The 144,179-nt window shown below is 41.8% G+C and overlaps 3 protein-coding genes, 1 long non-coding RNA gene and 1 other non-coding gene across 6 annotated transcripts; 3 read left to right on the plus strand and 2 right to left on the minus strand.

Moving 5' to 3' along the window:
* Positions 1–23,584: 23,584 nt before the first annotated feature.
* Positions 23,585–33,618, minus strand: LOC123781094 (uncharacterized). Its single transcript, XR_006776603.2, has 3 exons — positions 33,450–33,618; positions 32,603–32,676; positions 23,585–24,395 (listed from the first exon to the last, which is right to left on the minus strand). It is a non-coding gene; the product is annotated as an uncharacterized LOC123781094 (long non-coding RNA).
* A 92-nt stretch (positions 33,619–33,710) lies between these two features.
* Positions 33,711–50,707, plus strand: PLIN2 (perilipin 2). Of its 2 annotated transcripts, none has more exons than XM_045780410.2 (9): positions 33,711–33,806; positions 35,013–35,064; positions 35,375–35,570; positions 37,091–37,173; positions 37,914–38,199; positions 39,043–39,224; positions 40,489–40,623; positions 41,490–41,780; positions 50,285–50,707. In XM_045780410.2, the coding sequence occupies exons 2-9, from the start codon at positions 35,035–35,037 to the stop codon at positions 50,423–50,425; spliced, it is 1,344 nt and encodes a 447-aa protein (XP_045636366.2). In that variant the 5' UTR covers positions 33,711–33,806; positions 35,013–35,034; the 3' UTR covers positions 50,426–50,707. The 2 variants fall into 2 exon arrangements, with proteins under 2 accessions (XP_045636366.2, XP_045636367.2); XM_045780411.2 differs by having other exon boundaries at positions 33,719–33,810.
* Positions 50,708–55,461: 4,754 nt separating this feature from the next.
* On the plus strand, positions 55,462–96,331 carry HAUS6 (HAUS augmin like complex subunit 6). Its single transcript, XM_087869618.1, is given in 18 exon segments — positions 55,462–55,774; positions 59,814–59,909; positions 61,713–61,791; positions 62,547–62,679; positions 64,914–65,061; positions 66,962–67,027; positions 67,504–67,552; positions 70,099–70,269; positions 71,734–71,927; positions 72,563–72,689; positions 73,160–73,262; positions 81,643–81,724; positions 86,306–86,372; positions 86,843–87,028; positions 88,831–88,966; positions 90,456–91,496; positions 92,783–92,801; positions 92,803–96,331. Coding segments are annotated over 18 exon segments (2,865 nt in total). The 5' UTR covers positions 55,462–55,646; the 3' UTR covers positions 92,843–96,331.
* Positions 86,094–86,224, plus strand: LOC123781387 (small Cajal body-specific RNA 8). The gene has a single exon (XR_006776716.1).
* Positions 96,332–97,726: 1,395 nt separating the features above from the next.
* On the minus strand, positions 97,727–99,382 carry RRAGA (Ras related GTP binding A). The gene has a single exon (XM_045780367.2). The coding sequence runs from the start codon at positions 99,116–99,118 to the stop codon at positions 98,177–98,179; it is 942 nt and encodes a 313-aa protein (XP_045636323.1). The 5' UTR covers positions 99,119–99,382; the 3' UTR covers positions 97,727–98,176.
* Positions 99,383–144,179: the final 44,797 nt, after the last annotated feature.

The following is a 144,179-nucleotide window of genomic DNA, read 5'->3' on the forward strand; positions in this document are numbered from 1 at the left end:
CTCCACAGTTTTGATAATATACTTGGTTGAGGGTAACAGGCATTCTCGTACATTCTTTGTGGGAGTATACACTGGTTTATGCTTTCTGGAAGACACTTTGGCAATATCCACTAAGATTTTTAAATTGACAGCAATTCTTCTAGACATTCATCCTGGTCATAGAAAATATTTGCACACATGCCCAAATATCTGTATAAGAAGATATTCACTGCAAAAATGTTTGTGGCAGCAAAAGACTAGAAATGATGTAATGTCCATTAACAGGGGACTGGTTAAATTGTACATCTTTCAGTGAATTACCATGCAGCTGTTAAAAGAAAGAAGTATATTTATAAGTGTCAATATAAAATTATCTGCAAAACATATCATTACAAAATGGCAAGGGGGGCGCCTGGGTGGCTCAGTTGGTTAAGCCTCCAGCTCTTGATTTTGGCTCAGGTCATGATCTTACGGGTCAGGAAATCGAGCCCTGTGTGGGGCCCTGAGCTCAGTGGGGAGGCTGCTTAAAAGATCCTCTCCCTCTACCCCTCCCCCAACTTGCTCTAGGGCACTCGCTCACTCGCTCTGTCTTCTCTCTCTCAAATAAATAAATAAATATTTTTTAAAGACCCTAGGAAGTAGACATTTTTTATTATCACCATATAAAAAAAAAACTGGGGCAGAGAGAAGTTCAATAATTTGTCCAAATGCTAGTTAGTGATTAAAAGAACTGATATTTAAACCCAGACAGTCTTGATTTCAGGAGACTAGCTCTTAATCATTACACCCCGTTTATGTGTAGTAGTGTGGGAAATACAGGGGTGCTCTAGAAAAGTCTGGTAATGCCAGCTGCATCTGGCAGGAGAACTGGGAGCTAAGGACCGAGGCTGGAAAAGAGATTGTCTTCCCATTCTACACCAGTGCTTCTCAGCCTTTGCTGCATATTAGAGTCACCGGGAGAGACTCGAAAATCCCTGGGCCCATTTCAGGTGAAGGAGATGAGACTCTCTGGGAGAAGGGCCAGGCACTGGCATTTTATTCAATGCATCCCGAGTGATTCAAATGTGAAGTTGGCCTTAAGAATCACTTTCTGGGGCACCTGGGTCGTTCAATTGGTTGGGCGGCTGCCTTTGGCTCGGGTCATGATCCCAGAATCCCAGGATTGAGCCCCGTGTGGGGCTCCCTGCTCAGCGGGGAGTCTGCTTCTCCCTCTCCCATTGCCCCTCTCGTGCTCTCTCTCTCAAATAAATAAATAAAATCTTTTTTAAAAAATCACTTTCAATACCTTCTTGTATCATTTGGATTTTTTTGAAAAAACATTTTGGGGGTCACCTGGGTGGCTCAATCGGTTAAATGTCCAACTCTTGATTTTGGCTCAGGTCACGATCAGGTCGTGAGACCGAGCTCTGCTTGGGGCTCTGCACCTCTCCTGCTCCCTCGGCCCCTCCTGTTGCTCACTCTCACGCTCTCCAAAAAAATAAATAAAATCTTCAAAAAAAGAAAAAAAAATTTTTAAGTAGACTACACACCCATGGTGGGGCTCGTGCTCAGAACCCTGAGATTGAAAATCACTCACTCTACCAACTGAGCCAGTCAAGCACCCCTTAAATTTTTTTTTTTTTTAGGTAAACTCTATGCCCATCATGGCATTTCGATTCATGAACCTGAGATCAAGAGTGGCATGCTGTACTGACTGAGCCAGCCCGGGGCCCTGAGTTGTTTGGTTTTGTTTTTTTTTTTAAAGATTTTATGTATTTATTTGACAGAGATAGAGACAGCCAGCGAGAGAGGGAACACAAGCAGGGGGAGTGGGAGAGGAAGAAGCAGGCTCATAGAGGAGGAGACTGATGTGGGGCTCGATCGATCCCAGAACGGCGGGATCACGCCCCGAGCCGAAGGCAGACCCTTAACTGCTGTGCCACCCAGGCGCCCCCTGAGTTGTTTTTTTTAAACAACAGTGTTACTTTAAAAAAGAATCTCACTAGGGAGTATTATGTCTTGTAACACAGATCTCTGGAAAACATAGTTTCCCAGTTGACACACTTCTTTATTGTGCTAAAAATGATCTCTTTGAAATTTGATGTATTAGATGGGTTCATTTAGCAAAAACAAAACATTTAGTTTTTGCCAAAAATTCTTTATAAACATACTTCATTTGTCAAATTACCTGTAACCTCATATAATTGAGTTCATTCTATTTCCTTATAATAATACAAAAAGCCTTCTGGCCTAACGTGTCCTTAATATAATATAGTTTTTTTTTTAAAGAGTTTATTTGCTCCGTTGAGAGAGAAAGGGGCAGAGAGAACACAGTAGGGGGAGAGGCAGAGAGAGGGAGAGAAGCAGACTCCCTGCTCAGCTGGGAGCCTGACATGGGCCTTGATCCCAGGACCTGGAGATCATGACCTGAGCCAAAGGCAGATGCCCAACCTCTGAGCCACCCAGATACCCCAATATAATATAGATTTGTCAGCTGTGTCTGTTTCTTGTTAAAATAGTGGCCAACAGAATTATTTAAATATATTTTTATTATATATATATTAATATAATATATATAAAATATATATTAATATAATATATATAAAATATATATTAATATATATTTTTCTGTTCCTGGCATCTTCATTCCTCTTTCCTTCATTATATTATTCTGCACAAAAGCATCCTTGTGGTCTCATGTATAAAAGAGCAGAGGTCCCATAAGTCAAAAAGAAGTTAGCAATTTACAGATAAAATGCTTTCAGAAATGATTTAAGTTCATCAGTCAGCATTCTGTTTCGTTTTATTGACGTACAAAAGCTAAAGATGGGCTTTCCAGAAACCTCCAACGAAGTAAGACACACCATGAAGCCCAGGGGTAAAATGTTCATGCCAGCTCAATGATTAACAGGTCCTAGGCTAATAAACTGAAAAGATTTGGGATAAGGAAGAATAACAGTGAGCTTGAGTGCATTTTTTGGCAGACTGGAGTTGGGGAAGGCGAATGTTGGCCTAAAGAAGACAGGTGGTGCTAAGTGTGGCAGCTGGCAGGTGGGCGATCAAAGGCCCACTGACACCCCAAGACCTGGTAGTCCCTACCACCTTACCGTAGGTGGCTTTTTGATCATTAAGTTGGCATTCTCCAAGCTACTTCTTTCTCCTCTTGGGAAAAAAATCTGGTATTCACCACTGCCACCCACTTTCATTCCTCAGAGTGTTGCTGTAATATCTGAGCTGTGCTTTAAAATCATTTTTAATTGCTTGTGCATTGTACAGTTTGCACAGGGAAACTGAGACACAGTCGAAGACTTTCCTATGAAGTTAAGAGCTCCAGCCTAATCTACCACCACATTTTCAGGATGGAACCTTGAGTGTAATCATGGCCCTGGTAAACTTTGGTTTCATCCGATGAAAACTGAATTCCAGCACTGTAATGTTTTTTGGGTTGTGTGTGTGTGTGTGTTTCAGAGAGAGAGTGTGTGGGTGTGTGTGCAAGCAGGGGGTGGGGGGGAGGGCAGAGGGAGAGGGAGAAAGAGAATCTTAAGCAGGCTCCATGCCCAGCATGGAGCCCAAAAAGGGGCTCAATCTCAAGACCCGGAGATCATGACCTGAGCTGAAATCAAGAGTCGTATGCTCAACCAACAGAGCCACCCAGGCGCCCCTCAGTACTGCAATTTTTATCTAACCACAAGTGGATTACTTAATTGTTCTCTCTCTCTCTCTCTCTCTTTTTTTTTTTTTTAGGTAAGCTCTACACCCAGTGTGGAGCTTGAATTCATGACCCCGAGACCAAGAATTACACGCTCAGCGTGCCTGGGCAGCCCAGTTGGCTAAGTAACCGGCTCTTGATCTCAGCTCAGGTCATGAACTCAGGGTAATGAGTTCAAGCCCCATGTTGGCCTCCACACTGGGTGTGCAGCCTACTTAGGGAAAAAAAAAAAAAAAAGGAAGTGTTAAAAAGAGTCACGTGCTCCACTGACGGAGCCAGCCAACTGCCCCCTTAATTGTTCTCATTTTTTAAAATTTATTTAAGTAATCTCTATAACCAACGTGGGGCTTGAACTTACAACCCCAGGATCAGAGTCTCACACTCTTCCAACTGAGCCAGCCAGTCGCCCCTGTCTCATTTTTTAAGTTAAAAAAGCCCTTCGGTAAGAGGTTCTCATTTACCTCTCATAGGGTTGTTATCAGAAAAAGAGAAACTCAGTTTCATTCTAAATATTTCTTGCCACCTCAACAATAGACCTAAAACAGTGGTGGGCTACAATAAAAATGGAATCATGGAAAAAATGTAATGCTAATTTAGCAAGAACACTTATAACCAATTTATTTTATATGCCACCAGAGCAACTAAACATTTATTGATTAAACAGTTACTGAATACCTGCCCTTTTGTTTAATTTTCCTCCTGACTTACAGTCAATAAGTATATTCAGATACTGTGTATCCTATGTGTTAGGCAATATTGTAAGCACTTCGTGTGTCAACTCGTTTAAGCTTGCCTCTGGCTTCCCACTGGGATTCCCCTCCTCCAAACTGCCTTTTTCTTCCTGGTAGCTCACGTTTTGCCTCTGACTCCTATTCCTTTCCTCTGTTGTTTACTCTGTTCCCATTAGTTTTCTCTCTGTTCCACCACTCAGTCCTTGGACAACTTTTTCTATTTTTTCCTGGCCCCCTGCCCCCACGCCATCTGTTTCCTCTTTGCCTTTCTGTGTATATTGATCAATGTGAAGAAAATTCAAAGTTACAGATAGGTTTTCTTAAAATCCTTTTTTAAGATCTATCTTAGAGAGGGGCGCCTGGGTGGCACAGCGGTTGGGTGTCTGCCTTTGGCTCAGGGCGTGATCCCGGCATTATGGGATCGAGCCCCACATCAGGCTCCTCTGCTATGAGCCTGCTTCTTCCTCTCCCACTCCCCTTGCTTGTGTTCCCTCTCTCGCTGGCTGTCTCTATCTCTGTCAAATAAATAAATAAAATCTTAAAAAAAAAAAAAAAGGATCTATCTTAGAGAGAGAGTGCACGCACAAGTGGGGGGAGGTGCAGAGGGAGAGAGAGCATCTCCAGTAGACTCCCCACCAAGCATGGAGCCCAACGTGGGGCTCGATCGACCTGAGCTGAAATCAAGAGTCAGACGCTCAACCAACTGAGCCACCCAGGTGCCCCTTAAAATACTTTCAAGTTCTAATTACCACCAACAATGTATGAATTTTGGGTGCTCATATCCTCACCATTTACAACATTGTAGCTACTCTGCTGGGTATGTTTCGTTCACTTTTACATTGCAATGTCCTGATGGCTAGTGATGTTGAGCTCCTTTCCTATGCTACTGGCCACTCACTTATCTTCTTTGGTGAAGTGACTATCCAGATCTTTTGCCCATTTTAAGAATGAGTTTTTTGTCTTTTTATTACTGAATTATAGAAATTCCTTATATATCTTAGATACCAAACCTTTATCGGATATATGCTTGGCTAATACTTTTCCCCCATGTGTGGTTTGCCTCTTCATTTCCGTAAGGGTGTCATTTGATGACTAGAAGTTTTCAGGTTTCTTTTTTAACATTTTATTTATTTAATTGAGAGAGAGAAGGAGAACAAAAGGAGGAACAGTGGGAGAGGGACAAGCAGACTCCACACTGATTGCAAAGACCGACACGGGGCTCGTCGATCCCCCAACCTCTAGATCATGAACTGAACTGAAATCAAGAGTTGGATGCTTAACTGACTGAGTCACTCAGGAGCCCCCAAAGTTTTCAATTTTCATGAAGTCTACTTTATCCATTTTCCTTTTGTGGTCATTGCTTTCTGTGTTCTAAGAAACCACTGTCTAATCTCAAGTCATGTCGACATTTTCCTGTTTTCCTCTAGAAGCTTTATGGTTTTGGCTTTTACATTTAGGTTTCTGATCCATCTCAAACTATTTTTTGTGTATCTTGTGAGCTAAGGATTGGGATTCATTTTTCCACATGAATATTTAGTTGTTTCAGCATAATTTATTGAAATTACTTTCTTTTACTCATCGCGTTGCTTTGATGCCTTTTTGAAAACCAAAGACCATGTAAGAAAGGGGCGCCTGGGTGGCACAGTCGGTTGCGTGTCTGACTGCGTGAGGTTTTAGCCTCAAGCCCAGAACCCGGCTTTGCGCTCAGTGGGGAGTCCGCTTGAGATTCTCTCTGCCCCTCCCACTCGTGCTGGCTTTCTAAAATAAATAAATCTTAAGAAAGGCCATATAAGGATAGGTGGTTTGCATTTGAAAATTATTTTTGTTATGAATTCTTCTTTTTTAAAGATTTTATTTGTTTGAGATGGAAAGAGAGAGCGAGAGAGAAAATGAGGGAGAGCATAAAAACTAGGGGAGGGAGAAGCATACTCCCCACTGAGCAAGGAGCGCAAGGCTGGGATCTGGGTGTGAGCTGAAGGCAGACACCGACTGAGCCACCCAGGCACATCTTGTTATGAGTTTTTCATTTTATTGTGTTGTAATCTGGTTATACAATACTGATTTTTTATTTCTGGACACCTTTTTGGGTGACTATGTTGTCCATTTTATTAAATGATCCTTTAAAATATGTTTTTTCTCTAATTATTGGCTTCAAAGATCTCTCCCAGTCCTTTGAGGAAGTGTTGTACAAATTTCATACCCTTAAAATATTTTTTTGGCTTGAGTTCTTATTTTTTCAAATATCTGTTATCATCTCCTAGCTTGTCATGCTTGCGGAATGACAAAGAGGCCAGTGTGTGACTCAAACACAGTCAAGTGGGAGAGGAGTCGGAGTTGAGGTCAAAGAAGCAATAGGACCAGATCATGTCTTCAAGGCTCTGGATGTTACGAGGAGTGAGTTGAATCATCACGAAGGGTTGTGAGCAGAGGATTACACGGTTGCTGCGCTGAGAACAGGATAGGATGAGGGGGTGGGGTTCCCTGAGAGACTATTGCAGAAGGCCAGACAAGAGAAGATGATGGTTTGGCTTAGGGCATATAGAAAAGATAAGAAGAGGAAGGTCTGAATTCTGGAAATATTTGGCTAATAATGCCAAGAGGCAACAGATTTAGTTAATAGTTTAAATGTGGGGTGTGAGAAAGAGAGGATTCAAGGATGATTCTAAGATTTTTGGTCAGAACTATTCCAAGGATGAAGTTACTGATTACGAAGCAGGTGGGGATGAGGAGATATATAGAGATATATCTATATATATAGATATCTCTATATATGTATACAGTTGTGCAAGAGAAAAATGATATACAGACGATATATATATACATATACATACAAATATATACATGTATGTGTGTGTAACTATATCTATACCCATATCTATATCTTTTTTTTTTAAGATTTTTTTTAATTTATTTATTCGACAGAGAGACAGCCAGCAAGAGAGGGAACACAAGCAGGGGGAGTGGGAGAGGAAGAAGCAGGCTCATAGCAGAGAAGCCTGATGTGGGGCTCAATCCCAGAACACCGGGATCACGCCCTGAGCTGAAGGCAGACGCTTAACGACTGAGCCACCCAGGCGCCCCTCTATATCTATATCTATATCTATATCTATATCTATATCTATATCTATATCTATATCTATATCTATATCTATATCTATATCTATATCTATATCTGTATATCCATAAGTTCCATACAGGAATAGCCAGTATCTTCTTTCTTTGCAACCTGTCAATAGCCTTCATTATCAGAATCCCAACAAATATAATAATGTTAACAGCTAATATGTATCTAGTATTTCTGTGCCAGGCACAGTGCCATTAAGGTAAATGTAAATTTAATCTTCTAATGTACGTTTATATTTGATCACTTAATCTTTACACAGACCTAGGTGATAGGTCCTACTGTTATCCTCATTTAGATGTATGGACACTGAGCCCTGTAAAAGTGAAGTAACTTATTCAAGTTTGCATAACTAGTAGAAAGGAAAGCTGGGTTTTGTTTTTCCTTTTGTAAGTTTTCTCCAGATGTAGCTCTTTCCTTGTTCTTTAAAAACTGTTCTTTGTTTCAATTTTTGGACAGATGACAGAGTCATGTGGTTTAAAAGTGAAATGATGAGTTTCTCTTTCAAACTTTTTTTTCTCAGCTATTCACTTCCCTTTCCCCTCACCATCAGTCTTAGTAGTTTCTTGAATATTCTTTCAGAGATACTCTATTTCCTAAACAAGCAGATATAAATAGAAAATAGTTTTCGCCTTTTTGTGTTTTCCCCAAAGGGTGACGTCCTTTATACACTGCTTTGTACCTTCTTTTTCCACTTGGGTAACTTTCCACATAGTTATACCATAATTTACTTAACTGGTCCCCTGTTGATGGACACTTAGTATACGTCTAGTCATTTGTTACTATCAACAGTTCTGCAATGAATTACCTCGTATGTATAGCATTGGCAAAGGTGAAAGCTCGTGCTAAAACCTGTACCTGTCTGACCTTAAAGCTACTTACTTTCCACACTGCACTGCCTCCCCATACGTTGTTGATTGATTCGAGAGCATGATTCTTCTTAACTCCTCTCAATTTTATGGGAATCCGTCTTCACCCCTGTGACTCTCGGCTCCCAGCTCCAGGTGTTAAGTGTTGCAGGATGGCAGGGTTCTTGTCTCAGGGAGTCGAAGAGTGAATCTCGAGGACACAAAAGGGTGAAGGGAAGTCAAAGTTTACTAAGTGAAGGTGAGAGCAGAAGGGAAAGCAGCAGCTCTCTGGAGTGCGAGGGGTCCCAAATGGGTTGCCACTGAGGGCTCTTCGTGGCAGTCTTTTATTGAGAACTGACTGGGAAGCATGAGGCCTTGAGACGCTTGTGTCTTCTTGGTTTGTTCCCTTATCTCTTGTTCCGCTGTCTCAGCGTCTCCTCCTGCCAAGAATGGTTCCAGAGTCCAGTCAGGGGAGTCAGGGGCCCCCTCGCTCTCCTGCCTAGACCTTAACCCCTTCCCAATTCATAGGACAGGGCCTGTGGGCAGAGAGAGCTGTACTGGGATTGTGAGGAGTGACTGTATACTTTTTAGTTAGTGGGGGTGAGGGGTAGGGCAAGTCTCCAAGGAATCTGGAAGCGACTTTCAGGACCCTGAGGGGCCAGCTGCTACCAAGATAAGGTTCCTTTTAAACATAAAAGGTACTAAGGCTCCTTGAGGAAGGTCACACTGTGCACGAGCCGGGTGTCTGTCAGTGGGCTGCAAGCTCTGAGGAGATTTTAATGTAAGTTACATTTCCATTTGCCTTCGTTTCCCCCACCACAATCACTTCCGAACACCTCTTACATTCATAAACAGTCTCTTCAGGGGACCCTCATTCAGACTACTATGACCCTGACGATCAGTCTAGAAAAGGGAACTCATGAACTCAGAGCACTTGAGAAAGATTTTCTTTGCTTGTTGGTTTAAGGCAAATGTATTTTGGGAAGTAACCCAGAGGCTGAAAATGTCGAGGGCAAATGGAAAACCTTTTCTGAAGGGAGACGTGACCTGAGTCCTGCAAAGACAGATTGCTCACCAGTATCTTGAGCAATGTATGGTGTCCGCCTGACACTTAACATTCATCATTTTTCTCTTGCACAACTTTTCACTGTGCATGGGACTTTGTCCCAGATTTGAGTCATTTCCTGTTAAGTTTGACATCCACCTTGTGGTGCTCAAAAGTTTACTGGTCTTATAAATGAATAACTTAGCAACTCTAACTAGCTCTGAACTTTGGTCTAGTTCGTGTGGCAATGACGTGCCCTCCTTTGTGAACTTTCACCTAGATTCCCTTTGTGAACTTTGTGAACTTTCACCTAGATTCCCTGAAATTATGAATAGTACTGTCTGTGGGCCTAATAATTCTTTTTAATACTGTATATTGATACTTGAGACAACTAAATACGTCATAAACATTAGCACATACATTTAAAGTTAAAAAAATTTAAAAAATAAAAACAAACCAAAAAAACCAAAGTTAAAACCACTCTTCCAATAAATAAATAAATAAATAAATAGATAAATAAATAAATAAAACCACTCTTCCATCTCAGCCACAGAAAACAGCACTTGCTTGTCTTTTTCATTCTGTGGTAATAGTAATTAATATTTATCGAGGCCTTACCACGTGCTAGGTATCGTGATAAGCCCTCTGGGTAGTACTCACAAGAGGTGGGTTCTATTATTATCTTCATTTTGTAAGCACACAAACTGAAATACACAGAGGTTAAGTATTCGCTTCAGGCTATACTAAACGGCTATTAGTAGGGAAACTGAGGTTTGGAACCTCTGTGGTCTGGTTTTGGAGCCCATACTGTTAACCGCTCTGCCACGAATTTGTTAGGACTCCAAGCCCTTTGTCTACCTTACTGCTACTGTCATTTCTTACCTGCCCTTTCTTTCTGTCCTACCTATCACCACCTCTACTCTCTACCATCTTAGCCAAACAGTGGCGAGTTGAGGAACAAGTAACCCAATTTAGTGATGTACCAGAAAGCCAAGATTCTGTGCCTGGGATCTGTACTACTTGAGAACGTTTCAATGAGTGTCATACATTGAACATTACCGGTGGGTGTGTACTGCTTGAGAATGTTTCAATGAGTGTCATAGTCCTGTGTAGAGGCCAAAACACTGGTAAGGAAAGTCAGACCATGCTGTGGGATAGGTTTGCATTCTGGGGGGGGGGGGGGTCCAGGAATTACCCATGACCCTCAGAGTGAAGTAGGTATAGACATGGTTTAGATTGAGGAAACACTTGGCTTTCCCATCTCTGGCTTCCTAGAGATTTCAAACTTCAAGCTTTTTATGGAAGCAGATAAACTAGCTCTTTCTTCTTTCAAAATAGCTGTCCTTCCTGAAGATTTCCTGAATCCTCCAGATCTCTCTGCAATCCATCCTTCACACTGCTGCCAGAAACCATATCATCTCCTCCAAGGACTCCCCGGTATCACTGTAAGAATGAAATCTACACTCCTGCTCTCATCACCCCAAGCCGTAATGATCTGGTCCCTGCCTCTCTGTCTGCCACCCCCTCCAAATACCCTTCATTTCACTCCCTTCCACACCTCGAGCGGCTCACCTCTGTTCTAGTTCATTCCCTTCGCATGCTCTTCAGGGATCTCCCAGATCTACCTTCCGGCCTCATCTCCTACCATCTTCCAGCGTACCCTCTGTGCCAGCCTCACCACGCTAAGCTTCCCCGTGTGTATCATGCACTTTGCTAACATGGTTCCCTTCCCTGGTTCTCACTTGTTCTTGAAGGCCTCGCTTCAGGACACCTCCTTCGTTAGAGCTTCTTTGCAACTACCTGCCGCCCCACCCCTCATTCGAGTGAGCGCCAGGTTCAGTCACATCCGCAGGTTCTGAGTTTGTTCAGATTACATGTGTCTTCAAGTAGTGATTTGTTAACAATCTTTTCTCCTCCCGTAGACTGTAGGCTCCTTGAGAATGGCGAAGGACACTTTCTTTTCTGTCTCCTTTCACAAGTTCTGCTGAAGCACCTGGTACATAGATCGCGTTCATTGTGACGTGGTTTGGAGTGTTGTTGGGGTCCAGAGCTGATGGCCAAGAAAGAATTCATGAGACGTCTTTGGTGCAGAAAAGTGGTTTTATTAAAGTACGGGGACAGGACCCGTGGGCAAAAAGGGCTACACCCGGGTTGTGAAGAGTGACTGATTATATACTTTGGAGTTGGGAGAGGTTGGGACAAAGGGTGGTGTCCAAATGGACTTTCAGGATCCTGGAGGCCTGGCTATTATTAAGCTAAGATAGTTTTTCCCTCTAGCAAGGCATTAACATTAAGACAGTTGGGAGTTCCCTGGAGGAATGTTACAGTCTACTTACTGCAGGTATTTGACAATGGGCTGCAGGTTGTAAGAACATTTAATTCTATTTACATTCCCTTCTGCCTTTGTTTCCCACGTCACTGTGAAGGGGAGGGTGATGTTAGGGCTCCGGGAAATTGAGTCTCTGGGTTTCTGGAAGTTAGGCGATTGATAAGATTTCTTTTTTCTTGTAAATCACGAAGATGTTTGTAAAGGATGGAGACTCACATCCTGCAGGACTGGGATCTCTCTCAGTTAACTACTAGTTGTTGTTTTCCCCCTTCCTTTAGCTTTAGGGCAGCCCGCAGCGTCTGGGGAATGTCACGCAGATCCCACCCGGGAGTGGGGAGGGGGGTTTGCGGGGTGTCCTCTTGTGCTTTGCCCTCAGCTTACCTTCTGCTCCCTCATCAATGGGAAATTCCCTGAATAGTCTATTTCTTTTTGTTGTTAAGATTTTACTTTTTACTTATGTTAGAGTTCACGCAAGCAGGCAGAGACACAGAAGGTGAGGGAGAGAGAGAATTCCAAGCAGACTTTGAGCTAAGGGGAGCCCGATGCGGGGCTCAATCCCATGACCCTGAGCCCACATCAAGAGTCAGACACTGACTGAGCCATCCAGGCGCCCTTTGAATAGTTTATTTTTTTAAAGTATTTATTTATTTATTTTGAGAGAGTGCGCACGTGAGCACGTAGCCACAGTGGCTAAATTATTTAAAAATAAATAAGATGTAAACTTCTGTTCCTTAGTCCCATTACCCACATTTCAGATGCTCAATAGCAGCATGTGGCTGGTGGCTAGTATATGGTTAGCACAGATATAGAATATTTCTATCGCCAGCAGAAATTTCTATTTGACGGCATCGATCTAGAAAAATAATTGGTACAGATCAGTGGAGTCCAAATAAAGTTTACATTTCTTTAAAAAATTATTCCTTTTTTTTAAAGATTTTATTTATTTATTCGACAGAGATAGAGACAGCCAGCGAGAGAGGGAACACAAGCAGGGGGAGTGGGAGAGGAAGAAGCAGGCTCATAGCGGAGGAGCCTGATGTGGGGCTCGATCCCATAACGCCGGGATCACGCCCTGAGCCGAAGGCAGACGCTTAACCGCTGTGCCACCCAGGCGCCCCTAAAAAATTATTCTTGTGAGCACATTAGGATTAACACTGATACTACAATCTTATAAATAATTGTTAATTCTTTCCCTTTGGAATATTCAACACTTGGTCCGTGACTTGGGGTTAGAGTAGAGAAATAAGGAGAAAAAAAAAAAGCCATTAGTAACAGTAAAGCATGTGTTAGAAAAGTGCTTTGAGGAAAATCTCGGCAATCAGAATCCTGTGTCTTAAAAGCAACTAATGACTGTTAAAGGCGGATCTCTGCAGATCTTTTCCAAGATATATAGAGTAAACAAACAAACAAACAAAAGATATACAGAGTAAACCAAATATCTATTGTTATCTTAGAAATCTGGTCCCATCAAAAGGCCGACAATTTCCAGTTCATCATCTTGACCCTTCAAAAATCTTTCAAACAAGAGGTAAAGAAAGTCGATAAAAGCAATTTCAGAGGTGTGCTCAGATAACATTTTTTCTTACAAACCAGTAATACAAGCACCTCTGGAAGTCAGTTGGCTCCAAGTTCCTCCTGCCTGTAATGGACAGTCCCTGAAGGAGAAAAGGAAGTTAGAGTCTGCCTGCAGACGAGGCACTTACAGACCGGGATTGTAAAAAGGCATTCATTCATTCGAGTTGTATGGTGGTTTTCCTGACATGTACGCCAACTTAAAAAGTTGTATACACCTTTATTTTTTTTTTTTAAAGATTCTATTTATTTACTTGAAAGAGAGAGAGAGAGAGCACAAGCTGGGAGGGGGTGGGGAAGGATAGAGGGAGAGGGAGAAGCAGGCTCCCCACCGAGCGGGGAGCCCAATGTGGCGCTCGATCCCAGGACCCCAAGATCATGACCTGAGCCAAAGGCAGAAGTTTAACCTACTGAGCCACCCAGGCGTCCCTGTATATGTCTTTAAATGAGAGACAGAATCTACCATATTATTCCAGATATCTGATAAACACAGCATTACTCACATTTCTTCTTAGAGAGGAGTTTGCATTTTAAGAATAAATATTAATGTCCTCAAAACACTGCTTCGAGGAAGGTCAAGAGAGGTGTGAGTGGGGGCATTTATACAGTGAGAAGCAAGAGCATATCTACCCTGTATCATTCATCCTGAATTCCTAAAATGCAAACTCTTCAAGGCGTTTGGAGGAGAGAGGACTATTTCAGATTTTTTCGTCAAAAACGTTAGAAAGTCAATGGGTCTCCTTTACTGGTACCAATGAGAGTTGGTACTTCTCCCAATGATTTCTCTTGACTCTTGCCCTTCTCCCTAAATCTAGGTATTCCTTAAGGTTTGCTCAAATCCTCCTTTCTCTTCTTTCTGGGCTCTCTTCCTTGACCCATGGCCATATCACACAACCCCTAACTCCAGTTATCTCCTCCAAGGTAATGACGCTTAAATCAACCTCTCCCCCCATGAGCTGTGTGTGTGTAGGGACAATGTGTGCAAGCCGATGCAGCTGGTCTGGAGATCACACTTGGAGCAAGGCTCTAGGTGAGGGGTTCACAACCCTTTCTGTATGTGGCCAAATAGTCTCTGTTTCAGTTACTCTGTTCTGTTATTGTAGCATGAAAGCAGCTGCAGACAACATATAATCAAATGGGCATAGGTGTGTTCCAACAGGATTTTATTTTCAAAAACAAGAGGCAGGCAGGATTTGATTATAGTTTGCTTTTTTTTTTTTTTTAAAGATTTTATTCATTTATTTGTCAGTGAGAGGGAGGCAGAGAGCACAAGCAGGGGGAGTGGCAGGCAGAGGGAGAAGCAGGCTCCCCTGTAAGCGGGGAGCCTGATGCAGACTCAATCCCGGGACCCTGGGATCATGACCTGAGCTGAAGGCAGACGCCCAACTAACTGAGCCACCCAAGCATGCCTAGTTTGACTGATTGTTGTTCATCACGATTTTCAGGCAAGAAGCCCCTTTGGAATCTGCTGAGAGAGAAAGGATGCGAGAGAATGAGAGGGAGGATACTTTCCCCCCATCTTTTTTTTTTTTTTTTAAGATTTTATTTATTCATTCGACAGAGATAGAGACAGCCAGCGAGAGAGAGAACACAAGCAGGGGGAGTGGGAGAGGAAGAAGCAGGCTCCTAGTGGAGGAGCCTGATGTGGGGCTCGATCCCAGAACGCCGGGATCACGCCCTGAGCCGAAGGCAGCCACTTAATGACTGCATCCCCCAGGTGCCCCATCCCCCCATTTTTCCCAATCAGAGCAATTTAACTTTAATCCATTTTGTTTACACAGTGAGCAAGATCTCATTTGCACAAAGGGTTTCATGGCCAAAAAGTTTGAAAGCCACTTGTCTACATGTTCCCTGAGGTTCATTCTCGGTGTGAATTGGTCACCTCTCTCAATCTGGTCACTGTCTGCTCTGCTTTAATCCATCTTCTGTGCCAAAGTAGTAACGTAATTGCCCATTTCTGACCATATCAGTTCTCAAACTTCAGTGATTCCCATGAGCCATTCCCAATCTACCTCCTTAATCTCCCTCTACTGGCCTCCAACGTGCTTTATGGAACGGCCACACAGGACTCTATGCATGACACTCCCCAAAGCCGTTTTCCCTTCTGTCCTTCTGCGTGTGCTGGCCTTGCCTGGCATGCCCGTTCCCTCCCACCCTCCCTTTCCACTCGGCGAGCCTCAAATGCTGCTTGCTCTGTGGAGTCCTCTATAATTTCACCACCCAGAAATAACCTCTTCCATGCTTCTGTGTGCTTTGCTCATGGGGCTTTTATGGTCTGGGTCCCAGCTCCCCTGCTGGATTCATGTTCCCTAAGGGCAGGAATCACATTTCATGGGATCTTTCTCCCCAGCACAGGCACAAGTCAGTACCATATACAGAACGGCCATTTGAGTTCTTTATTCGGATCAGAACAGGGCATGTCCCGGCACAGCGCATCCTACCCGCCCAAGAACTTCTTCCCCTGCCTGCCACGTTCTCGCATCTTCCTCCTCCCCTGCCCGCAGAGGACCACGGTTACACGGCACAGGTGCTTCCCATCATCCCCAGATGACAAGAGGAGCTGCTGAATGCTGAGAGCTGAGAGAAAAAGACCCAGGTAAGCTAGCAGTGAAAGGGACACGGGCACGGGACGGAGAAGTCCAGGGAGGGAGAGACAAGTCCAGTAGCCTTGGGTGACAGGCAAACATAAGGCCTATGGCCCAGATGGGCAAGGTGTAGGCGGGGGCCTTTGCCAGGGCTTTGAGAGACAGAGTCATGCAGGGGAAAGAGAGCAGCAGGACTCAGAAAGGCACACACCTCTGCTGAAAATTTACAGCCGTTGAGCTTGGGGTGGATTTCTAACCCTCTGAGCCTCATCTGCACATTAAGAATAAGAATATCTTTGTAAATGCTCTGAGGGTTAGAAAAATAATGTGTCTGGTACAGAATGGGAGCCCGATACGTGGCATTGTAGGTTTTGAAGAAGGGGAGTGAAGAGGCAAAGGAGATTTTATTAATTGCTTTTTATTTTCACTTGGGATTTATCTGGCAAATTACACTGGCCTCCTCTTTAACTGTGGTTGAAGGGAGAGGGTAGCTGTCTGGCACGCGCATAGGGGTCACCTGGGGATCCATTAAAAGGCAGGTTTTCATTCAAGCTCCTGTGCTTTTGAAAGAATGAAGTCAGCTACGAGAGGTTAAAAATCTCTCGCGGAAGAATCGTAACACCACGCGCTACACATGAGTAAGGAAATTATGAGGGTAAAAGAGAACTCGTGTTCTCTGGGGCTTATCTGCAGACCACATTCAGACACCTGGGGAACTTTAATCCCTTTGGACTTTGCTTGAAATGCTGGCCTAGAAAAGGAGTGCATGGGAGGCAAGATGGCAGATGAGGCTTTTGCAACCAACCATTGACACCGTTATCTCCTAGCAAAGTAGTGCGATGAGTTGGAAAAAGCACTAAACACTCATCGTCAACAGTGTGACTTTCATTAAGCTATGTAGACCATCTGACCATTTCCCCAGCAACACACTGGAAATGATAACTAAAGCAAATACAGCAACTTATTAATTGTAGAATTTAGGTGATGGGTATATGTGTTCGCTGAACAGTTCTTTCAACTTCCCTGCATGTTTGAAAATCTTCATAATAAAATCTTGAAAAAATTATGCTTCCTACCTCTCATGGTTTCTATAAGGTAGAGATGAGATAAATTAGAGCACAGTAGATGTAGGTAAATAATGTTAACCTAGTCTGACCAGTGGGTACACTCTAAGGGACTTTCTCTTAGCAGTGTTAGAGATTATAAGCATAAATATACATAAAATATCTCTGAGGGGATACACAAGAAAATAATAACATTGGCGGCCTGGGGGTGGGCAGGGAAGTTTGTACTTAGAGGACAAGAATGGAAGGGAGACTTCTCACTGAATTCCCTTTTGTAAGTTTTGTATATCAGATTATGCGTATGTATTACCTATTCAAAAATAGGTAATACAGGGGCGCCTGGGTGGCTCAGTCAGTTAAGCGTCTGCCTTCAGCTCAGGTCATGATCTCAGGGTCCGGGGATGGAGCCCCGGCTTGGGCTCCCTGCTCAGCGGGGAGTCTGCTCCTCCCTCTCCCTCTGCCCCTCCCCCTGCTCCTGCTCTCTCTCAAATAAATAAATAAAAAATCTTTAAAAAATAAATAAACTAAAAAACAGATGTAGAGCTCTCAAAGTCTAATGGTCTGACTCTTTGCAATTAGTATAATAAGTGTTAAATTGCAGAACTTGCTGTGCATGGAAGCAAAGAAGTCAATGTCCAGCTTAGGTCATCGTGGGACTGGACTGACCTGTCAGCGACCAGCTGCCTCAGTCTATTTGAGGATGCTTTCACTATGAGCCAAAGGTCTACATTTTCTATTCCTGCTTTCCAGGCAGGGCTGGGCCCAGGAAGTAACTAGATTGGGTAGCCCAGAAGAAGGAGGGGTTCACTCCTGGGTGGCTCACTTGGTAAGGTGTCTGACTCTTGATTTCAGCTCAGGTCATGATCTCAGGGTCCTGGGATCAAGCTATGCATTGGGCTCTGCGCTCAGCACAGAGTCTGCTTAGGATTCTCTCTCTCCCTCTACCCCTCTCCCTGCTCACACTCTCTCTCTCAAAATAAATAACAGAAATCTTTATAAGAAAACAAAAAGAATGAGGGGCTCAGACAGAGACTGGAGGTAGACTTCACTGCTGCAGACTTGCATTAAAGGAGGCAGATGGAGATAGGAAGTAAGAACTACATCTCGTGATTGGGGCATAGTCCTGTGTAAATCATAGTTTACATATCACCAAATACCTTACAGCGACACAGTGTTCATAAACACTGCTTCCTCTGAGCAACACAACTGCCCTAGGAGGTCCTGTTTCACTGAAGAGGAAGCTAAGTGTGGTGGCCTGCAGCGTGCTTCGGGAGAAGGACAAGCCACAGACAGGTTAGCTGTGAAAGAAAGCGTGGGTGCAGGGGACGCCCGCAAAGAGTGCGACCGCCCCGAACAGCTGCAACCTCGCCTATTTATTGGCGGTAAACAATCAAACACAATCAAGGGGAGTCTCGTGATCCTAGTGAATAGTAGTATGTCACAGGGAAGGTCACGGGGATGATGTAACATCCAGCAAGTGAGGCCTTTTTTTTTTTTTAAGATTTATTTATTTATTTACTTACTTATTTATTTATTTATTTATTTAACAGAGAGAGAGAGAGAGAGAGAGAGAGAGACAGCCAGCGAGAGAGGGAACACAGCAGGGGGAGTGGGAGAGGGAGAAGCAGGCTCCCAGCGGAGGAGCCTGATGTGAGGCTCGATCCCAGAATGCTGGGATCACGCCCTGAGCCAAAGGCAGATGCTTAACCACTGAGCCACCCAGGCGCCCCAAGTGAGGCCTATTCTTAGACATGTTTCTATGGACCCTGCGGGCTATTGTCAAGAGCAATCAGGTTTCTGCTGGGGCTGGGGTGGTGTTCTGCCCTTTAGCAGACCAGGCTTTCTGGCCGCTCGTTATCTGAGGGGATTTCGGGAAGGGCAGCGTCCCACCCTGAGCAAGCCAGGCATTCCCAACTGCTCGTGCTCTGACATTCACGCTAAAGTCCGCAGGGTCACAAACACGTTTTCCTATTATATCCTTAGCATAAGCTCTCGGCCAGGAGCTGGGCAGTGGCCCTGAGATATGCCTCTCAGATACCCTTCCAACCACAGGAAGCAACTGACCGAGGGCCCCACTGTGTTCTGAAATGCGCCCACGTGTTTGAGCTAAGGCCACACTGCCCATGGGCAGCTCCTGGCCAGTGATGGGGTGCACAGGGATGTGAAGGCAGGCTCATTCTCTGGTGGCTTGCGTGCTCCCCGACAGCCTCGGTGAACGTTCCTTAGAAGACACTGTGAGCTAACATGCTTCCGCTCACCCTCCCTTCCGTCCCTAACTTCTTCTCGCCGGGTGAGCCCTACATCATGGTCTGATGGCTCTCTCTGCCTCTCCTGGTTCCCTCCTATTTTCTCTTAGAGGCAGTTCCTGCAAGTTGAAGTTTTGGCATCAGAGATCTGGATGATTCTAGGCTGTGCTTCTAATCAATGCACTATATTGTCTTTTTTTTTTCCATGAAATTCATTCTAACCTGAGTCACTAGATGGGCACATCCTTTTTCGACCAGCTTGCTGCTATTTTTAATTCTTTATTATTCTTTATTATATTTATATTTATGTATATGTGATTATGTCTGGCATAGGACATAGGCATATAAGTTGAAGTTATTCTATCTTGTTAAAAATGCAATTGTGCTTTATTAAATTATGATCGATCACTATTCTTTTTAAGTAGGCTCCACACCCAACATGAGGCTCGAACTCACAACCCTGACATCGAGAGCTGCATGCTCTACTGACTGAATCAGCTAGGTGCCCCTAGGGTTTATTAAATTATGTAAACTTACAAGATTCAGTTTCACAAAACTTTGTGTTTAGTTTACGTGCAGATTTTGAGGTTTCTTTTGTTGTTCTTTTTTTTTTTAAGATTTTATTTATTTATTTATTTATTTATTTATTTATTTATTTATTTATTTATTTTTAAGTAAACTCTATTCTCAGTGTGGGGCTTGAAGTTATGACCCCGAGATCAAGCGTTGCCTGGTCTCCCGAGTGAGCCAGCCAGGCGCCCCCTATCATTGTTCTTTGTTAATAATTTGCCCTCTACCATTCTTCATCCCCACTTGTCATTGTCCTTATTAATGTTCTGGGGTTTGTAATTACGCTGGCCAACCTAGGGATTCTAGGAAGGTACACAGGCCAGAAAAACGAGCATTTGCCGGTCACCCTTATGGTGACCTGGAAACGTCATAAACCCACAAATGCTAGTCTAAGGAGGAAGCTGTGCCGATCTGTTGAAATGGTGTCACCAGAAGAATGGGGGCATTGTAAGCTGTGAGCATGACACCATAGAATGTAAGGTGGGGAGCAGGCAGAGGAATCAGCAGGCTCTTACTTCTCGGCTCTTCTTGGAATTGGCCGGCAGTAAGCCGGTAGCCTGTTGGCATCAGTTCCCAGGATTCCACTGGGAGTTCATTCTGAATGGACAGAATGTTTTGTCAGAACAATTAGGGCTTCCTTCCTAAAGCGTGCTTGGCTGGGAAAGAAAGCAAGCACCCTTCAGGGGCCAATATTCTAGGAGTGTTTGGCCCTGAAATGATGCATGGGGGAAGGGCTACAGAGTAGGGGCGGTGGAGGGGATTTTGAGCAGCCTGAATAAGGCGAGTCTTGTGGAAGCCACCCTCACAGGCAGCTGACCTGAGCATTACAATACTTACCTCCTGCTCATAGATCCCTAGAGACAGGAAGTGTGGCTGGAGGATAGGAGACTGCCGAAGCCAGAAAAGCCAAAGGAAGGTGAGAGCTTAAGCAGCAGAACTTGCTTTGGTGAAGAAATGAAGAATGTCTTCAGGGAGCTGTGTATGTAACCAGGCTGGTGATTATGCAGGAATCCATTCACTATGTGTGCAAGTGCACATGCGTGTGCACGCACGTGCGCACGCACACACACACACACACGGAGCAATATTACCCTGCTGCTTTACACCGTCAGAATCCTCAGACATGACCTGTATTCGGGGCTCCTCAAGAGTAGGGGTCATGAATTCTCCATCCGTTGCTTTGGTTGCATGGCGGGGCCTCCCTGAATACGTGTATTGTTCTTTTGGGTGTCATGGAAAATGTGTTCTTGGCCCTCTGGCAATATGCATTGTGCTAACTGATTTGTATGCCTAAGAGCACAGAGCTTCCTTCTCTCATCTCCAACACTGTTCATCTGCACATCTTGAGAACTCTACCTAACAGTCCAGTTTTTTTCTTTGTTTGTTTTTGTTTTTTTAAGCAGGCTTCAGGCACAGTGTGAAGCCCAACATGGGGCTTGAACTCACCACCCTGAGATCAAGACCTGAGCTGAAATCAAGAGTCAGATGCATAACTGACTGAGCCACCCAGGTGCCCCCTTCACAGTCCAGTTTTAACACATGTCTTTGACTAAGCATGAGGTGTGTCATTGCCAACAGTCAGTACTAGATTGGACCCCTACAACCATTAGCCATTTTCTGAGACATCTGGAGAACCAACTATAAACAAAAAGTAGAGGATGAGGGGTGAGCTATTGGTGGTGATTGCGGTGGTGGTTGCTGGGGGGTATGGGCAAGGACCTGAAGGGAAACTGCTCATTCTGCAGGGGGAGGATAGTGCCTGCAGACCCAAGACAAGGAGTCACAGGAAAAGGAAGCCTAGGGCCTTCTACTTTTTCCGAGATTTCTACCTGCCAAATTTCCTATGGATTCAGAGGATTGGTAAGAAGCTGCCAAGTCTTTTCAGGGACCCCACAATTGCTTGAAGATTGTATTAGGGATTCTCAAAGATAGGCACAACTTCAAAAGAAGTCTGTGTGAAGCTAATGATGGTAATATGTGACCCATTTGTAAGGGTTGGGCATGCTGCTTTTTGTGTATTAACCTTGTATGCTGCAATAATCTTTTTATATCACTTATTAGCTCCAGAAATTCTTTTTTCAATTCTTTTGGGTTTTCTTTTTTCTTTTCTTTTTTTTTTAAGATTTTATTTATTTATTTGACGGAGAGAGACAGCCAGCGAGAGAGGGAACACAAGCAGGGGGAGTGGGAGAGGAAGAAGCAGGCTCCTAGCAGAGGAGCCTGATGTGGGGCTCGATCCCATAACACAGGATCACGCCCTGAGCTGAAGGCAGACACTTAACGACTGTGCCCCCCAGGCGCCCCGGGTTTTCTATATAGACTAGCATGCCATTTGTAAACAAAGACAGTTTTATTTCTTCCTTCCCAAACTGCATGCCTTTTATTTCCTTTTCTTGTCTTGCCTTATTTATTAGCTAAAACTTCGGTACAACGGTAAAAGGGAATGGTGGGAGGGGACATCCTTCCCTTGTACCTTATCTTTGTGGGAAAGCTTCAAGTTACTCACATTATGAAGCTTTTTGTTTTTAAATTTTGTTATGCTTTCTGCCTACAAAAGTAGAAATACAGGCTCATTACACATTTTCAAATGTTTAAAGAAATATGTAATATGAAAAGTGGGAGTTTTTTTTCAGTTCCTAACAATCTGCCCCATGTTGCCATTGCCAGTTATTTGATATGTCTCTCACGATGGCATACTTTGTGGGGCACCTGGTGGCTCACGTGGTTAAGCATCTGACTCTTGATTTCACCCAGGTCATGATCTCAGGGTCATGAGATCAAGCCCCAAGTTGGGCTCTGTGTTGGGTGTGGAGCCTGCTTAAGATTCTCTCTCCCTCTTCTTCTGGCCCCCCTCCCTGTGCACATGCTCGCTCTCTCTCTCTCTCTCAAAAAAAAAAAAAAAAAAGACATACTTTGTGATTTTGAAGCAAATTGTGTGTGCCTTAACACACGATATCTCTGACAAAAAATAAATTGCAGCACAAACTGAGATTCCTTGGTAGTTTGGAGTATAGGTATCAAGCTATGTGTTTGTGTGTAAAAGAGAGACAGAATAAATGTGATAAAATCTCTCCTACTCCTTTTCTTGGAAGTGTTCTTCAGTTCTTGATTTTTATCTTTCATAGGAAGTTGTGTTATGAATCAGGTAGCCAGATCATTTATTTAACATGAATATATTAAAAAAATTTTAAGATTTTATTTATTTATTTTGAGAGAGGGAGAGTAGGAGCGGGGGGGGGCAGGCAGCAGGAGAGGGAGAAGGAGACTCCCTGCTGAGCATGGAGCCCAACACAGGGCTCAATCCCAGGACCCTGAGATCATGACTTGAGCCAAAGGCAGACGCTTAACCAACTGAGCCACCCAGGTGCCATGAATATGTTAAAATTTACTTCAGTTACAGAATTCCCATTAGGGAACAGTAGGAAGGAAGGAAGGAAGGAAGGAAGGAAGGGAAGAAGGAAAGAAGGAATGTTATGAAAGGTTATGAGTTATGACCCACATATGTGGCTTGCTCACCTGTTGGGACAGCTGTCAAGAACATGATGACTTATGTGTGGCTTCTGCCCTAGGATCCTTGAAGTTCTTACAAATACATGAAGGGAAGGAGCCCTGTCTTAGATGCCTCACAAAGATACCCTGGAGTAGAAACTTAAGCATTCTTAAGGAAATGACTGGCTGGGAGACCTCTCATGGAAGTGAAACCTTGTACCTTTGGGGACGCCCCACCACCAAGCAGTTCCAGAAGTTGGTGCTGGCTGGTTGGGAATGTGTGTTGCTTGGAGAAGGCAGGTGTAGAGACCTAAAAGGGGATTAGAAATGGATCCTGTGATTATATTTTTCAACCTGTAAAACCAGCCTGAAGCCCCTTAATGTGGGAGGGGGGGAGCCATGTTTTTGAGTCCATATTCCATTACCGTCCTGTTATATCTAATCAGTATCTAAGTAATGAGTGTAGACGGTGAAAGTGGGGTTATGGTGGTAGCTGGCTGATCTGTATCTCAGTTTCAGAAAAATGGTCTTCCCTTTCTCCCGGGACAGTAGATTAGGGTGGTTTTAGTTTGCTAAAGCCAAACGTGAAAATGTCTACAGCCTTGGAAAAGCAACGTAGCTATCATCGAGGTCATTTTCACAGCATAACTTTGTGTCACATCCTTTTTTTTTTTCTTCCATTTCAGTGTTCTAACATTTGAAGATCATCAGACAGATTGATTTTGGCTTGTTTTTACAGATCTTTTAAAATGACATCAGGATTACTCAACCCCAGTATGGTCTTAAATTTTATTTTATTTTATTTTTATTTTTTAAAGATTTTATTTATTTGAGAGGGGGAGAGAGAGTGAGCACACAAGCAGAGGGAGCTGCAGGCAGAGGGAGAAGCAGGCTCCCCGCTGAGTAAGCAGCTGATGCAGGACTCAGGACCCTGGGATCATGACCTGAGTGGAAGGCAGACGCTTGACTGAGCCACCCAGGCGTGCCTGGTCTTAAATTTTAGCAGGTCAACTCTGAATCCTTGATGAATTTCATAGCATTTATGGTACCGCGCTTCTGGGCACCTACTGAACTTTGGAGATCATGATCTACCCCTTTGTCTTCACGTGGGGAAGGTTTTGGATTTTTCTGTAATAAAATATTAAATTGAATTTAGGACTTGAGTTAATTGGCTCGGATAATAGGAATGACTCATGCACAAACTGAACTTCACCTTGACGGTTCCATTCTACAGCTCGGAGAGTGGGGTAATTCAGGAAGTGGCCCTGGCAGTGGTTGGAAGCCACGTTTCCCCTAACTTTCTCAGTCGTTTGTTGAGTCATTAAGGACCGTTAATATTGACTCTGTCAGAAGCCAGGCTAGGAAAAGAATCTTTGCCAAATCACATTCCAGAGCTAGGATGTAGAATGACAGTGAATATAATGGCCAAGTCACTCCTGAAACTTTTAGCTCAGTCATCATTCCAAAATTAACATACTTGAAGATTTCAGTTATTTATTTATTTATTTATTTATTTATTTATTTATTTATTTATTTATTTGACAGAGACAGCCAGCGAGAGAGGGAACACAAGCAGGGGGAGTGGGAGAGGAAGAAGCAGGCTCCTAGCAGAGGAGCCTGATGTGGGGCTCCATCCCATAACACAGGATCACGCCCTGAGCCGAAGGCAGACGCCTAACGACTGACCCACCCAGGCGCCCCCCAAAATTAACATACTTAAATAAAAAACCAAAACAAATCACTCCTCTCCCACCCCTACTTCCTACCTTGCTCTTGCCTAATAGGAAGACTCAGAAAAATGGAAGGAACAAGCATCTTCACAAAAATGAAACCAGGCCACAAGGACAGGTTTCCAAGGGTGCCTGGCTACAGCTTTTGCCTCCAACAAAACTGAGGAAGCCATGCGAGAGGGTGCTCGGCTGACGCTCGGTGCCCCAGGCCATTTTCATGCACACAGAAGCACGAGAGACCCACTGAGTTAGATAGATCATCAGTAGGGTTTCTTCCTGATCTAGAATTCTACGTTGTCATCTGGCCTTTGAGGCTGCAAATTAAAATGACCTAATTACAATGATTAATTCCTGAGAAAGAACAAAAAAGATATCAACGTGGTAACCACAGGTCTAATGTCCTTGGGGAACTGATCAAGCCTAGAGACTGACACACAGGTAGTATATGGGAGAAGGGGTGTGTGGGGTGTGTGTGTGTGTGTGTGTTTGGGGCAGACTTTCTTAACTTCACATAGCCTTCTTCTCCATCTACCAAGAACAGTTCCTTTCTGGTCCCCTAAGGAAATGGCCCTCACCCCCCCCCCCCTTACTACCTCATTCCCTCTTGATTTTTCTTTTTTTCTTTTTTTTTCTTTTTTTAAAGATTTTATTTTATTTATTCGACAGAGACAGAGACAGCCAGCGAGAGAGGGAACACAAGCAGGGGAGTGGGAGAGGAAGAAGCAGGCTCATAGCGGAGGAGCCTGATGTGGGGCTCGATCCCAGAACACCAGGATCACGCCCTGAGCCGAAGGCAGACGCTTAACCGCTGTGCCACCCAGGCGCCCCCCCCCTTGATTTTTCTATTAACATTCATTCAACAAACATTTACTGGGGACTAGACATTTCTCCTTCTGAGATAGCATGACATAGCTGAAAGAACTTTGGATCTGAAGGTTGCAGACAGGATTTGAGACCCAACTCTAGCACTTAACAAACTGGACAGGTGACTTTGAGTCAGAGCACAGAAGAGGAACAGCATGTCCTTCCTCTCCCATGAGAGTATATTTTGTAAAGCGTTTAAAAAAGAAAAAGATTTTTATTAACCAGTCAATGCCCCTAGGGAAGGGGACCTAATAAACCTGTCTTTAGCGTTTTGGTTTGAATTCATCTATAAAGTGCATTTGACTTTTTCATTGAGAGCACAGGCTTGTTAGGATTGGAGTGTGTTGGGGAGGATACTGTAGGAGAGAGACTCCTCACAGATGAAGAACAGGAAACCACCTTGGGAAAGGAGGATTCTTGAAGGAGAGAAAATGGGCTGAAAGGGTAGGTGAGGGGCCTGCTTTCAATTTTCAATTTTCCTGTGGTCAAGTCCTGATTGTCATGGACGTGGATACACAGAGGACTGTGACCTCCAGGCGGAGCTACTTAGGTTACTCAGGACAAAGGCCATTTATTTTGCAAACTCCTATGCTCTAGTAACCCCCAGATCATATGTTCCTGGGTTATCAGACCTTGAGGTTGGGAATCAGTTCTCTTTCTAGCATTGGGGCTGGTCAGTAAGCTTGAGTTAGAGTTTAAATTAATAAATACAGTTGACTCTTGAACAACACAGGGGTCGGGTGCTGACCTCCTGTGCAGTTAAAAATCTTCATATAGGGACGCCTGGGTGGCTCAGTTGGTTAAGCGTCTGCCTTCAGCTCAGGTCATGATCCCGGGATCCTGGGATCGAGTCCTGCATCAGGCTCCTTGCTCCATGGGGAGTCTGCTTCTCCCTCTGCCTGCCACTCCCCCTGCTTGTGCTCTCTCTCTCTGACAAAAAAATAAATAAAATCTTAAAAAAAATCCGCATATAACTTTGATTCCCCCAAAACATAACTATTAACAGTGAACTGTTGGCTAGAAGCCTTACTGATAATATAAGCAGTTGATTGACACGTATTTTGTGTGATATGTGCTGTATACAGTAAAGTAAGCTAGAGAAAAGAAAATATTAAGGAAGTCATAAGGAAGAGAGAAGATATTTACACTACCGTATAGCACTTATTGAAGAAGACCTGCATATAAGTGGACTCGTGGCTCAAATCCTTGTTGTTCAAAGGTCAACTGTATATATTATAAAGGGCAATTCTTTATGCCCGAATGATTCCGTGAAACAGACCTCCTGTTGAGTTATATTTTTGTGTACATTGTGGGAAGGCCATGGAGCCAGGCATCTCAGGTTCTAGTTTCAACTCTGCCAGCTGTGATGCCTTAGGCAAATCAGCCGCTTCCTCCGTTAGAGGTCTGGCTGGAATGCAGTGTTTCTTACAGTGTAGTTCTTGGATTACTGGAATGACCTGGGCTACTTTATAATGTTTCTGGACTTGGTTTTTTAGAAAGATTTTATTTATGTATTTATTTATTTATTAGAGAGAGAGAGAGAGAGGGCGTGTGCACAAGCAGGAGTGAAGGGCAGAGGGAAAAGGAGAAGCAGACTCCCCACTGAGCATGGAGCCTAGGACTGAACCATCCAGGCACTCCTCTTTTTTTTTTTTTTTTAAGATTATTTATTTATTTACTTATTTATTTATATTATTTGGGGGGGGTGAGAGTATGAGCTGGGAGAGGGGCAGGAGGAGAGGGAGAGAATCTCAAGCTGACTCTGCCCTGAGCACGGAACTCATTGTGGGGCTCAATCCCATGACCCTGAGATCATGACCTGAGCTGAAACCAAGAGTCACACGCTCAACTGACTGAACCACTCAGGTGCCTTCTGGACTATTTCTTAAATGTGGTGAAAAAGAATCTCTGACAATGAGGTCCCAGAATCTACATTTTTAAAAAGTGCCCCTAGCCATTGTCATGCACATAGGGACTCACTGGATGGGGCCATCAACAGGTTCTCTTCCTGCTCTAAAATTCTGTTCATTCTCATCACCTGTAATTTTACTTAGCTCTATTTTCTCTGAACAAAATGAAATTAAAAGGAGAAAGGCAATGACGCTAGCTAAGAACCTACTATTTGCCTGGTGCTGTTTGGGGCCTTACACTCATTGTCTTATTTTTCTGCACAATAATCCTTTGAGGTAGGTGTTATTGTTATCACCACAGCATACATAGATCCCAAGTTGGAACTCTGTACAAACTTCCAACTATAAGATGAATAAGTTCTGGGGATGTAACATACAGCAAGGTGACTATAGTTAACAGTACTGCTTTGTGTATTTCAAAGTTGTCAGGAGAGTAGATTTTAAAAGTTCTCATCACAAACACACACACACACACACACACGCACAAATTGTCACTATGTGATGTGATAACTAACCTTATTGTGGTAATCCTTTTTCCATATATACGTATATAAAATTACTACATCGTACACTTTAAACTTATGCAATGTTTTATGTCCACTGTATCTCAGTAAGACTGAAGGGGAAAAGTCAGGGCTCTGATTTCAATGGTTTTTATTTTTTGTTTTTCGATTTTTTTTGGCCACTGTCTCATGCTGTAGTAAGAGACTACAAAAGAACTTATTATAATTAATAAGCTCTATTGCAGCACCTTATCTTCATATAATAGATTACTATGCTAGGAGCTGTTTCTTCATCCTTGTTGAATCACTGATTCTCCTATTATGAACATTAATTACCTGAAGTGATGATAATATGAAAACAGTAAGCTTCATCATACTCCTTGCCTTTTCTTACCTATTTAAAATGTATTCTTGGGCACCTGGGTGGCTCAGCTGGTTAAGCATCTGCCCTTGGCTCAGGTCATGATCCTGGAGTTCTGGGATTGAGTCCCACGTTGGGCTCCCTGCTCAGTGGAGAGCCTGCTTCTCCCTCTGCCTCTCACCCCACTTGTGCTCTCTCTCTCTCTTGCTCTAGCTCTCTCAAATAAATAAATAAAATCTCAAAAAAAATGTATTCTTATATTCTATGCATTTTGTGAGGCAATCTAAGTCCTTTATGTGTGATAGGGAATAAATTGGATATAAATAAAAAACAAAAAGTAAGCTACATTATGAATTCATTTAATAATTGCATTCACTTAGGGGGGCCTGGGTGACTCAGTCAGTTAAGCAACTGACTCTTGGTTTCGGCTCAGGCTGTGATCTTGGGGTCATGGGATCAAGCCCACACTGAGCGTGGAGTCTGCTTGTGATTCTCTCTCCCTCTCCCTCTCCCTCTCCCCCTCCCTCGCCTGTGCTTGCTCTTTCTCTCCCTCTAAAATAAATAAATAAATCTTTTAAAAAATAATTGCATTCACTTAAAGAGAAAAAAAAAAAAGTACATGAAGTTGTGACAGCCCAGGATTTCAGTTTATGAAATCTCAAACCTATAATGAGCTACAAGATGGAGGAAAAAGAAATAAATTAGACAAGACATAGTTTCAAAATTTGATGAGATCCATCTTTTGTATTCTTGTTCTTGAGTTATCTATTTCAAATAGAGAAGGGAGGTGGCCCTGGCAGGCTAAAATACATGAAGTTCTTTGAGAGGGAGAAGGAGGTTGGTTTATTTGGAAACTAAGTCAAGATAAAGGCCATGTGAAAGAGGAGCTGCCTTTTCCTCTCCGGGTATTTGGAGAGGAATAAAAGAAGAACAGCAGAGGATCAAGTTTGGGCATGACTAGGAAAGTAGATTAATTGGGTCATCCGAGAAATTCTTCCTGCTGGTGACCACTGCATGGAGTTTGAACTGGTAAAGCAGAAATCATCTGGCCTCCTGACTCATTAGTTGTGACCCATCATCTTTGTCTCTGGTTCATGAGAAAAGCAGTTTTATCTAATTTCCAGCTTAGACAAAAAGAAATAAACATAGTATTATTTCTCTGTGTTTGGATGGGCTGTCTTATGATAAGGGAATAGGAAAAGGCACCTGTCTGGTTTGGGATGATGTTTATAGAAAGAACATTGTGACACCATAAGCAATGTATTGTTATTTTTTTGGATTAAGACAATACAGCTGGGAGGAACCCTAGATACCATCTAACTCCTTCATACAGGCATTGAGGCTTATGAAGGTCAAGTGTATTTACTGCCTAAGAGCACAGACCACGGATTTTGGAGCCAGACCTACCTGGTTTGAGGCTCGGTTCTGCCATTTACCAGGCTCAGTTCTGCCATTTCTGAGTTTGTGGCCTTGGGGCTGAGGAGGGCCTCACAGAGAAGAGCTGCGTGGCACAGAGTGAGTAGAGTTTGCCGGATGGGCAGGCATTCCAGGCAGAGAGACTGAGGGTATGTCCAAAGAGGGAGGGCTGGGAGGGAGAGAGGGCTGCACAGAGGAGTCAATGCCGGTGGATGTAGCTGGAACACACAGTGCTTACCCCAGAGTGAAGAGACATAAGCCAGGGAACAGAACCTGTTGTTCCTCCTCTGGAAGAGGAAACTTCATTGCCATATTTTTTTTCTTGCTATTTCACTATTACTTTGTATCAGTTATATACTCAAAGAAGGCTGAGTTGCTACAAACTCTAGGATAGGTTTCTTTGTCAACAGGGTCTCCCATACTTTGTAGTCCGGGAAGACTAGGCAGGGCTTGGGATGTCGCTGGTCCCTTGGAGCCCCTTCTACTTCTCCTGTGAGCTGAGCTCTCTTTAGCCCAATGCCCAGCACGGCTCTCTTGGACAAAAAAAGCTCTGGGTGTGGTTATAAAACATTAATAATAGCTACCATTTCTAGGTGCCTGGCATTGATTCATTTAATCCTTGCAAAAATTTATGAAGTAAGCACAACTACCCTTTTTTCTTTTCTCAACTTTTCAAAACTTATCTAGAGAAGTAGAAGATACAAGCAAAAAATATATAGGTTTAACATATTTTATATATATTAATATATAAATTCATGTAAGTTTAATACATTTTCACAAAAAGAGTACAAACATGTTACTAGTTCCCAGCACAAGAAAAAATTAGCAGTGGGGTGCCTGGGTGGCTCAGTTGGTTAAGTGACTCTTGGTTTCGGCTCAGATCATGATCTTAGGGTCATGGGATCGAGCCCCGCATCCAGCTCCATGCTGAGTGTAGAGCCTGGTTGGGATTCTCTCTTTCCCTCTCCCTTTGCCCTGCCTCTCATACCAACCCCCTCGTGTGTGGTATGTGCTTTCTCTTACACTCTCTCTCTAAAAAAAAAAAAAAGAAAAAAGAAAAGAAAAAAAAAAAGAAAGAAAGAAAAAATAAGCATCACCCAAAGGGCCTTTCACGGCCACATCCAGTTCCTAGTTGGCCTCAGACCCCAAAGCAACTGTCTCCCTTACTTCTAACAGCAGAGCTTAGTTTGCTTGTTTTCTACAATGTTACTTGTCTACAGTTTCTTTCATTTAAGTTACATGGCATATAATTATAGGTCCGATCATTTTCTTTCATTGCTACATTATTGCTACCTTATCTCTTGAAACATTTTAAGCCCCAGAGAACCAGTACAGTGAACACCCATATGCCCTTTATTTAGAGCATGAAGGACTGTTATTATTTCCACTTTATAGGTGAGGGAACCAAGGCAAAGAGAAATAGGTAACTAGCCTAGGTCATGCCTCTAGGATGTTAAGTCTTGCGTAGCTTGCTGCTTAGTTAGCCATAAGACTGTGGGCAAATCCTATAACTTGTCTGAGGCTGTTCTTCATTAATAAGATGGGTTTCCAGACTGTTGTGGGGCTCAAATGTGAGAAACATGTGAAAGTGCTATGTGAAGAGTACAGGGGCTCAAAAGGGGTATTGTTAAAAAATGCAGGCTCCTGGGCCTCACTCCCTAGAGATCCTGGCTCAATAGGTCTGGAGTAGGAGGCAGAATGTTTTAACACACACCCTAGGTGATTTTTTTTTTTTTTTTTTTTTTTTATTCGACAGAGATAGAGACAGCCAGCGAGGGAGGGAACACAGCAGGGGGAGTGGGAGAGGAAGAAGCAGGCTCCTAGTGGAGGAGCCTGATGTGGGGCTCGATCCCATAACGCCGGGATCACGCCCTGAGCCCAAGGCAGACGCTTAACCGCTGTGCCACCCAGGCGCCCCACCCTAGGTGATTTTGATTGAGGTACGAATCCCCTACCACAGTATGAAAATACACTTCTAGGGGCCCCTGGGTGGCTCAGATGGTTGAGCGTCTGCTTTCAGAGGGGGTCATGGTCTCCTGGTCCTGGGATTGAGCCCCACCTTGGGCTCCTGGCTGGGGGTGGTGGTGGTGGTAGTCTGCCTCTCCCTCTGCCCCCCCCCCCCCCGTGCTCTCTTTCTTAAATGAATAAAAAATCTTTAAAAAAAATAGAAAAAAAACACTTCTGTAAAACAATGATTCTCAAATTTCAGACTATCAAAATCACCTCGAAGACTTGGACATTATTCTTGCAGCTGGCTCGGGAGTACAAAAGAGGGTTATAGGTGCTGACTGCTCCAGCTTCTTGTGGGCTTGGCCAAAGATTAGTCCCTGGAGCCCTCTCCCTTAGAGGCATAGAGAAACAAAAGGAAGCTTGCTCCTCCTTAAAGAGGACAAATGACTCAAAAGGAAAAGCCGTTAGTAGGTGAAAGGGCAAGAGTGTTCTATTACAAAATGAGAGGTCAGGTTGGAGGGAAGTAAAAAAGCCAAAACAAAACAAAACACGAAACACAAAAAACGACCCAACGCGTCATCACTCAAAAGTCAACACATACCTGCCATCTTACATCAGAGCAGGGGGTCGATTAACAACTGGCACACCAAACATCTGCTTACCGCCCTAACAAAGCTTGTACCAAAAAGAAAAAAAAAAAAAAGAGAGAATTTGATCGCTTAAAGCATTGAAAATGTCAACATAGTGGGGGAAAACCTAAAAACCAACTCGATACCTTTTTGGACTTTCTAACATTTATCTAATGGTTTAGTATTATGATTTTGAATCACACGGTGCGAGAGGGAGGGAAAAATACCATATTTTCTTGCTGAGAGCCTCTAAAGGTATAAATTCGGTCTTGTATAAGGGATACATTTTTAGTGGGTCAGTTTGGAGCTTTAAATATGATCCCCTTCCACCTGCCAACTGTCCCTTGTTTACTTCCCCGTGAGAGAGCCGAGGGCGGCGAAGGCCGGCGGCAGCAGCCCCTGGAGATCCCCTGCCGGTGGTCGGGGAAAGTCCCCGAACTCCTACCCTGCCCGGGGCCGGGGCCGTTGCACAACTTGTTTGCTCAGGTCATCTGGTGCAAGTACCTTAATTTTAAAGGCAAAAAGACTGGGGCTCAAATGTTGGTGACTTAACTTCCTAACTCTCTTTTAAAAAGCATAACCTGCAATTAAAAAAAAAAAGGCCATCTTGCATAATCAGCATAGACAGCTAACATCCTGGAGTGCTTTGGGCTTAAGTGTTGCTCGGAAAAAAAAGAGGGGGACCAACCGACGGTTATTCCAAGGCCCTTTTTGGAAACTGCGACTCAAGGACTGACTTGAAAGGCAAAAGAGCAATAAAACAATCTCTATGGGTCCGTCATCGGGTTAGAATTTCACAAAACTTCAGAAGTGATTTACCTGCTAAAAATAAGTCTAGGAGCGGTGGTTTCCATTTTTTAAAGACAATTCTATTCTGAGGACTGACCGGAATCAACAGGTTACTGCTCTTCCGTGCGCGGACTCCGCCGCCGCCTTTCGGCGGAACCCGCAGCGGGACCGCGCGCCGGCCGCCTCCGCCACCCGCCTCCCCGCCCCTCCCCCGGCAGGGCGCCCACCGCGGGCGGGGCCTGCGGCTGTTCCGTGTCCCGGGCCGCCGGTCACGTGCTGCGGAGGCGCGCGGGGGCGGGGTGGGTGGGGTATATAGCCCGGTCGCCCGCGCCCCCTCTTTGAACGCTGCGCGGGACTTGCCGGAGCTTGTGTTCTGCGCTGCTGCGGGTAGGTAGGTGCGCGCTCCCTGCGCCCTGCGGGGCCCCAGGCGGGAACGGGGGGCGGGGGTCCCGGAGCCTGCGGGCTTCGCCGCCTCGGGGCGGTTTCCGGGTCGAAGCTGGGAAGAGCCGGTCTGCGGGGCCTGCGCTTTCCGCCTTGGTTTTGGTCCTTTGAGGGTCTTCCCGCAGCCTCAGTGCGGGTGTAGCTTTCGGGCTTGGTGGCGGGGTAACATTTTCCATTCGTCTCGCAAGTACGTTACTGAAAAGGAAATGTGCTAGCACGTTCTGCGCAGGCAGAATTTCCTTAACGGGGTTCCCAGCAGCGACAGCGAGGCTGTGGGCACTGGCGCCTGACTTGCGTCCTAAGAAGGGCTCTTACTCATTTCTTGCAGCCTTGGGACCCTCGGCGGCCGGAGGGTGAACTGGCCGGGTCTGAAGTGGCCGGCAGCGGGCGGTGGGGTTCTTCTTCCCACTCTGCTGCTTAGCAGTGAGGCAGTCTATGTGGGTGTCTACGCGTCTTCGGAGGCACTAAATTTCCATGAAAAGCCTCCTGGAATGTTTCTCGATTCCTTGGAGCTCTTGTGCTTAGTCTTTCCAAGACGAGTTTCAGTCCTTTCCCAAGGAAGGAATAAATCCCCCCAAAAGATTGTGAGAAACATCTTCCACTAGAAATCTTTTTTTAAAAAAAAGTATGTATTTTTATTTTATTTATTTTACTTTATTTTATTTTTTATGTTATTTTATTTTTTACAGATTTTGTTTTTAAGTAATCTCTACACCCAACATGGGGCTTGAACTCAACAACCCCCAGATCGAGTCTCATGCTTTACTGACTGAGCCAGCCAGGCGTCCCTCTCTTTCATTTTAACATGGTTTTTAACTTGGTTCCAGTGTTTTTGTGAACAGATAATTCCTATTTGAAAGCCATTTCTGGTATCCTGGTGGACAAGACCGACATCTCAACAATACAGTGGCTTTGCTTTTATCCTCCACGGGCCCTCTCTTCTATTGGAACTTTACCCATAAATTCTGAAAGCTGGCTTCATGACGTGTTTGCCCAGGGGAGAGCTGAGAGCCAGAGGGTGGGGAGAGGTGCAGAAGACTACAGCTAACCTTATCTTGAATTTTTCTCTTGCTGAAATTGGTGTTTACCTGGGTGGGGAATGAATCTGAGAGGGTCTTACCCTGTGTCCTGACATCAGTGTCTCTTCCACAGATTTCTTTTGCCTAGAAGAAAAATGGCATCTGTTGCAGTTGATCCACAACCGGTATGAATTTTGAATACTGTTTCTTTTTTTAAATTTTATTTTATTTTATTTTATTTTATTTTATTTTATTTATTTATTTGACAGACAGCGAGAGAGGGAACACAAGCAGGGGGAGTGGGAGAGGAAGAAGCAGGCTTGCCGCGGAGGAGCCTGATGCGGGGCTCGATCCCATAACGCCGGGATCATGCCCTGAACCAAAGGCAGACGCTTAACCGCTGTGCCACACAGGCACCCCTAAATACTGTTTCTTGATCCCTTTCCTTGCCCATGTGTTTTGAAGGCGTTAACACTGCCCTCTGCTTGGTTGCAGAGTGTGGTCACTCGGGTAGTCAACCTGCCCTTGGTGAGCTCCACGTATGACCTCGTCTCCTCGGCTTATAGCAGTACAAAGGATCAGTATCCGTGCCTGAAGTCTGTGTGCGAGATGGCAGAGAAGGGTGTGAAGACCATCACCTCCGTGGCTGTGACGAGTGCTCTGCCCATCATCCAGAAGCTAGAGCCACAGAGTGAGTTCTGATGTCTTCCTCAAGATTCAGTCCAAGGGATTGGGCAGGGGTGAGCCAGGAACCGTCTGGAATATGTGAATGCCAGCCTTACGCCTCTAGCACTTAGAGGCAACGCCAGGGAATTGTAGCCTTTCCGGAGGCACCTGCTGCCTTTACTTAGAAACTGCCACATGTTGTTGGGAGTTGTTACAGGGGACAACAGTGGATGTTGAGAGTTAAACCGTCCCCCAGAGAGGCCTCTGTAGACTGAGATCACAAGGGAGCTAGTGGGTGAACTGATACAAAGAGCTTCATGAACTATTTTCGAAAGAACATCTTTTGGGATGTAATTAACACGCCATACAATTCACCCTCTAAAGTGTACAATTCAGTGGTTTTTAGTATATTCATAGACTTGGGCGAGTATCTTTACAACCAGTTTTAGAACCTTTTCATCACCTCAGAAGGGAACCTCACACCTTTCTGTTAAGGATGATAAAAGTTCTGGAAATAATAGGTTGGTAATTGACATCGTCAGTGAGCTTAATGCCACTGAATTACACATTGTATATACTTAGCAGTGGGATTGTTGAGTCCTCTAATAACCATGTAAGCTTTTGAGGAGCTGCCACACTGTTTTCCAAAGCAGCTGCACCATTTCATAGTCCCACCAGCAGCGTATGAAGGGTCCCATTTCTTAACGTTATTAACTGCTTTTGAGTAAAGGTTTAAATCATTCCTCTAAATTGTTAGATCATGGACTTTGAGGACTATAAGGAACCTTTATTTTATTTTTTTTAACTTTTTATTTATTTATTTGACAGCAAGAGAGGGAACACAAGCAGGGCGAGTGGGAGAGGGAGAAGCAGGCTCCCAGCAGAGGAGCCTGATGCGGGGCTCGATCTCAGGACTCTGGGATCACGCCCTGAGCCGAAGGCAGACGCTTAACGACTGAGCCACCCAGGCGCCCTATAAGGAACCTTTAGAGACCAGTTTTCCAACTCTGCTCCTTCTCACATGAGCTTGATGTTAGTGCGTGGGCCGGCCATCATTGGAAGGGAAGCTTAGACTAAAAACTGGGCTTTGCTGGGCAGATCGAGGATGGTGATAGCATACTGTTTACTGGTGATGACAATACACTGCCACTTACTGGATTAAGTGTAGGTGGGGATTAAACTGGAGTGGAAACACCGATTTTTGAGAGTTCTCGGTTTACCTCACTCCCAGAATGTTGGTTCAGGCCTGGCTTGTCTTGGCCTTCACCTTGGATACGGTTGATGAGGAAGAAGCTTCTTAGCCAGCTTCCTACCTGGCATGTCACTGCCTCTGCCTGCTGCTCCCCTCCACCCCCATATTTCCCTGTCAGAAGAGAATTGCCAGCAACCTGCTGCTGAGCTAGAGACACTGGGCGATGCATTGTACAGTAGACAAAGACCCACATTCTTGCCAGTCCTTCTAAAAGGCCAAAGGTTGAAGGTGTAGTATAGTAGCTACTCATTCTTACCTGCACTTGACATTCTCTACATTTGTGATTCTTCCAGTTGCGGTTGCCAATACCTACGCTTGTAAGGGGCTAGACAGGATTGAGGAGAAACTGCCCATTCTGAATCAGCCAACAAACCAGGTGAGCTTGGGCAGGAGTGCTGAGACTTGGCACCTCACACATCTTCATGTTCTGTTCAGTACAGGCTGTGCATATCATAAACGGGAAATACTCTCTCCTCCTGGACGGATTTTTGAAAGGCCACTCCCTTACTTTGAATTATTGTCAGGTTATGTCTAAGAAGCAGAGATGAACTACCCACTTTGGACTGTAATGCTTTTCGTCTGATCTTCATTAATATGTGGTTCTGCCTCTGTAGACGATATTGCTCTCACAAATAACTGATTCCCGTGTGGTACTAGACAAATCCAGACATGGTGTTTAGAACCTTTTCTCACTTGGTTATCTGAAACACATCCAGGAGGGTGGAGAATGACATCCCTGCCCCTGTGTTGGCCTTCTGGGGCTGTGTGGACGTGATACCTTTGTCTACGCTCATAAGCATGCATGAGCTACTCTTGCTGTAAGCATATCAACATGGAAAATGCCATTTGTCTCTACAGTACTCCTTGTGGCTTGTAACACATCTGTCTAGTTTAAAAAAAATACTTAGACAAATTTTATATCACTGGACTTCATTTTTTCCTCCAGCAACCCTTGAGTGGTGGCTGGTAGGGCAGATACAGGAAATTGAGGCTTGTCAACTCTTAGTGACTTGCGTAAGACCTAAAGCCGGAGAGTGACAGGGCAGCAAGGCTGCCCTAGTTCATATTTATGCCTGTGCTTCTCCTTGGCCAAGCAATCTGTTTTTCTATTTGTAGGTTGTTGCCAATGCCAGAGGTGCTATGACCGGGGCCAAAGATGCTGTGACAACTACTGTGACTGGGGCCAAGGATTCCGTGGCCAGCACCATCACTGGGGTGGTGGACAAGACCAAAGGAGCGGTGACTGGCAGTGTGGAGAAGACCAAGTCTGTGGTCAATGGCAGCATTAACACAGTCTTGGGAAGTCGGGTGATGCAGCTGGTGAGCAGTGGAGTAGAAAATGCGCTCACCAAATCAGAGTTGCTGGTGGACCAGTACCTCCCTCTCACTGAGAAAGAACTAGGTAATTGGGGGCACCTGGGTGGCTCAGTTGTTTAGGCGCCTGTGTTGGGCTTGGTTAGTGATCTTGGGATCCTGGGATCCAGTCCGGTATCGGGCTCTCCCCTCAGCCTTGAGTCTGTTTCCCCTCTCCATCTGTACTCCCTCTCTCGCTTTCACTCTCTCTCAAATCTTTCCTTTTTTAAAGAAAGAACTAGGTAATTGGATTTTTGTCTTGAACTAATAGTTTATATCTTAAAGCAGTCTTTTAAAACCACTTCATTGAGATCTATTTCATATACTGTGAAAGTCACCGGCCTGTTGATTGAGTTAGAGTTGCCCGGCCATCTCCACAATCCAGTGGTGCAATGTTTCTGTCATGCCGAAAGACCCTTTGTGCCTGTTCGTAGGCAATCTGCCTTTTTTTCCGGGGCAACTACTAATCCTTCTGTCTCTGTGGACTTTTGTCTTAAAGCAATCTTGAGTTTCACATTGAATTCTGCACAGTAAGTTTGGAAACTTCAGGGAGAAATTAACTTAGACAATTTTTCTATAAATGGATTGTCTTTAATGGGTTGCTCTACAGAATTGTTAAACATTCGGTGCCTGCTGTGTGCCAAACACTGTGTGGCCCACAAAGCTCACTCCAATTGAGACATGAGTAGGTGAAAATGTCCAATGCAGTGTTTTATATGTGTTGGGTGGTCAAGCCCAGCAGCAGGCAGGAGCTGTCTTAGGGAAATGAAAGCATACTTGCTAGGTGGGTGGATAGACTTGACAAGGTAAGATCCGGGTTAGAGGCCAGGCCTCATCACTTCTAGCTGTGATCTCTTATGTTTTTTTGTCCTTTTTTTCCCCCTAATTTTAGAAAAAGAAGCAAAAAAAGTTGAAGGGTTTGATACTGTTCAGAAGCCAAGTTATTACGTTAGACTGGGATCCCTGTCTGCCAAGCTCCGCTCACGTGCCTACGAGCAGGCTCTCAGCAGGGTGAAAGAAGCCAAGCGAAAAAGCCAAGAGACCATTTCTCAGCTCCATTCCACTGTTAATCTGGTGAGTAAAACTTGATTTAAAGGTAACTAGAGTGAGTTTGGTTATCTCAAGGGATGAGAGTAAATGTGAAATCCAAGAATTTTAATCTTTTTATTTTTTTTAAGAGTTTATTTATTAGCACAAGTAGGGAGAGCGGCAGCAAGAGGGAGAGGAAGCAGCAGGCTCCCCACTGAGCAGGGAGCCCGACGCAGGGCTTGATCCCAGGACCCTGGGATCATGACCTGAGCCAAAGGCAGACACGTAACCGACTGAGCCACCCAGGTGCCCCAGGAATTTTAATCTTAATGAAAAACCCAATAGAAAAATGGGCAAAGAATACACAACTCTGAGAAAAGGAAGTACAGATAGCTGAACTCTAGGAAACAATGTTAATCTTACTGTGAGGGGCCCAATTACAGATGCTTCTCTTGGCCTCTCACACTGGCAAGCTTGATGCTGTGCGTAATGAGGTAGGAAAGAAGGTGTGCCTGCCCTGGTGCATTTCTGGGGGACACGGGGACTGTTCTGGGCAAGTTACAAGTATCTATGCCTTGAGCAGTTCTATTTTTGGAAGTGTTTCCTGTAGACAATTACAGAAGTTTAGAGTTGAAAAACCTTATAAGCAGTGCCTGTGAACTAATAGGGAGCTAAATTGCTACATCATAAAAGAGCTATTGTGTAGCCATTGAAAGTTGCCAGGTGACAGAACAGTATGAACTGTCCTGCCATTAGAAACTGGGTTCTTCTTGGAAGGGGAAAGAGGTAGCTGGCTACAGGGAAGAGGAGGTTTTAATTCTTTTCCTTTTGGCATTTTATCTTTTTTTTTTTCTTTCAAATGATTTTTATTATATTATGTTAGTCACCATACAGTACATCCCCGGTTTCCGATGTAAGGCTCGATGATTCATTAGTTGCGTATAACACCCAGTGCACCATGCAATACGTGCCCTCCTTACTACCCATCACCAGTCTATCCCATTCCCCCACCGCCCTCCCCTGGCATTTTATCTTTTTGTGAACATACGTATTAAATTTGAGTTGCCTTACCTGTGCTAAACTGAAGGTAAATTGGGAGACCGTGGTTTAATAGTTCAATAGAGGCAGTAGAGAACTATGATTACTTGGCTGATTTATAAAAAAAAACAGTAACAGTGATAGCAGGGGTCTCAAACTCTCATGGAAATTCTTGTTTGTTTAATTTTCTGATTGATACCATAGATCTGAGAACAGGCTAACGAAAATGTCTGACTGGCTTGTTCCTTTGTGTTATTTCAATGTGTTCCAGATTGAATTTGCCAGGAAGAATGTGCATAGTGCCAACCAGAAAATTCAAGGGGCTCAGGATAAGTTCCACGTCTCCTGGGTGGAGTGGAAGAGGAGCCTTGGCTATGATGATACGGATGAGTCTCACTGTGCTGAGGTAAGACACTGGGGACGGAGCCCTTCCCTGTGGTTTCTGAGGAGGATTTTAATCAGATTTTGTATTTCCGTTTTCCCATTATTCCTCAGAATACTCTTCTCTATCAAAAGTTTGAACAATACTGTGTACCTAGGTTAAGTGAAAGAAAATCAAAACGTGCAGTAAACTTTTAATAGCCTACGGACACACGTATTGCCCGTTAACAGAATACTACTAAGTGAGAAGCATGGGCCTTGCCCTCCTACTGGCTGCAGACCAAACTAATGGGGGTACAAACACTTGTACTGCCCTTCTTTTTTTTTTTTTAGATTTTATCTATTTACTTGACAGTGTGAGAACACAAACGGGTGTGGGAGAGGGAGAAGCAGGCTCCCCGCAGAGCAGGGAGCCCGACGCAGGGGTCAGTCCCAGGACCCTGGGATCATAACCTGAGCGAAGGCAGATGCTTAATGACTGAGCCACCCAGGCACCCCTGTACTGCTTTTTGGCGGCATAAATAGTTGTTATGAGAATACATAGGAAAGGAACCTAACTCACTTTAGGGTAAGGCTGGGTGAATCGGATGGGGTCCTGGAAGAGCTCTGTGCTAAGCTAAGATCTACTGGGTGAATAAACTAGGTAAAAGGGCCCTAACATTGCAGACAGACAGTAGCATACTGTGGTCCTAGGAGGTGGTTCTTTGGGTTCCAGCAGCTAATATGCATATGAAAAGTGCATAACACTGCTCTATTCAGGGTTCTTAGGAGGATTTTTAAAAGTCAAAGAATCCCACGTACATGGTAGACACACAGTTTACTGTAACTGAACTGATTCATAAATAGCACTGTTGCATCTACTGCTAATTTTTAAACTTGTTTTGTTTTTAGCACATTGAGTCACGTACTCTTGCTATTGCCCGCAACCTGACTCAGCAGCTCCAGACCACGTGCCACACCCTGCTGTCCAGTATCCAGGGGTTACCACAGAACATCCAAGATCAGGCCAGTCACCTGGGGGTGATGGCCAGCGACATCTACTCAGGGTTCCGCCATGCTTCCTCCTTCAGGGAAGTGTCTGACGGCCTCCTCACTTCCAGCAAGGGGCAGCTGCAGAAAATGAAGGAGTCTTTAGATGATGTGATGGATTATCTTGTTAACAACACACCTCTCAACTGGCTGGTAGGTCCCTTTTATCCTCAGGTGACCGAGTCTCAGAACGCTCAGGACCGAGGTGCACAGGAGGACACGAGCAGTCAGGAGGCCCAGGAGTCAGGAGGCCCAGCAGCCTGAGCCCAGAACACGTTAACAGTGTCCTTGTCACCAGTACGGGGTGCAGCCAGCCAGAGGAGACGTTCTGGGATGTTGAAATTAACCTGATACACAACTCTGAACTGGGGGAGCCCCTAGCTAGAGAAAAGGTCCTCACTTGTGGTTACTTCTAACTGGATTAAGAGCTTTACAGTGTTTGGCTTTAGAAGAGTTTTGTTGTTTACCTGGCTGGTAAGAAAAGAATGATGGGTTGGTCAGAGCCTAGCCAGGACTCCCAGAAAGTTTCCCTGCATTTCTGGTCTCTTCCATTGTTACTGCCGTTGCTATTTGTATTGAATAAAAGCACCTTCATGTGGTGGTGTGGGCTGGTGTCTGCTCCGGTCTGGTCTGAGCAGGCTTCCCCTCACTGGTTTGTCTCAACAATGCACACCTGTACAACTTCTTTTTACTTTTTTTTTTTATTATTTTTCATGAAGGCAGGCACCCTATAAGTTCAATAAAATTCACTGCAGAATAGATCAACTTTATGTGCTTTTGTGTGTTGCTTTCATAGAGCTGCTTGGCCTGCATGACGGTTATTAATACACATACGTGCATTCCAATAGGCCCTCTGGGGAATTCGCCAGTGCAGTAACACTGGAGGGCTAGTGCTAAGAATGCCGTGTTTGATAACAGGGTTTTTTTTTTCTTTTAAGATTTTATTTATTTGACATGGGCGGGGGGAGAGCAAGCACAAGCAGGGGGAGCGGCAGGCAGAGGGAGGAGCAGGCTCCCCGCTGAGCAAGGAGCCGGAGGGGCTCGATCTCAGGACTCCCGGGATCACGCCCGGAGCCAAAGGCAGTTGCTCAACTGAGCCACCCAGGTGCCCGATAACAGGTTTTCAACAAAATAAAGCTAAAGTGCATGTAGGAATTTGTACGAGGTGATAGTCACTGTCTTTATCTTCCCATTTTTAAAAAACATTGTGAGATTCTGTTAGGAATGGGGTGAGGGGCAGAGGGAGAAGCAGACTCCCAGCTGAGAGGGAGTCGGGCTCAATCTGGGGACTCTGGCATCATGGCCTGAGCCACCTAGGTGCCCTTTTTATCTCTCCATCTACTTGACCCCTGGGGGGAGGGGTGGTTAAGCCTGTAGAAGGCTTCTCAGGCTGCCTGCCTTGCTGGAAAGGAAGCAAGTGAGTGACTCCTGGCATCAGTTTCCTGCAAAGGCAGCAGGCATTTATTGCGAAAGGGCTGTTGAAAGTGTGAGCCCTGAGCTGAGACTGGTCAGTGTCCATTCTCAGCCTGGCTGGACTTGCTCTGTTGTCACTTTGGGAGAAACTCACTCTAGTTGGTGAGATACCTTTAGAAGACCAGGCGAGAGTAATTAGACTTTGGACCCTCTGTAGGAAAAGCTGTTTACTTCCTCCCTAGGGTGTTCAGACTTGCAGCCCCTCAATGTTGGTCAACTCGGGAGGAAATCTCATGAATCTGCTTTACAACAAAGCGGCGGTATGCCAGACTGTTTCAAAAACAACTTAGAACTTGTGAAATAGAGCTACGTGCTTCTGCCTGTTCTGCGAAATAAGGTTAGCAAGGCTGCCTTTCGGCAGAAGTGAAGTCCAAGATTTGTCTCCCCTTTTCTACCCTCGTTCCCCCCTTCTCAAAAGAAGGAGGCAGCATATAAGTGCATGCACCTTTGACGTGAGACCTGTCAAAGCTTACAAAGGTACAGAACTAAATTTTTCCCCTTGAGGTAACTCGGGAATCAGCAAACAGGTGAGCTGAATTGGAAGGGACGGACTCACTGAGATGCTTGAATCCTAGGGGCATTTGGTTTCTGGGATGGGGGACTGCCACAATTCGTGGGCTTCCGGGATGGATCCTACCCATTCACATGCCTGTCTGCTCCCAGTAATGCATTTTCTAGAGCAACTGCCTCAAAACTTCTTTACTATTCCTTAAATCTATTTTTTTTAATAATTTTAATTTTTTTAACTTCTTAATCTAAATTGGACACGATCTTGCCCCTCTGCCTCAAAACTCCAAGGCTCCTATCTTGTGGTTATTCTAATTGGTTGGAAAATTACATTGCCTAGCCTACACATACTTTCTTAATCCTGAACAAACTTGTTTCCCCATCATAAAAGTTGTGCCAGCTGAATTGCTCAAGAAAATGAGATGGTTCTCAAAGTATTCTTTGTGAGCCAGACAGAATATAAAGACTACTTTTAGCTTCCAGAACAGCGCCGCTAGCCCTCGTTCTTTGCCATGAACTACGTACACTTGTGGTTTCGTCTGTCCTTGTGTCTTGAGTTTGTGCCCACGTGCATTCCGTTCTGTTGTCAACATGTCTCAAAATCGTGTACTTGCTTCTTAACAGCTTTATTGTTGCGTTAAACTGGCAGTTTTGGTTTAACAGACTGTTCCCCAAGGAGGACAATTCTTGTGAGGAAAAGCTGACTAAGCACAGTAACTATGGAAGATTTTTAAACGTTTGGCTGCATGAAGGCTGGCATGGCATGCTTGAGGGTTCAAAGATTTTTTTTTTCTTTGCATGTAATAATACGGACTCTGGTTGGTTCTGGGTAAAAAAAATCAAAGGTACAGGGTGTACTAGGCATTAATCCCTTAGCCTTAGCGCTCTCACTTACAATGTACAATTGGTGATGCGTTCACAGATGGAAGTGAAGTGTTTGAAGATGGGGTGTCTTTCTGTTCTGTGCTAGAGGCCTGGGGACACCATCTGTGGGGCTGTGACTTACAGTATCTTTAACTTGCCAGTCCGGGTGTAAGTACATGATACCAGGTCATGATTAGGGAAATACATCCACGTTGATAAGGCATTGTAGATACTGAAAACTGAAATTCAGTCTATCTGAGCTATCTTTTATTTATTTATTTATTTATCTATCTATCTTATGTATTTATGATTTTATTTATTTGAGGTAGAGGGCATGAACAGGGGGCAGAGGGAGAGGGAGAAGCAGGCTCCCCGCCGAGCAAGGAGCCTAATGTGGGGCTCAATCCCAGGACCCCGGGGTCATGATGTAAGCCAAGGGCAGATGCTTAACTGACTGAGCCACCCAGGTACCCCTGAGCTATCCCTTTTAGAATACTATTTAGCTCATGGAGGTGGCTGGTGAGGGAAAGAGGAATACAGAGCAGGATAGATATTTGTGCATAACTCTTAAATGAAGTCTAAATGATGCCTGGGGGAGTAGATGGGGTGTATGGAAAGGAGGGCCCCTTGCTAGCCTGATCTGCCTGGGCTGTCATGGACTTGGGACTGTGCCAGCTCCAGGAGTGACCTAATATTGAGGTCTGCAGGGATGGTCTTGTGAGATGTGTAGGTAGCTACATTATTCTGTATATGTAGCTGCATTAAAATTATTTAATTCAGTATTTGAGTTTCTAATAGTGTAAGGCCTGAACTCTGCCCTGATGGGAATGGAAAGACTAGAAACTTTCCTCAAGAGATGTTTATAGTCTTGGAGGAAGCTTGTTGATGAATATTCAAATCACATCCTGGTATAGAACACTACCTGTCCCTCACTCTGGCCCCAGGCTGCTAATTGGAAAATTCCCTACCTTTATTACAAGATTAACCTGCAAAATATTACACTTCAGCATACAGCAGTATAGGAGTGGCAAGGCAACAAATTGGATTTTCTGCTTTATTGACCAAAGCAAAAGAGAATTCTAACTTAGGAGGTGTTTCGTGTGTGTGTGTGTGTGTGTGTGTGTGTGTGTGTGTGTGTGTGTGTGTGTTGGGGTTCTAATGTCTTCCAGAACTTAAAGTGAGGAAAGTAGTGGACAGTGTTGTTAATTGACACTTCACAAAAGTAATGAAGAGACTAATTGGTACTTTTATGTAGATAATGATGGAGAAATAGTTACCACTTCAATTCTGTTTTCCTTTCTCTTGCGTGTATCCATGAGAGTGGAATTGTGAGTGGGTCATACAGTCACTGTGTCCAATTATTTGAGGAACAATTGTTTCCACAGTGGCTGCAGCATCCTACGTGCCTACCAGCAAGGTATGGGGATTCTGATCTCTCTACACCTTCACCAGCACTTGGGGAAGCCAACCATTTAAATGAACACTTAGCATTAAAAAGAGTAGATGTTGTTTTGTCTACTCTACACAGGCTAGAGCACAGGAAAACTCAGCTAAGGAGGTAACTCGTGTATCTATCAGACCGACCCCGTGTATGAAATAGCCCTAGTGAACTCTCCCCACGGATTACATCACATCAGGGAGCCTTCTCCTGCCCTCCGTTGTCTATGCCTCGATTATCAACTGGAAAGATAAAATGCAGATTCCTGGGTTCCACATCCAGAGAATCTGTTCACTAGGTGTGGTGGTAGTACCAGGCATCCGCACTTTTTGAAAGCATCCTTTAAAAAAAATCAGTAACAACAAGAACCTTAACGCATCCCTTAAAAAAAAAAAGCATCATCCTAGTGATTCTGCTACGGGTGGTCTACTGACTTCTTTTAGAGAAGCAAAAGAAATGGGAAACAAATTACTTTAACTTGAGACAAAAATAGGGCTAGGGTTACCTATAGTCCCTTTTCTCCGAATAAGATCCTCAGTGTAGGTTCGATAAAGCGTCCTAAGACCCACTCTTGATTTACTTGCTCAAATAAATTGAATACACAGGAGCTAACAGTGACCAGTGCACTTAAATTTTGTTGGGATCACTTCCTGCGCTCGAGATCTAGCCATTTCCACACAGACTTGTTAGCTAAGGACAAAGCATCTGGGCACAGGAGGGTGTTTCTACAGCAGGGAAGGGGATATGCACCAGGAGATAGTACTCAGCTGTACCGAACTGTTCAAGTAAAGCAGAACCAAGATGCTCCCAGCTCTCTAGCTTGCAAGCACAGCAAGAAGGTGCATATGCTATCTCTTATGGATGGGGGGACGTTTCTGCTAAATCAAACCCTCACCAGGGTTTACCTTATGTGTTTGGTATTAGAGCTAATCATTACCTCTTGCATGATCCTTTCATAGCCCTGTATATCAAATCACTTTTATACAAACAAGCTTCAGGTTTTATTTTCACTTCATTAGTGCTTCAGTACTTTATTTCAAAATCAAATTTCCCAATTCCGTGTCATGTTTATCAGCACTGCATGCTCACTCACCTTTACCAGCAGGTGAAATTCTCACAGATGATATTTTTACTTTTTTTTTTTTTTTTTTTTTTAAGATTTACTTATTTTGAGAGAGAGAAAAAGCACATACACAGGGTGAGGAGAGAGAGAAATTGAATCTCTCACACACTCCCAGCTTAGGACTAAGCTGACCCCAAACTCCATCCCTGGACCCTGAGATCATGACTTGAGCTGAAATCAAGAGTTGGGCATTGGGGTGCCTGGGTGGCACAGCGGTTAAGCTTCTGCCTTTGGCTCAGGGTGTGATCCCGGCGTTATAGGATCAAGCCCCACATCAGGCTCCTCTGCTGTGAGCCTGCTGCTTCCTCTCCCACTCCCCCTGCTTGTGTTCCCTCTCTCGCTGTCAAATAAATAAAATAAAAAAAAAGGTCTTAAAAAAAAAAAAAGGAGTTGGGCATTTAACTGACTGAACCACCCAGGTGCCCCAATGTTTTTATTTCAGTAATAGTCTCACTCACCCAGGGCCCCAGGCCACCAGCAGGCCACCTTTAGGTAAATTAGAAAATGGCACCTAGCCTCAATATGTGTAGCGCCACCTTCTGGAAAGTTGGTATAGTAAAGATGGGAATCAACGAAGTCTGTGCTAGGAAAGGTGCCCCCTAAGGTCGTGTGGTGAGCAACCTGTAGAAGGTAACACAGGGTCACAGAAATCCTAGCAAGGTCACTTGGTTTTCTTGAAAAGAATGTGTTGCTGGTCTCCTGTCCTTTCAGGGAGGGACTGTGGTTATCTCATTAATTTCATAGTAAGTATCTGATTCTGAGTTTGGCCTCTATCCCTGAGGGGCGTTCTCTGCAAGAGACTCCTTACACTCCATCAGTGGTCCAGACTGCACTTGTTCATGTCAGTTGAAAAGGGATTTATTTTATACACGTGTGAAATGATTTCTCTTGTGCCACATTTGTAAAAAGCTCGTGTAGATGGTCAGGCGCAGCCACGACATTTTGCATTAAACTCACCATGGAAACTTGATGGACTGTCACTACTTCTTGGTTGCCCCACCCGCTATTGTATTCACAGCCCCCAAGTAGCTTTTGCTGATAGCCAGGAACTCAATGGAAAGTAGATACTCTGGATCATTCTGGATTATGGAAACAATTATTCATAGGGCTCTTCTAAAGCATCTCAGGTACTAGAGGCTTTTTTTTTTTTTTTTTTTGGACGGTAGTGCTGAAAACTTCTCTCCTAAAATTTTGAGTGTGGGATCATCAACCTTCTGCAAAGAATTTCAGGCCAACAGTTACCTAGCCTATAGGTGACTTTGGAGGCGCGCGTGTGTGTGTGTGTGTGTGTGTGTGTGTGTGTTGGTCTTTAAGGAACTAGTGAAAATAAGAGCTACTGTTTATTGAGCACCTTTTACGAGTTAGGCTCATTCTACCTTCGTTCTTCATCTGTAGCCAAATGAATTCGGGATTTTCCTCACTTGAGAGGTGAGGAAACAGGTTGAAAAGAGAGGTGGTAGGATGGGGATTTAGTTTGATGTCTACTGATGTTAAAGGCCAAGTATTTTTTCTGTTCTAGCACTCTCTCTCTTTTTTTTTTTTTACTAAGATTTTACTTACTTATTAGCACAAGCAGGGTAAGCAGCAGGCAGAGGGAGAAGCAGACTCCCCACTGAGTAGGGAGCCCAATGTGGGATTCAATCCCAGGATCCTGGGATCATGACCTGAGCCGAAGGCAGACACTTAACCGACTGAGCCACCCAGGCGCCCCTCTAGCACTCACTGATAGGAGAAAGCTGCAGCTTGCCTCCTTGTTTGGGGCCCAGGAAATTTCTCTGCCTGAATCTTCTTGTGTTGTTGCTTCCTGTTCTATTGTATATTTGTTAAAAACAAATAAAGTGATACTGGATGTTACAACATACAATGAATACAGATAGTTCAGAAGAGGGTGCTAAGTCAGGTTTATCTTTTAACTCAATAAGGCTAAGGTTGCAGTAGTTGGCTTATCTGGCTGATGTTCTGAATGAATTTGTAGAAGCGTTGTTGGCTTTTGTGGATGTCAGGTTGCATTGAATATTTGCAAAGTCAACATCTGTAAATAGCTAGAATGCAGTTTAAGCTGCCCAAACTGAGAGCCTCAGGAACAAATGGTAGAACTTCGTAGTTGGACCCGACAGTTCTCTGAGCACCTGAGTTTGTAGGGCAAAGTACAAGAAACAGGATTCCCTCTTGTTGTCTGTTTTTCTTCTTGTTTCGTTTTACTATTTCTTAATTGTGAAATATACACACATCGAATTTACCATTTTAGCCATTCTTAAGTGTACAATTCAATGGCATTAGATACCTTCACCGTGTTGTGCCATCATTACCACTTTACGTTTCTAGAACTTTATCATCCCAAACATAAACTCTGTACCTATTTTTTTTTAAAGATTTTATTTATTTATTTGACAGAGATAGAGACAGCCAGCGAGAGAGGGAACACAAGCAGGGGGAGTGGGAGAGGAAGAAGCAGGCTCATAGCGGAGAAGCCTGATGTGGGGCTTGATCCCATAACGCCGGGATCACGCCCTGAGCCGAAGACAGACGCTTAACCGCTGTGCCACCCGGGCACCCCAAACTCTGTACCTATTAAACAATGACTCCTCATTCCTTCCTCCCCCTCTGTGTTTTGATGGGTTTTTGTTGCTGTTAGTTATTTTTGCGTCTAGTAGGTGATTAGCTAAACTTTTTCTCTGCTGTCAAGCTTTTCCAGCCTTTAGTAATTATTAGACCTTACTAATTTTCTGCTTCAAATCTGCTGTTGGCTTGGAAACACCACTTAGCTTATCAAAATTGCATGTAAAGGAAGACTTCAGAGAACTTCTTATCCCTGAAAGCCTTTCCTCTGCAGAGAAGTACTAGGACTTTGCCATGGCTATTGCAACTATTAAAAGACCTTGTCCTTCCTCAGTTCCTAGACATTTCCCAAAGGGTTTATATTTGTAAGTCAGACTTACGGAAAAGTGGGGCATTACTGTTTTTAAGAGACTAGTAGATTAATAGATGAATAACCAGAAAGGCTTATATTTTTTTTTCAAAAAAGCTTGCATTTAGTAAATTCCACCCTGGTTAGTTTCCTTTCAAAGAGAAGTTTCTGTACTGTTTTTATAGTATGAGTGAATTGGGTGAGTAAGACTATAAACACCTTGTCAGAAAGCACATCTATGGAGAAAGTCAGGTTCATTCACACGCAGTCGTGTCTCCATGAGCGGGTTCTGACAGCACACTTCATTAATGTTTGTTTTAATATCCAAGATTCTTCTTTTTCAGGTATTTGATTTCACAGCCATAGACTTGGCATCTGAGACTGATGAAATTCCAGATATTATAGCTTTGGAAGAGGAGGATGGATCAGATCATTCACAGGCTAATGGCCCAGAGTCCTCTCAGAGCAAAACGTTGAATAACTAACTAGGAAATACTCCTTCTGGCTGAGTACACAATTCGTGCCACATTAATCTTAATGCTTGCTCATGTGTTTATTCCTGAGGCTTTGGAGATTAATCTCTTGTGGGTTAATCTATTCTTCTTTTTTTTTTTTTTTTGGCTACTTGGTCTTAATTGTAATGAAACTCCAATTGGTCTAAACTTTTGTAAGAGAACCTAGTTCTGCAGCATATATCATTTCATGTAATTCTTCAAAATTTAATCATTGAAATGCCTGTAATAAAAATTATGCTGTATAATCTTGAATCAGAGTGATTTTTGTTGTTGTTGTTGTTTTACTGATATAGTGAGTGGATACTTTTGTTTTTATTTTTGGCTTCCCCGTATGGGGGTGTCTCAGTAGGTCTGCAGGTCAGGGATTTTTGTTTTGTTTTGTTTTTGTTTTTGGCTTTCTCCTAGCCTAGCGATAGGCATCTGATTGAAAATAGGTCAACTAGGAGGAAGTATATCACAATGAGTAAAGACTGTGGGTTCCAAATCTTGGCTCTGCCACTTACTAGTTGTGTGACTTTAAACAAGTTACTTAATTTCCCTATACCTCTACTTCCTCCTCTGCAAAATGGGCATAATAGAAGCATTTGTTATGAAGAATAAACAAATTAACATTTGTGAAAAGCTTAGAGCAATACCTGGCATAAAGTAACATTAAATAGGTATTAAATAAATTGTAGAGACAATGGTTGACCCAGTAGTTGTGAGCATCCCTAGTGTCCAAATAGTAGTTTTGAAATGCCTTTTCCCACTGAAAGAAATCAGGGCTTCTTGGAGGAATTGCTGATTCCAGGTTTGAAGCAGTACATTTATAAGATGATCCTTAAACTTCTTGCTATTCCAGATGGCTAGGAAACCAATTTGAAGAGTTTCCTGTTGACTAGAGATAGAACAATTTGAACTTCAGTAAGGATAATAATTGCAATAGATTGAACCCCATCAAGTGTGACCCCTCTTAAATGTCCAAATATACCATCATACATATAAACAATTTAATTGGTCACCTTCAGGAGATGACAGTAAACTAATTAACTGTTATAAAGGGAAAGACAGCCATCAAAAGAAAAAAAAAGAAATCTTGCCATTTGAAACATTGTGGATGGAACTAGAGGGTATTATGCTAAGCGAAATAAGTCAATCAGAGAAAGATAATTATCATATGATCTCACTCATTGATACGTGGAATTTGAGAAACAAGGCAGAGAGGATCATAGGGGAAGAGAGGAAAAAATGAAATGAAACCAGAGGGAGACAAACCATAAGAGACTTTTAATCTTAGGAAACAGACTGGGGGTTGCTGGAGGGGAGGGGAGTGGAGGATGGGGTGGCTGGGCCAGGGACATTGGGGAGGGTATGTGTTGTGGTGAGCGCTGAGTATTGTGTAAGACTGATGAATCAGACCTGTACCCCTGAAACAAATAATACATTATATATAAATTAATCAAATTTAAATAAAAAAACAAAGGGAAAGAATCAACAGTGTATATATATATAAAATAAATAAATATATAATTTATTTTATATAATTAATATATTTAATATAATTAATATATTAATATTTACTAACATATATTATTTATTTATTTTTGGGGGGTGGGGGAGGTAGAGGGGGCGAGAGAGTCCCAAGTGGACTCCACACTGAGTGCGCAGCCCGACACAGGGTTTCATCCCACAACCCTGAGATCAGACCTGAGCAGAAACCAAGAGTTGGTCTCCCAACTGACCGTGCCATCCAGGCGCCCTATCTTTCCTTATACCTTTACCACTAGATTAAATAGTAGATGAGGGAAAATGTCTATCATAAAGATATTGCTAGTAACAAGAAAAAAAATGGTATCTTGGTCAGTTTGGACTGCTGTAATAAATGACCTTAGACTCAGTGGTTTACACAACAAACATTTCTTTCACACAGTTCTGGAGGCTGGAAGTTTGAGATCAGGGTGTCAGCCTGGTTGGGTTTTGGGGAAGGCCCTTCCAGGTCGAAGAGACTCCACTTCCCTTTGTATCCTCAAATGGTGGAAAGAGCAGAGAGTAAGCAAGCTCTCTTGGGACTCTTTTAAGGGTATTAATCTTATTCAGGAGGGTTCCACCCTTACGACCTCATCTAATCCTAATAACCTTCCAAAGGCCCCACCTTCTAATACCATCACATTGAGGAGTAGGGTTTCAACATAGGAATTGGGGGGAGGGAGGCACAAACATTCAGTTCATAACAAATAATAAATTAGAATTTTGGCATTTTGCAATCCCCAGGAAATTAACAGATCTAGGCATTTAGCATCAATGCCTGTCAGTGGCATAAATAGAGATATGTACAGCCTGATGAAACAACATACGCCAGCCATCATCTAGACTTGCCGAAGGGATCACACCTGAATCTCATCAATCCTCTGGATCCAGGTGCTCATTTGAAGGAAATACAGAGGACAGAGACAGAAGAAGATGTGGAAACGCAGCAAAGATGCCATTAGTAAAACCCAGACTAAGGGATATTATTTAGGTCAAACAGCCCCACTTCCTCAACAGAATAGTTGTACAAAAAAAAAGGAGTAGGGGAGGATAGAGGAAAGCCTGTATATTAAATGATATTATTTAAAAAAAAAAAAAAACAAATCTGGGAAAGACTGAAAAAAAAAAAAAACAAACAAAACAAAAATCAACAACCAACCCAAAGAAGAGACAAGGCAAGTATAAAAAGGGTAAGACTGAACTATAGTGCCTAGAGAACCATGCTTAGTTGGTGAGACTACAAGACAAAGCGAAGAAGTGATTACTATAAAAGTGAGAATGGTGGTTCTTTTTTTGGGAAATGAGGGGTTTCTGGGATGGCTGGAAAAGTTTGATTTCTTGTCTTTGGTGGTAGTTATAAGGGCATTCACCTAGAATAATACATTAAGCTATTTTTAAAATGTAAATTGGATTGCTGGCATATAAATCTTGGGTAGAGTGGCACATGAATTTGCCATTTTCTGAACCTTATTCTCTGGCCTTCCCATTCTTTTTTATGCTACTTGATACTCATCGAATAAAGCCCCCTCAGAGGAGTTTTGCTGCTTGCAACTAAAGAACATTAGTCAATATAAGTGGCCTTAGCAAGTTACTATTAGTGGTGAGGTGGGTATAGAAAACTTTTGGAAGAAATTTCTTTTAAGATTTTATTTATTTATTTGAGAGAGAGGGAGCACAAGCAGGGGAAGCAGCAGGGAGAGGGAGAAGCAGGCTCCTCGCTGAGCAGGGAGTCCCCTGCGGGGCTCCATCCGAGAGTCCTGGGATTATGACCCGAGCCAAAGGCAGATGCTTAAGTGACTGAGGCCCCCAGGTGTCCCGGGAGAAATTTTTCTGTAATAAGAAATGGAGTAGTAGCTAGAAGGCATTGGGTCAAAGGAATTTAATTTTTTAAGCAATGGAAGATAGCATAGCATGTTTGTATATTTATGGGAAGATTGGTGATGCAGGGGAGAATAAGGGACAAACGCTGGAGCAAACTCTTTGAGTAGGAGAAAAGGAATATGACCCATCGAATAAGTCAAAGGACTAATCTTAGGGAGGCACACCTTGATTGACCGAGATAATAAGAGAGGAGGAAGACTATATGGGCAAAGATATAAGCAGTTTGGTAAATTGTTGATAGGTCTTTTTTGGAAGCATCTATTAACTAGGACAAAAGACATTGAGAAGAGGGGAAAGAAGTATTGGAGTAAGGGAAGAGAAGATGTAAAATTGTATAGAGAGTGAGATTTGGGAAAAACAGGGAGGAGAGGGCAAGCCTAAGAGGCCATTTGAGTTGTCATGAATTTTTTTTTTTTAAAGATTTTATTTATTTATTTGACAGAGATAGAGACAGCCAGAGAGAGGGAACACAAGCAGGGGGAGTGGGAGAGGAGGAAGCAGGCTCATAGTGGAGGACTCTGACGTGGGGCTCGATCCCGTAACGCCGGGATCACGCCCTGAGCCGAAGGCAGACGCTTAACCACTGTGCCACCCAGGCGCCCCTGAGTTGTCATGAATTTTGAGCGACAACAGGCATCATAAATTGTGTTTAAGTTGCAGGTGTGGGGTAGGCAGAAAACTGGATTTAGTAGGGATTTGGCAAAGATAAATCTGGCAAAGAGAGAAAGGGGCCAGAGAGCTGAGAAGAGGTAGAGGAACCGAGAGGCCAGAGCATTGAAAGGTCACCTATGGATATGTAAATCACCAAAAATTATCCCAAGAGGAATGCTGGAGAAACAAGTTAGTCTAAACCTTCTGCAAATGAGGTCCAACACCCAATCTTAATACATTACCTCCAAAAGCAAGAGTTGTGGGTGAAAGCATAAAATTCAAAGGAGCTGGTTTTAGGGAGGCGATTGTTGCCAGAGGAGGCAATGAAAAATAAGTAGGATACCCACCCCATTTCCAGATCCTGTTGTATATGGGGTGCGAGAGAGAAAACAGTCGTCAGTGGAGAGGGCTGCAGGGGAAACTGTTTGCTTAGGGGAGCGCCAGATTTTTACGGCTTGAAGAGGAAAGGAACATTCAGCATTTGAGAGCATGCAAGATTTTACTAACAACAGACTCGGCGCTTACTGGTTAGATGTCGTTACATCTCACAGCTAGTGAGACAGGTTAGGATGGAACCCAGTGCAATGCTTTTTCTACTGCAAGGAGCCACAGTCCTAAAGCTACATTTTTTATCTGATGAAATCGACCTATAGGAGCAAAAGGAACCACAAACACAAAACAGCAGAAGGCGCGAAGCCACGGGGCTACGGCAAGATAATGCTTGAAGTTACGCAAGCGCAAAGAGTTCGCTGGCAACACAATGCACTATGGGTTTTGTAGTTTTTCGGCAGGGCCTGACTGGAAGAGATGGAGAACAGGGTGCATTGCATGGCGGGAAATATAGTCGGCCGTGGAAGTCCCTCCTCCACCGGAAGCTAGGTAGCGCCGGTGCTTATCGCTTTTCCGGAAGCGCGGGAGTCTTGGTTTTTGTAGGCTTGGCTTAGGCAGCTGTACGTAGTACCGTTAAAGGCTTCGTTTCCCTGAGACTTTACGGCCATTTGAGGCGACATGGCTCCGGGCGAGAGAGGAACAGGCGGTGGCTGTGGAGGGGCCGCTCCTACCTCAGGCTGCCCGTAGGGAGGGAGCCTGAAGGCCCTCTGTGTCTTTTGGGCCTGTGCTTACTTCTTTTGCAGTGATACTGCCTACAGCGAAGATGAGCTCAGTCTGGGTCACCTCTTTCGAGAAGAAGCATCTCTGGATGTATCTGCAGGCGCTCGGTTTCGAGCCAGGCCCGGCCACCGCTGCCTGCGGAAAGATCGTGTCGCACACGCACCTCGGAGTGTAAGGAACCGGGGTTGACGGGTGGGGGACTCCGAGGCGCTGGTGTGACCCACCCTTTCGCGGACCTCGCAGGGTGTTGAATCAAGCAGTCCAACGGTTACTGTGTGCCAGCACTGGCTACAAAACCCATGCGCCTTGTGGCGCCTGCCTGGTGGCAGAAACTGTATCAATCACGGAACCGGGCGGGAAACGCTTTGTAGGGGAGTCGTGTCTGCAGTTGGGGCAAGACTAGAGGGACAGCTTAATACTGCTTTAGTGGTGATGCTGGGTGGTCTGTGAAGTCCAGGGAGGGATGGCCAGTTCGTCGTGGAAGGATGTGAGAACAGTATGTTCAACCGCTTTAGGACTCGAGGAGCCTTTCAAAGTGGTTGTTCTCTAGTTTATAATTTTTACTTTATGAATTAGCCAACTGAGCCATTCCGCAGTTCAGAAAAGATAGTAGAAAAGGGTATTAAGATGGAAAGTAAAAATCCCTTCCCTACTTTGTCACTAATATAATAGTTATGATCATAAGTCTAGATACTTTGTATGCATTTCTGTGTCTAAACTTAGCAACTTAGGGAGTGTTATCTTTCCCACTATAGCCCAAGAGAAATTTGAGATACATAGGCTATTTCCCGTTTTCAGTCTTTTTTTTTTTAATTTTTATTATTTTTTTAAAGATTTTATTTATTAGTTTGACAGAGAGAGACAGCCAGCGAGAGAGGGAACACAAGCAGGGGGAGTGGGAGAGGAAGTAGCAGGCTCCTAGCGGAGGAGCCTGATGTGGGGCTCGATCCCAGAACGATCCCAGAACGCTGGGATCACGCCCTGAGCCGAAGGCAGACGCTTCACGACTGCGCCACCTAGGAGCCCCTGTTCTCAATCTTTTGACTTTTCTGATTGTTATTTCAGTTCTTCTAGTGGCAGCATTTTAATAATGTGCTTAGACGTCTATTTCTTGATGTATCAGTGTCAAAGAATCTATTGATTTCCCACTGTGTAATTTCACAATGAAAGTAACTGTTATTTATAACTCATTAGCTCACCCACCCTTTCCTGCCCTCCCCTGCCTTCTTGACTTTTTTCAAATGTATGCTGTTTTACTGTCAAAGGTCAGAGCCGTAATTTTTTTTTTGTTTGTTTTTTGTTAGAGCCGTAATTAAGTTTTACCAGTTAACTATTTTTTTAGAAGTTACTATTATTTACATGTAGAAGTGCTTTGTCTAGGAGCCTATTCTAAAAATTGACAACCAGTGGATAGCATTTATAAGGTTATAATTATGTATTAATAAATAGTCCAGTTATTTCACATGATTTAATTGCCCATTTTCTCTGTACTGGCAGAGAAGCTTGAAGCTTCTCCAGGCTTCCACTGAGAATGCTTACCATTGCCACTGCCTCCTTCTCTCCAGTGTTCAGCAACTTGAGTTTTCTCTCCAACTGCAGTCTGTTTTCTATCTTTGAAAATTAGTTAAAATCTGTTAAGTGCTGGGCTCCCTCCTCCCCAGCACTGTCATAAATTATCCCTTAGAGTCATTTCAGTGGGTTGTTAGGAGGGATCTATCATTTTGAAACAGGTGTCCTCTTTAAAATGCTTTAGGCATGAATATACTGTCAAATTTACTTAAAATTTTTTAATAGATTTTTTAATTCACTTATATATGATACGGGTATGCAGTGGTGAACTGAATAGAAACAAACTTTCCTCTTGCAGAATTTCAGTCTAGCAGGTGAACAAACCTTCAACAAAGATCTTATTAAAAATTATAATAAGTGTCAAAGTGAAGACAACAGGATACTATGTGAAAAAATATCAGGTTTGAGAGATGATAAGAAGGAAGGAACTTCCTATGTGTTTGTTGAGGAATAGAAACATTTCAAGGACAAGAGTTGTCTGACGTATGGATAAGCATGGGAACTTTAATCTTAACTCTTTTTTTTCAACTCGAGGACAAAGCTTTATCTGTTCAAGGGAGTACTCCCCTGTATTTGTTGTGCATGCAGTGCGTCACTGCTCCTTTTGTAATTGCCTAACTCCTAAGTCAGTTTCTTTTTAGAGTCTGAAAATAAGGACTCACCCAGTTGAGATATCCTACAGATAATTGTTGAAAATGTACCAAACATGGAAATATCTCAGATCGCTGTTCTAAGTGTTAAAAATATTTTCTATAGAGAGAATATCCTTAGATATATTCTATTATTTTCTAATGAGCCCCCCCTTTTTGATAATGTCCTTAGTTTCTTCTGAGACCTTTCCTTTATAGTTATTTGGTTCTTTTGTTTTTAACTTTTTTTTTTTTTAAAGATTTTCTTTCTTTCTTTTTTTCTTCTTTTTATTTGACAGAGAGAGACAGCCAGCGAGAGAGGGAACACAAGCAGGGGGAGTAGGAGAGGAAGAAGCAGGCTCCCAGCGGAGCAGGGAGCCCAATGTGGGGCTCGATCCCAGGATTCTGAGATCACGCGGCAAGCTGAAGGCAGATGTTTAACAACTGAGCCACCCAGGCACCCCTAAGATTTTATTTCTTAATTTGACAGAGAGGGAACACAAGCAGAGGGAGTGGGACAGGGAGCCCGACATGGGGCTCTATCCCAGGACCCTGGGATCATGCCATGAGCTGAAGGCAGACACTCAACTGAGCCACCCCAGCGCCCCTTGGTTTTAACTTCTTTTGATGCTCCAGTGGTGAACTATTCTTTTGCACCCATGCGGATGACCTTTTTATACTAGAGTGATGGGGGAAGGCACTTATAATTTTTTATCTGATAACTTTGACAGGTTATTTCGTTTCCTTCTTGAGCGTAAACTTTAACTTCTTTTGGAATATGTGCTCCATTTTTATCCCCTTTTCATTTATCCAGAGAACTTAAATTGCTTTTTTTTTTTTTTTTCATTTCCCCTACTACTCATACTTCACTGCCAGGACTTTGAAAAATGGTGACTATACCTCTGTGCCAAGTTGTTTTACCTTGGGAATTGCCAAAGTGTCGCTTAAAATCCTGCAGGTGCGCCGTGCAGCAGAACATGATACCGGAGGTGGATCCTTGTCATCAGCAGGTTGTTGCTATAGCTGAAGTTCAGAGAGCTCTCCTCTTCCTGGCTCTCGCACTCCCTGAAGCCTGAATTCTCTGTGTCTTACTGGACACCAGGGTTCTGGACGGGGGTGTGAGGAGTGGACATCCATCTTAGAGCAGTGGCTGATGACTCTGGCCCAGTGGCTGCCAAACTGCCCTTATGTTAACTCTGGCTTCCTTAATAGCCTTGTGGCATTTCTTATAAGGTTTAGTTTGTTGTTGTTATTTTTTAACATAATTATGTTTTTTCTAGGCTTGTCTTGATTAGTTAGGAAGATCAGGACAATCAAAACTTTAAAAGACTTGCTAGAACTACATTATATAAGGGTGGTCCTGGGGTTAAATGGTAAAGACCCGGGACTCTGGAGTCAGATGACGTATGTCATATCACTGCTCTTCCACTTCCCAATTTTATGATTTTGGATAGTTTTGGCAATTTATCTAACCTCTCCAAATTTAAAAATTTCTCATCTGTATGATGAGAATAATTAAACTACAATCTGATGTCATTAGAATTAACCCAAGGATAAAGCAGCTAGCTTTCATGATTGTGGTGAAGATTAGATGAGTTACTGCCTGTAAAAGGCTTAAAATAATACCTGGGAAATGATAAACTATTGGTAGCTATTTTTATTGTTATTCGATAAATGTTGGTTTATATCTCTTCAGCATATCATAGGCCACGGTTTTCTCTCTACTACCTAATTAGGTTTTCGTTTTCTTTTTGTGGAATATTCTCATTGCAATAAGGGAAGTTCTACCAGTTTTCTATTTGATCAGTATTATCAGAATCAGAAAATAAAAGCATATTGGTTTTCTTAATGACTTATAAAAATGTACATGAATAAAAAATTAATTTGAATTCTCTTGAAGAGAATGAAAAATATGAATTTGTGTTAAACTCTTACACAGCTTTTGATGCTGTTTAGTTTTATTAACCATTTTCCTTTTTTTCCCCCGCTTTTATTTCTTTTTAAACTACTAGGAACATGTTTGACAAGTTGAACCGTGATGCCTTTCAAATCGTTTCTTATTTTTTGTTTCAAACGCTGGACCAGTCTCTCACCAAAGAAGTTTTCAAGTGAGTCGAGTTATTTTATTTTCTTTTTATGAGGAGTCATTCTCAAATTTGAAAAGGGAGTATGCTCTGATATAAGCCAGAATTTCAACTTTGGCCTTTCACAAATATGAATGGCTGTCACAAAAGTCAGGTTTGAGTCCTGCAAATTTAGTGCTTAACCTTTGTAAATCTGAGTGATTTTTCTTTGGTACTTATCTTAAAATCATATATTTTAAAATCATTGATTATTTCATAGGTAAGTCTTTTGTTTTATAAAATGAGTTCCTAACATTCTTCTTAGTCACAATTACAAGGCAAAACAGTTAATCGGTACCAATCTATCTATATAGTTTTACCTTACTTTTTTTTTTTTTTTTTTTTTGCTGTTTATCCTCTGCCTTACTCCTTTTCCTATAGGCAGTGTTACTTGTTTTGTCTATTTTTACCTTTTAGGTCTCTCTAAATCCTTATTATTTTTGTCAGTGATATATAAAAGTGTCAAGTGCTGTAGGTGAAAATCATTCCTATTAAGTTTAGTCTAATGTTAGATACTGTTGAATATTAAATAGTTTAAGAAGGAGGTAAAAACATGAATACCACTGAACTGTGGTTCCAAGTTATTTTGCATGTGATTTGGGCTTCTACTACCAGAAAAAGTGTTAAAATTTATTTTAATATTTATATTGTGCTATTATCCTCTTAAGTAGAAAAGCACAGGGTCTGCTTGAGGATTCTTTCCTTCTCCCTCTGCCCTTCCCCCCACTCGTGCTTTCTGTCTCTTTAAAAAAAAAAAAAAAAGCAACAAGTAAATGCATTGATTAGGCATTGTTATTTTTGATATTTTAGTCTTAATATTTTGTGTCCAGTTAAAGCTATGAGTGACCAGAAGAACATGTATATTTAAAACATCTTTTTTGTAAATCTCTATCATTAAGCTATAGGACTTACTCTTCCCAAATAAAAATAGATTTTCTAATTTTTTTCCCTTTTTCTGATTATAAACAAAATACAGTTCATATTAAGTAATTCAGGAAATACAGAAACATGTAAAGAAGGAGGTAAACATCATTCCTCAAATCACCAACCAGAAAATATCGCTGTTGACATTCCAGTCCTTTAGTCCTTTTTTTCGATGCATACTTAAGTTTTTATATGACTATAGAATGTATGTTGTGACATAGAAATATTAAAAAATGGGGGCCTAAACAAATAACTATGCTTCAGGATAAAAATTTAGCAGGGGAAAGCAATAGGTAAATTTTAAGTCTATTATTTTTGACTAAAACAGAGGCAAACTTTTCTTTTTAATAATTTTATATATTGTTTATCCACAAAACAGTAGCACACACTGACTATGATATGGGTTATTTCTAGGAGTCCAAAGCTCTCATGTTATTCCTTCTGTGCTCTTCCTGTGCAACCATTTATGTTTCTCTCTCTCTCTCTCTCTCTCTGTCTCTTTTTTTTTTCTCTCGAGCTTAACATACTAATTTATTTATACCATCTTTTTGCGTTAGTCCATGAATTCATTGAGAGTGTTGTCTTCTTTAGCTGATTTGTAGTAATTTTAATGGTTATTCAGTCCTTCATTTAACATATGTATACACTGATGATTTGTGGTAAACAACTCAATTTTACAGTAATTTATAAAGAAAAAGACCCAATTTCTCACAGGTTAGCATCCTCCTTTAGTTGAAATCTGCAAATATTAGCCTTGGTTCATTTAGCATTAATGTTTCTAGTATAGGACAGAAGCTTAATGTTTAAAAATTTTGCTGAGTTCTTTTTGTTCATAATTCTAATGCTTTTATATCTGTTTTTAAGGCTTTGTTGGCCTCCATTTGACCAAAAGAGTGACACTGAATTCCGGAAACATTGCTATGAATGGTTAAAAAAGATTTCTGTAAGTATTCTCTTTCTGGGAGATGTAAACTTAAAGAAGTTAAAAACTACATTAAATTTTATTTTTGGCTTTATTGAAGTATAAGCGTACATCAAGTTTTTGGAGGTGAAAGTTTTTTAATGCTTTTATGCTAACAGTATAATAGCAAGGAAATATTTGTTACAGTAATATTTTTGATGGTTGTTGGTTAGGATTCTGCATATTTCTAGGAAACCAGCTTTGCTGCCTATGATGCATTAGAAATAGGTTTCTGAGTTCCTGGGAGTTTATGTCATAGTTTTTGTTTAAAGGAAACTTTTTTGATGATAGATTACTTTAGCGTGTGTCCCCATATAGTATCAATAATTGTGGCTTTGTATTATAATTATTTTTTGTGACCAAGTCCACCAAGAATTTAGAAAGATTCAAATATTCAACTTCTGGTTCAAATGGAATAATTCTACGTAATAGGAATTATGGCTATTATTATTATTATTATTATTTTTAAAAGATTTATTATTTATTTGAGAGAGAGCACTTGTGAGGCGTGGGTTGAGGGGAGCAGAGGGAGAGGGAGAAAGATATTCTAAGCAGACTTTGTGCTGAGCTCAGAGCCAGAAGCGGGGCTTGATCTCATGACCCTGAGATGGTGACCTCAGCCGAAACCAAGAGACGCCTAACCAACTGTGCAACTGGGGCACCCCGGAATTATGGTTATTACTGATAAGGTTATTATTGATTAGGTCTTCAAATTATCTTATTTCTTTTTTCCATAGGTGGAATGTGGAGGGAGCTTTCCTCAAGTTGTTGGGTCACTGTTTCTTTCTCCTGGTGGTCCTAAGTTTATTCATCTGATGTATCATTTTGCAAGATTTGTTGCAATAAAATATATAAAAACCCATTCTAAAAGTAAGTTAAATTTTTAGTAGGAATTTTTTTGTTTTGAGTTTTAAATTTTTAATTGTTTTTCATAATTTGTAAGTCATAAAGAGATTTTAATAAAGCAAGATAAGATAAAAACATTAAATCACCTCACAGGGTAATAGTTAATATTCTACTGGAACTGTAGTTTAAAAGCCTCTAATGAATGTAAGTAACTATTCAGATAATTTTATTATGTTTTAGTACAGGGGTTGGGAAACATTTTCTATATAAGGCCAGATAGTAAATATTTTAGGCTTTGTGGACTATACAGGATCTCTTTCACATATACCTCTCTGTGGGTTTCAAAAAATCAAAACAAAAACAACCCTTTAATATCACGGAAAGCATTCCTAACTTGCTGACCTCACAAAACTAGCCAGAGGGCTAAGTTAAATTAGAAGCAACCAGTGTAATCAAGTAATCAAGAATATATATATATTCTTTTTTTTAAACCCTAAATGGTGACATACATTGGGTTTTGAATCTTGTGTTTTTCACAGAACAGTATATATCGGAGATAATCTCCTATCAGTTCATAGAGCTTCTTTATTCTCTGTCTTTAGAACTGCATATTTGAATGGATATACCATAATACGTTTTTTTAACCAGTCTTCTGTTGACCAACATTTGGCTTCTCCCCACCTTTCCCCCCCCCAAATACAATGTTACAGTGACAAGCTTTAGATATATATGATTTTGTGTGTTCAAGTATATATACATATATGTGTACACACATACACATTACATGTATATATATACACACACAGAGACATATATACACATGCACACACACCATATACATATATACATATATATGGTGTGTGTGTGTTTGTATGTAATTCCTGAAGACTGCTTGGTCAAAGGAATTGTGCATTGTAATTTGCTAGTTATTATCAGAGTATTTTCTGTAGAGATTGGACAATTTATACCTCTATCACTAGTGTATGGAGACTTTCTGTTTTCCCAAAGGCTCAAACACCATTGTGTGTGGTCAGACATTTTTATCTTTTAGTCTGATAGGTTAAAGTGGAATCTCAGGGTGGTTTTAATTTGTATTTCTCTTATTTAGTTAGATTGAAAATTGTTTCATATGTTTAAGATGAACTTGTATTCTTTTTGTACTCTATATTCATAATTGTTGTCCATTTTTCTCCTGTTATTGCCTTTTTTCATATGTAGGAGCTCTTATTTATTACTATCCTTTCTCTGTGATGTGATATGTAAACCTTTTTTCCAGTTTATATTCTATGCATGATTTTTAAAGACTTATACATGTGATCTTGCTGTATAAGTATTTGCATATTTAAAATTTCATGCAGTGTAAGCATTGTTACCAATTTTTCCTTTCATAGGTGGTCTACTCCAATTACAGGCAGCCCAAAGTATTTTATATGAAATATGTATGTTTGGATTTAACAAGAGTTTGTTGTGCATAAGGCTTCTAAGCATGGGTTGTCCTATTTCCTATTTCTGATTCAAAGCAATTCTGATCAACATGTTTAGTGTCTAGATGACTTCTACATTCAGTGAACTTATCCCCAGTTAAATATTTAGAATTTGTGGTTTCTTTGGGGTAACCCTAGGACTTGGATTAGTAATGTTAGGTACAGTGGAGTGGTCCCTGTTTTCTGAATATCCGTCTTTATTGTATTGAGCCATCTTAAAGTAGGATTTATTACAGCTAAAAATGTGGACTATGAAATGTTTGGATGGATTGTTCTCATGGTCTGCTTTGATCATTAGTAACATAGCCAAGAATTTTTTGAGAAATGGAGACTGATTTTATTTGGTTGTCCTGTTGGTCTTACTAGATAGAAAAATAAACTCATGGCAGCAAAGGAGGTGTTGTGATCTCACCTCATCTCTTTTAATTCATTTTCTTCCTTCGTTGTAAAAAGATCCTGTTAAGAAGTTGCTCATGTATAACAATGTATTTGTTCATGGATATATCAAGCTGTGATAATAAGAATTATTTGAGGCCGATAGACACTCAAAGTTTTTAATTATGTAAAACAACTCAACCTCAGATACCCTTTTTTAGTTGCGTACTTAAAAATAGGCTTTCTTGCTTTTGTTAAAATTAGTTGTGTCTGTTTATGTAGCATACCAGTTTTTAAGGAGTTGTTAGTTGTATGAGTTATTAATCTCTTAAAATTAATAAATTTAAAATTTTCGATATAAGATATTTGATATTTTCTATGATCTTGTTTTCCATGTAGCATCTTCTATACGTTTTACAGAGACATTTAATGTAAAGCCACAGGATATGCACAAATGCATTGCCAGATGCCATGTCGCACGTAATAGATTTTTCCATGTTTTACAAAGAGAAGACTGCATTACCCAAAAGTATCAAGAAAATGCGCAGTAAGTAATACATTGACAGTTAGAAAATGAAAATCCCAGGGACACCTGAGTGGCATAGTTGGTTAGGCATCTGACTCTTGGTTTTGGCTTCGGTCATGATGTCAGGGTCATGAGACCTAGCCCCGCTCAGGGCTCTGCACTGGGTGTGGAGTCTGCTTAAGATACTTTCTCTCCCTCTCCTTCTGCCCCTCCCTTGAGCTGTCTTTCGCCCCTAACTCCCCCTCCCCCTCACAGAAAATGAAAATTCCTTTCTTCTTGAACAAATGTCATCAGTGTACCTTCATTCAGTGGCCGTAATCCATGCCTACCTCAAAACCCCTTCGTGTCCTCTTTTCATTTTAAAGCCAGATAACTTCTGAATAAGATATTTTAAAACTGTGCATATTGTATATGAAACTTTAGAGCAAAGGAAAATATTACCTAGTTTAAAAATTCAGTATCTTAGGTGTTTTTCTTTTTTTAACATGGATATACATTTTTAAGCTGTAATTATTGTGCTCATTCTATTTTGTATACTTTTTTCTCTTCATATTTTATTCTGTAAATTTTTCCATATTGCCATACTATATTGCTTCTTCTTTTTTTTTTTTTTTAGAGATTTTATTTATTTATTTGACAGAGATAGAGACAGCCAGCGAGAGAGGGAACACAAGCAGGGGGAGTGGGAGAGAAAGAGCAGGCTCCCAGCAGAAGAGCCTGATGTGGGGCTCGATCCCATAACGCCGGGATCACGCCCTGAGCCGAAGGCAGGCACTTAACCGCTGTGCCACCCAGGCGCCCCCATACTATATTGCTTCTATTAAAATTTTTAAAAAATATTTTTATTATTTCTAAAATTTTCTAAAGTATATTGCTTTTAATATCTACTTAATAGTCTGTTGAGTATCCATTAAGTGGGTATTCCATCAAATAGGTGTTCTGTAGTTTATTTAACCATCTCATCTAATGTTATATTTAAGTTCCTCTTGTCAGCAATTTTTTTCATTTTATAAAATTTATTAAGAAGTAGGCACAAAACAATCAGACAGCCTGTTCTAAGTATGATGAATTTCATACCTGAAGGGAAGATACATTGCATTTGTGGCTACAGGATTAGTCAGCCATCTAGTCAGATGAGACAATGGAGTCTTCCTTTGTGGAAGGAGGAAGCACACCAGACCAAATGGTCTATGTCTAGTGAATGCCTTTGTCCAATGGTACTTTTCTATGATAATGGAAATGCTGTATAACTGCATTATCTGACATAGTAGCCAGTAGTCACACATTGCCACTGAACATTTTAAATATATCTGGTATGACTAAGGAACTGAATTTTTTATTAATTTAAGTTTAAATGTAAATAGCGGTATGTGGTTGGCATTGTCAGCAAATTTTTATTTGAGTTACTTCTGTGTGCCAGATATTGTTTAGGCACCGTCCTACAGCATTAAACAAGACAGGCAAGGTTCCTACTCTCAAGAAATAGAATGTGTCTAATTTTTTATGATTATAAACAACCACAGTAAGACAACTTTTTAAATGTTGTGTCATCTATTGTGAAAACTAGAAAATCCTTTGAAATCACCTTAAAACTACAATGTCGCCCGTCGTGGGTAACATTTAAATTTATCCCCTAAGCGTGTGTGACAGGGATAAGAAAGCAGAGTAGTCTTACTTCCAGCATTTTTCTTTGAAGACAGAGTGTATATGAGCCAAGAAGTCCTGTTCCACCTCAATAGCTGCCTATATGTTAGATCACTCCTGTAACTCTTGAAGGAAGTCTAGACTCCTTTAGCTGGCTGCTGGATGTATTTGGAAGAGAGGTCTTAAGCAAAGATAAGAAATGGGGGAAAATGTCAAAGTGGTCTACACCAGTTAATTGTAATGGAATTATAGTTGTCATTTATATGTTTTCTTACAGGTTGTCAGTTAAACAGGTACGAAATTTGAGATCAGAATGTATGGAACAGCAAAACCAAATAAAAAAGTAAGTGACCTTTAGATCAGAGCTGAAAGTTGCCTTAGTGCAGCTCCTGCATTTTACCAGTAAGAAAACGAATCCCATAGGATCAGAACATAATTCTGATTCCTACTCCAGTTTTTCTAATACATTTATTGCTTTCGGGGTGCCTGGGTGGCTCAATTGGTTAAGCGTCTGCCTTTGGCTCAGGTCATGATTTCGGGGGTCCTGGGATTGAGTCCCGTGTTGGGCTCCCTGCTCAGCCGGGAGCCTGCTTCTCCTCCTTCCTCTGCCGCTTCCCCTGCTTGTGCTCTCTTGCTCTCTCACTGTCAAATAAATAAATAAAATCTATTAAAAAAATTTATTGCTTTGAGCTAGAATTTTATTTTTGTTTTTCATTGGAATGGTTGTTGGTGGGTTTATAGATCAGTTCGCTCTTTTGATGGTAAATTACCATGAGATTTTTAAAAAATGACTAATGAGATCATTTATTTTTTAACTAGAATGGAACCCTATGATGACCAAAGTAATCTACAAGAGAAAATCCAGAAGGTGAGGTAACTTTTTAAGGGAGAAATTTAATCTTTCTTTCTTTTGTGATGTGCAGTGTTGACTTACTAAATTGGACTCTTATGTTCTCTGTTTTTATCATTTCTTTTGGTAAAACTGTTGCATTTTTTAAAAAAAATTCATTAATAAGTGATATGTTGAGGTATCAACAGGGTGCCACTAAAAAGCATGAATATAATGGAAAAATTAACTTAAAATTTATAAGACTAAATATATACAAAAGCAGTTTTAAATATGGTTAAAAGTTCAGCTTGATTGTAACTTAATCAGTTGTGTTAATTTATGTAAATAAAATATGTTAATTGAAGGGAGATGGTAAGTATGGAAGAAAAATGAGAAGTCACATTGAAGCTGGGTTGGCCGTAGGGAGGAATCTGGCAGACATAAATAATCTGAGATTTTCGGAGGGTGGCTTTGATGTGAGATTGGAGTGTTTTCTTAGGCTTTTGTGTTTAGAAGAAATCTCTCTCAAGCTCTTTGTTCTGTTTTTATGGTTACTGAGCTGCTTTGGGTGTTAATTTGGCTTCCCAGGCAGTTTGTCACTGGAAAAGGTGAGTGCCCTCCTCAGGAAATAATTATTCAGCCATTCATTGAATTCTTATTGATCACCTGCCATGTGCCAAGCATTGTAGATATTAGAGCTACAGAAGTGAAGGAAAGAAGCAAAGTCACTTCTTTCATGGATCTTCCAGCTTCGTGAATATGAATACTTCTATTACTGAACACAGTATCTTTGTAAATTTAATAGGTTGATGTGAAACCTGTTTAAAAGTTTTCACATTGATCTCTCCTGAGTTTGGTTAATGTTCACTTTCTCTGTGTCTGGTCAATTTTTTATCCATTAACAAGATAAAAGTAAAAATCTGAGAACCAGAAAAAAAGAAAAAAAAAATCTAAGACTCAGATCCTGGATCTTTGTCCACCAAGGAAATGCTATCCTGTGAGACCTCGGGACTGCCAGCCAATGAGTCTTCTTTGGGGACAGCTTTTACCTTGTACCACGGGAAGACACAAACACAAACATGGGTATAATTACTGTGCCTCCCACCTTTATAAATTCTTTTAAGGCATAACATATGTACAAAAAAGTGCAAAAGTCTTAAGTGTATAGTCTGATAAAATTTCACAAAGTGAATACATGTATTTAACCAGCATACAGTTTAAGGAACAGAACATTTCCCCAGAAGCCGCAAGCCCCCTTTCATTTACAACCATTTTCCCCCCAAGAGTAAATACTTCCCTTACTTCTTACATTAAAGATTAGTTTGCCTCTTCTTGAACTTTATATACAGGGGAGTATATAGAATATATTCTTTTGTGTTTGTTTTCTTTGATTCATGCTGTTTTATCTGTGCTGTTGTAGCATAGGTTGTAGTGTGTTCATTCTCAATGCTATGTAGTGTTTTATGAATATAGCACAACATATTTTTTTTTTTTTACTCCAGGTAGCTGTTTGGGTTAATTGCAGTTTTTGACTATTACAAATAGAAATGCTGTGAACATTCTTTAATTTTTTTTTTTTTTTTTTTTTACTATTTTAATTGAAGTGTAGTTGGCACACAGTGTTATATGTAAGTTTCAGGTGTACAGCATAGTGATTGGACAACTCTTTGTTATGCTGTGCTCACTGCAAGTGTAGTTACCACCTATTAACCTTATTACACATGCATGTAATGAACATAAACAGGTTGGTATATGCCTAAGATTCTTTGCTTTTAAAGAAGCATTGTTTTTCATATTTTAACCTTTTGAAACTTGAATGACTCTTAAAATTGATGTGTAGTGGTTCTTTCCCCTCCCTGCCAAAATCTTTTATTACTTCTCCCTGAAAAGTTTTTGTTTGTTTGTTTGTTGTCGTTAAGGATTTTATTTATTTATTTGGGAGACAGCATGAGTGGGGTGGAGGGGCAGAGGGAGAGGGAGAAGCAGGCTCCCCAATGAGCAAGGAGCCTGATGTGGAAATGTATCTCAGAACCCTGGGATTATACCTGAGCTGAAGGCAGATGCTTAACCAACTGAGCCCCCCAGGCATCCCTGCTGAAAAGTTTCTGTTAGATTGGTGGCATGTCAAAACACGGGAAATGGTAATTGCATCTTGGTAGTATGAAGTTTCTTAGATTTGTTTCAAAAATCATGGTGGGCTAAATTCTCCTGAGAAATTCGTGTTTTGTTTTGTTTTATTTTTCTCCTGAGAAATTCTTTAGTTTTAAAATCCCTTTGGAATTAGTATCAGTGCTTTTAGACAGTTAATTCATTTTCTCACCAGAAATCATTACAGAAATACTTCATTTGTTCCTGAGAGTGAGCATATGTTTGTGTTTTACATTTCTTTAATACATGTACAGGTTATGTATAGACTTTTCTCTGTTTTCTAAGGTTTTCTCTGTTTTCTAAGGTTCGGTCTTTGTGGGCTTCAGTGAATGAAACACTCGTGTATTTGGAAAAAGAAAGAGAAGTTGTTAATGCAGTCCTTAATCTTGTTAACCAATATACTTTAGATGGAACTAACGTTTTCTCTGTTTTCTAAGGTTCGGTCTTTGTGGGCTTCAGTGAATGAAACACTCGTGTATTTGGAAAAAGAAAGAGAAGTTGTTAATGCAGTCCTTAATCTTGTTAACCAATATACTTTAGATGGAACTAACGTTGCTATCAATATTCCAAGTCTCTTACTTGACAAAATAGAGAGACAAATGTGTCAGGTAAGCATCTGATACTAAGTAAACTGTTGAGAAAACTCTCTTTATGTAATTATTATATATAATAATAATAAATACTTGTATTGAATATATAATATATAATATATAAACATAAATAATGTATATTCTTTCTCTTACAATGTTTTTCTGTCTTCAGAATTTATTTTTGTGAATAAATCTAGTTAAACATTCATAAAGGCTGTTGTTAACCATGTATATATTATATATAACAGTGTATATATTTATATACAGTAACTTTTATTAATTGTTCATCCTTTTTGTGGTGCTACACCATACCGTAGAGAGATGGAGGAGGTTACTTAGTAGGAGGATGATATAGTACTAGTTCTCTATAAGTTCTGAAGGAGAGCAGCAGTGATCTCCTATTTGCTGAATGTCTTTTTAAAATGTCTCTATCCTGTGGTTTCTCTCTCATCCTGATGCTGGTAAGTATTTTAGTCTTTTCTTCCATTAGCTTTTGTGACCTAGGTGTCTTTCCTCTCTTGTGGTTTTTCATCTGCTGTTCTCAGTTTTTTCTACTGATTCCTTTTTCTCTAACTTTCAGATGAAAGTGTTTTCTATGGTTCCTTTAGTGCCTACTTTTCTTTCCCACATTACAGTCATCTGTATTTTCTTAATTCTATGGTTTCATCGGTGTCATAGTATTCTCCAATTTCATAATATTCCCAAATTGGTATTTCCAGTCTCTCTCCGTCAACCCAAACTCCACCAAATTATTTCCACTAGCTTATATGACATTTCCATCTGGATAACCTGGCTGTATCCCAGGCATTAATTATAGTATAGGGGAATACAAAGGTAAAATAGTGTTGTGATGCTGAAAAGCTTTCACTGTAATAGGTAACACGCCAGGCACTGCAAATTCCCAGGATGTAAAAATCAGAGTCTGCAAATTCAGATTCCTACAGACTAAATAGGTAATATATGCTAATTGTGTGTAACAAAAGGGGTAAAGTAGGAAGTGATGAGGTCTTTGGAGAAATAATAGTTTTTATGTGAAATCTAAGATTTTTAGTTGATTGGCAACTAATTCAAATGATTTTAAAATACTGGAATTGTGCAGGCTAAATAAACATGTCTAAGTTTGGATTCAGTTGTTATGGGCCATCAATTTGCAACTTCAGTTAAAACATGAATTCATGATCTTTCACCAAACCTGCTCTTTCTCCTTGGTCTTCAGTTTGCTTTCCATTTATTTGCATTTCTTTTATTCTAGCTTGCAACTTTTTTGCATAATATAAAAACATAGCACGCCATGTTAAATTCCTCATAGTAGTTTTCTTTGGACCAAAATTGTTTCCTTGGCTTCATTTTTGGGTAGACATTTGACTTTTTTCCCTCTTCTTTAAGGTAACCTTTTTATATAATAGTAAAAAATGTAAATATATTTATCTAACAGTTTATTATCTTAAAAGCCACTTTTTTTTTCCCCCTCTGAATCCTTAGTTGCACATTGGAAATGTTTATGAGGCTGGAAAATTGAACCTGTTAACAGTTATTCAGTTATTAAATGAAGTTTTGAAAGTAGTGAAATATGAACGTTGTCAGGCCGACCCAGCAAGACTGACAATAGACCTTCACTTCCTTGAAAAGGAGACCAAACTTCAGAGAGAGAGATTATCAGATCTGAAGCATATGAGGTACTGTAGAAAGATGTTTTGTTGCATTACTGGGGGAGGAGTAGGGTGGTTTTGATAATTTCTCAGCAGAACTCATGTAGTTGACAACTCTTTAGCTTTGGCAAACAAATAAGAACATTTTATTAGAACTCAGAAACTCCAGAGAGACACATTAAATAGAAAGGACAATTAATGTAGTTTTCTTTTTGTCTAGAATAAATTATTTGCCCTTAGTAATAATTCTTTATGAAATAATTTTAACGTTCTCAAGCTTTTCTTTGGAGTCTACTTAATAAAACTAAGCCTCAGAAAAATTTTTTTATTCGAGTGGAGTAACTGGGAGGTATGGGCTGCACTTAGGAGTGGATGGAGAGTAGGTATAGAATTTGGACTTGTTTACAACTAGGGAAAAAGAATATTTTAAAGATAAGTGGAATAATAGATGTATGATTGCTTTCTGGTCTTTAAAGGCAAAAAGGTAGTTTAGGTTCTGAATGTTCATTGTGAGAGTTTATTCGGTTTGTATGTGCTGTACTGGTTGAACTTCCAGCTATGTTTTCTTCCCTTTTTTCTACAAACTGTTGTATTCTTAAATTTTACTCAATATTTTTATATATTTATGTTTTGAATGAAGTTCTTTTTTTATGCTATCATAGGTGTAAAATCAAAGAAGATCTCACCAGTATAAAACATTCTGTTGTTGAAAAACAAGGAGAATGGCATAAGAAGTGGAAAGAATTTCTTGGTCTGTCTCCTTTCAGTCTAATTAAAGGTTGGACTCCAGTAAGTAATGTTGACTTGCCTTTTGGAGAGTAGTTTAATGTAAGGCAATCTTTTGATTTATGTTACAAATGATCTAGGAATGCTATTCCTGTGTACGTTGTCATCTTTGCACCTGAGCCTAAAGTTTAAATGTTTTGGTTTCTGTAATTTTTCTAAGTACATATTAGAGTATTCATCAGGCTGCTTTGTGATTTATAGTTAATATTTTTAGATTCAGAGGATTATATTAAAAAGAAAGACATTTCTTTTGCTGTGAGGTAGTATTACATTTGAGGCACAGTTGGAGGACAGAGTAGTCCCCTTGTTCTAATATTGTACTCCTTGGTTTAAAAATAGTTCTAGGATAATTTACATGCTTGGTAATTCTGTCTTCGTTAGGGGGAAAATCATCCATTCACAGATTAACTTAGTAGTGTTATTGTGGTAGTGAGTACATGCGTATTTCAAAATGATGAATTCTGTGTTTTAAGGCTGTGGATCTTTTACCACCAATGTCTCCTCTTTCATTTGATCCTGCTTCAGAAGAAGTATATGCAAAGAGTATTCTTTTGCAGTATCCTGCTTCACTTCCAGGTTGGTTATTTCTTTTTCTCTCTCTTAAACCTCCTTCCCATCAGTATTTCTCAACTATGATAGCAGTTTCTTTACATTTTTGTCTTGTGTCCCCCCCATTATTTTTTATTGTCATTGCAGTGTACAGCTCAGTGGCATTTGGTAAGTTTACAAAATTGTGCAACCATCACCACTTTTTAGCTCCAAAATATTTTTATTATGTTGAAAGGAAATCCTAGGGGCTCCTGGGTGGCTCAGTTGGTTAAGCATCTGACTGTTGTATTTGGCTCAGGTCATGATCTCAGGGTCCTGAGTTTGAGCCCTGCCTCAGGCGCCTCGCTCCGCACAGAGTCTGTTTGTCCCTCTCCTTCCCCCCTACCACCCTCCCCCACACTCTTGCTCTCTCTCTCTCAAAAATAAGTAAATCTTTAAAAAAAAAAAAAGGAAATCCTATACCCATTAATCCTGTACCCATCACTCCCCATTTTCCCCTTTCCCAATCCCTGGCAACCACAAAATGTACTTCCTCTCTATGGATTTGTCTATGCCGGATATTTTATATAAATGGCGTTATATAATGTGAGGCTTTTTGTGTCTGGTTTCTTTCACTTGCAGAATTTTTCACTTTGCACAGTATTTTCAAGGTGCATTCAAGTTGTAGCATGTATTAATGCTTCATTACTTTTTATGAATACATTCTATTGTATGACTAAATTCATCTGTTGATGGTCATTTGGGTTGTTTCTTTATTATTGTGAGTAATGCTGCTATAAACATTTGTTTACAAGTTTTTGTGTAGAAGCCCACAACTGGGGCGCCTGGGTGGCACAGCGGTTAAGTGTCTGCCTTCGGCTCAGGGCGTGATCCTGGCGTTATGGGATCGAGCCCCACAATCAGGCTCCTCCGCTATAAGCCTGCTTCTTCCTCTCCCACTCCCCCTGCTTGTGTTCCCTCTCTCGCTGGCTGTCTCTATCTCTGTCAAATAAATAAAATCTTAAAAAAAAAAAAAAAGAAGCCCACAACTGTTTAACATGAAAGAATAGTACATTACTTGAATACCACCTGTTTTAACTGTCAGCATCTGCTACATTGCTTTATATGTGTATGTATGTGTTTTTGCTAAACCAAGTAAGTTCTAGACATTGTAACACTTCACTCAAGTGTTTCAGCATGTATTCCCATAAAAATACTTTTCCTATGTAACTACCATAGTAATGTCACATCTAAAAAATTATAATTCTATAATATCTCAGTTTCCTGAACTATAAAACCACTATCACACCTAAAAAAATTAATTTCTCTACAATATCTGATAACCCATTTTATATTCAGTTTCCCCAGTTGCCTAGTACTCGTGTAGAAGAAATTGTTTTTGAGTTCAGTAAATGTTAGATAAATAAGAGGAGGAATAAATGCGTTAAAAAATCCTGTGAATTATGTAGCCAGGCTGGAGCATGTGATAGATGTAGGCCATAGTTGAGTTCATGCAGGCCAAAGGTCATGGCAGTAGTTAGCACAGGACTTAGGAAGAAAAGGGTGAACACAGCTGGGACGGGTGATTGGTTTGGGAGTTGAGTGTACATGTGGAGGGCACTGGTTAGGAAAGGTCATAGATTAGAGTGCAAGGCTCAGGATAGGCACTAGTCAAAAGAAGACAGAAGAGACTGCACAATTTGATGAACGACGAAGAGCTTCCGGTAGAGCATTACTTAGGATGATAGAATGACTCTTAGAGCGCTTGGCATATTTGATTGGCATTTTGTTTTCACTTCATCTTGGAAGGGGCCATTGCTCTCTGGCAAGACTTAGTTTTTAGGTCCTGTGAAACCGTGAAATTAGTCCTCATGTCCATTCAGAGATTTCTGTCTTGAAAGTGAGGGCATATTTGCGTCTGTTTAGGAAGTGCAGTGGAAGGGCACATTTTAGAAGCGTTTGATAGGTCCTTTGAGGTAATGCTCTCCTCCAGACATTGCAGCATTTGTACTCTGAGGGTTCCTTTTTTTTTTTTTCCCCTGAACAGGTAGAGCTTTGATCTGAGGTGAGGGACCTTAACATTATCTTATGCTTTTTGTAGTAAAACAACTTTTTCCCTCCTACACTTTACATATTACATCTTACTTGAAATTTTCTTTAAAATCGTGTCTTAAAAAATTATATTTCAGCATATTAAAAGTGCAGGGAATATTATAAATAACCTCTTCACCAAACACTTTCTGTCAAAGCTTTGCAATATATATATATATATATATATTTAAAGAATATATTTATTTATTTATTTGACAGAGAGACAGCCAGTGAGAGAGGGAGCACAAACGGGGAGTGGGAGAGGAAGAAGCAGGCTCCCAGCAGAGCAGGGAGCCCGAAGCAGGGCTCGATCCCAGGATGCTGGGATCATGCCCCGAGCCGAAGGCAGATGCTTAATGACTGAGCCACCCAGACGCCCCAAAGCTGTGCAATATTTTGGATTTTTAAAAGAAGATTTTATTTATTTGAGAGGGAGAGAGAGAGTGAGAGAACACAAGCAGAGGGAGCTGCAGAAGGAGAGGAAGATGCAGGCTCCCTGAGCCTGACCTGGGGCTCAGTCCCAGGACCCTAGGATCATAACCTGAGCTGAAGGCAGATGCTTACCCACTGAGCCACCCAGGTGCCCCTTTATATATTTTTAAAAAGATTTTATTTATTTATTAGAGAGCATGAGAAGGGGGAGGGGCAGAGGGATGAACAGACTCCTTGCCCTACTGGGGGCTCAGTCCCAGGACCCTGAGATCATGACCTGAGCTGAAGTCAGATGCTTAACTAACTGAGCCATCCAGGTGTCCTGCAATATTTTAGGTTTTCCTTTCCTTGACCCCATTCTTCCTGCATTTGCAGATGTGACCATTATCCTGAATCTTAAGTTTATTCTGATGTATGTTTATAAAAATAATTTTACTACATGTGTATGGATCTAACTATGTATAACGCTCTTCTGGCATACGAATAAATTTTTCTTATTATACTCCAGAATGTCCTGTGTAAATGTTTATATTTTGAACTAAGATCTAAGGAGGGTTCATTCATTGCTTTTGGTTGTTTTGTCCTCTTACTGACTTGTTGTAGAATAATGCCCCTGTCCCCCCTTTTAAGTGACGTTGTTAGAAATTGTTTTTAACAATTGTTGTGTGTTTAGATTTACCAACACATTTAGTGATTTTTTTTGGGGGTCAAGATTACTGCTTTTATTCTCCTTTTCAAAAGTATATCTCAAAAGTACATTCTTTAATTCTTTTTGTGATGAACACGGGATAGTAAAATCTCTTAGTTTTTCTGTGAAAATGTCTTTCTTTTCACTAATTTCTGAATGATAGTTTGGCTGGATATAAAATTGTAGACCAAAGCTCAGTTTTCCTACAATGTCAGTGATATGATCACATTATTTTCTGCCTTCTGTTGTTTCTGAGACCTCTGTTGTCAGTTTAATGGTCATTCGTTTGTAGGTAATTTTTAATCTCTGGTTGCTTTTAAGACTTGTACTTATTTAGTTTTGTATTATGCAGGTTCATTTAGATGTGTCTAAATGTGGATTTATTTTTCTTTAAACTTTGGGCCTGTGTGTGCTTATTTAATGTGAAGGCTCACATTTTCTGTTTTGGAAATGTATTCACTAATATCGCTTCTAACATTGTCTCAGTCATTCTTTTGATGATTTACTTCTGGAGCTCTTGTTGTTGGGACTTCTGATTCTGTCCTAAGTGTATCTTAAACTTCTCATTTGTATTTATAACGTCTTTGTAGCTCTAGGCTTATGGTTCACTAATTATCTTTTTAGTTACATTTAATCTCTTTTTTGACATGTCCATTTAGTGTTTGGCTTTCATGGTTGTGCTTTTCATTTCTTTCCATTTGCTTCTTTTTCAGAAATTACCTGTTCTTTTCATGATATCATCTGCTTTCATTATGGCTCCTGTTTTTGTTTCTTTGCCAGATATTTTAAATGTATTGATTTGATCTTATTCAGTAAATATCCTGTGTTTCAGACTGCTTCTATATGTTCTGTCTACTCATTTTCTTTTTTTTTCCTTTTTAAAATTTTGTTTATTTATTTGACAGAGAGAGGGAGAGAGCACAAGCAGAGGGAGTGGCAGGCAGAGGCAGAGGGAGAGGGAGAGGGAGAAGCAGGTTCCCTGCTGAGCGGGGAGCCCAGTGTGTGGCTGGACCTGGGATCATGACCTGAGCTGAAGGCAGATGCTTAAATGACTGAGCCACCCAAGTGCCCCTGCCTGCTCATTTTCATAGCTGTTCAGGTTTCCTATTAAAATGTTTGATTGTGGGGTCACCTGGCTGGCCCATTCAGAAGAACATGTGACAGTCGATCTTGGGGTTGTGAGTTTGAGCCCCATGCTGGGTGTTAGGGATTACTTAAAAATAAAATCTTAAAAAAAATTTTTTTTTGATTGTGACCTCAACTTCAGTGGATCCACCTCTGAAGGAGTCACCTGGGCCCTGAGTTGTAGAATGGTCTCTGCATGACCTAGGGTCCTAGGTATTTTCCTTGAACTAGGCAGTTAATGTCTTTGGTTTGGGATTCCCACAAGTAGCCAATATAATTTTGGCTCCTTTTGAGTAGGCTAGATAGATTTAAAATTTATTTTCTCCAGTCCTTTTTACCCAGGATTCCAGGTAGACAGCAAGCTTCCCTGTTACTTCCCTGGTTGAGTTGGCAGAATTTTTATAATCTCTTCAGGGGCTGAGCAGCCTTTGCAATGTTCTGGCCTTACGGCAGTTTCTCAGATCCCAGCCTGAGTGGCCTGAGGTGATGTTTGTTGTTATGTAGGCATTAAATCATTGTTCAGCTCCAGAGCCGCCGTTTAGCCTTCGTGTCTCAGTTGGAGTTTAAATGCTTTCCATCTTTAGTCCTGGCACGTGGTGATTTTTATTTGTTATTCTGGGTATTCCTTTCTTTTTCTTACATTTTATTTTGCAGTTCTAGTGTGTTTATGGTAGGAGTCATTGTCTGCTGCAGCTTGGTTTGCTTTGTTCTGGTGAGTTCAGTTTTGTTTTTACCTCCTTATTACCATGTTGTGTATGTCCCCTCTGTTCTCTTCACAGCTTTAGTGCTATAGCTTGGTTTTCTATTTCTTGCCTTTAATTGTGTTCTAACTAGCTACCCTGCCTCCATATTCTACCTACTCTATGTTGCAAATGGTTATCAGTGATCCTTCTGTAGTGCAAATATGAAAATACGATCCTTTTCATCTCTTGGTGTAGTACACATCAGTGGCTTTCTATCACCTTTAGGGGGAAAAATAAGCTCTAGGTGCTTTTTTTTTTTTTTTAAAGATTTTATTTATTTACTTGACAGAGAGACAGGTAGTGAGAGAGGGAACACAAGCAGGGGGAGTGGGAGAGGGAGAAGCAGGCTTCCAGTGGAGGAGCCTGATGTGAGGCTCGATCCCAGAACGCCGGGATCACGCCCTGAGCCGAAGACAGATGCTTAACCGCTGTGCCACCCAGGCACCCCTCTAGATGCTTTTTCACTTAGCAACTTTTACCTTACAAACTTTCTTACATAGCAGAACTAATGTGCATCTCTGCCTACCACAACTTATGGTTGTGCTTAATTATTTTAGTTTATTGTTGTCTACTAGTTTTGTGATACAATTTTTGTATTTGTGCTCATTTTTAGAATGTTTTATGAATTTGGGTAATTCCATCATCATTGGTATGTGGAAAAGCAGAGGGTACCGAAAATGTTTATAGTATAGCATACTATTATGGTGGATTAAAAAGAAAAGTTCACATAGTATACACATTGGTTTCTTATACAATAACACTTTGGACACATGTATAAATAGGGAAAGTCTTTCAGAAGCTAACATGTTGAAAGAAGAGGAGTTCCTAGAATAACAAATCCTCTGTAACGGAGCCATGGCTTTCTTCACCAATCTTGTTTCCTACCATGCTTCCACTCTGGCACATCAAACTTGTACCCTATTCTCCCAGTACCTTTACGTCCTCATCACATTCCCCATTCTGGGCCAGGTGCCTTTCTGCCTCCTTGCATTCCGTGCCTGTTTTCTCTCCTAATACAGTAGCAGCATGCCATAATTCTCTACTCAGCAATAGTCTTTTTCTTAGACTGACTCCTTAAAGCCAGGGTCTCCACCTTTTCTTTCTTTCTCTTTGTTAGTATAGCAGTGGCACATAATTCTTGATGCGTTGAAGAATAAGTAAATTGCCTGATGTCATAGATGCTGGGCTGAAATATGCTAAATAGTATAATTTTTTTGGCCTTGCTGATTTGTGTGGTAATTGCACATAAGGCCTGTGTACCAAAACAAGAAGCATGACTATATCATGCTGGAGAACTACGGACTATCACTTTTTTTGAAATATGGTTTAGTATAAACCTGTCACTTGAAAAAATTTTTTATTTAAACTCAATTTAGTTATCATATAGTGTATTATTAGTCTCAGAGGTAGAATTTAGTGATTCATCAGTTGCATATAATACCCGGCGCTCATTACATCACGTGCCCTCCTTAATGTCCCCCACCTACCTCCCCTCCAGCAACCCTCAGTTTGTTTCCTTTGATTAAGAGTCTCTTATGGTTTGTCTCCCTCTGATTTCATCTTGTTTTATTTTTTCCTCTCTTCCCTTATAGATCCTCTGCCGTGTTTCTTAAATTCCACATATCAGTGAGATCATTTGATAATTGTCTTTCTCTGATTGACTTATTTCGCATAGCATAATACTCTCTAGTTCCATCAACGTCGTTACAAAGGCAAGAGTTCATTTTTTTTTTTGATGACTAAGTAGTATTCCATTGTATCTATATACCGCCTCTTCTTTATGCATTCATCTGTCAGTGGACACCGGGGCCCTTTCCATAGTTTGGCTATTGTGGACATTGCTGCTATAAACATTGGGGTGCAGGTGCCCCTTCAGATCACAACGTTTGTATCTTTGGGGTAAATGCCTAGTAGTGCAATTGCTAGGTCATAGGGTAGCTCTATTTTCAACTTTTTGAGGAACCTCCACACTGTTTTCCAGAGTGGCTGCACCAGCTTGCGTTCCCATCAGCAGTGTAAGAGGGTTCCCTTTTCTTCATCCTCACCAACATCTGTCGTTTCTTGACTTGTTAATTTTAACCATTCTAATTGGTGTAAGGTGGTATCTCATGGTTTTGATTTGTATTTCTCTGATTCTAAGTGATGTTGAGCATTTTTTCATGTGTCTGTTGACCATTTGTATGTCTTCTTTGGAGAAATGTCTGTTCGTGTCTTCTGCCCATTTCTTGATTGGATTATTTGTTGTTTGGGTGTTGAGTTTGATGAGTTCTTTCTAGATTTTGGATATTAGCCCTTTATCTGGTAAGACATTTGCAGGTGTCTTCTCCCATTCCATAGGTTGCCCTTTGGTTTTGCTGACCATTTCCTTTGCTATGCAAAAGCTTTTTATCTTGATGAAGTCCCAGTAGTTCATTTTGCCTTTGTTTCCCTTGCCTTTGGCAATGTGTCTACCCAGAAGTTGCTGTGGCCAAGAAGAGGTTGCTGCCTGTGTTCTTCTCTAGGATTTTGATGGATTCCTGGCTCACATTTAGGTCTTTCATCCATTTGGAGTCTTATTTTTGTGTACGGTATAAGAAAATGGTCCTGTTTCATTCTTCTACATGTGGCTGTCCAGTTTTCCCAACACCATTTGTTGAAGAGACTTGTCTTTTTTCCATTGGATATTCTTTCCTGCTTTGTCAAAGATTAGTTGGTCCATTTCTGGGTTCCCTATTCTGTTCCGTTGGTCTGTATGTCTGTTTTTGTGCCAGTATCATACTGTCTTGATGATTACAGCTTTATAGTACAGTTTGAAGTCTGAAATTGTGATGCTTCCAGCTTTGGTTTTCTCTTTCAACATTCCTTCGGCTATTAGGGGTCTTTCCTGGTTCCATACAAATTTTAGAGTTGTTTATTCCAGCTCTGTAACCTATCACTCTTTTTGTAAGAGTTTATTCTGGATATTCTGTATCTGTCCGATTTGTACACTTAACAATCGAATAGTTGTCTTTCTCTTTTTTTTCTTTTTTCTTTTTTAAAGGTTTTATTTATTTATTTGTCAGAGAGAGAGAGAGCGCACGCAGGGGGAGTGGCAGGAGGAGGGAGAAGCAGGCTCCCCGCTGAGCAAGGAGCCTGACATGGGGGCTGGATTCCAGGACCCCAGGATCATGACCTGAGCTGAAGGCAGATGCTTAGCCAGCTGAGCCACCAGGCGTTCCATTGAATACTTGTCTTTTTCTGTTAGCATTTATATTAGTCTGATTTTTCTGTTTTCTTCCATTGGAGAAGTTTTTCTAGAATTTCAAGCGATCCCTGGATATTAGACTATACAAACATAATTAAAGAGTAATTAATGTTTATTTTCCTTTAGATACACCTAAGCAACATAACCAAGAAAATGATTGCAGGAGGGCCAGTGATATACCGGAAACTGTATATGATCTAGGCAACAGGTAAAACAAATGTGATTTTCATACTGACTTTTTCCCCTCGTTCATTAATTTAGTGTCATCTTCATTTAATTGCCATGATTCTCTATTATGGGATCATCTGTAATTTTCTTCTCGTAACCAGAGAATATTTTTCCACTGTAGATCCAAATTTTCAAGAAAAATTCAACATTTCTGGTACATAGGCATTTTTCCCCCTTCTCTTGTTTGTCTAAATGTTGGGATTCATAAGGGATTATCTAATATTTGAAGGAAAAAAGCACGTATGGAAATTATCTAATGCAAGCTTGGGAATTTTTGCCTTTACTTCTGTGAAACCCCTTCTAGCTTGTTGACAATCCAAGAGTTAAAGAGCTTTTGAGATCATCTAGTCTCCTAGTTTTCAGACTGTTCTACAGCGCCCTCTGGTGCTGTGAATGAATCTGATTTAGCCCGTCACTGGTCTAACCCTTTTCCATTTCAACCTGAGCAGCTAGTTCTTTTATCTGAATTATATGTTGGGGATTTTATATTGCCATTTGATAAAAAGAGTTCCATGCTTTAAAAAAAAATAGGAAGAATTCTGATTCAATCTAATCCAAAAATTTAACATATGAAAAAACTAAACCTTAGTTTATTATAATATCCTTCAGGAGTATTCTTATTTTCTTTGTTGCCTGTTTTCTTTATTGTCCTATTTTGGCTCTTAAAACAGATGCCAGATTATATAATAAAAAAACTAAATGTATATAATCTACCTGGGGAATATATTTATTCTTTTTTGAAACTAAGCGTTACTAAGTGGCAATCAAACACAGACATACTGAATAGGGTGTTTTATTGTTTTTTTTAATTTTCTGACTACCCTTTGACCTACATAGGGGTCTTTCAGTCTAAATTTCCAATAACATGGGAAATTACTTAGGATAATTCTAAAAGAAAATTCTAAATTTTAAATGAAGTTCTCTTCATTCTATGTACCGTTAGTAAGTTAATAAGTTCAAACAGCATAACAAGAGTTAAAATTTATATGTGAAATTGAGCTGTTGGTGGGACACCTGGGTGGCTCAATTGGTTAAGCATCTGCCTTCAGCTCAGGTCATGATCCCACGGTTCTGGGATCAAGTCCCACATTGGGCTCCTTGCTCAGCAGGGAACCTGTTTCTCCCTCTGCCTGCTGCTTCCCCTGCTTCCTGTGCAGTAATTTTCTGATTCACAGGAAGTCAGGATTACTTGTGGAATATTTATATTTTTATTCTTAGATCTGGATGTGATGTTGATTTTTGGAGTACTTAAAGAAAAATAATTAAATCTGTTGTGAAGACTTGACATTGAAGAGATAGTGAAGTTACTGGGCTTCACTGTTTTACCCCGTTATCACTCTTGTTCTTAAAGTATGCTAGAGGGGAATAGTTGATGCTTCCCAGTCTCAGTTATGTTTTTGACATAACATTTGTCTTTTCTTGAGAGAGCAAATGAAATATTTAATTAAGGTCTCTTGCTGGATGAAAGATTGATGGAAGTAGAGATTGGTTCATAGATCAGATCTTATTTATGAACTGCATTGAACTTCAAGATTCTTTCTTGAAGTAGAATTTTGTACCAAGATATACTATCAGAATTCTACAGGAGCCAGACACTTAGCCCCTAAGAATTTAGTGTAGATAGAATTCTCTTAATTTAGGAAAAAGAGGTTGTGTTAAATATCCTTTGATTTCCAGATTTATACTCTTCCAAGCCTTTAGATCTTTTAATTATCTTCTGATACTTTAATTATAGATTTGGGATATTGAAGGGAGGAGGTGTAGAGGAAGGCTGTTGGTGGTGAGGGACAAATAAATGCTCAACAGGATGTGAATGATTATTGCTGCTTGATAGCAAAACAGAAGAAAGGTGAAGGATTGAGTCATGTGGAAAGAAGCTTGTTGCTGAGAATTCTTTACTGTAAAGGTATTTTGTAATAAAATATTTTATTAATAATGTGTAACATAGGTATACTGTACTTAAAATAATACCCCCCCTTTTTTTTTTTTAAAGATTTTATTTATTTATTCGACAGAGATAGAGACAGCCAGCGAGAGAGGGAACACAAGCAGGGGGAGTGGGAGAGGAATAAGCAGGCTCATAGCGGAGGAGCCTGATGTGGGGCTCGATCCCAGGACCCTGGGATCACGCCCTGAGCTGAAGGCAGACGCTTAACGATTGTGCCACCCAGGCGCCCCAAAATAATACCCCTTTTTAATGTGCAGTTCATCTCTTATTTGTAGTGGCATCATCTTAATGTCAGTATCAACATAGTTAATTTGGAGATTCATATGTCGCTATGATTAATAATAGCTATTCAGTTAAAAAACAGGCAAAGAATGTAGTTTTTAGAGTAATTACTGTGTGTTATTAGCCCTTTCACATGCAGTTGTCACACACAGGTACCAGAATAGAAGTAGTCTTCTCCATAACTCTCCTGGCTGTTTTTGATCCGAGTGAGCTGATGGGGGCTTTACCATACTTAAAACCAGAATTCAGTGATTGGTGGTACCTGAGCTGTACACTCTGGGCACTACCTTTCTTTGCATTGGTTTCTGGAAGGGAGGGTTCCATGATATTTCTAGTGGTGGCAGTCAGTTCCTCCTTTATTGCATTTCAGAGATAGGGCAGTACGATCTTGCATGCATGCCAACTAAATATCCTTAGTCTCAGAAATTGAATTCTAATAGCATATCTTTCTCTTTCTATAATTTCTGTTTTTTATATCTTTAATTGTAGATATATTGTAACAACAAAATAAAAGTGAAGAATAATTAGCTAAAATTTCTAACAAATCCCTTGTTAGACTTTGTTTACAAGTTGTTTTTTTGGGCTTTATCTATAAACGTATAAATTTAATCCACTCAAAATTTCCTGAACATTAATATCCATAAGTACAGTTTTTTTTGTGTGTGTTTATGTATGTTTTCTTTACATTATATTACTGATTTTTACTTACAATGGCTTTGTAACATTTCATTTAGTTTTAGACTTAAGATTTTCCTCAATTTTTTTACTACTGTAAAAAGCATGTCGTTTCTTACTTTCTTTTGGATGTACTTAGGATAAATTGCCATAATGGGAGCAACACTCTCTCTCTCTATCTGTTACGGTGCTAGGATTTTGTGGGCATCAGTTTTGGCATAGTAAGCAGATAGAGAGTGACTGAGCCAGGGCTGCTTTAAAGTTGGCTTGGATTGAGATGTTAGCAGGGCTAATAGCATGTTGCCAATTCAGAAAAGGAAGAGAGGAAGGGAGAGAATATGTTTCTATTTTTGTCTTTTATGAGGCTCTGTAAGAATGATCCAAATAGAAAAATTTGGTGGCATCTATCCATAGAGCCTCATGCTCAAGTGACATTTATTCATTGATTCAGTCAATCCGTCGGTTAGTTACAAACATGTACTGCACTGCCAAGTACCAGGCACCGCGTTAGTTCCTGGCAATAGCCAGGAAAGACATAGTCTTTGTCCTCCCAAGAGCTCACAGTCTGGTGGTGGCATCCTAGTGGCATCTTAGAGTGCTAGCCTTGTTTCAGGGGGCTTTTTGATCATTTTAATGTTACTTTTTGGAAAAATTAAGATAAAGTCACAGTAGATGATTAATTTTTTTCCTTTGACATCTAGATTATATCCTGTTGAGGCAAAGTTGAGCCTTGAGCAGTTTAAGTGATCTTGAATTATGTTTGGAAGGTAGATAACGATTCCAAGAAGCACATATTTGGAAAAGTTTGAAAAAGCATATATGCTGTTACTTGAAATGTTTTAGAGCTATTAATTTTATACTTCTGGCTATGAACAGAAAGCAAAGCACCAACATGCTTGATAGTGAAAGTGGTCTTCATGGTAATCTTGCCTTTTGTATTACCTGGAGTAGCAAAACTTTGACCAGTGAGTAGACCCCATCCATGATTGAATTTGAAAGCTCTTTCAAGATGAAGATGAAGTGATCATTGCTTTGACGGCTTTAAGAATTTAATAACTTGTTTTGTAATTGATGTGTAAGGTTTTTATGTTTATCCAAAGGGGAGAGAGAATCTAAGAGAGTAAGGAATGCTGTGTGTAGAATGCAGCAAACTGAAACTGAACAACCTAATGACTTGACTGTAAGTGTAAACAGCTATGTCCTGTCACGCAAGATTCAGCGTAAGAGCAATTGATTTTGGACATGAAAGATCAAAATATTGAAGTCTCTATTACAATGAAATTCTGTGATCTGAAACCTAAGGATAAGTTAGTAATGCGATTCTGGTTAATTGAATTTGTGTTTACTCTGTACTCAAGTTTTTGAGTATTCATCAAGTCATTCAACATTATGAAAAATGTTGTTGACTTAAAATATATAGTGGTTGAGGAAAATGTTTACCGTTTGGGAGGCTGATACACAAATGGGGCTGAAGTACTGCTCTGATTGTCACTATCCCTCCCTAGAATAAACTGCCTTTCGATGACCGGGACGAATTGAGGGAAATCGTAACGGACAGATACGGGGCAGACAGTTTCTTTAGATTATTCAGATATAGCAAGTGAATGGAATTCTTTCCTGTGTATAACTTGGATTTATTCTCTTTTTTCCTTTTAGACCTGCTTCTTTCCTGTCACAGCCAGTTTCATCATCGGATACACACGGTGTTAGATTACTTGAGAAGGTATATTTTAAAACAATTTTTAATCTGATCATACTAACTTATGTTAAGATATTATTTTGGGGGGTGCCTGGGTGGCACAGCGGTTAAGCATCTGCCTTCGGCTCAGGGCGTGATCCCGGCGTTGTGGGATCGAGCCCCACATCAGGCTCTTCCGCTATGAGCCTGCTTCTTCCTCTCCCACTCCCCCTGCTTGTGTTCCCTCTCTCGCTGGCTGTTCCTATCTCTGTCAAATAAATAAATAAAATCTTTATTAAAAAAAAAAAAAGATATTATTTTTGCCGCTATCCCAGTTAATTTGTATTTACGTGTATCCTGTTGCTTCTAAATGGAAATATTGGAATTATTTAATTGTGCCAGTGAACACATGATTTCACAACGTTGGCCTTTTATAGGTTTGTGATAACTCAGGAACCTCTCATGAAGATCAGGCACAGTCATTAAAGTTTAACACTGCATGTCTGCCTCTTCAGGACGTGAAGATACGGACTCCCCGAGAAGGAAATGAAACACCTTCTAAGAAGACGCCAAAATTTGAAATGGAAGACTCTCTATCATCAACTACTGCAAGGAGTACAGAGAATACTGCACTTGCAGCATCTCTGCCAGCTAGAAATAGGGATCCGTTCCAAAAAGAGCAAGATCATCTGGTAGAAGAGGTTAGAAAAAGATTGTTAATAAGTGCACTGAAATATCTATCATTTTCTCATTGGTGTCGAGATCAAAAGTGAAGTTACAGTTAATTACTGATTAACTGGGGTTAATTTGGGAAAGGAGGGCACAGATAATGAAAATCATGGTTAGAGCAAAATTGGTTCTCCCAAAAAGTAGAAATAGATTTAATATAAACTTATTTAAGATTATATCCATGGTTTAGAATCCATGTCCCATTCTATAAATATCATCCAAAAGTATAAAAATAACACATGTATGGTATTTTTGGAATTAACCATTACATAAATTGTTGGGTAAATACACCCAGTGATTATACTCTATTAAAATAATCTACTTTAAAAAAAAAAATCTGAATGTTGCTGTTGCTTAGCCAAGCTTCCTCTTTTTTTGAATATTAGAACAAAGAGTAGGCAATATCATATCATCACTAAGAATAGTGTTTATCCTTCTGCTTTCTAAATATTTTAAAAAGTCATTAAATTCATCATTGTTCATGATCTTGATTTTCCTGACGAGTGGCTTTGTACTGGCAAGTGACTACATAATGCTACTATTGCTTGATGGTAATATTGTACTGTTTCCTGCAGAAGTTTACACAGATTCTCAAGCCATTCTCTAATGTTATTTTTATTACATTACCCACAGCATCCCTTAACATTGTTTGAATTTGGATAAGGAGCCTGAAAATAAATCAGCTACTATTATATTCCTGAGAAACTGAAAGAAAAATTTGGTTTAGTGCATATTGGTGCACATTGGTATTGGAGTTCCCTCTTTTATCTCAATCTTGATCAAAGTAAAGTTAACAATGTCCAAATAAGAGAGCTGGATATCAGTCATTTTCTTGTTTGTAACATGAAGAGGTTGAGCCCATTTCATGGTCTATAAATGCTTTAAAATCTCTCAGGTTTATATTATTTCTCTTTGTTGGTTGATGGACTCCACATAAAAGATGGTCAGTTTGTTTTTCTTTCCTGATATGGAAAGAAAGACATTTTTAATTAAAAGAATTTATATTAGCAGTAGAATGGGATGGGATGGAAGAGCAGATATCTCATAAAGCTCTGAAAATAAAGTGAAATTAATTTTCTCTAATGGTGTTTGTGACAAGAAATATTTGAATTCTAAGAAATCTTTTGTTTTCATGGGGGAGGGTGAATGGGGGTCTATTTAATTATGGTTGTAGGAAGTTTATTTTTTAGGGCTCTTGGGGCAGTGTTTTTAATGTGCATGTTTTTTATTTTGAAATTAATGTACAGTGCTACCTTCATAATGTATATTTTAGAATGTGTTCTTATTCTTTGTTCACTAATTTATGTCTGATGATGAGGTTTCTGGCAAAGAAGTATGTTGTCAGAGTGTATTTCATTTCTTAATAGAGGTGTTACTGTGCAAGTGGGTTATAATTAAGAAGAATCTGTTGCTTTAAAACTAGTCACTTTAGCTGATACAGAATTGTCAAGTTCAAAGATGTGGCAGATAGTAGGTGTGTAGTCAGGATTACCTCTGAATCTTCTCAGGTATAAAGATTTTTATCTTTCCTTTATAACAGGATATCCAGTTAAGATAAGAAGGGAGGAAACAGTTTTATGTTTAATTTCCCCATATAGGTTCGTGCCTAGACAGATGATAGAGAGTGGCTGGCAGCTGTGGCATTGAGTGGCTTTTTGTGCCGTCCGCGGTCCTAGGGGCTGCTGACCATCAGGTGCTGATAGGTTCTTATCAGGGCATTTGTTGCCTTCTACCAATGAATGTGGTCATTTTTGCTTTACCTTTTCTGTTTTAGGTTGCAAGGGCGGTTTTATCTGATTCACCACAGCCCTCTAAAGGAAAAGAAGTAAAATTAGAGGAACTATTTGATTCTCTAGTGTCTAACCCATTCTTAACAAGGAACCAAATTCCCCGAACGCCAGAAAACTTGAGTAAGTTAATAATGATTTCTATCACTTATTTTCTTTCTTAGACGTTACTACTGTTAGAACATGGTCTGACATATCTTCTGGAAACTCACTTTAAAATTCTTTTCTCTTTCAGTTTAGTGGCAATGGCTATTTGTTTTGATGTAAGGGGCTTTTATTGAAGTGTTAAATCTGGGTGTTCTCACTGATACGGCAGCTTGTAAGCAGTGTTATTTTGCTGTGATACTCTACAATTTTGTTTTTGTTGTTTTATTTGGCTCTTTCCTAGAAAATATTTCAGTTGAGTACTTTTAAAACACCCTCTGTTGGATCACCTGGTGGCTCAGTCAGTGAAGCGTCTGCCTTCGGTTCAGGTCATGATCCCAGGGTCGTGGGATCGAGTCCTGTATTGGACTCCGTGCTCAGCGGGGAGCCTGCTTCTCCCTCTGCCTGCTGCTCCCCCTGCTTGTACACGCTCGCTGTCTCTCTCTCTCTCTCAAATAAATAAAATCTTTAAAAGCAAAACCAAACAAACACACACCCTTTGCCTCCACATCCGACCTGTGCTCCACATTTATAGAGTGTGTAGGCTTTGTCCTTCCAGTCCTCAGCCAGCAACGTCAGCCAGAAATTGTGTGTGTAGAAATGTTTTCTACCCCACTCTAGCTAGCTGGACTGCCCAGTACTTTTTTCTTATAACCTATAATCTGTTGGCAAAATTCTGATTTTGTTGTCCATATGGCACATCATACTGGTTGAATTCATATTCGAAGTTAAATTGATTCAGTTCACGTTGGACAGCCACAGCCTACATCAGTGGTCAGCAAACTACAGGCTGTGAACCAAATCTAGCTTGCCCTGTGTGTTCTTGTAAATAAAGTTGTATCGAACACAGGCTTGCTGATTTGTCAACATATTGTTTATGGCTGCTTTCATGTCGTAGTGGCACAGTTGAGTAGTTACCACAGACTGATGGCCTGCAAAGCCTAAAATATTACTATCTGCCCTTTATAGAAAAAGTTTGCTGAACCTGGCTTAGACGGACAAGAAAACATCTTTCTAATATACGTAATTTGTATGTGCTGTGTGAAAGTATATGCACATTTCAGGGACAGCTTTTGTTATTTGTGTGTGACCAGTTCGAGAAATTCTTTGATGTTGTTGGTCTTTGGCTTGTTGTGGAGTCTTTTTTTTTTTTTTTAATGATTTTTTATTATATTATGTTAGTCACCATACAGTACATCCCTGGTTTCCGATGTAAAGTTCGATGACTCATTAGTTGCGTATAACACCCAGTGCACCAAGCAATACGTGCCCTCCTTACTACCCATCACCGGTCTATCCCATTCCCCCACCCTCCTCCCCTTGTTGTGGAGTCTTGTCATCCAGTGGGCATATCTGTGGAACCTATACTGAGTGAGTAGCTTTACGTTGAATGTGAGAAATGAAATTTTTAATTGCACGCTCTGTTTGGTAATATTAATAAATTGTGTTCCCCCCTTCATTTAATTAGTAAGTGAAATTAGGAGCTCATGGAGAAAAGCTGTCGAAATGGAAGATAACAGAAGTACAGAACCAATTCAGATGGATACCGAACAGAGAGAAGTATTGCCCGAATCCTTACCTGTGTTACATAATCCAAGAGAAATTAGCAGGACCAGCTTTCTCTCAGCAAGCACAGTATCCAGTTCTAGCCATTCCCATTTGCCTGAAGAGAAAGTTGTTTCAGATTGCCTAAAGTGTGTGCCTCAGAAACGTGTGGTGACCAGTCACATAGGTGGACCGTCAACACAAAATCAGTCAGATTTGTTAAGTAAGAAATTAATGTGCAAGCAAGGTTTGGAGTGTGCAGCGTTACAGAACAAGCTTTTAGAAACGAGCCAAACAGAGACAGTCTCCCCTGCTGTAGGTGATAGGAGAGTTGTGTTGGGTGGCAGTGAAGAGGAGTCTTCTCTGGACCACTTGCAAGCTTCTTACAAGGAACCTTTCATGCATAAAAGTATGTTATGGGACTCTTTTCAAGTTTCAAGTGGAACTAGTTCCAGGAGTTTAAAGGATATTGATTTTGGCATATTACATGAAACTCTTCCAGAAGAAGTTGGTAACTTAAGTCTTAATAGCTCCAGTAGTACAGAGGCCAATTTTAAACTGGAGCCAAACAGTCCTATGCACAGTGGCATTTTTCCAGAAGATGTGGGAGAAAGACCAACTACTCCAGAATCGGACTGTAATTTACAGGCTATTTGTCATAGATATGAGGCTCTGAAAAAATCTCTATCCAAGAAAAGGGAAGAAAGTGACCTTTCTAATCCTGAAACACTTGAAGGACACAAACCAGAATTGAGCCCTCTTCCCACAAACGTGCAAACAGATGATATGCTTGACTTTTTGGGCACTCATGATTTGCACGTTGACTATACAAAACCATCTTTACGCATGTCCCTTGGTGAAAGAAAACGGTCTCTTTCACCACTAATTAAGTTTTCTCCAGTGGAACAAAGATTGAAAACCACAATACCATGTAGTCTTGGAGAACTTCTACCTAATTTAAAAGGTAAGATTTAACTAGACCTGTGCATATTGACCTATTGAATTTTTCTCTCAACGTCTCGTAACAGTAGTATGCATTGAATGCTCTATGGTCTTTATTGTTAATGGGATAAAATATGCTCTTTGTTCCTTCGACTAGGATGAGAGGAGTGAACCTCTCACTTCTATGGGTACTTTCAGAATCTCAAGTGATGGGCATATAGTTTACAGTTAGTGTGGGACGGGGATGGAAAATAAAACCCAAACCCTGAAACCTATTGCTTTTATAATACAAACTGTCAAAAGTAAATCTCGTCAAAATCTTGGCTAATGGAAGGTGGTTCTAGAAATGTTGAATAACACTATGTATGTTAAATATCATTCTTGTAATAGTATAATATCTGTAATTTGTTTTGACAAAAATTTGAGGGGGATGAGTGACAAAACAAGATAGGTTAGTGTCTTCGTTTCCTGGGGCTGCCATACAAAGTACCACAAACCGGGTAGCTTAAAACAACAGAAATTTGTTGTCTCTGGCTACAATAAGTTCTGAAGGCTTCAATCCAGAATCAGGGTGTTGGCAGGGCCGTGGTCCCTCTGAAGCCATCAGAGGAAGATCCTTCTCCCCTTTCCCAGCTTCTGGTAGCCACAGGTGTTCCTTGGCTTGTGGTGGCACAGCTGTAATCTCTGCCTCCACCTTCAGATGGCTTCCTCCTCTCTTGTATCTATGTGCCTTCTTTGTAAGGCCACGAGGCATATAGGATTAAGCGCCCACCCTGTTGCAGAATGACCTCATCCTAATGATGATATTTTTAATGACCCTTTTTCCAAATAAGGCCACATTCTGAGGTATTGAGGTTAGAAGTTCAACATGTCTTTTTGGGGGACACAGTTCACATGACATTATTAATTATTGAAGCTGGATAATGGATACATTGGGCTGATGATAATTCTATTTTTGTATGTTGAAAATTTTCATCATAGAGATTAAAAAAAAAACAACAACCCTGTTCTTAAAGCATGTTAGAGCAAATACGGCTCTGGTGATATAGATTCATTATATATCATTCTGATTTGCCTATGATAATTAAACACTGGTATATTGAAAAATATTCTAAGAGGGATGTATTGATACTCTCTGGAGAAAAGGTACCTCAGTGAGAATAATGGTAATTTTTATCATAGTTAATTATTCACATGTGAACGTTTTACATAAGATTGAAATTTGCTACTATTTGGAATCTGTCCTATTTAATTTTTTCTTTGTAATGTTTGATTATCCTTTTCTCTTTTTTAAAATCACCTTTGCAGAAGAAGAAATCTTGACTAAGCCTTGATACAAATGAATTTCCGTCAGACTTGAGGAGATGAAGCAGAAGCCCAATTAATTTAACTATGATGTATTTATATTTCGAGCAGTGTCACAGGATAAAAACAAATTTATAATGTAAATACATGTTGGAAGTATAACTCTTTCAAGGTCTGAAAAATCCTAAATAATGCCTTTTAGCAAACATTAGTTTTTAGGTAAAGAGAGTATGTTTGGATTTTCTCCTTGTATGGATCTGGGGTTAAAATGTGAAGTATTTGGGAAGCAGACATCAAGTTTTGTGAAGCCATTTTGGTTCCTCGAATAATTTGTAAGCATTAAGTAAATAGCAAAGTGTTAGTTTATTATAATTTCAGTTGATTAACAAACGAGTGGTTTTTGATATACTTTTATTAACTGGTTAACATAATAACCATTGAATACTGATCTTTCATTTTAGGGAAATACGTAACTTTTATTGTTTCTTTATGGAACATTATAGTACTAACCAAAAAAAAGTGAGAGAAGTAGTACCTTGGGATATGTAGTCAAGGTGAGCAAAGTTTAAGTTTGGGAAAGCTCTAAACAGGCTTAGTGATTATTTAAGTAGTAGGTTGGTCCTGGAAAATGTTCGATGGAATAAAGTGTATGTGATGATAAGTGAAGACTGGGGTAGAATGAATTTAGAAAAAAGGAAAAAGATGGAAGATGATTAGACACTTTTAAGGAACACTGTCAAACTATAAATCCATTCAATGGGTTGTACAGCAGATTTATATTTAGTCTAATTTAGACTTTGAGAATTTAACCCTAGTTTTATATTTTAACAGAAAAAAATGTAAATTAAAAATTTATTAGTCTCTGTTTACTGTTGTTGGTTTATTTGGGGGGGCATGGTTTTAAGGGAAAGCAGCTAATTTTTATGGTTTTACTTTCCTTTTCAAAAACCATCAGTATGTCACAGGCTATGAGTAGCTTCAGAATAACTTGAGAAAATTGAATTTGGGGTATTTGGGTCAGTGTCACAGTTAAGTCAGTGGTGAAGCTAGGATTTGACCCTATTTTCCTTCCTTAATATATCACGGGACCTTCTAGAAGTAACTAAAAGGCCAGGGTAAAGCATATGGCCACATGAGTTGGCCTCCTATTGACCTTGTGGACTGAATGGGAGTCAGAGGTGAGGCCTCTCGTATAGTAACATGCCTCACTCTCTGTGACCCCTGGCTGAGAAAATGGCTTGTCTCTACCATCCAGGTGTATACATGCCATCGCCCTGTGAACCAGGAGCAATGAGCATGCACTGGAAAGGTGATGGCACCTGCGGTACCCCTCTGTCCAGCCCCAGTTCTTAACCATCAAAACCTTGTCCATTTGTCAAGAAACCGGTAAGGAGAGGAGAGAAGTTGGAAGGGGAGAGTTCTGGAGGTGGATGGATTTTATTGTTCATCTCTCTTCATTCATTTTGGGTTTTCACTAAGTTGTTTGATCCCAGTTTGAAGGCCAGTCTTTTTGTGACAAAAGACTGAAGAAAAGCACATACAACTCCCTTATTTGCAGTGGGAAAAAAAGAGGAAGAGCAGTTTCTCTTAGGGTGCTATATTCCTTTATTAGTTAATACAACAAATCAGGGACTGGGAACAAATCAGATCTGGGAAACTATCCTGTAGTCTGCCATAAGAAAACCCACTACCCTGTAAATCCAAAATTCACATATTAGGGAGGAGGTAGGGCTATTAGCACCAAAACGTGCCAGGGCCATTCCTAGACATTAATACATATTGTTTCATTTAACTTCATAACTCTGCTGTCAGATAGTTGTGATTATACCTATTTTACAGACAGTGATACTGCAGCTAGGGAACTTAAATGACTTGTCTAAGGTGGACTCAAGGAATCATCTGGGATACGTCCTAAAAACTGTAGATTCTGTAGGTCTAAAATGGGGATTAAGAATCTACATTTTAAATATGCTTCTCTGGTAATTCTTAGGCTCAATAAAAAGACTGAGAATCATCCTGGGGGATATAGAGTCACATTTAGCCCTGGGGTATCTTCAAGAAGCAAGTATATTATTACATATGTACTGCTTTAGGAGTTAATTGATAAGGAAGCCCAAGTTCACCATTAAGGGTGGGAGGCCCTTATAATTACTGAGAATCAAAAGATCAAAATGTCTGTGGACAGTATGGATTGACAAAAACCACATTGTTAAGTGAGTCATACCTGGAATAGGTTGGGAGTTTTGGCATTCTTTCTTGTCCTTTATATGCCAGTAGTATCAACAAAAATATCTCTGATCTGTCATTTTCTCCTAAACCTTTGTGATTATGACCTAACTGCCTTTAGGCTCTTTCCTCTCCAGTATTGCTTGAATAGCTACCTTTTGACTTTAAGGGACTATTTTGATCACTTGGTTTAAAATTCCATTAATGGTTTATTGCTAATTCCAGAATAGAGTTAAAATTTAAAGGCATATTATGTCCCCTGTGTGGATTCCTCTATTCCGCTTCCACTGTTGTTTACCATTTTTTTACTGAACTGCTTTGATGAGCGTGGTTCTTTAGAAATCTTAATTCACGATTACAGCTGTCCTTTAAGGCTCAGACCAAATGTCACTTCCACCTTGAAGTCCTAATCTGTCCCTTCCATTCCGTTGACTTAGCCCTTCTCTAAAATCTGTAGTTTATCTTTTATTCATTTAGTATTTTTTACTTAGTGCTTTTATCATATTTTTTCATGGTTGTATGTGATCTTTCCAGTCATACTGAGGATATACATACAGACATACATACCTTTGGAGATGTAGGAGGTGTGTGTTCACACATAAATATCCTCAAGGGCCATGGATCATTTTTAGCAAATACTTACCTATGGAATTGTTTTGCCTTTTTTTGTGATGGGATTAAAATAACGGTATAGGGCTACTTCATAGCTGTAAATGTACTTTTTCTCATTACATTCATCGCAGATTATACGGAATGTACCTCATTTTATTCACTATTTGTAAGATAAAGGTGTAAATTGACTTGTGTGTCAACTTGAAACTTTAGTAACGAATGACAGAATGTCCTAATTGTTTTAAATGTTTAAAGAGGACAAGCATGTAATATTTAACGTGAAAAATGTTACCAAGTGGATTAAAGAGTATTTGAGGCTAAAAAAAAAAAAAACAACAAAACATTTTGGGGGAATTTAACTGAAAAAAATACAAGTATTTTGAAACCATTCTTTACCATGATCTATGAAGTCAGTTTTATCTAAGGGAAAAAAACAGGAATTCTTGAGAACTTTATAAAGGAAACCTTATTTTTTCCCTACTCTTAGAATTCTAAATTAAACAAAATAAATGTTTAAGGACATTTTCCTTAATGTAAAAGTACTTACAAAGGTAAAATTCTTTCACATTATCTTGCAGATCCATAGTTGCTTTCTCCTTAGGCACTGTGCAAGTCAATCCACATGCTATATTTAAAATATTTGTGAGTCCTCTATGGGACTATTTGTAAATATGTCCTATTTACTATAGACTTGAATAAACATTCAATATTATACCACCTGGCTCTGGAATTTCCTATATAGTATCAAAAAGAACCATGCCCTGCAAATCCTAGAATGAGCATGTATAAAGGTCTGCCAGTAATTTGATCAACAGAAATTTGAGAGGTTAAATGATTCAGGTAAATGAATTTTGTTACTGCCATTTTAATTTGATTTACTAAATGTGGTTATTTTAAAATGATTTTGAAAAGGAAATCTGTCCTTAAGTTTTTTAACATCTGGAGTCTTTTAACTTACTGCCAGAGGCCCTACATAGAAGAATTTAGAGTTGGTAACTTAGATCTGAATAGCTTCTTGCTCTTCATGGGTAGGGACTTTGTCATCCACAGCTGATGCTACAAAGGCCTTGGAAAAGCTAAAGCTCTATTACCTCTGTCTGTATTCAAAGGTAAGGTGTCCTTTGTAAAATGACTGGTGAGAAGAGTGGATCAGAGAGGTCTCTTGGCTCTAAAATACTTAGATTTCATTTAAAAGCATAAGGCAGTTGGAATAGGACATTTTAAGTGTTTTCTGATTTCACTATACCATACTGCCAATCTAAATTAGGAACCTTAGAATCCTTCCCTAAGAACTGGCAATCTAAGACTCTGATTCAGTATTCACCAATTTCCAGATGGATAAAGATGGAGAAGTGAATTTGCCCAAAGTGAACGAACACTGTTCTTTGAGAAGTCACTTCTGGGCTGCAGTTTCCTTAATCTGTAAAATTAGGGGAATTATATGAAGTGTACACCTGAAAAGCTAAGATTTTTAGGATGAACTTTTCTGTCAATGGAGGAAATAGTGGGGAGTAATGGACAGGAAAGGGGGTAGGTCTGCCTAGGTTCAGCTCTATCACCTTAATAAGGTCCTATCAGTTTTTTCACCTATTAAATAAAAGTAATCTACCTCAGGTTGTGGATTAAATAAGAAAATACACATCAAATATTTAAGAGTACCTGGTATTTAGTAAGGGCTCAAACATTTAGCTAGGCTTCAGTAATTTGGGAGTAGTCATTTAAGGGGTGGGGTTGGTAGGGGGAGGATGCTCAGGTGGTCGTATTGATAGCTGACATAGTACTGGGTATGTCGGGCACCATTCTAGATGCTTTCCATGTTGTTTTGATTATTTTTTAAAAACAATCCTGTAAGTAGTGCTACTCTTACCCACATTTCACAAATGAGGAAACAGCAGAATGAAATTAAGTACCTTGCTGAGTTCACAGAGCGAGCAAGTGCAGGGAGAAATGAACTCCACTCAGGTGGTCTAAGCCTCTTAGTTGCTCTGCTTACAGCTGCTATTCACTCTCGCTAAGGTGATAGGGACTAGATCACAAAAATTAAGATTTACCAGTTAAGCATTACTTGTGGGCAGTCAGAATCTTTAAATTATTTCAAATACGACCATATTTTAAATTGCTAACAGCAAATGTTTATTCATGATTGAAGCCAAGGATTTATAAATGCATTTTAATACCTTGCTGATAAAATAGTAACATTCCATCTTTGCAGTCTTGTCAGGAATACAGGAAGATACTGTAAAGGCTTTAATGTGTTTATCTATTATAACCAGGTAATCAGCACACACACACACACACACGCACGCACGCACACCACCTACTTTAGTGTTACACCATACCAACTTTTCAGAAAGGCCATCTTGAAGCTCTACTGGGTAACTGAGTAAATAGCGTCCAAGGGTTACAGACGGGGGAGTAGGGAAGAAAGAGATGGAAGTAGTAAGCAGCACACATTTCAAAGCCCACTTTTAAGCACAGGACATTATGAATATTAAAAAAAAAAAAGATGCGGGGGGGGGAAGGCAATTCAGCATTTTCAGAAAGGGCATTTGGCAATATTCAACGCATCAGGAGGCTGTGCTTGGGACCATCCACTCTCTCCAGCTTCTCAAAGTGTTTCCTGGCATTGCGAATGTTGATCAGAGTAGCTGCAGAAGGGATGGACGGATCCGACATAACCACCATCACGTACGTGTTTGATGTGAAGATGTCGATGAAAGCAGCGAAGTTAGAATTCCGAACTTCCATGCTCTGGAAAGAAGCGGCTAATTTACTGCAGCTCAGCTTGAACTGCTTAATGATGTTGCTGATCTTCTCAAACCGGTGGACATCACGCTGCTCTTTGCACTGGTAATGGGAAATGACCAAGAACGTAGCTCTCTCGAACAGCAGGACTTCGTCGGCTTCGATAATTTGGGCAAAATTCCTGAGGTTCATCTCCAGCTGCTGAACATTGGGAATCAGCTGATAGACAATACTGGACCAGGCTTTGTAGAGCGTTTCGTCCCAGATGGAGGTTCGAAAACAAGCGCATTCCAGTGGGCGAGACAAACGCCTCAGGTCTTCCTCTCGCTCTTTAAAAATCAGGTCACGCTGATCCTCCTGAACCAGATCCATTTTGTGCACCAGGCAGAAGATTTTGGCATCCGGGGAGTTCTGGAGGATGGCCTCCAGACACGACTGGTAATAGTGCATGTCCTTTTCCAGTTCGCGGCTCTCCACGTCAAACACGTAAATCAAAACCTCGACGTTACGGAAGATGTTGTCTCGCTGGCTGGTGAAGTAATTTTCCATGAAGGTGTCCTGACCGCCACAGTCCCACAGGTTGAGCACCAGGTTGCCCAGGAATCGGACGTGGGAGTGCTCCACATCAATGGTGGCACCCAGGCGCCGGGTGTCGCGGGCGATATAATTTGCAAAGATAATCGACCGCATACTGGTCTTCCCCGACCCGCTCTTCCCCATCAACAGCACCTTTTTCTTCATGGCTGTATTTGGCATCACCCGCCGGAGCCGCCGCGGAATGGGCCTCAGGGCGCGGCCTAACTGCAGCGCGGAGGGAGGGCGGGGTCGGGGCTGGCGGGCTCTCTGCAGGCCGGGCCGCGCAGCTGTGCGGTCGGGGCAGCCGAAAGCGAGCGATCTGGGCTGGAAAGGCCGAGGCGGGGCGAGCTCTTCCTCGGAGGCGAGCGCCCTGGGTGAGGCGGCTGCAGAGCTCCGGAGAAAAGCTCACCTTCCGGGAAACCGAGCCGCGGCGTCCCGGTTGCCACCCACTTCCGGCGGCGATCTCGCGAGAGCGTCGGCGCGCAGCGCTCAGGGCGCAAGGAGCTTAGAGAAAGTGCTCCTTTAATGAACGCGAGCAGGGGCCACCCGAAAGTGAAAATGGGAAGGGAACCCAGCACTCTGGTGTCGGTTTTCGTCTTTAAACTGGGTTTACGGTTGCAGGGTGTAAGTGTGCGGGCGGTTGGGAGAATGCTGCCATCTCGTGGCCAATGTCCCCCCACCCAGCATGGCACAGCACAGCACAACTCGCTTTCAGAGCGCGGTGTGCTCGGGTGGGTTTAGGTCAGGGCCGCGCGCAGGTGAGGTGGAGGAAGGCCGGACTTCTCAGCCCCGCGAGGCCTCCTCAGATTCCCTGTTTACTGCGGACGAGGGCAGCGTAAATGAACACGGCCGATGAGGGAAGTGAGACCGGGGAAAGTTAGGTGACTGCCCAGGGCTACACGGTGAGATGGTAGTAAATCCCTACTGGGAGATGTACTGACTCCCAGTTAGTGCTTTTTCCACTTGGAAGCATGTTCCATTCTCACAGCTGCTTTTCCGGTAACCTCAGGCTTCAGAATTTATAATCAGAATCCCGAAGCTTGAGAAAACTACGGCATGGAGCCTGTGCAGCAGCTCAGTCCTCACCATAACCCTACGAATAAATAACCCGATGAATAAACAACCGTACCTTCAAGTGAGTAAATCCAAGCTTAGAAGGGTTAAATAATTTTACCAAGTTACACACCTATTAAATGATTCAATGCAATTTCTCTGTTTTTTAAATGGAAATTGTATGTATTTAAGGTGTACAACGCGATTTTGATAGACACAGTGAAATGATAACGCAGACGAACATACCTCACGGTTACTTCTCTGTGTGGTGAGAGCACGTGAAATCCACTCAGCAAATTTTCAGTGTTCAATACAGTACTGACTCTAGTCATATGGTAGGTTAGCTTTCTACACTTACTCATCCTACATAACTGCAACTTTTGTACTCTTGGACCATTTTTTCCCACCTCCTTGTGCCTGGGAACCACCATTCTACTCTCTGCTACTATGTATTTGACTTTTTAAGATTCTACATAATTGCGATCCTGCAAGCTTTCTTCTCTCTTTGTCTAGCTTATTTCACTCAGCATAATGCCATCCAGGTTCATTCATGTTGTTGGAATTGACAGGATCTCCTTTTTAAAGGCTGGATAATATTTCACTGTATATATAAACCACCATTTCTTTTTTAAGGTTTTTATTTTTATTTTTTAAAGATTTTATTTATTTGAGAGAGAGCGCGCATGAGGGGGGGAGGGGCAGAGGGAGAGGGAGAAGCAGGCTCCCCACTAAGCAAGGAGCCTGATGCAGGACTTGATCCGAGGACTCTGGGATCATGACCTGAGCCGAAGGCAGGTGCTTAACCGACTGAGCCACCCAGGTGTCCCTCTCTTGTCTTTTTGATGACAGCCATTCTGACAGGTGTGAGGTGATATCTCCTGGTTTGGATATGCATTTCCCTGATGATTAGTGATGTTAAGCACCTCTTCATGTACCTGTTGGCTATTTGTATGTCTTCTTTGGGAAAATGTCTATTCAGGTCCTCTGCCTATTTAAAAAATCTGATTATTTCCCCTATTGAATTTTACAAATTCCTTGTACATTTTGGATATCAATCCCTTATCAGATAAATGATTTGCAAATATTTTCTCCCATCCCAGAGGTTACCTTTTCATTCTGTTGGTGGTTTTTGCCGTGCAGAGACTTTTTAGTTTGATGTAGTCCCATTTGTTTATTTTTGATTTTGTTGCTTGCACTTTTGGTGTCATATCCAAAAAAAAAAAAAAAAAAAAAAAACAAACACGTTTCCAAGACCAATGTCAATGAACAATTTCCCTGTGCTTTCTTTTAGGAGTTTTATGGTCTCAGGTCTTATATTCACCTTTTAATCCACATTGAGTTGATTTTTGTGTGTAGTGTAAGTTAGGGGTCCAATTTCATTTTTTGCATGTGGCTATGCAGTTTTCTCAGCACCATTTATTAAAGAAACTATCCTTTCTCCATTGTGTATTTTTGGCCCTTGTAAAAAATTAGTTGACTATATAAGCTTAGATTTATTTCTGGGGTCTCTAGTCTGTCCCATTGGTTTATATGTCTGTTTTTATGCCATCACCATACTGTTTGATTACATAGCTTTGCAGTATAGTTTGTAATCCGGGAGTGTGATAGCGTCACCTTTGTTCTTTCCCAGCTTTGCTTTGGCCGTTCAGAGCCTTTTGTGGTTCCATACAAATTTTATAGTTGTTTTTTCTATTTCTGTGAAAAATGTCATTGGAATTTTGATAAGGCTTGCATAGAATTGATAGATGGCTTTGGGTAATATGAACGTGTAAATGATATTAATTCTTCCAATTCATGAACACAGGGTATCTTTCCATTTCTTTGTGTCTTCCTCAGTTTCTTTCATCGTTGAGTTATAGCTTTCAGTGTACAGGTATTTCACCTTCTTGTTTAAATTTATTCCTAACCATTTTACTCTTTCTGACACTATTGTAAATGGGATTGTTTTCTTGATTTCCTTTTTGGATAGATTGTTGTTAGTGTAAAAAGGTGTAACTTATTTTTGTATGTTGATTTTGTATCCTGCAACTTTACTGAATTCATGAGTTCTATTTTTTTTGTTGTTTTGTGTAGTCTTTAGGGTTTTCTACGTATAGAAAAACGTGATCTGCAAACAGTGATAATTTTACTCCTCCTTTCTGATTTGGATAGCTTTCATTCCACACTCCACTTTTTTTTTTTTTAAATTTTTATTCTGCTTGCTCTTGCTAATACTTGCAGCATTATGTTGAATGGAAGGAGTAAGAATGGGCATCCTTGCCTTGTACCAGATCTTAGAGGAAAAGCTTTCAGTTTTTCCCTGTTGATTATGATGTTAGGTGTGGCTTTTCATAATTGGCCTTTATTGTGTTGAGGAAGTTTCCTTTTGTACCTATTTTGTTGACAGTGTTTATCACGAATGGGTGTTAAACTTTGTCAATTTTTTTTTGGCCATCTATTGAGATGGTCATGTGAGTTTATCTTTCATTCTGGTAATGTGGTGTATCATATTGTTTGATTTGCATGTGTTAAAACAACTTGCATCCCACAAATAAATCACAGTTGGTCATGGTGTGTAATCTTTTCTTTTTTTATTTTATTTTATTTTTTTAAAGATTTTATTTATTTATATGACAGAGATAAAGACAGCCAAAGAGAGAGGGAACACAAGCAGGGGGAGTGGGAGAGGAAGAAGGAGGCTCATAGCAGAGGAGCCTGATGTGGAGCTCGATCCCATAACGCTGGGATCACGCCCTGAGCCGAAGGCAGACGCTTAACCGCTGTGCCACCCAGGCGCCCCATTCTTTTCTTTTTTTATAAAAAGATTTTATTTATCTGAGAGAGAGAGAGAGAGAGAGAATGAGCAGGAAGGAGGGGCAGAGGGAGAGGGAAAAGCAGACTCCCTGCCAAGCGGGGAGGCTGAAGTGAGGCCCCATCCCAGGACCCTGAGATCATGACCTAAGCTGAAAGCAGACACTCAGACAACCAAGCCACCCAGAGGCCCCCTCATGTGTCATCTTTGTGATGTGTTTTTGAATTTGGTTTGCTAGTATTTTATTGAGGATTTTTGCATCTATGTTCATCAGAGATACTGGCCTATAGTTTTCATTTTTTTTCCTACTGGTATCTTTACACTGGCCTCGTAAAATGAGTTTGGAAGTACTCCCTTTTCTTTAATTCTTGGAAAATTTTATTTTATTTTTATTTATTTTATTTTTTTAAAAGATTTTATTTATTTATTTGACAGAGATAGAGACAGCCAGCGAGAGAGGGAACACAAGCAGGGGGAGTGGCAGAGGGAGAAGCAGGCTCCCAGCAGAGGAGCCCGATGTGGGGCTCGATCCCGTAACGCCGGGATCACGCCCTGAGCCGAAGGCAGATGCTTAACCGCTGTGCCACCCAGGCACCCCATCTTGGGAAATTTTAAGAAGATTTGGTATTAATTTATTGGAATCTGTAGTAATATTTAGCAGTGGAGCCATCTGGTCCTGGATTTTTCTTTCTTGGGAGGTTTTTGCTACTTCAACCTCGTTATTTGTTATCGGCCTGTTCAGGCTTTCTATTTCTTTTTGATCCATCCTTCGTAGGTTGTATGTTTCTAGAAATTTAGCCATTTCTTCTAGGTTATCCAATTTGCATGTATATAATTGTTTATAATAGTCCCTAATGATCCTTTTTTATTTCTGAGACCCACTGTAATGTCTCCTTTTTCATTTCTGATTTTGAGTCTTCTTTTCTTCTTAGTCCAGCTAAAGGTTTGCCAGTTTTAGCTTTTCAAAAAAACCCAACTCTGAGTTTTGTTGATTTTTTTCTCTATCTTTATTATTTCTTTCCTCCTGCTAATTTTGGGTTTAGTTTATTCTTTTTTCTAGTTCCTTGAAGTGTAAAGTTAGGTTGTTTATTTCAGATCTTCTTTTTAAATATAGGTATTAATCACTATAAACTTTGCTCTTAGTACTGCTTTTGCTGCATTCCATAAGATTTGGTAAGTTGTGGTTTTGCTTTTTTTTTTTAATCTCAAGATATTTTTTGAATTCCCTTTTGATTTCCTGTTTGACCCAGTGTTTATTCAAGAGTGTGATATTTAGTTTCCATGAACTTGTAAATTTTCCATTTCCTTGCTGTGATTGACTCCTAGTTTCATTTTATTGTGATCAGAAAAGATACCTGGTATGATTTTGATCTTAAATTGTTAAGACGTGCTTGTGACCTAACGTGTGATCTACCCCAGAGAGTGTTGTCCGTGTGCTTGAGAAGAATATGTGTTCTTTTGCTGTGGCATGAAGTTTTGCATGTGTCTGTTATGTCCATAGTGTATTTGTCTATTTGGTATATAGTGTTGCTCAAGTCCATTATTTATTGATTTTCTGTCTGGATGTTCTGTTGCAAGTAGGATATGAAGCCTACTATTATTGTATTGGTGTCAGTTTCTCTTTTCAGGTCCATTAATATTTGTTTTACATAATTAGGTGCTTCCATGTTGGATGAGTATTTGTAATTGTTATATCTTCCTTATGAGTTGACCCTTTTAGCATTATGTAATGGTCTTTGTCTCTGGAAACAGTTTTTTTCTTCTTTTTTTTTTAAAGGGGGGGCAAAAGAGAAGGGAGAGAGAATTTTAAGCAGGCTCCATGCGCAGCGTGGAGGCCAAAATGGAGCTCAGTCTCACCAGTCTGAGAATATGACCTGAGCCAAAACCAAGAGTCCTATGCTTGACTGAGCCATCCAGGTGCCCCTCTAGAAACATTTTTTAAAAATTTAAAAAATTTAAGAACTGTTTTCATTTCTTTATTTGAGAGAGGAAAAAGAGCAAGCAAGAGAGCACAAGCAGGGGGAGTGACAGAGGGAGAAGGAGAAGCTCAGCGTGGAGCTCCCTGCTCAGCACAGACCCTGGGACCATGGCCCGAGCCAAAGGCAGATGCTTAACCAACTGAGCCACCCAGGTGCCCTAGAAAGAGTTTTTGACTTAAAATCTATTTCGTCTAAGTATAACCATTCCTACTTCTTTTGACTACCATTTGCTTGGAATGACTTTTTCCATCCCTTCACTTTCAGCTTCTGTATGTTCTCGGATTTAAAGTGGGTTTCTTCTAAAAACTACGAACACTTATGACAGAAATTGAGGAAGACACAAAGAGATGGAAAAACATTCCATGCTCATGGATTGGAAGAATAAACATTGTTAAAAGGTCTATGTTGCCCAGAGCAACCTACACATTCAATGAAATCCCTATCAAAATACCACTGACATTTTTCACAGAGCTGGAACAAACAATCCTAAAATTTGTATGGAACCAGAAAAGACCCCAGATCTCCAGGGGAATGTTGAAAAAACCAAAGCTGGGGGCATCGCAATGCCTGACTTCAAGCTATTACAAAGCTGTGATCATTAAGACAGCATGATACTGGCACAAAAATAGACATATAGATCAATGGAACAGAATAGAGAGCCCAGAAATGGACCCTCAACTCTGTGGTTAACTAATCTTCAACAAAGCAGGAAAGAATATCCAATGGGAAAAAAACCCCAGTCTCTTCAATAAATGGTGCTGGGAAAATTGGACAGCCACATGCAGAAGAATGAAACTAGACCATTCTCTTATACCATACACAAAGATAAATTCAAAATGGATGAAAGACCTAAATGCGAGACAGAAATCCATCAAAATCCTAGAGGAGAACACAGGCAGCAACCTCTGTGACATCAGCTGCAGCAACGTCTTGCAAGACATGTCTCTAAAGGCAAGGGAAACAAAAGCAAAAATGACCTATTAGGACTTCATCAAGATAAAAAGCTTCTGCACAGCAAAGGAAGCAGTCGACAAAACTAAAAGGCAACCTACAGAATGGGAGAAGATATTTGCAAATGACATAACAGATAAAGGGCTGGTATCCAAAATCTATAAAGAACTTATCAAACTCAACACCACAAAACCAAATAGTCCAGTCAAGAAATGGGCAGAAGACATGAACAAACATTTCTCCAAAGACGACATCCAAATGGCCAACAGACACATGAAAAACTGCTCCACATCACTTGTCACCAGGGAAATACACATCAAAACCACAATGAGATACCACCTCACGCCAGTTAAAATGGCTAAAATTAACAAGTCAGGCAACAACAAAAGTTGGCGAGGGTGTGGAGAAAGGGGAACTCTCCTATACTGTTGGTGGGAAGGCAAGCTGGTGCAGCCACTCTGGAAAACAGTATGGAATTTCCTCAAAAAGTTAAAAATAAAGCTACCCTATGACCCAGCAATTGCACTATTAGGCACTTACTCCAAAGATACAGATGTAGGGAAACGAAGGGGCATGTGCACCCCAATGTTCATAGCAGCGATGTCCACAATAGCCAAACTGTGGAAGGAGCCGAGATGTCCTTCAACAGATGAATGGATAAAGAAGATGTGGTTCATATATACAATGGGCTATTACTCACCATCGGAAAGGATGAATACCCACCATTTATATCAATGTGGGTGGAACTGGAGGGTATTATGCAAGTGAAATAAGTCAATCAGAGAAAGACAATTACCATATGGTTTCACTCATATGTGGAATATGAGGAATAGCACAGGGGATTATAGGGGAAGGGAAGGAAAACTGAATGGGAAGAAATCAGAGAGGGAGACAAACCATGAGAGACTCTTTATGCTGGGAAACAAGCTGAGGGCTGTGGAAGGGGAGGTTGGTGGGGGGAATGGGGTAACGGGGTAATGGGCATTAAGGAGGGCGTGTGATGTGATGAGCCGTGGGTATTATATGCAACCGATGAATCATTGAACACTACATCTAAAACTAATGATGTACTTACTATATGTTGGCTGATTGAATTTAAATTAAAAAAAAATAAAGTGGGTTTCTTATAGACAGCATACAGTTAGATCTTGATTTTTTATTCTCTTGGTTACTCTGTATCTCTTTATTGGGAAATTTAGTTTATTTACCTCTAAAGTAATTCTTGATAGGAAAGGATTTACTGTTATCATTTTTTAACTGTTTTGTTTGTCTTGTAGTTCTTTTGTCCCTCTTTTCTCTCTTGCTGTCTTTCTTTGTGTTTTTTTGCTTTTTTGTATTGTTAAGTTTTGGTTTTTTTCTCTTTTTCTTTTGTGTATCATCTATAAGCATTTTCTTTGTGGTTACCAAAGGACTTACCTAAAATATCTTAGAGTTCTAATGGTCTATTTTAAACTAATAACAACTTCACTTGCATACAAGAACTCCCACATTATATGCTATCGATGTCATAATTTGCGTCTATTAATAGTCTGTATAAATTAACATAACTTAGAGTTGTTCAAATTTGAACTCATAGCGTAACTGCAGGGTCTGTTTGCCAAACCTAGGTCACAATGACCCCTTCCCCGTAAAAATATACTATGGTTCTGTTCTTGGCCTCTGAGTAGATGGATGAGTCAATGTTACTCAGTATCATTCATTCAGAACGAATCAGTATTATCATGACACTGAAGCTTCCTAAGTTAGGATACTCTATATCCACCATAAAGGCCTTTTCAGAGGGCTATACTGTACAAAACAGGTACTCTATTCTTCCATTTATACAAAAAATATTTATTTATTAAAAGATTTTATTTATGAGTGAGAGAGAGAGACAACAAGCAGGGGAAAAGGCGGAGGGACAAGCAGATTCCCCACTGAGTGTGGAGCCCAATGCAGGGCTCTATTGCAGGACTGATGCTTAACTGAGCCACTCAACTGCCCCTATTTTTTTTTTAACTTCAAAAAGCTTTATTGAGGTATAATTTACATATTATAAAATTCATCCATAAGATATAAGTATATAGTTCCATCAGCACAACTCAGTTTTAGAATATTTGTCAGAAGACTGACAAGGTTCCATTGTCTCTGTTTGTAGTCAATTTCTGCTCCTACCCTGAGACCCAGGCAACCACTTTTTTGCCTTCTGTCTCTATAAAAATTTCCCTTCCCTAGAAATTTCATGTAAATGGAATCACGTAATATATAGTTTTGAAATATCTGGTTTCTTTCTCCTAGCATGATTTTTGAGGTTCATCCATATTGTAGCATATATTAGTACTTTATTTTTATTGGTGAATAATATTCCATTGTACGATTACGTATGACTACATTTTGTTTGTTCGTTCTCTAGGTGATGGAAATTGGGGTTGTTTCCAGTTTTTACACTGTCACTGTACGTAAAATGCTACATGAACGTTCATATCAAAGTTTTTGTGTAGACATGTATTTTCATTTCTATTTTTAAAAAAGATTTTATTTATTCGAGAGAGAGAGATTGAGAGCATGAGCGGGGGGAAGGGCAGAGGCAGAGGGAGAAGCAGGCTTCCCAACTGAGCAGGGAGCCCAACACAGGGCTCGACTCAGGAGATCAGCACCTGAGCTGAAGGCAGTCGCTCAACCATTTGGGCCATCTAAGTGCCCCTCATTTCTCTTGACTAATTACTGTTAAATAACAAAATTCAACCAAGTAAATTTGAAGATCTAACTGGTTTTATTAAACAACTCATGAATTAGGCAACATCCCGTCTAGCAAGTTAGGAACTAACTTGTTGTCCAGAATGGAAGATTTTTATAGATGGAAGGTGGGGGCAAGAAAATTATTAGCAAAAGAAAAGGATTGTTCCAGATGAGTCTGTTTGGGGGGGGGCGGGGAGTAAAAGGTCTTATCACGCAGATTACCTCATCTTTCTCTGGGGGATGGAGAGAACCCAGGGGCCAGACTCATGGGCGCTGACAGAAAACTTTTCCTGACTGACCAGTCGAGGCCACATTCCTGGGGGAGGTTGAAACTGCGGTTAGATTGGATAGTAAGCCCCGATTTGGAAACTTGGTTTAAGTGATGCCATGTTGAGCCTACGGTTTTGTCTAACAATTCCCCCTTTTCATCAGGCTCTCAGTTTAACTGAGAGCTGTGGTCACATTTGAAGGCATTGGTGGCACGCCTAGCTACGGCTCTTAAAGTTCACAGTAGTTCTTGCTCCTTTGTGTGGTATCGGTAGGTCCTGCCATTTGTACTCGGCTTCTGTGATACAGAACTTTTGGCTCACATTCCTTAAGCTGGGTATTTTCCTCACTCCTTAGAGGCTCCAGTCTTAGGGAGATCATTTTCCTGGTGGTTAGAGGCTTCAAACATACACTGAAAGCTTTTGAGAGAATACAGTGTACCAGGAGATGATTATGATGACTATAAGCAGTATAATTCCCAATACTTTGAGTGCACTTTGGAGCAATGGTCCCCAAGACCTAAACCAATCAAAATCCAGTCAAAGAAAGACCCTGTGGAAGGAGTCACCCTTTTACGCCAAGCGGTTCGTTCTTAGGTAACTGGGTTTTAACTTCCTCAGAAAGGTTAATCCAGGCCTAGCAGGTGGTGTTGAACACAGCATAGATACCTACTTGCTCAGCTAAAAGATAATCAAGAGCTAATCTGTTATTGAGGACAAATTTGACCCAAGAGGCTACATATTTTTGTTGGGCTGCTATTGCTTTAGCAGATTTTGTAATAATTTTAGGAGTTAAGCGTAAGTTTTTGATCATAGCCTTATTTACATTTATCCTTAATCAGAGAAATAGGGCCTTGCCAAGAGAAATGCCCATCTTAACTCAACAGTGTGAATTTAGGGGAGTGACCAATGAGATGTCTTATTTTGCTTGTGAAAAGTTAGGGGTACAGTTAGATCTTTTTTTTTTTTTTTTTTTAAGGCTGAAATAAGAGAGGTTACCTCCCTACTTCCCCTTAGCAGTGGCCCTGGAGATACAGATGAGGGCGCCATCCTTCTAGACCAGTGCCAGAGGAAAGAAAAGGAAAAGGAGAAAGGGTTTTACGTTGGGTTCAAATGTAAAAGACATGATCTGCCATCTGTCAGCTCCTTCTCTTCAGCGTTAATTTGGCCTAGAGGTCTTGTTAACAAGGACACAATGGGAAGTTACTCAATCAGAGAGCTGAAAGTTATCAGCAGAAGCGAGAAGGGGAAGGAAGAAAGGCAGGGAAGGAGTGTGTTTTGTCTTGTCAAAGAGGCACCCAATTGGATTAAGTATTTCACCTGACAGCCCTATGCTAGGTGTGTCTCACCTAATAGCCCCGTCCGTGAGCCAGTTGGAACCAGATTGGAGCTGAGGACCTGCGCAGAAACCTCCCTGAGTTGTCCTGAGGTTGCCTTTAGTTCATCATAATACAAGATCTCCTCCTATGGATGGAGTTTTCCACCACTTTTTGAACTTATGATGTGTTGGGGAGCAAGAGTTCCTGTCCCATTCAAGGACCTTCTAGCTGGCTAAGAATCAATTTGACATGAGACAGATGAACAGGAGAAAATCAAATTTAATAGTGTAGGCATGGGGAACGCAGGAAATTCCGAAGACAATTAGGCAAAATGAGGTATGTATGTCATCCTGAGGCAAAGACAAGTGGGTGGGGGTCTGCGACTTCAGGGGAAAGGAATGCAATTTACAGGGAGATAAAAGGAGTAAATGTTTGGTAAACAGGGCCACTCAAGCAATGGGGCAAAGAGAGGACTTTGATCAAAGTGGCCTTTCTAGTCTCCCCCATGTCTACCATACCTAGTTGGTTCTGTAATGTTAGCAATGGTGACAGCTCTCTTCCTGGAGCAGGTCCTCTCTATAAATTCCTTTTAGGCAGTTGAGGGGGTGGTAAAGAGCTGTTCCTGAGTCTACCAGGTTATGATTGCTTTTTAACTCAAAATATTCTTGGTGCCAAAGTGGCCCATATTGAGGCGGCCAGCCCTTGGGCCCTACAGATGTATGCACTAGCATGTCGACATGGTAGGCATGCATGATTGAACTGAAATGCCCATTCAAGCTCCCTGCCCTGGCCCCTAATACACCGAATAAAAACTTCCTGTACTAACCTCTCGGCGAGACAGGGCTTTGAGAGCTATCTCCCCGTCTCATCCCTTTTAACAAGGAATAAAAAGTTCCTTGCTTTCAGTACTTCCTTGGGTCGTGTTCAGCTTGGTGCACCCCCAGGAGCGAACCCCTTGAGTTTGGTTGTGGTCTCTAGCGTCCTTTCCTTTTGCAGCAGTGTCCGTGGTCAGGAGCACTTGCTAAGGATCCTTTTAATAGCATGAGGGCTGTCCTTCTCTGATGACATTTTTGATACCTAGTCACCAGGCTCTAGGCTGTGTCAACAGCTTCCTTTGAATTAGGATCCAGAAAGTCTCCTTTAAGCTGTTGTTGATAGGTTTGAACATAAAAGATGGAGATTTACAGTAGTGGTCATGCTAGTGTAACCTGAGTCCACTCAGCTGGACTCAGAAAGTAGTCTATTTTTTAAAATTAATTCATTAATTCTTTTATTTATTTATTATTTACTTTTTTGGTTTTTTGGTGTGTGTTTTGGCATCATTCCCCCCCTTTTAAAAATTATTTATTTATTTATTAGAGAGAGAGTGAGAGAGAGATCACAAACAAGGGGGAAGGGTAGAGGGAGAAGTAGACTCCCTGCTGAGCAGGGACCCCAATTCAGGACTTGATCCCAGGATCCTAGGATCATGACCAGAGCTGAAGGCAGACGCTTAACTGACTGAGCCACCCAGGTGCCCTATTTCTTTAATTTTGTTAAAGATTTTGAGAGAGAGAGCATTAGTGAGAGAGAGCATGGGCAGGGAGAAGGGGAGAGGGAGATGGAGAAGCAGACTTCTCGCTGAGTGGGGAGTCTGATGCGAGGCTTGATCCCAGGACTCTGAGATCATGACCAGAGCTGAAGGCAGACATTTAACTGACTGAACCACCCAGGTGCCCCTTGTGCGTGGGGTCTTGATGGCCACCTCCAGGTTCCGTAATTTGCTCGGAAGACTCAGAACTGACCTTGAAGTCATACTCACAGCTATGATTTATTACAGTGAAAGGACTCATAGCAAAGTCATCCAAGGGAAGAGGAGCAAGGGGTGGAGTCTGGAGGAAGCTGGGTGTAGGTTTCCAAAGTCCTCTCTCAGTGAAGTCAGACAAGATATACTTAATTCCCCCATGATTTGGGACAACAGATGTGAAATGTCTAGCAGGGAATCTCATTAGGGCCCAGGGTTTTTACTGGGGGCTCACCCTGTAGGTACCACCTACCTCACATGCACCCAAATTCCACGTTCACGGAGGAAGAGCAGGTGTTCCGCATAAACCACATTGTTCACACACAGTGAGCTGTTATTAGCAGAGAATGGTGGGAACGCTCCTGAATTCCAAGTTCTTAGCCAATCAGTGGTAATCCTCATGACAAAGGACTTTCTAAGGATAGCAGTTCCAGGCTTGCTGTGTTAACTCCTTTGAGCACAAGCCTCTTTTCATGTGCTTATTAGGCATTCATGTGTTTTTTTTGGTAAAATGTCTCTTGCAATCCTTTGTTTTTTAAAAAATTGGACTGTGTTGGGCTGCCTGGGTTGCTTAGTCAGTAAAGTGTCTTGACTTTGGCTCAGGTCGTGATCTCAGGGTCCTGAGATCGAGCCCTACGTCGATGGGCTCTGTGCTCAGCAGGGAGTCTGCTTCTGTCCCTCCCTCTGCTTGTGCGCTCTCCCTCAAAGAAATAAAAGTTTTTTTTAAAAAACATTTTATTTATTTATTTGACAGAGAGAGAGACAGCCAGCAAGAGAGGGAACACAAGCAGGGGGAGTGGGAGAGGAAGAAGCAGGCTCATAGCAGAGGAGCCTGATGTGGGGCTTGGTCCCATAACACCGGGATCACGCCCTGAGCCGAAGGCAGACGCTTAACGACTGTGCGGTCCAGGTGCCCCTATAATCCGTTTTATATGTTGCCGATTTCAGTTTGCTAATGTAAAAGATTTTACGTTTATATTCATGAGAGATAATGGTCTGCAGTTTCGAGCGACAGTTTCATCTGGCTCTAGAGTCACAGTCGTACTGGCCTCACAGAATGAATCTGGAAGTGTTCCTCTCTCCTCTGTTTTTTAAGAGTATGCATAGAACTGGTGTCATTTCTTCCTCAGATATTTGACAGAATTCACCAGGCCCTTTTATTTTTGCTTCTTCACGTTGGACAGTTTATGGCGATACACTTGGGCACATTGCGGCTGTCTGTTCCTCTGTCTAGGTTAAGCGCCATGAGAGCACTGTCCCTGTCTCCAGGATTCAGCTCAGCCCCCGGCTTGATGAGCCAGGGGACATGTTTGTTGGTGATGTTTCCTGTCAATGGCGACGTGGAGTGACTAAGCGGCGGGGTGGTAGAGGTTTGTGTGTTACCATGAGCTAGTGTTCTGTGGGTGCCAGTGAAATTTAGCAATCCTAAATATTTAAGGGTGCTGTAAAGACAATGTTTTACTAAAACACTGTGCATTCAAAGGACTAATCACAGATTTTTTTTTTTTTTTTTTTTTTTTAGACAGAAAGAGAGAGTGAGTGAGCATGGGGTTGCAGGGGCAGAGGGAGAGAGAGAATCCCAAGCAGGCTCCACGCCCAGCATGGAGCTCAACACAGGGCTTGATCTCACAACCCTGGGATCATGACCTGAGCTGAAATCAAGAGTTGGGTGCTTCCCCAATGTTCATAGCAGCATTGTCCACAATAGCTAAATCGTGGAAGGAGCCGAGATGCCCTTCAACAGATGACTGGATTAAGAAGTTGTGGTCCATATATACAATGGAATATTACTCAGCTATCAGAAAGAACGAATTCTCAACATTTGCTGCAACATGGACGGCACTGGAGGAGATAATGCTAAGTGAAATAAGTCAAGCAGAGAAAGACAATTATCATATGATTTCTCTCATCTATGGAACATAAGAACTAGGATGATTGGTAGGGGAAGAAAGGGATAAAGAAAGGGGGTAATCAGAAGGGGGAATGAAGCATGAGAGACTATGGACTCTGAGAAACAGACTGAGGGCTTCGGGGGAGGGGGATGGGATAGGCTGGTGATGGGTAGTAAGGAGGGCACGTATTGCATGGTGCACTGGGTGTTATACGCAACTGAGTCATCAAACTTTACATCAGAAACTAGGGATGTACTGTATGGTGCCGAACATAATATAATAAAAAATCATTAAAAAAAAATGCAAGAGTTGGGTGCTTAACTGACGGAGCCACCCAGGTGCCCCCTAACCATACATTTTTAAACAGTGTTCTATAAAGAGATTTTCAGATGATACACAGGGGTTGGGTGAGTTAGTTATAAGGCTACAGAATAAAAATTGTGTAGCTTCACTGAGTGTCAATATTACAAAAAGATGGTGGGGAAAAAGTAAATGAAAATGGTCCTATCAAGAAACAAATATAAAATTTCAGGATAAAATATTGCCTGCAGTGGTCTTTAAGATCTCCAGGTCCCCCCCGCCTTTTTTTTAAAGATTTTATTTGTCACAGAGAGCGCAGGGGGAGCAGCAGGCAGAGGGAGAAGTAGGCTCTCCAATGAGCAGGGAGCCTATTTTACTTCGTCCTTTTCTTGGGTGGAAAAGTTTGAAAAGAAAGACCTAGGTGAGTCTGAATCCCAGTTTCAGAACTTATCAGCTGTGTGATCCCTCACTTCAGTGTTTTGATTCATAGTAGGAGCGTGATAGATTTTGTCAGTTTTACGAGAGTGATGGGAGAACTTGTGGGAAGGTATGCAGAAGTGTTTAGTGGATAGCAAGTGACAATAAATTCTTCACAAACAAGGGCATTTTGGAACAGGGCTAGGAGGTGTTTAGATGGGCCAGGGTAGAGTTGGCGAGAACTAACACAACATGGGCAGTAAGTGTAGAAAGCAGGGGCACGTTGTCCTGTCCTGCACCAGCCCTACAGAAGTACCAGTGTTGAGGCTCTATTATCCAAACCACCTCCATCTTTCAAGATCTCCACTCTGTTGAAGGCAGGGCTGGGGTAAGTTGGCAATACTACGGGTTGTTGACAAGATCTATCCACAAGGGTGGTTTGCATGCGAGGTGGTTCTCATTAAAGTCTGGGGGCATGAATGGGGCATCCTTCTTCTGGAAGGTTCATGGATAATATTTAGGCAGCTATCAAGAGATGGCTGGTGTCCAGCACTTTAGTTTCTCTGGAAGAATTGATTATGTCCTGTTCCCGGTAAATGACAAGGGATGGCATGCAGGCTTTGCCTTGGCTTTCAAGAGCTTCCACCTCTCCAACTGGTCTCCCTCCACCCCGAAAGTTTTCCATCTTTCCCTTGAAGGCCCTGACTTCCTACAGGAAAGCAAGGAGCAGCTTTATCCTTTACTGTTCTTAAGAAAGAGCATAAGCTTTGCTCTCCTTTGGAGCTATCTTTTGACTTTCCAGATCTGTGTCAGCAAACGTTCTCTGTATAAAGCCAGATGGTAAATATTCAGTTCTTTTGTGGGCCAACGAGCAAAACCAGGAATATTTCTACAAAATTTTTGGACAAAATTCAAAACTTTTTTTTTTAAAGATTTTATTTATTTGACAGAGAGAGAGCAGGAGAGCATAAACAAGGGGAGTGGCAGAGGGAGAGGGAGAAGCAGGCTCCCTGCCAAGCAGGAAGCCTGATACAGGGCTCCAGGGCTCCATCCCAGGACCCTGGGATCATGACCTGAGCTGAAGGCAGTCGCTCAAGCAACTGAGCCATCCAGGTGCCCCAAAATTCAAAACTTTCTTTATAGACACTGAAATTTGAATTTTATGTCTTGTGAGTCCTGTAATGTCTTAATTTTTCTAATCATTAAAAAATGTAAAAAACCATTCTTAGCTTGCTAGCCATACTGAAACAGATTGTCAGCTGAATTTGGCCTGCAGGCAATAATTTTCTGACCTCTGTTCTGAAGCCTTATGTGGAAGAAAGTAAACCCCTGAACTCGTAATATTAAGTGTCCTGCGGTTGAAGATGCTCTGACTTACCCACTCATTTGCTAAAATGAATGGGAAGAGTTAGCAAGCATGGGAAAGAAAAGCAGCACAGGACTATCCGTGCTTGAAGCTCCTAGTTCCCCTACCCGGGAAGTGATGTCTGACCCCAAACATCTCTCGGAGCCGCATCTCTCCTGTGCTTGCTTCATGGTCAGAATCACCTGGCTTCCCGATGAAACTGGAGTCCCAGACAAGAGAGGGTTAGTGCAGGTGGCTTCTGGGCTCGATCTGTAGTGGATCTCGGGATCAGGGGAGCCATGTGCTAGGGGAAGGCTGCTAAAGAGAACAAAAGAACCGCCAAAGCTGTGCTTCTGAAAGTGTGGTCCCCGGCCCAGCGGCATCAGCAACACTCAGGAACGTGTTAGGCATACCAGTTCTCCACTCCCGCCAGACCTACTGCATCAGAAACTCCCCGGCGGGGGCTGGCAAGCTGGCTTTTATTAAGCCAGGTGAGTCTGACCCCTACACTTGATCTCTAAAAATGGAGAACCACTGCGTCACTACTGGCACCGGGAGACGTGATTAAGCGCCCACCTGAGCGCTAAAGGTCTAGGCACCCGAAACTGCTTTGTTCTCAAGTGCGTGAGGTCGATGGGTGGGTGGAGCCAAAGGCATTGATTTCTACAAGGAAGATCTGGAAATGGTATTTAAGGTCGGCCATCGGGAAGTCAAAGGAAGCCACTCTATAAGGAGGGGGGTGTCATGGGTCCTAGAGATAGAAAACGCCACCCAACTGTATGACAGTGGCGGTTCAGCCCTTTTGCGCACCCGCAGGTTTTCCAAAGGCATCATGACCTTCACCCTTCGGTTTCTCTATGGTCCAACGGGGACCTTTGTCCTGGGCCTGCCAGGGAGCTTCCTGCCCTCACAAGTGGCCCTTGTGACATCACGGCCACCGCGAGGTGCGGCTCCTGTCCCAGGGGACGTCACAGAAGCCCCACGGGTCCCCGGGCGGTTGGGCTTCCTGGGCACCGGCAGCTGACTCCAGGCGCGTGGGTCGGGCGTGCGGAGGCCCGGGCAGCGCGTGCAGGGGGAGGTCACCCGGGCTGGCGCGCAGTCCACGCTCACTGCTGCTCTGGCGCAAAGCCAGCTCTAGGAGGGAAGCAGAGACCGGCCTTTGAAAGGGCCCCATAAGTTTGCTTGGAGTAAACATTCGGAACATTTGCCAAGGCTCTCGAGACTCGGCGCGCCCGCAGAGAGGAGGTTGGGGCCCAGGTGGCGGCGGTGGCTGCAGGGGATGCTCTGCGCGGAACTCCAGGCCTCGGGATGGCTCCGCTGAAGAGGAAATGCATCTGTGACCTGTGCACCTGCGGGTAAGGGGGCCGCGCCCTGGCCAAGGACCCAGGGGTCTGGCTTTTCAGACTCCGAAAGCGGGGCTGAGACGGCCGCCTGGGCTGCGTGAGGAAGCAGCACGCCGCTGCAGTCGTGCACTTGCCAACACTTTTTCGGCTGCGGTTTTGTGGGCTAGCGTTCAGTGCCGCCGCGCAGACTCAGTCTGGGTGAACGTGTCTATCCTCCGTGTTTTTTCACCCCAAGATGTACAGAGGTTGAAAACCGGCCCAATGCCCGGTCTGTGCTCCTCTCCGGCCGTCCAGAAACGGTCCAGGATAGAAACCCTTGGCCAGGCTGGGCGGCATCTTGCTGCTCTGGTTGGTCGTGTTTTGGAAGGGGATAGAGGGGGGAAGAGGAGTCTTTCTACTGTAACAGACTTCCTCGGAGTGAGAGCTTCGTGCTGCTTGGTCAGGGAAGTGTAAGGTGTTGGTAAAATCCGTTTCCAGCATGGGTGCAGAGTGGAGCAAGAAGAAGGAAAGTGCTTTTGCTCGCTTGTGCTGGCCAGTTGCCTTTAAGGACCAGTCCCGGGTGGAGCTCCACAAAGGCCGGTGGTCCCGAGAAATTGTGGGCTTTCCTTAAAGTTCTGTGGCTGACTCCTCTCTCCTGTGTCTCATGAAGTCCGACCTCCTTCCACTTCCCAGGACATCTGGGGAGCTTTTGAGCTTGGGGACCGTGGAGAGGCATCGGAGAGAATGGTGGGCTTTAGGGCCGGTATCCTGGGCTGCGGCTAATGGTGGGATCCTGGGCAGGTAACTGAACTTCTCCAGGATTCTCTAAGGATTAAATGAGTTACTCTGGGTGAGTCTCCTGCTACTGGATTGTGCTTGATCTAGCTTGACATCTTGAAGTCGCAGAAAGTGCTTGCCCATCGCAGTGCGCTCCAGGAGTGTAGGAGAAGGCCCTGGGGGTGGGGAGAAGTAAAGGGAACTCCAAACACCAGGTTAGAAACCTTACGCGTCTCTGCAATCAAGGGCCGGTCCTCGGTCTTGGTTGCTCATGAGTCACCTGGGGAGCTTCAAAAGTCCATCAGCTGCCCAGGCTCTTAAGCCATCCTCCCCCACCACGGGCAGTGTTCAGGTGATTGTGATCCTTTGCCAGGACTGGGAACCCCTGCTCTAGATAACTTCCCTGCATGGGTCTTGCTTTGAAGTGTTGTTAGGTGGGACCAGAGCAGTGATTTAGCCTAGGGCTGCTCCTTTTGCACAGGACTGAGGCAAAATCTCCACAGCTCCCCCTCTTCCGGGGGCCCTTCACATCACCCTCCTGCCGCTGCCGCCTTCAGAGGTCCTGGGATTTTCAGGTAGGATTGTCATTTAGGGTTTAATCTGCACTGTGTGGGCATTGAGATGGAAAGTGTATTTTCCGTCTTTGCACAGTACCTCATTAGTTAGCAAGGCAGGAATCCTCTAAGAGGTGCTAAGTGTATGCAATGAGACGTCCCCCCTGCCCGTCCCTGTTGCAGGAGAACTGCTTCTCCGGGTGTTCCTGATGACTCAATGCCTCCTTCATCCCTCCAAGGGGGCTGTTTGCTAACAGAGGCAGAGTCTGTCCTTGGTTCTCTTTGCTTCCTCCTCGTCCTCTATCTGCCACTCCACTCTATGGTTTCAGTCTGTGGTCTCTGGTTTGACTCCTACCTGTCAGCCTCTCCGCTCTTCTGTCTTATTTCACTTCTTGAAGTGCTTGTTGACCCACCTGGCTATCTCATTAACTTCAGCCTTCGAACATTCCCCATTGCCCCTTTGTCCCAGTATCTGCCCCATTAATGGTGCCAGTGGTCTTCCATTTACCCTGGATTAAAACATTTGAATCTTCTCTTATTCTCCCTCGTCTCCAATATTTCATCATTTCCAAAGTGTCGTTTCCTTCTCCTTTGCGGTCTTTAATTGGTCCCTTCCTTTTTATTGCCATTGTCCCTCCTTGGGTCTCTCATTTTTATGTTTGGAAACTGGTCCTAACCTTTCTAACTTGGTCTCCCATGATTGCCTTACATAAAACCACTCTTGGCATTGGGTAGTGCTTCCTGGCATATCCTGAATGGACTTCATGACCTATCTCTGTATCTTGCCCTAGACTGCCCCTTCTCTAAATGCCTGTGTCCCCTCCTCCTGCTGTGTGACTTTCTAAACCCTTGTTTTGGTTGCAAGTCTCCATTAACCCTGCCCTGTCGCTCCGATCTTGGTTCTAGTTGTCTGTCCGCCTGCTTTATCCCCACCCATTTGATGGCATATACCTGGGAAAGCTGCGACAGTGTCTTCTATTTTTGTGTGCTCTGTGCTATTAACACACTATTCTCCATGTGGCAGTCAAAACATAGCTTTTTGAATAACACAGGTTTTGTTAATGAAGGTGATATGCCGGAATGGATTAGGAAGGCAAGACCAGCTGTGCTATCCAGGGGGCGGGGGCAGCAGTCACGTGTATAATTGCATCAAAACTAAATAAAATGAAAAGTTCAGTTCCTCGTTGCACTAGCAGCGTCTCAGGGGCTCAGTAGCTCCCCGTGTGTTGTGGCCACTCTACGGGGCGGTGCAGATGGAGATCCTTCTTGTCTTTGCAGGAAGTCCTTGGACAGCATTGATCTGAGCCTCATTATCTGAAAGTCCTCATCCTCCTCACCGCAGGTTAAATCTGGGATGAAAGGAGAGGAATTTTCTAGGTGTTCTCTAAGCTCTAGATGTCACTAATTTTTGACTTTGCCCCCTGAGGTTATGGGAAAAATCGATGAGCAACCAGGAAGAAAAGTATGTGTGAAGAAGAACTCTACTTCTCAGAGGAGAGAGCCCTTCAGTGGGAGAGGGGAGATGGGGTTTCAGATGGAGTCATTTGGTCTCTCTGGGCTTCCGTTTCTCCAATTCTTTTTTTTTTTTTTTTTTAAAGATTTTACTTATTTATTTGACAGAGATAGAGATAGCCAGCGAGAGAGGGAACACAAGCAGGGGGAGTGGGAGAGGAAGAAGCAGGCTCATAGCGGAGGAAGAAGCAGGCTCATAGCGGAGGAGCCTGATGTGGGGCTCGATGCCATAACGCTGGGATCACGCCCTGAGCTGAAGGCAGACGCTTAACCGCTGTGCCACCCAGGCGCCCCTGGTTTCTCCAATTCTTTAGACTTGTGGAGGTTCTTGTACTGCGAGGGAAGCCCACACCTCTCCTTCCTCCTCTCCCACTTCATCTTCTTCCTAAGGCTAGGTGTGTGCAAAGAGTTATTTGTCCTCTCACCTGTAATTTCTGAAGACTTGGTTCTTGTTAGTGGGGAGGCTTGGGATGCATAAGGAGCTGAAGAGGAAGGCTTCCTTCCTGCAGGAGCTGCCGGCAGAGGCTCTGGACACGGGCAGCGCTCTTGGAACAACTTCTTACTCTTGGCCACAAGATGGCAGCCTTCTCCCAATCAACTCTCACCGCCCGTTAACCCGGACGCCAGCCTGAAGGGGAAACAAAATCTCGGAGTTATGGGTTTTCCTTTAATTTTTTTTTCTTATATAAACTTACCATATTGTTTTCTAAAAGAAGCTATCGGTCAGATTTTAGGGCCCAGCAGAGCTCAGGAAGTGGTAAACCTTGAGAAGTAGATCACAGATGACAAAGTGATGGCCTTTCAAATACCTAAACGCAAGGATTCTAACCACTCAAACCTCTTAATGAGCCTGGCTGGTATTAACAAAGCAGACCTATTTTCCTGTATCAAGCTCAGGGCTCTCCACAGCAGTCTGCTTGATGATCAAAATCTGGCACTGGAATTATTACCATGAAATATTCTTTTTTCAATACGATCTGTCCCAAATAAGCCAAACTGTTCACAAGCTGAAGAAATACAGTAAAGCAAGCAGTGAAATATTTTCTCACCATCCTACAACTTCATTATCTCGCCAACAAAGCTATACTGGGGATTTGAGTGTAGTGACCCTACTTCTGTGTATGAGAATAGTGTTTCCAATTATATCTGAAGATCACCAGCATTTCATAAGGGAAAAAATGCTGTTCTTCAGTATACCACCTTACATTTATATAGTGTTTAAAAACGGTAAAAGCGCTTTCTCATAAATTATTATCTTCCTGGGGTCCCTCTACATGGGAAGCATTGCTTAGTTTGGAAGTTTGACTCCCTGATCTTTGCCTCTGTTCTCCCTGTGGATGTTTTCAGTTTACTGAGCTATTCTTGTCCCAAATTATTAAATTTGAAACGGGGGTTGGGGGAGGGCTGTGGATGAAGTATCATGTCAGCTTTTTAAGGTTGAAAGGGCTCTTAATGGCCACTAGCTCTTTTATTTTGCAGATAATGCAATTGAAGTATTGAGATTAATTTTAATGCACAAAGACACATTTTGTTAAGCTTTGGACACAATTTAGGTCAAGTAAATTTTATTCATCTAGTGTGTGTCAGACACTAGATATTACAGTTCACAGTCCGTGGTCTGTTTTCAAGTCACACTAGGGTTTTGTTTTTTTTTTTTTAAGATAGTGTGTGAGGGTGGGAAGGGGATGAGGGACAGAGGAAGAGGGAGGGTGCAGTGCAGAGCCTGATGTGGGGCTCGATCTCACGGCCCTGAGATCATGACCTGAGCCGAAAACAAGAGCCAGACACCCAACTGACTGAGCCACCCAGGTGCCCCTCACACTGGGCTATTTTTGATTACAGATTGTAACATGAAGGCTCCTGTACAGTTGAGAAATGTTATCTGATATTAAAAAAAAGGTGTAATTCTTAAAGCCTTTTAGTCAAGTAATATAAATAGCAAATCTCTCTCCTGAGATTAGAATGTAATAGCATTACTTTTTCTGAAATTCATGTTAAAAAAAAAGTTAATCAAGGGGTTGATATAGCTTGCTTTTCTATCTGATTATTTTATGGCTTGCAGTGCACTATTTTAAAGACTTTGTGCAACCTTGCAGAACATTCCAGGACTGGGTAACGTATCAGGAAATATTTATGTAGCGTTGGTAGTATGCGCAGCATTTCATAAAAAAGGTAGTCCCAGAGAGGACTTGTGAGTTGTTGAAAAGGATGTGGATTTGGCCCTTTCACAGAGCTTGGGGAGGAAGGTGATCTCAGGGGCAGTCATGTATCTGCAACTTAAATCAGTTATGTTAACCAAGGAGGAACTTGTTATTTTAATTTTGGAAAATATTTTCTTCACATTGATGGAAATTTCCTTAACCTTCGATTTTATTTTCTTAGAGTCTCTGTTACAAATTAAGAGGAAGGAAAAAAAATCAAGGAATTGGTTTGATATTACATGTTTCAAGAAGAATTCTTGTTTTTGATTTAAATAAAATTGACTTCATAAATTCTAATTAAAAAAGGACAAAGAACAGCTTTTAATAGACACTTGCTGGTGGCTTTTTATCTTTGGCAGAATCCAGATAGAGGAGCCAAGAAAAAAAAAAAAAACCTTTTACTCTCACATTGAATTATTTTTGTTATAGAATTTATGCACTTTTGTGTCATATGTTCTTTAAAAATTACAGCATCTTTGTGATACAAGAATTAATGTTTAATTATCCATATATACCTTTCATCTTATGAGTATAATTGTGTATAATGAGTCAAATTTCAGATAGGAAATTAGAGCACAACTTCATAGTAATTCAGCGTACAGCAATGAAAATGATCTACTCAATTTTACAGTCTACAAATGGATCCGTTTAGAGTTTCGAGTACCCCTGCTCTAATTCCATCTGCTCTGGGCAGTTTTAGACCCCCCTCCCTTTATCGATATTTTGGACTGACCTTCTGATTTATAGTTCATTCAGGAAAATGACCTGTCTCCTGGAGGAAATGTAGCAAACTTCCAATGAATAAGACCAATAAAATAAATGATGTAGGATTTCGGAGGCGGGAGAGTTCCTTTTGAGAAGGGGTAGCAGAGAACGCTGTAGGAAGGGGCAATGACTTGCTGGGGGCATTGGGAAAGAATTGCTTTGTTTCCAACCCTGCCTCTGCCTCTTTGAACTTGTGCAAGTGGTTGAATCTATAAAACAGGGATGATGACAGTGCCCTATGCTTAGGGTAGGCGTGAGGACTAGCGGGGAGGGGAGCATTTGCTGGCACTCAGTGACAAGCTCTGAAGGAAAACTCTGGGGCAGGACTGTCTGTACCAGCTGCAGGGGCGTGGTGGCGTAGAGATGTGGATAGATCCCATCCACATGGGACACTTGAGCCTTGAGAAGGTCATGCCAGAAGCTCCATGAGGTGATTGCATGGGGCTCTTAAATGACAAAGAATGTGACCTTGGGCAGCAGAGACAGCCACTGATGGATCTGAGCAGATGAAGCTCAGATGAAGATGAAGCCATTTTCTCAAAAGAGCAGCATCCATCCTCTCTGTTCCCGCACCCCTTCCTGCTAAATACCTGCTAAAATACCCAGTATCTGAAAGTCCGTTGTTGGGTTAAAACTCCCGAATGGATTTGTAGTTTGCTGATAGTTCCTTCAAGGTACCTTCATTCCACTCTTGTCATTTTTCTTTATTCAACAAGGTACTGCTGGTTTACTATGAGTGGACACCGAGTGTAGGAGTTAGGAGCCCAGGTCCTGAGCCCGACCACCTGGGTTCAAATCCCAGCCGTTGCACTCACCAGCAGTGTCATGTGGGACCATTTTCGAGCAGGGTCTTTACTTCTCTGTGCCGTCCTCTGTAAAGTGCAGATCCTAGAGCCTCTCTCGTAGGGTTGTTGTGAGGACTGAGTCAGCACTATATGCGCAAATAGAACCGCACCTGGAGTAAGCAGTAAGGCATAGATAAGTGTTACTAAGTCAATACCAAGGTGCCGGTCTGTGTTCTGGGCGATGGATCCTGGGAGGAGGGAACAAGCTCTCTGCTCCCCTGGAGAGCTTGAACTCCAGGGAAGGATATTCAGGTTGATTACCTACCTGGCAGGTCATGAAAAATGCTCTGCAGAGAATTCAAACGGGGTGATGTGCTTAAGTGCTTGGGGAGTTTGATTAAATATGGAGGGTAGAGATGGTCAGTACAGATTTAATCTGCTCTTCACACGAGTGGGAGGGCCCTCTGCCTTCTCAGGGATGCCTATAATCAAGCAATGATTATACTTCTCAAGTTCAGACTTTAGCATTAAGGTAAAGTTCTAATTCAGTTTAGAGCTTCCAGATTTTAAAAATAGTGACTTAGGGATTAAAGACCTCCTCACTGCCTAGCATATGCTTCCATTCCATTTTATCATCTTCCTTGCTGGCTCCTTCGAAGTAACTTTGAGGGACGCCTGGGTGGCTCAGTCGGTTATGCGTCTGCCTTCAGCTCAGGTCATGATCCCAGGGTCTTGGGATCGAGTCCCGCATCGGGCTCCTTGCTCAGTGGGGACCCTGCTTCTCCCTCTGCCTGCCGCTCCCCCTACTTGTGCTGTCTCGCTTTCACAAATAAATAAAATCTTAAAAAAACCCAAAACAAAAACTCAAACAAAATAACTTTGAAGCATCTGTGATGGTCCTTCCCCCTTAGAGGAAGGCTGTCAAGTTAGCCACTTACCCAAATCCATACATTTTAGATATCCAGATTATCCCAAAGCCCCTCATTCTAATGTTAACAAATTGAGTTTGTAATGTAGGAAAAAAGTTACATTTCTGCCTGTGTCAGTCAGTTTTAGAAACCTTGTCCTGTACATGATTATTTTTAAAAAATCAAAACGTTTCCTCTTCACTGTCCATTTTTTTTTCTTTCAAGTAGGATGTATTTCAACTCTGTTCTTCAAATACAGAAAATCTATATAATATCTGAACAAGAGCTCAAAATGAAAAGCAGAAGATTAATTGAAAACCCTGTTCTTCTATCTTCAAATGAGTCATGTCTGGGAAAGAACATGGGACAATGAGTTAGAATGTTTGAAATCTAGTCCTGGTTTTGATGATTAGGTTTGTGATTTCATTCAGGTTCTTTATTTTTTTTATTTTTTAAAAAAGATTTTTATCCATTTGACAGCACAAGCAGAGGGAATGGGAGTGGGAGAGGGGAGGAAAGGCTTCCTGCTGAGCAGAGATCCCCATGTGGGGCTCGAACCCAGGACCCTGGAATCATAAGCCGAGCCAAAGGCAGACGTGTAAGTAACTGAGCCTCCCAGGCGCCCCTCGTTCAGGTTCTTTAACATTTCTGGACTTTTAGAAATTAGTAATCATCACTTGTGGTGGTTTTTTTTTTTTTAATATGAATAGCCACCGTGACCGTTATACGGTGGTATTTTGAGGTTTTAGTTAACATTTCACTGATGATTAGTGACATTGAGCATTTTTTCATGTACCTGTTTATTTAAGTTCTTAGCTCATTTTAAATACAATCTTTTTTTTTTTTTTGAGTTCTAGGAATTCCTTATATTTTAGATCTTAACACCTAATCGCATCCATGGCTTGCGAATATTTTCTACCATTCTGTAGGTTGCCTTGGGAATTGGGTATGCAAAATGGTGCAGCCACTATGGAAAACCATATGGGGAGTCCTCAAAAAATTGAAGATAGAGCTACCCTATGATCAAGCAATTCTGACTCTGGGTATTTATCATTTTTTTTTAAGATTTTATTTATTTAATTGACAGAGTGAGACAGCCAGCAAGAGAGGGAACACAAGCAGGGGGAGTGGGAGAGGAAGAAGCAGGCTCCGAGCAGAGCAGGGAGCCCGATGCGGGGCTCGATCCCAGGACCCTGGGGTCACGCACTGAGCCGAAGGCAGATGCTTAATGACTGAGCCACCCAGGTGCTCCTCTGGGTATTTATCTAAAAGAATTGGTATCAGGTCCTAAAGAGATATTAACACTCCCTTGTTCACTGCAGCACTTCTCTCAATAGCCAAGATTGGGAAGAGAGCAGAAGGTCCTTTGATGGATGAATAGGTAATGGATCTACATACAGTGGAAAATTATTCAGTTTTTACTTATTTATTTTTTATTTTTTTATGTTCCGTTAGCCACCATACAGTACAGTTTTTGAAAAGGAAATTCTACAATATGCGACCGCAAGGATAAACCTTAAGGACATTCTGCTAAGGAGAATAAGCCAGTCACAGAAGGACAGATATGTGTGATTCCACTCACCTGAATTATTTAAAAAATTTTACAAAATCAGTGAGTAGAATGGTGGGTGCCAGGGACTGAGGGGAGAGGCTGATGAGTAGGCGTACAATTTCAGGCAAGATGAGTAAGTTCCAGAGCTCTGCCGGACAACGTTGTACCTGTCAATACTGTGCTCTACACTGAGTTTTAAAAGGGTAGATCTCCTTTTAAGTGTCATTACCACAACACCTAGGGAATGGAGTCAATGGTACTGCAATAGTGTTGTGTGGTGACAGATGGTAGGTACACTTGTGGTGAGCACAGCGTAATGTGTAGACTTGCCGAGTCACTGTCGTCTACCTGACATGAACGCTGTGTGCCAACTATAATTTAAAAAACATCCCACAGGCTTTCAGTTTTGAAACAGGACTCTGCTATTTTTAAGTGCTGTATTTCAGGGAGAAATAGGGGAATGCTTGTCGGCTAGGGTCCAGCCACTCTCCTGTCAGCTTCCTAACACACTAAACTACGTGCAGGCTTTCTTACGTACCCAGGTACACCGAAGTCCCACCCTTACACAGCATCCAGGGATTGCTTTGTGGTCCGTGGGGGACAGAGGCCCAGCACTGGCAAAAACCAAATGCAAGAGAGAAAACTGGTAACTTCGCGAAGAGGTCAAAGACACATTTGAAAACAAGGGGGTGTCTAGGTATTCGGAAGAAGTGAGGGGAGGAGGATGTGGAAGATGTGTAAAGCGGTTATGATACGGTGGGTCAAGGAATAAAATATTAACGATCAAAAAAGTTCTTACTACAATAAAATAAAAAAAAAAACCCTGATGTTCATCAGACAACGAGATAGCCCCTATTCTTCGTAATGGTGTTTTCTGAGCCCAATTCTCATCTCTGGGTTCTGAAGGGGTCTGAAGAGATTTTCTAGAGCCTCTGTTGGTGAGCCTAGAGAAGTGAGGGAAAAGTGGAGATATGTCACAGTGAGGAGGGACAGGTGTAGTAGTAGTAGTAGTAGTAGTAGTAGACAGAGACTAGTGTACTATTTCCAAATTTTGAGAGGAAGCGGGGAAGAGCCTATGATGTGGTTCCCCTGGCATCTAAGGTCCTTGCCTTTGGTCCAGTCAGCTGAGCTCTGGGGGGGCTGGGGAGGGGGCTATTCTGAATAATAGGGGCATGGGTGGAAAAAAAAATGGTTAGAAAAAGGATTGGCCCCTTGACGATTCTTGCCAAGACATCCTTGCAGATAAAGCTCGTGTAAGATGGATTGGATGGTAGTGTAATTAGGGGGATTCACAGCTCCTTGAACAAGCTTGCCCATCAAGAGCCATCCGTCGATTGGCTTTTGGCCTACTTGGAACATCACTAGCCCCACGCCATGGGACACCACCATTAACTTTGTCTCGTTCGACATTTTTATCAAAACTTGAAGGCCTAGGAGTCATCCTTATCAAATATATTGAAAATATAAAATGGGAAGAATATAGCAAGTGTGGTAGATGACAGAATCAAGATTCAAAGTTACTTGACAGGCTGGAATGCTGAAATTTAACAAGAGTAAACATGAGGTTCGACATTTGGGAGGAAAAAATCAGTTCTACATATTCGTAATGGGAGAGGTTTGTCTTGGCCATAGCTCCTGGAAAGGTCTTTGCGTTTCACTTAAGCACAAGCTTGCTGTGATCTGATGGTGCGATGTGGCTGCCAAGAAGCATTAACTTGACTTCAGGCTGAATGGAAGTAGGGTGTCCAGGTCAGATGATAGAATTACGTCATTGGACTTTGGCTTGGTCATACCACAACTGAAGGATGCTTTTCCATTTGGACACTTTTCTTTTTTTTTAAGATTTTATTTATTTAGGGGCACCTGGGTGGCTCAGTGGTTAAGCATCTGCCTTTGGCTCAGGTCATGATCCCAGGGTCCTGGGATCAAGCCCCGCATCGGGCTCCCTGCTCAGCGGGAAGCCTGCTTCTCACTCTCCTACTCCGCCTACTTGTGTTCCCTCTCTCGCTGTCTCTCTCTGTCAAATAAATAAAAATCTTAAATAAATGATTTTATTTATTTAGAGAGTGTGTGAAAACTGGGGGAGGGGGAGGCCACAATCTCAAACACTCTGTGCTGAGCGCAGAGCCTGACTCTGGGTTCAGTCTCACAACCCTGAGATCATGACCTGAGCTCAAGTCAAGAGTTGGACGCTTGACTGACCGAGCCACCCAGGCGCCCAGGACAATTCATTTTTTAAAGGATAACAGCAGGTGACCAGAGGGGCCAAGTTATGGGGAATGCATTCTGGAAGTGAGAAAACTTGAACTTGACAAGAGCAGGGGCTGGATAGACTGTCAGTTAGTAACCGAAAGGCTGAATTCTGCAGAGGAGGACCTGAGCTTGTTCTGGGTCATCAAGAGGGTAGAGCAAAGACCACCGAGTGGTCACTTCATGAAAACTGGTGTAGGGTCCATACAAATTAAAAACTTTGTAGCAGGACCACAGAGACTTGAAGTGGACTGCCTCAGGTCCTTGAACCAGGCGTGTGCCTGTTGGGATGCTGTGGAAAGAATTCCTGTGTTGGACAGGAGGTTTGACAAAATGATCTCCAGGGTCCCTTTCAACACGGAGAACCCAGATTTCTGGAAAGGGAGAAGAGCATTTATTTTAATATGATGATTGAACTTGAAAGACTATTGCAGAGCAAAGAACTATGGGTGCATGTGATATGAAGGATAAGCTGAGATCCATATGTGCCTGAAAACCCAGGAAGTGAAGAGGGTTCTTAGTCATTTGTATGTAATGCGTTAAGCACGTGTGCACGCTCCAGCCTCCGTCTCCATCCACTGTTCCTACTGGACCTGTCTTTTCGCTTGGTGCCCCTGCCTTTCTGAGCGCCCTTTAATAGCCTTTGGGTCATGCATAAGAACGCTTCATCTGTTGCTTCTATGACTCTTCCCTGATGATGTCTACACGTAGCAGCTCATGTTTAGGGGGCTTTTGTGGGCTAGCCTGGGATACTAGCCACCCTGTGATGGTACGCTTTTCTGGGAAATGGATTTCAAGCTTCCAGCAACCAGTGTGTGGACTTTTGAAACATGTTCCACTCTAATACGGGGATGACCCATGATTTGCCTATTTTTTTTTAATTTTAAGATTTTATTTATTTGTCAGGGACAGAGCACAGGCAAGGGGAGCAGCAGGCAGAGGGAGAAGCAGGCTTGCTGCTGAGCAGGGAGCCTGATGCGGAACTCGATCCCAGGACCCAGGATCATGACCTGAGCCGAAGGCAGACGCTTCACCGACTGAGCCACCCAGGCGCCCCTAGAAATGAATTTTATTAAGGTGCTTTCTTCTCTAAAAGGAATTTGAAAAATCTGAAATAATACAATAAGGAAGAAACAGCCGGGTGAATAGTTCCATGTTTTCTGTCCCAATAGTGCACTCGTGTGCCTGCCCTGAATCCCCACCACGTGTGGATTGAGGGTTGCTGTTTTGCTCTCCCTGGCTCCTCAAACTTCTAGTCTCCATAGAAGATGATGCAGGAACCAGCGGTGGATATTTTTAGATGCTGCTGCTGGTACTTAGCAAAGCTCCTAGAATGGTTCTATTATTCAAAATTCTTGGTTCAAGCAACTGAAATGGTCCCTGCCTGGCTTAAGCAGGTTGAAACAAATGAAAAGCTACAGGACAGTTCACAGAATTAGTAGGAAGGCTGGAGAAGCAAGGAGGGAGGATAGGAACGTAGAAGAGAGGCCAGAGCCAGAGCCCAGACCATTGTCTGGGGATCGTCTGGTGAGGTTGCTGCTGACGGCCCCTTGGGATGGAGCATGCGACCCCACAGCTACTCCCGCTGGACACAGCCCTGGCCCTGCCGCACTCCTTGTCCCTGGAATGACTTCTTCACTGTTGTCCTAGTTAGTTTATTTTTTGCATCACTTGTTCGATGTTAAAATTTCTAGATGGGAGCTTCAGATTTGCCAGGATTTGGTCACATGCTGAGCCTCACCGTGGAACTGGTTGGCAGGGGTGCTTGCTTTTGGTTTCTCTGGTGGGAGATGGACAGTGCCTCTCATAAGGACGACATGGTTGGGTATTCCTTGAACAAAGGAAGGGCTTGAGATGTTAAGTGGCTTAAAATGAATGTGTTTAATTTTTCTGTATTTATTTATGAAAATAAAACCCTAACCTCCAGTTAGAGCACTTTCTCAACTGTGGCACAAATTGGTGTTTTTGCTTGAGTCTGTCCTGTGTGGTGTAGGATGTTCGGCATTCCTGGCCTCTAGTCACTAGATGTCCACGGCACCCTGGAAACATTTTTTTTATTGCCATATCGCCAAATGTCAAATTGTCATATTGCCAAAGCCGTAGTTTGAGAATCACTGGGCTAGAGGTTTTCTCAAACCACAGATTATAATTTGATAGCCTTGCAATAATGGCTTTATCATAAGAATAGATGTTTATACTCTTGTCCTTGGAGAGAGAGACCATGCTTTCCCCATGACTGTACTACGTTTCCCCTTAATGCAAAGGTCTGAAATTCCAGAATGCTTAAGAATCACCTGGAGAACTATTTCAAAGGTGAAAATTCCTGGGCCCTGCCCCCGTGTAGTTCGACTCTGCGTGGACTCTGTGTCGACTCTGTGCGTCTGGAAGGCCAGGAATCTGCGAGTGTTAACAGTTAACCCTGGTGATTCTGACGCAGGTGGGCAGTGGACTACGCTTTGAAAAACAGGAAGCCACTTCCTTGAATATTGACCCCAGAGACTGCAGGCGTGTGCTTCCTCGAGGAGAAGAGATGCGATTTTAAGGCTTTCAGATCTTTCCAGTTGTTGATGAGAAAGAAGCAATGTAAAGATGCGGTCTGTCTTACAGGAGCTTTGTGGCCGGGGTTGTTGAGAGCCAGCCTTGACGTGGGACGGAGGCACTTGCCACCCTCCGGAGCCATCAGCTAGAAGGGCCTTCTGTTTTGAGCTCCGAATTGCCCCTCAATCCTCCTCTGGGAAGGACCTTTCACTTCACCCCCTCCCCACCATAAGTATTAGTCAAACCTCTCAGGGAGGTTTTAACGCTTTCCAGGTCTATTTTGTGGTCTCATTCATGGTCTCTTTAACCTCCGCAGGTGCAGAGAACACGGTCCCTCCGCATCGCTGGCTCTGTTTCCCTGCAGAGCCTCCAGGGTGGTAGGTCCCCCATTCTGAGTATGCGTGGGGCAGAGGAGGCCTCTGGCAACATCTGCGGCCAAGCCGTGGCCCTCCTGAGTCTCTCCGTCCCTCTCTCGGGAAGCCTGAAATCTAATCAAGAAGGTTCTGTCCACTGACCAAGCACCTTGTAGTTTTGGACCATGTTTGAGGGGCTTGCTTGACCTACTAGATCCTGTTTTCTTTTCAGCTCTAGCAGGGACTAGTCACAGTGCTCTTCTGACCGAAATCATTCCGAAGAGTAGATCACGTGGCTTTAGTTCAAAGCCTTTGGTCAGCGTCTACTGATCAGAGAACAAACTACACTTATTCAAGCCCCCACCCTACCTTTCCAGCTATTTCCTACCACGCACCCTAGATATCAGGCTGCCCAAACCCTGCTGACACTGTGTATACTAACTCCCCTTGGTATGCTAAGTATACTAGTGCCCTGTATTCCAGACCGCCCAGAAGATTCTATAGACAAATATGCCGTATCCCGTTCGCAAACTGGGGGCCTGCCAACTATTTTTTCTAAAAGGTGGAAATAGTTGCTCACATTCTGTGAGCTCTCCTGATTTTAAAAAGCCCGGACTTTATTTCTCTTGGAAAAACAAAAAGATGTGACCATCCCCGGCCCATGTTCCTAAATGGTACACTCCGGCCCTAGTGACCTTGGATAAAGGTCAGGGGAAACACTGTGAAACTTTACCTTCCTGGTTCCCACCAGAGGGCAATATAATCTCTAAAAAAGTAAATGGAACCGAAATCACAAAGGCTGCTAACTTGACGTTGTTGCCCAAGTGCAAAGCACTTCTTCGAGAGCGTGTGTGTGTGTGTGTGTGTGTGTGTGTGTGTGTTGCACGCCGAATGGGCGTGGAGCTCGCCGTGAGCTACCATTATGCACGCTTTCCCAACCGCCTTTCCTTTGGCCTGGCTCCTCTCCAGCATCTTTAATTCCGTTCATCTGAAAGCCAGTCGGAGCTCCATGGGTGCAAGCAGGGCTTCAGTGAACTTCCAGAGCCCCCCTTTGAGCTTTGCTGGAGGCTGAGGGAATGGGGAGGCCCGAGGAGGTGAGGTTGTCGCCAGGGAGATGCCTCGACCGTGGAGACAACCTTACAACCTGCCAGTCCGGGGTTGTGCTTCTCGTTGGCACAGGCTCGTGCTTTTGGTCGGCCCAGCGGAGGCTCGCGTGTTAACCCATAGGCCTACTTATTCGTTGAGAATGTGACCTATCTGCGGAGGGGGCCTAGACACTTTAGCTGGCTAGTGTGTACTTTCCTTCTAGAAAAATGAACAGTAGAAGCCCGAACAGAATCCCCCGGTTGCTTCTCTGAGTTCGGAGTGAGGGGAGTGTTAGGATTTACACGTTTGGAGGTCCCGCTGTTGACATTTTTGTCAAAACATATTTTGGTTTTAATAACTTAGGCCAGAGTATTTGGGGAGGGTTAGGGGTAAGGTACCCTAGCACTTCTTCTCCCACCTGAAGAGCTCTCAGACATTTGAGAAAACACCCCCAGCTCTTAACCCCCGTGTGGTAACGAAGTACAGATAAGTGAAAAGAAACTTGCCAAATCTTCCTTTCTCTATTGATTTTCTTCTCTTTGCTGGCCTTTGGTTAAGACAACAGAGGCACTTACCGGTGCCTCACCTGTTCTTCTGTATTTCTTCTTCATCTCTCCATAATGCTGGTAAGATTTGAAAGGGTGGAAATATGGAAAATGAGGAAGAGAAAGAGCAGACATGGTATAATTGGGTCTTGGGTTTTTGAAAAACCGGCTTTGGTTGTTACACATAAATTTTTTGTTCTGTATCCGTTTGGGTTGAATAACCTACCATATTCCATTACGGAAAGCTAATGTTGAAATGTATATACAGTTGATCCTTGAACACAGGTCCACTGACAGATTTTTTATTTTGATAAATACAGTACATGTCTATGAGTGTATTTTCTCTGATTTTCTTAACATTTTCTCTTCCCTAGTTGACTTTATTGTAAGAATACAGTATACAACACATGCAGCATACAAAATGTGTTCATCGACTTACCCGTAAGGCCTCTGGTCAGCAGTAGGTTATTGAGTTTTGAGGGAGTCAGAGCTCCATGTGGATTTTTGACGGCATGGGGGGTGGCACCCCAGCCCCTGCCTTGTTCATGGGTCACAGCGTATTGAAACAAAAGAATCCTATTTTGGGTAGGATTTCGGTTGCACTGGTTTGTTTAAAGTAAGGGATATTGACTCAGCCTTGGGTCTTAAAATTTGTCTTCACTCCGGGCCCACAAGAAATTGAAGGCTTGGTAGGCAAAATTTTTGGTAACTTTTTTTTTTTTTTCCTAACGTACTCAGTTTAGTCGAGAGGGAATCGTTATGTGCTCCCAGGTGTGTCTCCTGCAGTTATACTTTGTGGATAACATCCCCCGTGGCCCTGGGGTTCCTAGTGCAGAGGGAAGGGAGTGACCCTGCTGTTGAACCCCTTTCTGCCTCTCCCACCAGAGAAGGTGGCATCGGGCTCAAATGCCTCATTAGGTAGTTTTATAGGGTTTGGAGAAATAGGATAGTTAAAAAGAAGTTACTCGGTGCTGCTGTCCAGTCAGCATGTATTTCAATGGCTTTTTAATGTTCTGAACTTCGCTTACATTTCCTGATGTTATTGTAAGTGGAAGACTTAATCCCTATTTTTAAGGAGTTTAAAATCCATGCAGTTGGAACATGGAATAACACAATTAGAAAGCAGTGCAGGGCTCCATAGTGTAGTGACTAGGTTAGAGAGTCTGGGGTTATGCCTGACTTTTTTTTTTTTAAACCTTTTGTGTCTTAGTTCCTTTATGTTAAAATGGGGATAGTATAAAGATTATATGAGATAATGCATGTAAAGTATTTAGCCTAGAGCTTTGGTATGTGGTTGAAAGTTCAGTATTTGGTAGATAATCATAAATTTCAGTTTCCTTTAAGCAGTTTTATTGAGAAAGGATTTCCCATCTCACTGCTCGGGTAAATCACTTAGAAAATTTCCTAAAATACTACTGTATACCATCTTGATTTCTCTAATAAACTATTTTTTTCTGATAACAGAAATATGGACCTGTCTTAAGTGGTTTTTCTTTTTTATATTTATTTTTTTATTATTATTTTTAAAGATTTTATTTATTTATTCGACAGAGATAGAGACAGCCAGCGAGAGAGGGAACACAAGCAGGGGGAGTGGGAGAGGAAGAAGCAGGCTCATAGCGGAGGAGCCTGATGTGGGGCTCGATCCCATAACGCCGGGATCATGCCCTGAGCCGAAGGCAGACGCTTAACCGCTGTGTCACCCAGGCGCCCCTCTTTTTTAAAGATCTATTTATTTTAGACAACGAGAGAGAGGCAGTGAGCGAGCGAGCAGGGGGGAGGGGCAGAGGGAGAGGGAGAGAGTCTTACTCAGCTAGCGCCTCGACGCAAGGCTTGATCTGGCAACCCTGAGACCAGGGCCGGAGCCGAAACCAGGAGCGGGTCGCTTAACCGGCTGCACCACCCAGGCGCCCCTGAAGTGTCTTTCTCACAATCAGTGTGCCTGCCTGGAATTGCTTTTTTTTTTTGTTTGTTTGTTTGTTTTTTGTTTGTTTTGGTTTTTTTTGGACCCCTGTTATTTGCGGCTGCTTTTCTTTTGGACAGTCAGCTGGTCGGATATACGGAAAGGAGTAAAGAAAACGGTCTGCCCTCAGGTTAATAACAAGTGACCACTTCAGTGTTTTGGGGGCTCAGAATCCATTTGCTCCCATCTTCTTGGCCACGTTCTCAAAGATTGGGGTGTCCAGGAATTTTTGTGAAACCTGGCTAAATGCAGTGTTTGTTTGGTAGGACCAGAGGTGTAAAAAAAAAAAAAAACCCAAAACAAAAACACAAAAAAACAAACAAGCAAAAAACCCCCCCCAAAACAAAAACGAGTAGTGCCTGGATGATCTTTATTTCCCATCAGAAGAGAGCCTGATGGAAAGACGGATTGATGGCAGGCAGGAAATGTGGGTTCGAGCCCAGGGAGTGTCCGGGCTGCCTCTGCGCAGAACGAGGCACTGGCTGCCTGAGGAGGTCTTCAGAGTCACGGAAGCCCTTTCGGTCCTCCGGGGAGGAGTAAGGTGCATAACGAGGGCCCATGAACTTCAACTTCACCTAAGATTTTTTTTTTTAAATGGTGATTAACGTTTATTTATTTAAAACAAAACCAAAACCTTGAATGGACTTTGCCTCTTCAGAGAGTGAGTATTCTTTTTTGCGGTGATGGAAATTGCATGAGTAAAGGAAAATCTGACGGGCTTTGGTAATGAAAGAGTGTAAGCACGTCGGGATTTCTCACAGCTGTTTTAGCAGGCAGAGGGCTTCCCCTGGGGGAATAACACCACAAGAAATCTCCACTTTCCCTGATGTTTGTTCCATTTCATTCTGTGTACTCCTCTCCTCGCAGATTTAAATACCAAATTGCTTCTATTACTTCACAGTTTCCACCTGGGGTCTCAGGAGTTTGCACAGAGCCAAAAAAGCATCTGCAGTTTCCCCCCTTTGCCACACCTTATAACGGGGGGCTGCTTTTTCAGGCTGTTTATGTCATCATCGCTGTATCTCTGGGTATTCCTCATTGAGTTTTCAGTTTCAGCTGCAGCCCTAATCTCCAAAGTGGCATGTCTCCCCGTGCCGAAAACGCAACAGCATCTTGGAGAGTTTTCTGTTGGGACGGTTGGGGGTGACCGAATTCTAAAAATCCTTCTAGTATCTTACTTCTCTCCGCTGGGATTTTTTTTTCTTTAAATTTTAAAATGTGGCAGATTTTAAAAAATATCTGTAAAGATGATTTTTTTCCCCCATAGATACGGAAAATAACTTCAGGACCCTCTTGTCAGCATCAGGCTGTTATTCTCTAACAGAGGGAAAGTTAGGGCGATAGAGAGTTGCTTCTACCCGCCAGTGCTGGCGTGGCCGTGATTACAATGAGGCACCGTCATTTATTTGAAGGCAGACTATGGGTTTTTGCTTGGAAATAACAGCTTGCTGCATGCATGAATGCATTTGGCCATTTTGACTAAACTGATCTATCAAGTTAGCTGGATGGTGATGAATTGCTCTCAGTTTGGGGATTAATAAATTTTGGGTGCCGTGGTCGGCATTCCCTTAGCTGAGTTGCTAAGTTGCATGAATGCTCAAAAATGCTCCCAGAGGGGCGCCTGGGTGGCACAGAGGGGCGCCTGGGTGGCACAGCGGTTGAGCGTCTGCCTTCGGCTCAGGGCGTGATCCCGGCGTTCTGGGATCGAGCCCCACATCAGGCTCTTCCACTATGAGCCTGCTTCTTCCTCTCCCACTCCCCCTGCTTGTGTTCCCTCTCTCGCTGGCTGTCTCTATCTCTGTCGAATAGATAAATAAAATCTTAAAAAAAAAAAATGCTCCCAGAGAATGTGGCTGTGCTTGAAAAAGTCCCCAGCAGTCGTTGGAGCAACCCCCCGCCTTTTTTCCTACCATGTGCGGGAAAGTTTTTTTCCCCCTCCCCCCCCCCCAACTGAAGTATAATTGACACAATCGTAGGATATTTCGTGTGTACGTCATGATGGTTTGGTAAACACTGTGAATGGATTCCTCCCCTTAGTTCACACACCCATCACCTCACATTGATCTGTGTGTGTGTAAGTTCTACTCTGTGCGAATTTCAATTCTGCGGTACAGTGTTACCAACTGTTAGTCGCCATGTTCTGCATTAGATTCCAGACCTTATTCGTCTTGTAGCTGATACTTTGTGCCCTTTCACCAACCTGTCCCTATTTTTCCCGCCCCCCAGTCCCTGGAAATTTTTCTTTTCTACTGTTTTTATGAGTTAGACTTTTAGGCTTGTTTGTTTGTTTCACATGTAAGTGATACTGTGGAGTATTTGTCTTTGGCTTATTTCACGAAGCATAATACCTTCAAGCTTCGTCCATGTTGTTGAAAATGGCGTGGTTTCCTTCTTTCTCGTGGCTGAATAATATTTCATTGTGTGTGTGTGTGTGTGTGTGTATATATATACACATACCATACCATATATACACCATATTTTACCAGTTCATCTGTTGATGGGCACTTAGGTAACTTTTATATCTTGGCTGTTATGAATAATGCTGTAGCGAACATGGGAGTATGGATCTCTCTCTTGAAGATCCTGTTTTCATTTCCTTTGGGTATGTATCTTGAAGTGGGGTTGCTGGATTGTAGGGTAGTTCTATTTTTAATTTTTTGAGGAAACTCTGTACTGTTTTCCATAGTAGCCGTGCCAATTTTCTTCCCTCTCCACCCCCTCTACTTGATTTGTCCTGTTCTTCCCCCTGTGACATCACAGATGGGCTGAGTGGGGCTGGAGTGACGGCCCGACAGGAGGTGAAGGGTCAGTTTGCTGGCGTCTGAAGCTGGATGTGAGACTTGGGAAAAATCTCTTCCAGCTCCCTTTGGTACTTGTCTCTTCCACTTCTTGGCTTTCTGCTTCCCCAGTTCTCAGGAGTTCAGCGTCCTGTGGCTGGCTGAAAGACCACCGTTGAGACCGCTGCCCCTGTGTCCCATGCTTCAGGATTGCTTCTCCTTCCTTTCCTGACTTCAATACTCCCTTTCGCTGTTTGCAGTTGGGATTTTAGTTGATTTTTGTATTCCAATCCATTAGGACAGTGGCACGTGGTAAGGTCTTAAAAAGTATCTGAATGAATAAATGAATAATTTATCTATTGCTGGAAAGCGATCTGACTACATTAATCCACATTAAAATACAAATGACTGTCCCAAATCATTAGCGCTGTTTTAAGCATTACATGGAATTTAGGCTTGAGTTTGGAGCATCTGTACTATTACTTTATTATTATTTCAGCAAGGATTTTTTTAAAGGTTTTATTTGTTTGTTTGAGAGAGAGTGAGCACGAGCTGGGGGAGGGGCAGAGACAGAGGAGACTCCACGCCAAGGCCCATGTCCGGCCCCAATCTCACGACCCATGAGATCATGACCTGAGCCGAAACCACGAGTCTGATGCTTAACTGACTGAGCCACCCAGGTGCCTGAACCCCCCCACCCCCCTTTTTTTACTGTAGGCTCCATGCCCAGTGTGGAGCCCTCTGCAAAGCTTGAACTCACAAGCAACCCTGAGATCAAGACCTGAGCTGAGATCAGGGGTCGGATGCTTAACCAACTGAGCCACCTCGGCGCCCCAGCAAGAAAAAACGTCTAAAGGAAATATAGGTTCATGGTTAAAATGTTCAAATAGTCCCCCAGGTTTCTTTACCAAAGACAACCACGGTTCTTGATTAATGTATCTCTTCTGAGTTTTCCTAAGTATACAAGCATATGTTCACACGTTGCAACCCACTGACAATATGAGACGTGCCTCTTTTTTTTTTCTTTTTGTTAATCTAAGGTCTTGACCAAATGGACCACCTGCCTCTCTCTCCTTTAGCTATTCCTAAATAGGCCATATATTTGTCTTAAAAAGAAAAATCTCATTCCGAATTATGTGTTTTCTATTATTTTTTTACACCACTTTGGTATTTAGGATAAGGTGTGACTGCATGTGTCAGAAAACCTAAAATAACAGTGGCTTACACAGGATAAAAGTTTTTCTTTCACCTAAGATAAGTCCAGGGCTGATGGGGCAGCTCGCCATGTCAGGGACTCTGGCTCTTTCTGTCTTGCTGACTTGCCCTCTCTAGTGCTTTGCCTCATAATCCAAGATGGCTGTTGAACCTCCAGTCATTGTAATCATATTCTAGGCAGCAGGAAAGAGTGGTCTCTCCTAAGCCCCAAATCATGTACACTCTTTGTGGAGACCTCACAGCAGTATCATACAAGACTTCCTGGCTGGCCCGGCTAAAAACGTGGATTCTAGTACCACTGGAGAAGGGGACTATAGGTACTGGGGTAGGTAGGTAGCTAGCATTTTCTGCTACTATCACTCAGCTCTTCAAATATGACAACCTTCCCTCCCCCAATTTCTTACCCCCATCAACCTCAAAATAACTTTCTGCTTCTCAAAGAAATCGTCAATGACCCCAACTTGATTTGTGAAAATAAAGGCCAGTCCAGGGTGAGAATGGCCATGTTATTCAGAACGTTAAAGAAGTGAGTGCTGTTTTTAGCTCAGCGGCAAGTTGGGTGTGGTTTGACCCTGGAGCTTGCCCTTTTCTGAGCTGATCATTTAGACGGGGGATTGGCAAAGCTTTTCTGGAAAGGCCCAGAGAGTGAATGTTTTAGGCTTTGCTGGCCACATCCTCTGGGTTTACAGCTACTTGTCTGCTTTACAGCGTGAGAGCAGCTGCCGACGACATACGGACGCCTGAGCGTGACCGTGTTCCGGTGACATTTTATCGTCACTCTTTAAAATTAAAATTACAGATGCTTTTCCACGTCCTGAAATATTTTTTCAACTATGTAAAAATGTAAACGTTATTCTTAAAAGTGATACAAAAACGTAGGGCCGTGGTTTGCTGACTCTAGTTTAGATGGTGATTGTAGCAGTGATAAACTCTAAGAAAAGAGAGTAATGTGCTGCTCTAAGTAGAAGTTGTTGACTTGGCTGAGGCTCTGGGCAGAGGGAAGGAGAATCGGAAACCGTTTCAAGGAGTCCACTATGTTTTGAGGTCACAAACTCTAAAATACTTAAGAATACATCACTAGAATAAGAAACGATGCATGATTTTCTTAGAGATACGTTGTTTTAGTGTTTTAATGTGATAGAAATTTTACCATTTGAACCAATCTTAAAACGTACAGTTCAGTGCCATTAAGTTCAGTCACAGTATGTGCGGCCATTACCATGGTCCATTTCCTGAACTTTTCCATCCTCTCAAACAGAAGCTCCTCCTTTTAACAGTAGCTCCCCACGACCCCCTCCGCCAGCTCAGGGTAACCTCTATTGTCTTTTCTATGAATTTGCCTACTCTAGGTACTATGTACATGGAGCCATATAGTATTTGTCCTTTTTATTTTATTATTTTATTATTTTATTTTTTCTATAATGATTTTTTATTATATTATGTTAGTCACCATACAGTACATCCCCGGTTTCTGATGTAAAGCTCAATGTTTCATTAGTTGTGTATAACACCCAGTGCACCATGCAATACGTGCCCTCCTTACTACCCATCACCGGCCTATCCCATTCCCCCACCCCCCTCCCCTCTGTGGCCCTCAGTTTGTTTCTCATAGTCCATAGTCTCTCATGTTTCAAGTATTTGTCCTTTTTAGGCTGGCTTATTCACTTAGCATCACGTCTTCCAGGTTCACCCATGTTGTAGCATGTGTCGGAATTTCTTTCCTTTTTAAGGCTGAATAATATTCCATGGTGTGTGTCTATCCTACCCATTTTGTTTATCCATTCATCTGTTGGCGGACATCTGGGTTGTTTGCACGTGTTGGCTGTTGTAAATAATGCTGCTTGAGTCCTGCTTTTAATTCTTTTGTGTATGTATGTGGAAGTAGAATTAGAGCATTTGGTAATTCTAACTTTTTATGGAACCTCCATACTATTTTTTTTTAAGGATGTTATTTATTTATTTGACAGAAACAGCAGAGAGGGAACACAAGCACGGGGAGTGGGAGAAGGAGAAGCAGGCTTCCCACTGAGCAAGGAGCCTGACGCGGGGCTCGATCCCAGGACCCTGGGCTCACGCCCTGAGCCAAAGGCAGACGCTTAATGGCTGAGCCACCCAGGCGCCCCTCCATACTATTTTCTGCCGAGGCTTCACTATTTTACGTTCCCATGAGCAATGCGCAGAGGTTCCACTTTGAAGATGGAGTATTAGAGAATGTGGACTGAAAACGTACTCCTTTCTTCTAAACATTTTTAGGTTCTCTTTCCTTTGTCCCTTTCCAGAGTTTCACTCTACGTCACTAACTTTTTTTTTTTAAGAGTTTATTTAAGAGAGCACGTGTATGCAGGGGGAGGGGCAGAGGGAGAGAGACTCTCAAGCAGACTCTGTGCTGAGCGTGGAGCCCATTGTGGGGCTCGATCTCAGGACCCTGAGATCACGACCTGAGCCAAAAGCAAGAGTCAGCTGCTCAACCAGTTAAGTCACCCAGGTGCCCCACTACTTGACCAATTTCTATTTTAGAACAGCAAATAGTTCCTTTCCTCACCAATTCTTACTTAAAAAAGACTTATAAAAATAATAACCATCCTAATGGGTGTGAAGTGATATCTCACTGTGGTTTAGATTTGCATTTCCCTAGTGATGCTGAGCATCTTTCCCTAGCTTAGTGGCCAGTTTTGTATGTCCTTTCCAGAAACCTCTTTTCAAGTCCCTTGCCCATTTTTTAATTGGCCATTTTGTTGAGTTATAGGAATTTTAAAAAATATATTCTAGATATTCCATATCAGAGGAAAATAATTTACAAACATTTTCTGTTTCGTGGGTGTTCTCTTCACTCTCTCTCTCTCTCTCTTTTTTAAGATTTTATTTATTTATTTGACAGAGATTAGGAGAGTGACAGAAGGTACACGAGCAGGGGGAATGGGAGAGGGAGAAGCAGGCTTCCTGATGAGCAAGGAGCCTGATGCGGGGCTTGATCCCAGAGTCCTGGGATCATGACCTGAGCCGAAGGCAGATGCTTAACGACTGAGCCAACCAGGCGCCCCTCTCTTCACTCTCTTGATAGTATATCTTGATGCATGAAAGTTTCTAAATTTAAGTCTAATTTACCTGTCTTTTGTTGCTCTGTTTGTGGTGTTAAAACCAAGAAATCATTGTCAAATCCCTTGTTACAAAGCTTTCTCCCTATGCTTTCTTTGAAGGGTTTTATGGTTTTTGTTTTTTACACTTAAGTATTTCGTTTTGAGTTACTTTTAACGTATGATGTAAGGCAAGGGTCCAGCTTCATTTTTTTGCATGTAGATATCCAGTTTTCCCAGCAATATGTTTTCCCTATTGTTTTTTGATTTTAAGTTTTTTTTTTTTAAAGGTTATTTAAGTAATCTCTACACCCAAAGCGGGACTCGAACTCACCACCCCAAGAAAAGTCACATGCTCCTTCAACTGAGCCAGACAGGCACCCGGATTTTATTAAGTTTTTAAATTTTAATTCTGGTATAGTTAGCTAATATACAGTATAATATTAGTTTCAGGTGCAATATAATGTTTCAGTAATTCTATACATTACTCATCACGATAAGTGTCCTCTTTAATCCCCATCACCCATTTCACCCCCCACTCCCACCTCCCCTCTGGTAACTGTCAGTTTGTTCTTGATAGTTAAGAATCTGTTTCTTGGTTTCTATCTCTCTCTCTCTCTTTTTTTTCCCCCTTTGTTCCTTTGTTTTGTTTCTTAAATCCCACCTAGGAGTGAATCATATGGTATTTGTCTTTCTCTGACTGATTTCACTTAGCATTATACTCTCTGACTCCATCCATGTTACTGCAAATGGCAAGATTTCATTCTTTTTTATGGCCGGATAATCTGTTGTATGTATGTAGGTCATCTCTTCTTTATCCATTCATCTGTTGATGGGCACTTGAGCTGCTTCCATATCTTGGCTATTGTAAATAATGCTGCAATAAACACAGGGGCGCATATATAATTTCAAATTAGTGTTTCGTATTTAGGTAAATACCCAGTAGTGGGATTACTGGATTATAGGGTAGTTCTATTTATAACTTCTTGAGGAAATGCCATACTGTTTTCCACAGTGACTGCACCAATTTGCATCCACACCAGCCATGCACAGTGTTCCTTTTTCTCCACATCCTTCCCAACACTTGTTGTTTCTGATTTTAGCCATTCTGACAAGTGTGAGGTGATATCTCCTTGTAGGTTTGATTTGCATTTCTCTAATGAGTGATGTTGAACATCTTTCCATGTGTCTGTTGGCTGTCTGTTTGTCTTCTTTGGAAAAATGTCTGCTCATGCCTTCTGCCCAGTTTTTAATTGGATTATTTGAGTTTTTTTGGTGTCGAGTTGTATCAGTTCTTTATATATTTTGGATACTAACCCTCTATCATAAATGTCATTTCCAAATGCCTTCTCCCATTCAGTAGGTTGTCTTTTAGTTTTGTTGATGGTTTCCTTTTTTGTGCAGAAGCTTTTTATTTTGAGGTAGCCCTAATAGTTTATTTTTGCTTGTGTTTTCCTTGCCTCAGGAAACATATGTAGACAAATGTTGCTATGGCCAACGTCAGAGAAATTATTGCCTGTGCTGTCTTCTAGAATTTTTACAGTTTCAGATCTCACATTTGGGTCTTTAATCCATAGTGAATTTATTTTTGTGTATGGTGTAACAAAGTGGTCCAGAGTCATTCTCTTGTGTATTGCTGTCTAGTTTTACCAGCGCCATTTGTTGAAGAAAGTGTCTTTTTCCCATTGCATATTCTTGCCCCTTTTGTTGAGAATAATTGACCATATAATTATGGGTTTGTTTCTGGGCTTAATTTCTGGATTATTTCTGGATTTTGTCTTATATTCTATTGATCTATGTGTCAGTTTTTGTGTCAGTACCATACTGTCTTGATCACTATAGCTTTGCAGTAGATCTTGAAGACCAGAATTGTGATGACTCCAGCTTTGCTTTTCTTTTTCAAGACTTTGGCTATTTGGGGTCTTTTATGGATCCTTACAGATTTGAGGATTGATTGTTCTAGTTCTGGGAAAAATGTTCTTGGTATTTTGGTAGGCATTGCAGTGAATGTGTAGAGTGGTTTGGGTAGTATAGACATTTTAACAATGTTTGTTCTGCCAGTCCATGAGCATGGAATGTCGTTCCATTTTTTCATGTCCTCTTCAATTTCTTTCCTCAGTGATTTTGTAGTTTTCAGAGTATAGGTCTTTTACCTCTTTGGTTAGGTTTATTCCTAGATATCTTATTATTTTTGGTACAATTGTAAATTGGATTGTTTCCATAACTTCTCTTTCTTCTTCATTATTGGTG

Source organism: Ursus americanus, chromosome 18 (genome assembly GCF_024610735.1).
Source record: "Ursus americanus isolate L20-20 chromosome 18, mUrsAme1.1.p, whole genome shotgun sequence".
Lineage (NCBI taxonomy): Eukaryota > Metazoa > Chordata > Mammalia > Carnivora > Ursidae > Ursus > Ursus americanus.

Bases quoted from the DNA above. Each gene is read 5' to 3' on its own strand.
- PLIN2 (XM_045780410.2), top strand. From the start codon at position 35,035: ATGGCATCTGTTGCAGTTGATCCACAACCG. The intron at 35,571-37,090 runs GTGAGTTCTGAT...TGATTCTTCCAG, and splicing joins CCAGAAGCTAGAGCCACAGA to TTGCGGTTGCCAATACCTAC. The intron at 37,174-37,913 runs GTGAGCTTGGGC...TTCTATTTGTAG, and splicing joins TGAATCAGCCAACAAACCAG to GTTGTTGCCAATGCCAGAGG.
- RRAGA (XM_045780367.2), bottom strand. From the start codon at position 99,118: ATGCCAAATACAGCCATGAAGAAAAAGGTGCTGTTGATGGGGAAGAGC.